Below are 144179 nucleotides of genomic sequence, written 5' to 3'. Positions count from 1 at the left end.
TTTCGCTTGTAATTAAAATGTAAGAAAAAAAATTCATAAAAGAGACACCTGTATAACACTGTGTCAAAGGTTAATTTAAACCAAAAAATTATGTTATTCTTCATAGCTTTTTTATTAATCGTATAATGTATTTTTTAAGCTTCCATTTTTATATAATATTTAAATCCTCCATTTTTTCTCTTATTCTCTTGCGCAGTTTAGCCTAAACCAACCGATCAGTATTATTATCAGATTTATTAGACAAATGTTTAGTTGTTTAGGGTTAAATGAGATAAGTCTATTTGACAAGATTACTATTATTTATAAAATGTTCTGCTATATTTTTGTATTATTCGAAAACTTCATTTTAATGCATATAATTTCTCTTTTAGGTGAGTTTCGAACAATTCCTTTGTATTTTAGTGAAGCAAATGCTTTATTTACATCCTAGGTAAGGCATTTTTTTAGCGTTTATTTAATGATTAAGTTGTTAACTCTTGTTTTTTTGCTTAACTTATGAAAATCTTACATTCGATTCTGTATAATCATGTATATATTGTTGCATTGTTCTAAGTAATTGTTTTAATTATAATTGATATTGCTATTTAAACGTTTTTGATTTATATCGCTGAATTTCTGCTGTAACAGGCTTTTCCACTTAAGAGAAATGGTCTTCATTATATGGACGAAAATAATTTATTTGGGTAAAAACAGGATCACAAGCTTGTTGATTCACAAAGCAAAGGAAGCAAATGGCACTGTGAGGAATAGCCTTATATTCAATTACAGGTGTGGTAATCTGGGGTTACAACAAATAAACTGGGTTTGTTTATGTTTACCTTTTCACCTTATACGGATCCTAATCTGTTTTCACCTTAAGTGAAGAGTTGATATATTTTTTTCCTTCTCTTGTTGTTATAAACTTTTTTGTACAGAATTCGAATGTTTTGAAAACTAACTTTATATTTTTATTTTAATACGAAATATTTTTCAACGCTTCTTAGACAGTATTTTTTTTTTGTCCTATTTTTTGTCAAAATAAAAAAAATTTTAAAATATAAAATTAGAAATTCAGATTTTTATTGGTGCATTTAAAATAGAACGATCAAACCACATATAGTAGAAATGATCCATAAGTTCGTAAAATTCGAGAATTACATTTAAATATTTTTTAAAAGTTTAATTTTTTTTGATAGCAGTATTTCAAAAATTGATTCACATGAAAAGTACGAATAGAATCGATCGAAAAATCAACCGTTAAACGATTAACAACCGTCAAACGATAAACTTGTCAGTAGTTGAAGAAATTTGGAGAGAGGGCTTCAAAAGCTCTGTCGTAGAACAGAACCATTCATTGATTTTAACTATTTTCATGTAGGTGGGAACATGTTTTCCAAATTGATGATTTTTAAAAAAGTTTAAGAATTTTTGAAATATTTAAGCTATTTTTCCGTTCTAAGGCCCTGATAATTCTTTACCTCAAGGTAGTATTTTTAGTTTAAAATAGTTATTTGCTTCGAGATAATTGCGCCAGATCTGATTTTTTTTTATTTTCATTGCCGAAAGATCTTCAAAAGAACACTCTTAATTCGGAACTTATTCCTTGTGAAAGGGACACGTAATCATATAATATTGCTCGATAAAATGAAAGATAATTTACTTCGTATGACAGAAATAATAAGAGGCTTTTGGAACTGTCAATCTGAAGAATATATTAAAATGATGATTCCATCAAACTTTCTAATTAAAAATTGTTGTGAAGTTCGTGCTAGAGCGTGTGAAACCTTCTTATGAATTCTTCTCATTCTGTTTGTAATTAACATCTGTTAATAGATTAACATGTTTTTTTTTCTCTCCCATCTTAATAATGGTACTTTTGTTTTAATGCGAAATTTCTATTTTAGTTTTGGATTTAAATCTAACTTGATTATATATTTTCTTTTAATAATTCCGCCTTTTGATTCTTTTAATCTCCTTTCTTACTGACATCTCTTCAGTCATTGATTTCTTTTATTTATTTATTTTTCATTTTCTATTTCATAAAATATTGTTATATAATGTATTGTTCTACTTTTGAAAATATTCTGATGGCATCTTGACTTCAGCTTATTGCCGTTTTCTTGGACTCTTTGGATAAAGTCATTTCTATTAATGTTGTATATAATTATAATTTTATATTTAATCTAAGTTCACTCCGCATTTTTATGAATAAAAACTGTGTTCATTAGCATAACAACAATTTAAAGAAATAAGCCTATTAAATATCTTCTCTGTTTATTTAACCACGCCCATCCCACGTTTTTAACCACGAATTATTTTAACTTCATTAATTGTGGTAGTACCTGCCTTTCAGTTTTGTGCCTGTCGTAGTTTTTCTCTGTCCGGATTTATAGATAGTTTACTTTTTTTTTTTCATCTCTTATGAAGAACTCTTATTCAGCCTGTTTATTTTTAAATCTGATCTATATATTATTACCAATATTTAAAAAAAAAAAAAAAAAAAATTACCTCTGAGTACTCGTAGTTAAATTGCTTCAGGTATGTTGATTTATAAAATGAATTTTGAATCTCTGGTGCACTAGTTCCGGCTTCTGAACGCTAAATGATCGAGTATCTTTTGGCTGAATCCCAAACATACTAATAAAATTTATTAGCAGCCGTGAACATATTGACCTAAGAAAAACTACCAGTTATTTTGATAATATTTAATGTGAAGAATGAAATTTTATCAATAATCGTTTTATCAATGTCGTTTATAATCGTTTATCACTTATGAAATAATCGCTTTATCTAACTCTTAAAATAATATATGTCAAACAGTTGAATTCGCAAGCCTGGAGTGGCATTTAGTCTAGTTGTGAATTTTATTTTTCATTTATTTATTTGTCTTTTTGTTGCATACATTAGCTAAAAATGAATAAAACAAGTTAGTTATGATTTGCGAATAAGAATTCGTATAAACGTTGAGTATAGTTATCAGAGAAATATAATTTGTTTTTCATAAATTCGGTCATTTTATTTTAAAAAATTCAACGAGAAATACCGATGCATTTTTTAAAATAAATTTTGCCTTTTTTTTTTATTATTATTCGCATTTTACTTAAATAACTTCATAAAAATAACCGAACTATCTATGAAATTATGGTTTATTGTTTTGATATAAATATAAATACAAGTTTCAAAAATTATTACTGATTTAAAAATTTTGAACTCTTGGAACCCTTGGAAAATACGTGGAACCCATTTGGGAACTTTGAATTCTTTTGGATGGTCAGTGCAGACGATTTTTTGTGGGACTCAGGAGAGGACGATAGAAGTATTCCATTCCAGAGTACTATCCATATAAGGACAATGCTAACTTATTTAATCCAATGGCAACACATATTTTGTTCTGGTATTTTTTAATTTGTTGCTTTATAGTATGTTTTAAAAGTTTTCACCTAGTTACATTTTTTTCTTTTCTTTTTTTTTAAACGTAATTTAAAGTATTGTTACTACAAAAAAGAAAACAAAAACCTTTATAAAGAAAATATAATGAGAGAAAATACAAAATTAATTGCATGCAATGTTAAAAACAATTTTTGAAAGGGGTTAATTGATGCATATCTATCTTATTGCATATAATACATTGATGTTTCATGATCATCGATTCTCCGGTTTTATTACTAAGACGAAGAGTATTGCGGAGAAATATATTTTTGCTCCAAAGCTGTGCTGTTCAACCCACGGCCCACCTATTCATTTTTATAGGTCTTTACCCTTCTTGCTGGAGAAAAATATTTTAATTTGACAATTCTAAAAAAAAAAATTTTTTTAACCTTCTAACTGCTTTAGGCCTTTCTTTAAAATCGATGTCAACAACACCTTACAATCTATATCCTCTATAAGGGCCATATTGAGGCTTCACTTTTTGACCCTTTCAATCTAATAATCCATGGCGGTCGTGCTTCGATTTTCACCGATTTCTAAAGGTCTTCCTTAACTGCTTAAATTCTCTCTGCAAACGGTACCGTTGTTCGAAAGTGCTTTTTCAATTCTTAAAGAAATCAAAAACGAGAAATCCAGTCAGAACTGCTTTTCACTGGGACTGAACCTGAGAATTTTCCTTACCAAGGTTACAGTGGACATAAATGAACTTTGATCAGGAAAGCAGTCCCCATTACCACAGTTACTTATCACTTTTGAATCAAATATGTATTTTTCATACATATTCCTAAAACATACGTAGTTCGTTTTCTTTATGGAATAAGGCAAAATTGTGGCGTAACTACCACTATAAATATTAAATACCAATTCACTATTGTATAATACATGTTATCTTGATTCTAACTTAAGGTTTGATAGATGAAGGTTGACATAGTCGTTAACTATATTCCTCAATTGTGATATGATCTCGTTAACATCGATGGATGGTTCATATTAAAACTGTTGATTTGCTACAAATATAGTGCTAAAAAAAAATCCGGTGAAGTATAGTGCGGCTTTCAGGAGAACTCCTCCAGACATCAGTCTCGTGTCGTGTTGGGTACCATGGTTACAAAGAAAAGTCACTTAAAATAGGGGTGTGGGGCGAATAGTTTAGTCTTGTTCTTGGCATAGGTCAGCTTGAGTACACCAAAAGACGCCTTCATTGTTCCATTGCACTCTCATTAGAAATGTGATCTCGCCTGTTACCTCGCAGCACACAGCCCCAGACGTTTAGTCTGGAGGAGTTCTCCTCAAAGCCGCTCAATAAATAAGTCTTCCGGTCAAAAGACAAAATAAAGAAAATAAAGAGCAAAATGATATTAAAAAAATTATATTTAAATAAATGAATTAAAAAAAAACAGCATAAATCAACTAGTGGTATTCTGGAAAGGGAGTAATGTGGCGTAACTACCACTATAAATATTAAATACCATTTCACTGGTATATAAGACATGTTAACTTGTTTCTATCTTAAAGTACCTTTAGATAGATGAAGGTTGGCATGATCGTTTATAAACTTTGTCTAAATTAACGCCTGTATCTTTAAATTTCTTCTTCATTTTAGAAATGAACCTCGTATTGTTAAACTTGTTTTGAAAAATGTTTCAAAATAAATGACATTAATAACATTAACAGTCTTTTAATGGTTTAAATTTGTTAGTTTTTGAAACAGTGGACATGTATAAAAAAGTGATCCTATTTAAAATTGCTGCAATTGTTGGTGCCTGCCAGTAGCAAAAATTTCCTTATTTTACAATATACTTTCTGAAATATCTCTAACCCTCGAGAAACTAAATGTCGGACCACACTGCTCTAAAGAAGTGATCCACGACTTAGGATAATCAAACCCCGAAAAGGGATTCAAGTTTCGTCCATTTTTAATAATTTGTCATTAAGTTGTAATTACGTCTCCTATCAGATGTTAATAAGTAATACAATTTCTAATTGGTATTCCCAGTAAGGCGATTGATTCTGACCTCTGGCAAGCTGTTTAATGTTAACCTCACGCCGTATTTATCATTTATATCGAATACAGAGTTGGAAGGAGAAAAAAATACAATTATCGTAATCAGTTCTGTTATTGATTTATGATTATGGAGGATGTTAATATGCAATTATTGTTTTTAATAGTAGTGGCATAGATGCTTTCTTTTAAAGATATTGAGAGAGGAAGAAACAATGGTTTAAAAGAACAATCAATAGACCTGTTAGGGATGCTTGAGTGATTGAAATGAACTCTATTTTAGATCTAATAGTTTCGGAATATCAAGAATATGCCTTTACTGAATATAATTTTTAGGCTGGCCTTATGCATCATATTATCCGAAGGCTATCTTTCTTCATATGAATTGCGTTATTTCATAGAAAGATAGAGCCTTCTAATTATGTAATTGTTGTGAATTTGTTGAGTTATTCGTGATTATTAAGTTACGTTTTTTTAAACTCCATGCTAATTTTGAAAATGGCGTTTAAAACCATCGCGAATTAGTATCAGGTATACAGTGCGGAAAAATAAAAAAGAGAGAGAGTCTGAAAAACTTATGAACTAATGATCGATTTTTCGCGTGTTAGGGGCTGAATCTTGATGAAAGTTCGAAAAGCTAACCTCAATTATGCTAAATAGTGCAGGCAATATTTTAAAATACGAAATCAGTCACAAAAACGCGATTTCTCTGAATAAATAAATTTTTTTTCCTTCCTTTTTTTTTTGTTGACGGATTCGGATTTTTGACCCTCAAAATATAGGAGGTAGCTGCAATCTGAGATATATGATCCAATTAGAACCATCAAGATTAAGTTTTAGTACGTGAAAATCTGAACGTTAAGCCAAAAGCTATTCATAGTGTTTCATTTTATTTATTTTGCTTATTTTTTTCCGTATTGTACATTTACGTAATATGCACCGAGTATCTCTTACTCAGGTTTACATCCTATTAGACACATTTGATTTTTTTATTATTATTATTATTACTGTTTGAAAATGTTATACTTAAGAAATGGTTTTGTAAAAGAAAAAAGATTCAACCAGTGATGACATATGAGTCTCTAAAATAATTTAAAAAAAATTAAACAGTTGTAATTTTTTTCTAAACAAATATTCCGTAATCCTACGATCATATTCCGTAATTCCATACATTTTCTCTCTGAATAAATATACTTTTTTATTTATTTTATTTTTTGACGGATTTGAGTTCTGGGCTTTAACTTTACTTTGAAATCAACGTGTTAAGTAACATTAATTGCCATAATAGCTTTTTGTTTAGTTTTCTGACACATTACTTCTATTTGTAAAAATATTATCTTCCATCTTTTAATAGTTGGTGAAACACTGTTCCACTTCAGAAGTTTTAATTTAACGCTGCTTTGAATATATTCAAGAAATGACACACTGTAATAAAATTATTTTAAGGAAATGTAAGTTGAATATGCGAAACCGCTAGCCAGCAACCTTCACCGAATCAACTTAATATTAACTTCTTTGAAAACCTATCTTAGTCAATACAGTGACCCAAAAAGGCACTTTGACAAAACATTTCCGCTTAAGTCGCCCTCTTTTGGAAGTCGGATATAAAATATATAGTATATGCATGCACATATTACGGAACACCAGCAATTACGTGCGCGCAATGCGGAAAAAGAAGTCGTAACCTTTCGCCACCCTCATTTGATAATCAAATAAAGAAACGGAGTTGTGTTCTTGGCCAGCTGACACGGCAAGCGAGTGGACCTCAACGAGGAAGGATCCTCAAAAAATAAAGAGACAAAAGAAAATCTGATGGACACCCTCGCAATAATCTTGTGGCTGAAACACACGCGATATTGCGAATCTTTAAGCGTCAAAAAGCCGTGTTACGAGGTCGTTGGGTCATTGGCGGTTGGATTGTATGAAGAAGGAAACCCCCCACTGTTTTCATGAACACAGTTGAAGTTAGCAATTGACTTGATTTGACTGTTGGGTAGGCGGAAATATCAAGGAAATAATCAATTCACGGAGGCCTATTTGCTTTTTTAGTTCCTCCGTAGGATGTTTACGAACGATGTCGATTTATGAATGGCGTTACTTCCTCCCCCCCCCCTTCTTAAAACAAAGGTTTTGGTCTTTCTTAAAACAGCAGTTACCAACATATGCTACATTTTGATTTCAGTCTCATTTATATAAGAAGGGGAAGTACTACATATTATCTCACCTCAGAATTCATTTTTTGTGAACTTTTAATTTATATTTAGTAGTAAACTAAAATAATTATATAAATAAATCTGTACATAGAAGCAAAATTGTTAATAGCAAAGAAAATGTTTTGAAAAGTTTTTTAGTTTGCTGCCTGCGCCATAACATCAGGAAAAATTAGGCTTTAGAGGAAACTGCGTTCGCCGCGTTAAGAACCACTTTTTAATCTAATGAATAGAATTTAAAGTATGTGTCGTAATGTTTATTTATCGGAAAAAAAAAACATATAGACGAACTCTTTCGAAATTCGATTTAAAAAAAAAGAAAAAACAACGTACATCCATCTTATGTATTTATGTTATAATTGAAAATAAATTGATAGTTTATTTGGTGACTGTATTTTTATTTTTACTTTTTACCATGTGCAAATCCATGGCTGAAAATCTTCTAATTTAATTTTAAAAAATTTAAAATATTACTTTTTCATTAAATTGTAATAATTTCTATAAAATCATCAATATTAATTTTTTATAATTAAAATTCAACCTTATTAATTATAAACTTTGAGTTATCCAGTTGGGGTGGACGGGGCACAGTGGTCCACATTTGCGCTTCTTACATACTTTTTCAGAAAAAAGTAAGAATTAACAAACATTCTTTAAACCTTTCTTACTATGTCCTAATTTGTTTACAACATTAATTGCAATGCATCATTGATAAAAATAAATAAATAAATAAATTTTCTTAGTGTGCACTCACAAAATGGACCACTGTGTCTCATTTTCAGTGTACAGTGGACCAACCTTTGTTGTTTATTCTAAACTAACATAAAATTACCAAAAAAATAAAAGAAATCAAAATAAACTATTAAGAATTTAAATGAAACTAAAAATTTTATTTACGTGAAATCAACGAATTTTAAGTGAAATATTGAAAGACATATTTGAAAGAGACATTTTCTGAGGATCCACATGGATCAGGAAGAATGAACATCTCATGTTTCTGGAAATATAAATTAAACTTTTTCATATAAACCTTATGTAAACATCATCTTCATCAACGTTTTGAACAACGAGTCCTACATAATAGACTATATCCTTTTTTCGTTGCAAATTTTACAAGCACGTTATTACCAACTTTAATATTTTCATCTTCAACTGTATTAACGAAAAAGTCGTTATCTGAAAAGTTTTGTTTGGTAGGAAAGTTTTGATCAATATCAGTTCCAGCCAGCATTATCAATTTCTTTTTTGCTTTTAGAATGACATTTCCTTGTTTGTTTGTTTTTTTCTTTTTAATAGAAGCTTTCCGTTGTGTTTCCAAATAATTTTTAATAGTTAATATTTTTGAAGAACCTTTTTTTCTTCGGTTTCCTAGTTTTCGCACTCCTGTCTTCGGGAATGGCCGGATTTCTTCGGGAGTTTTTATTTTAGATTTTTCAATTATCTGTAAAACACAGGAACTACTAGATTTATGATTATCATCAATCTTAACTTCTTCTGGAGTAGGTTCATTACAAAAGTGGACATAAATTCATGCTCTTCATTATAGGGCCATATCCCTGTAACTTCAAACCCTTGTGTAATGTCGCTTTTTGACATTGTTTGTGGATATGCTATGCCAGCTAGTTTCGAAATGTCTCGACTTTCCTGTGTTTGCTATCATTAATGAGTCACATGTTTATTATAGTACGTTTTTAATTGGCTAAACACTGTTCGATCCAGCGGTTGCATTTTGAAGCTGCTATGTCAACATGTGGAACTCCATTATTTTTCACCAGATCCAATACTGGAATAAAAATAAGACTTTCGTAGTTGTCCATCAGAGCAGAAAATATCAGTTGTCATCCAACCTAAAGGATGCTCAACCTACAGGGACCCTATGAAGCACGTGATATGAAAATGGACTCTTGGGAAAAAATGAATAGTTTTTTTATTTCTTAAAATTTATTCTCATTCGTCTGGGCGTCTTAGTTTTTTAAGTTGAAAAAGTAGTTTCTGTTTCTTTTTATTTATTTATTTATTTATTATGGTTTAACGTCTGTAATAGAGAAAAGGAAGGGTTAAATTTTTTAAAATATTTGTAGGAAAGCTAAAGTAGTAAACTTCTCTCTCTATTCCATTGGAATACCTGAAGAAGTTCAATAAATAGGAGTTGCACTTGGAAAAACTGGAAAAAAAATAATGTTAATTAAAACTTAAGATCTTAGATTATTTTAAAAACACGGTGTAAAGATTTACTTCCCTATCATGTCAGAGATGCCAACTTCTCCGGACTTGTCAAAATAATTAAAAAAAAAAAAAAAAAAAAAAAAAAAGGTAGATGAGTACAAAGTAAATTTTGCAAATATGTGACTATTTTTGCTTGCTTTATAAAAGGTATAGCATGGTGAATAATATTAGCCTACGGAAAAAAGTGGTGAATTATATAAGCCTACGAATTATTTAGAAATAGTGGTGGATAAAAATCTAATAAATTGAATTTATTAAACCAAGAATCGCAATTAATAAACTACCACTCGAAAATATTTATTCGCTGTCCGGAGCAAGTTGGCATCTCTGTGTATTATGCTTTCAATCCATATCTATGATAATTTTCTAGGATAGCTTTGACTTTGCTTATTTTTTTCCCCTCTTTTTTTTTTCTCGAATAATTTTCTTTTTCTTTTTACTGCTCTCGCAGCGTGGAACTGAGGTGAAAATGTGGCTCGTAGCTCAGGAAATCTTGAAATCAAACTGCGTTATCTTCACATCATCCACCTGCAGTGGAGGACATGCCAATTTTAATTTCATTCTCCCTCTGTGTCTGTTAATTTATGATCGAAAGATGTTGCTTCAGTTTACTCCCATCTCCTTCTCTTCCAACAACAAACGAGGAATTTCTTTGAGGTTGTAAAACCTTTTGCTTCGTTGGTACGCAGCTGGATTTTCTTATTCATATTCGAATAAAATGAAAATTCGCATGACAGAATTATGGTGAAATAAGAGTTTTATCCAGATTCTGGAAATAATTGAATTGAGTATATTCAAAGGGCTTATAAGTTTATCAATCAGTAACCATTTTTTTCCTTCTGGATTTCATTTCGATATTCGTTATTTATCAGGGCTCATAGGGCTATTTGGCAGTGCAGCAGTGTCTCGATAATTCGAGATGGACGAGACCGAGCCTTCTTTGAACTTTCGAAATCTCGAATTATCGAAAACTTTAAATTTAATAAATATTTAAATAAAGGGAAATAAACCAATTTTTAACCCTTTCGCGCCGACTGTCACAAATACGTGCCAGCATAAAGCCGTATCAACCAGAGTAAAAAGATAAAACTGGTAATCAAAGTAATTCTTTAGCAGTTTACTTGTGGGCGGGGTTATAATTGTTTGATTTATTTAATTCACCATTACTTTGTTCAAAATTAAACTATTTAGTTATACTTTGAATTAACATTGATTATATATATATAATTAAACTAACAATAATTAAAGTAAAAGCAAAGTAAATCTGTCCAAATTAGAAACGACTTCATTTAAGTTACCGTTTTTTATTTAATTACGTCCTCATTCGGATTTTGTACGAATGCTTTTCTGAATCACCCGTCCTCAAGGGGTTAAATTTCAGCATTTAATTGATATTATATATTTGAAAAAAAATTTAGTTACTTTAGAGGATCAGAGTACGTTTAATGTAATACACCAAGTTATAATATTCATTATATTACTGCATCAGGTTAATTCTACTTAAAAAAAAATTTTCTAATGTTTTTTGATTAAACACACCGCCCACATGTTTCAGTGTTTTACGCACAAATTTGTTCTTCATTTAGCCGTAATAATCGTTGTAAAACCAATCGTCGTAATCATTCCACGTGTGCGTGAATTCAAGCAATCGAAAGATACAGTAGACCCTGATTTTCCGACGTCCGATCATACGACAGTTCAGCAAACTTACGTAGTTAAAAAAAAAGTTCCGACGAACGTTTTGTCATAATTACCGCTGTTGTATATCATTATTACTGCTATTGTATTAGTACTGTGTGACAACGAATCCAAAATACGGCTGCTGAAAGAGAACAATTCAACAGAATAAAAAGTGCATACATTTTTTCAGGATATAATATAGTGATTTATGGGCCAGTGTTGCCTGTTTGGTAGGTCGTTGAGTCCATGTGCAAGAGATCGCGAATTCGATCCCCGACGGCCGAAATTCCAGGCTTGATCCAGGAGTTCCCTTGTGTTCTGAACTGGGTTCAAAATTACAAGGCTACGGAGTTGAACATTAGTAGTCTTAAGCCCAAAATTGAGTCGGCTTTTCAACGGCGGTTATATATATAAAAAATAAAAAAATCTGTCTGGTCGCTAAGTCTCCCATGTTTCCATAACAAATCGGGTACTGAATTTGATATTTATCGTTCTCTGGTTCGAGTCAAAATTACGATCTGATGATGAATGAAGAGATCAGTCAAATTTAGTGGTTAGCATCATTGCAGCATTAAGCAGGTCGTCGCGCTACCGAAGCGGGGGTGCCAGGCCCTCTGCAGAGGATCAAAATTGTGATGGCATGTCTTTGGATTATCCTCAGGGATGTTTCCAGACCGTCGCCAATAGCCCATTGTGCAGCTCTAGTGCGACGTAAATAAACTACAATAACAAATAACAACAGCAGTTTGCAAAAAGCTCCATTTTCTAATTAGACTACAACAGGAATCCGGATCCCCAACCTATTTGTACCTAAAAGTAAATACCAGAATATCGGTCGAATGTCGGGCACCATTTATTTTTTCAAGGTAAATTTATAGTTGGTAGACCTAGGTAATAATACACACTACATATAATACACCAAAAATTTAATTTTAAAAAATTTATTTAATATATGAATGTAATTAGTATTAATATTCTTGTGTAATATAAATGATTTCTAAATTGCTTGCAAAACATACGAAATATATAGTCAGCATAGAAGTCAGCTATATTTTGCTTTGTGCTTATATCTGTGGTGATGGAGATCGTTTTCTTGGCGATTTTTATTTTGGTTGTGTTTATCATCAACATTGAAAAAGTAAATGAAAAAATAATTGCATAGCATTTATGGGAAAATGGAAAACTGAAATATTTTATCGTTGAGCACAAGCAGCGGGCTCACCTAGACCGGTTGATAGGCGCCAAGGTGCCCGTGGTCATAGGGTTGGGAACCTCTGGACTACGACATGTACACCATGTGAGAAAATTAATAAATTGTGGAAATTTATATCTCGTATGTGTTTATAAATTTTAAATTACTATTAAAGATACGTTCGTTTAAACTGAGAAAGTCAGTGAAGCCTTTCAATTTTCACTCGGGAAATTTTTATAAAGAATGGGCCACCCTAGAAGTTCTTTTTTGTAAAGGAACATCGAAAAGAACAGTTCCATCCCTAAATACTTGTGTTTTTGTTGGTTTAGTTGAAATTGCCCCCACAGCGTCAGTATTCTTCTAAAACCTCCTCCATGATCTGTTTCATATTTTCCTTGAAACTTACATTTTTTTTTTATATTTAGATTTTTATCCTAATTCCCATTCTTTATACCACCGCTTTTTCATTAATATTTTTTTTCTCTTTTCATTCTTGCTCTGTGCTATTGATCGAATTTTCTTTCATATGCATGTTAGTAGAACTCAAGCAAGATATGTTGAATTTTATTTATTTTTGAATATTTTTTTTCCGTCCTTCTTTGACCTTCCAACGTTCGATCCAAACAAAATTACAGGATTTAATTTCTTTTCGTCTACTGGCTTAGATTTTCCCACGAGCTTTGTATCCTAAATGTAGATTATTTAATATTTAGTTTTTTTAAAAAAAAAAAAAACTAATTTAATTTCTATTTTCGTAGAATCTTATATGAATGCTCTAATTTTACATTCTACCAGACGTAATGAGGCGTATATGAGCTATATTTGGTTGTCCTTTTATGGCGCCGATGAGTACAACGGTCTGATAAAACAGGACTACTTTAAAGGGTGGAAAATAATAATAATTAATTTTATTATTTATTTATTTTACTATCATGATTTACAACATTTCTAAAATTAATCTGGGTTAGCATAGATCTTTGTTAAACCTAAGGTTAGTTTTAATTTGACTGGAGGCTTTATTTGTAAAATTGAAGAAAAAAAGATGGTAACTTTAATTAATAATCTGCTCTACTTTTTCGGCCCGTCTTGATATCACAAGGGGGGGAGACATTTTGTCCCCTGTATTTGCTTTATCGTAGTTTAGGGATATTTTAGGTTTGTTAAAACTACTGATGGCAGTTATTTTGACGGTACTTCCTCTGCTATTAGCTCTCCCCTGAAGACCCTCAAAATGAAATATTTTGCAAAAACGTGTAGCGTAAATAAATATGGGTTGCACACTCTAAAACTGCTTGCGATCTGGTCTCCCCTTGCTCTTCTTATTTCGCCCAGCCACCTACCACTTAGACGGTTTAGTGGTAAACCCGCAAAAAATGTTTTGTCAAGTGAATAAAAATACAAGGATAAAAATGGAGCTGGACATTTAATCGGAATGCAAGAAGACCGAAATTGCAATAAAATATTATCAAAACCTATGGGTACAAGACGAAGAGGATCGACAGTGTTGAAAACGACATCAACACTTCGAAAATCAAAAACTGGAGGACAATCGCCAAACAGAGGGACAGTTGGAGGAAACTCCTTAAGGAAGGCCGCAGCCTACCCGGGGCTGTCGCGGCAGTGAAGAAGTAACAAATAATCAATATATTGTAATGGTTTGATATTCGTTCTTTGGGCGAAAATTTAAAGATTTTCGAATGAAAATCCTTTAAAATTTAGTTACGAATAAATCGCTTGTGTAATTGGACTGTTATATCACTCTTCTTCTTTTTTTTTTCTTTCAAAAAAGAAGAAATGAATATATTGCCTAACACTGATAAATTCTCTTCATAAGGGGAATTCTAAAAATGTCTGTTTAGTTACATCAATATTAACCTCCAGCAAACTTATTGAAATAATCTTAATTTTTTCCCTCCTTTAAAAAAAATGCATTAGTCATACTTTCTGCCAAAATCTTTTCCGAACTTTTGTTAATTTTTCCGGATTATGTAAGTGAAATTATCTTTAAAAGAAAGCTAAACGAAATCCTTAAAATTTAATAACTCCGAAGCTAGTTTGAAATATAAATATATATATATATATATATATATATATATATATATATATATATATATATATATATATATATATATATATATATATATATATATATTTATCCTGTTCATCTTCAGACAGGGTTATAAAAAAAAATTATAAATTTTACTATAGAGTAATTTGTGTTTCTTTACATCAGAAAAATCTATAAAGCCTTTAAAACACAAATTTGCAATTAAATATTGTTCTCACTAGGATGTATTTATAATCTTTAGTGCGTCGTTGAAAAATAATCATAATTCTACTATTAATAGTTTTCGGGTAAGAGAGGTAAGGCCCAGCAAAATAATTAAGAATTGCATAGCAACCCCTGACTAGAAATTTCATCGTACGCCACTAAAAACGCTTCCCTATGATGAACTGTTTCTGAGGTGTCTTGAAGCAGGTACTTTTATTTATCTAAATAATCTTAATTTTACATTTTCCTATAATAATTGAAAATGGCATTTAAATAGGTTCTGTATTAGATTTTTAATTCTAAAATAAAAATATGGCGAAATCGTCAAATTAGTTCTTGTTTTTGTTCATATGTCCATAAGTTTTATTAAAAACTTATGCAGCAAAACCTAAATTTCATCTAGAGCTTGCACCTTCTAATGACGTGAACCGCGTTTAAATCCCATGGCTAGTAGATACAAATTCTGCACTTGGCTCGCACCGACCACAGTGCTTTTATAAAATATTCGCAGTGGTAGACGGATCGTGGGTTAGACTCCACTTTGCCGTTAGGCTAACCGTGGGAGGTTTTCGTGGTTTTCCTATACATGTAACGCAAATGCTTGTTAGTTCCATCAATAAGTCCTCCAATCAAAAAGGCAAATTTCTCCCAATTCTCGAACCAGGAGTTACCTTGTGTTCTGGATTGGGTTCAAAATTATAAGGCTACGGAGTTGAATATTAGTAGTCGTAAACCCAAAAATTGGGTCGGCAGTTCAACGACGGTAATAAATTTAGTACCTATTAAGCCTTGATGGCTCAGAGGATAGAGCGTTCGAATCCAATGAGGTGACCAGCTTCGAATCCTAGCGATGGCTGGTCGATACGAATTCCGCACCCGACTCACACCGACCATGGTACTGACATAAAATATCCTATTTAGTAGACTGATCTTGAGTTGAACATTGGTAGCCGTGAACTCAAATGTGGGGCAGCTGTTCAAAGACGGTTATAAAATAAAATAAAATTAATTGTGAAGACACGAAATATCCTTAGCGGTAGACGGATCATGGGTTAGAGCCCCCCTGCCAGTCAGGCTAGCCGTGAGAGGTATTTATGGTTTTCCTCACCATGTAACGCAAATGCGGTTTTTTTCCCTTCATAAAGATCAATTTCACCCAATATTTGATACAGGAGTTCCCTTGTCTTCTGGATTGGGTTCAAAGTTCCCAGGCTATGGAGTTGAATATTTTTTGTTGAAAGGGGCCGTTCAAAAAGTACGTACATCCCGAAGGGGGGTTGCTATTTTGTGCGGTTTTGTACGATGGGAGGGGGGGGAGGTATTATACAAAGTACGTACATTATAAGCATGCACCAACTTTAAATTTGACTTTTTCCTACACACTCCTTAAATAAATATTTAATTTTATTTAAAACATAATTATTTTAATTTTTATGAAGAAGTGGGTAGACTAATAACATGTACTTACTCTAAGGGGGAGTAAGACCTTATGCACGGTAATGTACGAAAGGGGGAGGGGGGTAAAATTTCTCCATTTTTGTGTACGTACTTTTTGAACGGCCCCTAAGCCCAAAAATTGGGTCGGCTGTTCAACAACGGTTATAAAATAAAAACTAATGAAAAACAATGGCGGCCAGCTGGACGATGATGAAAGTCAAATTTACTCTCTTAGAACGTTCTTTTCAACTTTTTATCTTCCCAAACAGTTTTCTTAAATTGTGGAAAAACATCTTTTTTTAATGCTCGAAATCGAATATCTTCGGCAAAGTGCGCGCCTCCACCATACTTCACCTTGAACTTGACTGCTGCTGCTGCAATCGTTTTCATATGTGGTCCACCTGCGTCGTTTGTCTTTGATTTGCCCTTTTTTTAAATTTGAGCATCGGAGTGGTTTAATGATCCTTTTTCAAGATGACTCCGTTCAAGGACTCGTCATCTTCTCTCTCTCCCACTCTTCCTCTTCAAGTATTAAGGATGCAAAAACTAGATGTTAAGATTTTTCAGTGATCTACTTTTTCTGAATAATCGCAGCTGCTGTTATGTGTATTTTCATTATTATTTAGTTGTAGAAAACATTCTTTTTTCCCCATTTCGATTGTTCTAGTTTTGCATCCATAGCATCGTTGTTTGTTAATATCAGAAATGATAAATAAAAAAAAATTAAACGTTCTAATTTCTAGAGATGAGTTCGGGATTACTTTTGAAGGCACGAGCTGGGCGAATTTTTGCCAGAGCCCACCCACGCCCGAAATTCAATGTATTAGTTTTTCTTTGTAGTTAATTAATTTAGTAGTTCGTAAACTAACATTAGTTTTTCGAAGCTCTTTCGTTAAGGAAAATAAAATATAACGACAGTTTAAATGCCTTTCACTTGAAGCAAAGCTATAATTTGAAATTATATGTACCATCTTACCGTGAAGAATTATCTGGGCTTAAGAACAGACAAACAACCTAAACATTTTAAAAGCTGTTAAACTATTTTAAAGATCGCCAACTGGATGTGAGTTTTCCCACCAAGATGAAAACTATCAAAATCTTCGCCCTATTCTCATTTTTCACAAATTTTTATGAGCCCAGGTAATGTAGCATCAGAGTGAGTTTTAAAATATTAAAAAAATTAGACCAGAACCACTTTTCATTATCTCAAAAGTGTGAATTTTCCCTATATTGAAGTATTGCGATATTTTTAGAACAAACAAAAGTGGTTGCTGGCTAAAAATTGGCTTACACTTGATTTACAAGTCATAAGTAAACGGTGCTAACTCCCTGCAGTTATGAAAATAAAGTATCATCTCATGCAGCTACATACCCTTGAAAAACAGCCTTTTAAAGGATTTCTTTGAGCTTGAGATAACTTGCTGTAAATTCAAGATTCTCCAAGCCGTTACTAAAATAGCATTATTTGCAAAAAAGTATCTCATGCGGCTACAGACCCTTGAAAAACAGCCTTTTAAAGGATTTCTTTGAGCTTGAGATAACTTGCTGTAAATTCAAGATTCTCCAAGCCGTTACTAAAATAGCATTATTTGCAAAAAAGTATCTCATGCGGCTACAGACCCTTGAAAAACAGCCTTTTAAAGGATTTCTTTGAGCTTGAGATAACTTGCTGTAAATCCAGAATTCTCCAAGCCGTTACTAAAATAGCATTATTTGCAAATAAGTATCTCATGCGGCTACAGACCCTTGAAAAACAGCCTTTTAAAGGATTTCTTTGAGCTTGAGATAACTTGCTGTAAATCCAGAATTCTCCAAGCCGTTACTAAAATAGCATTATTTGCAAAAAAGTATCTCATGCGGCTACAGACCCTTGAAAAACAGCCTTTTAAAGGATTTCTTTGAGCTTGAGATAACTTGCTGTAAATCCAGAATTCTCCAAGCCGTTACTAAAATAGCATTATTTGCAAATAAGTATCTCATACGGCTACAGACCCTTGAAAAACAGCCTTTTAAAGGATTTCTTTGAGCTTGAGATAACTTGCTGTAAATTCAAGATTCTCCAAGCCGTTACTAAAATAGCATTATTTGCAAAAAAGTATCTCATGCGGCTACAGACCCTTGAAAAACAGCCTTTTAAAGGATTTCTTTGAGCTTGAGATAACTTGCTGTAAATTCAAGATTCTCCAAGCCGTTACTAAAATAGCATTATTTGCAAAAAAGTATCTTATGCGGCTACAGACCCTTGAAAAACAGCCTTTTAAAGGATTTCTTTGAGCTTGAGATAACTTGCTGTAAATCCAGAATTCTTCAAGCCGTTACTAAAATAGCATTATTTGCAAAAAAGTATCTCATGCGGCTACATATACCCTTGAAAATCAGCCTTTTAAAGGATTTCTTTGAGCTTGAGATAACTTGCTGTGAATTCAAGATTCTCCAAGCCGTTACTAAAATAGCATTATTTACAAAAAAGTATCTCATGCGGCTACAGACCCTTGAAAAACACCCTATAAATCCAAAATTCGCGGTCTTATCACTGATCTTAGTGGTCTGAATAAGAGAATTGGAAAGGGAGAAATAGTAAAATCGCATTGTCAACTAATTTACAACTATAACCGACAGAAGGCTATCATCTGTAGATTCTTTTTTCTCCATTAATTCAAGTTAAAATTTAATTTCAGAATTTATTTTATGATTGTCTAGTTTCAAACTAAGATTTACGATAGGTTACGTAACGTCTTCAAAAAGTACTTAAAACGGTTTAGTTTCGTTTTGTAAAAGCCCTTAAAGGTGCTGCTTTTTCATTGGGTGTTTTTAAAAAATGCTTAATTTAATAACCTTTTTCAAAATGACATTTTTTTTTTTCATTTCTTATTTATTTAGATTAGTAATGTGATTTCTTTGCGTTTCTTTAATAAAAGCCATTCACTTATTTACATTAGTTATATGAATTAAGTTTTCTTGATTTGCTTACTTTTTTACTTTACATGTCTTTATAAACGTATTTGATGATAGTTGATAGTCAAATCAAATGATAGTTGAACTAATTATAATTTTGAATTAAAATCTTTGAATAAATTTTGAATTATAATTTGATAAATGAAGAACGGTACTATATTTCAAGTATATACTCATAAGATGCTTCACGATCGACAAAAAAATAGGCTTCCTCAACATAATGTTCAGGTTGTAGATTGACCTGTCCTGTGTAAGACCTAAATCCAATTGGGAACGTTTGGCGAATTTTAGCCCTCCAAGAAATGGTATACAATATAGCACTGTTGAAGAACTTATTCTTTTGAGAAAGCAGGGCAATCTTTCCTCCCAAAAAACACATCAGAAGCTAATGAATTCAATGGGAAAATGTATATTAAATGTTATTATTTTTTTCATACGTAACCTAATTTTTGAGTTTACGACTACTAATGTTCAGCTCAGTAACCTTGCAATTTTGAATCCAATCCAGAAGATAAGGGAACTGCTAGATCAAATATTGGGAGAAATTTGCCTCTGTGAAGGTTTTTTTTTATGTAACTAACTCGCGTTTGCGTTACGTGAAGAGAAAAAACCACGAAGCCTCCCACGGTTAGCCTAACCTCTAGGACAGTGTTTCCCAAAGTGTGGCACGCGTACCCCCAGGAGTACTGGAACAGTTTAGCGGGGGTACGCGTTCTTATGCGAAATATCTTGCAACAAACGAAAATTTAAAAAAATTCTATTTGAAAACAAAGCTAGCCATGGAAATCTACGACTACGTATTTTTCTATTGGCTATTTTTTGCAAACTTAACAGTTAATAATTAGTGATGTCAACAGCCAGTAGGGATTTTTAACTTTTGTGCAATTTTTTTATAGTAAAAAATAATACATTAATTTTTTTATTAGTGGTACACAGCGTTACGAAAAGTTTAGAAAGGGTACACAAAAGTCATAAATTTGTGAAAAAAAAGCTGCTCTGGGAGACTCTATCGCATAGTCCGTCTACCACTGAGGATATGTTACATCAACACTGTGGTGGGTGCCAGTCTTGTGCGGAATTCGTTTCGACCAGCCATCTCTGGGGTTCGAACCTGGGTCACTTCATTAGGGAAAGAACACTCTATCCGATGCGTGACCATAGCTCATTTGATGTATGTTAATAAGAATAATGGGGATCAATATAAGTTAGATTATTAAGGCTACTTAATAGTGTAATCTTAGCTTTCGAGCTTAAATTTTTGAGCAGCCTATTTATTTAATTTTAACTTTATTATTTAAAGTCATTACGTCGTATGAAAATTTTTATTTTTGTCAACAATCTGTTGTTACCTTTAAAAACAAAAATTTTCTGCTTCATCTTAAACTTATGAGGCAGAGTGTTATAAAGTTCTTTTTCTATCTACACGCTCTGCTTCCCACCCTCCACGATTGAAACATTTTTTGTTCCTTGGCGATAAACAGACTGTTATATCTAAATTAAAAAAATATTCAATTAATTTTTTTCGTACCTGCAAATATTTGGTTTCACATGCAGTTTTCGAATCTACTGAGATAGAATTACTTTGTATGTAATTATAAGGTTACCATTTATTAATGGTTTTGACTCTGTTACTATTACTTAATCTAATTTTTTTTTTTAATTTTTTGCTCCGAAAAAGTTTTTCTCTTGTGAGTTCAGTTAGTAATTGTGTGAAAAAAGTAATTCTTAATTATGTTTTAAAATATCTAATATATATAATTCTCTTACGTGGCTCCCAAATTTTGGCTTTATTTCTTTTCCGCTATTGGCAACGTTTGCTTTGTTTTGTTTACGTTACTATTTCTCTTACACAGCGAATCGACCAATGATTGCCGCTAAAAATGTCGCATACCAAATCTAGCTGAGGTGTCTCAACATATAGCGCTTTTAAAAACGGAAATAACCAGAGAGCATCAGCTGCGGCAATCTCATACTATTAAGCTAAGCAGGCTAGGCTTTGTCGATAGATCTCTATTTTAGTATTTTGTCGAAAGCGCTTTTTTTTTTCACGAATTTATATGTAACGAATTTATTTGACGATTTTTGATTTATATCACGAATTATACTATAGCACATTTCTAATAGGTTTAACGAATTACATGTCATTTATTTGGATTCAAATTTATTTTAATGACTTAGTATTTACTAAAAAGATGTAATTTTTTAAAAAAAAAAGTTTTTATATGGATTTGAATGATTGTTTTGAATTCTTAGAATTTTGTGCATTTGCAAAGTACCTAAGTTAGTAGCGTGCGAAACGAGCTTGGTTTGCGATGCAAACCATATAAGATTGCGTAGCAATTTTCGGGGGTTGGCGAGCGTTAGCGAGTAGAGGGCGCAGCCCACTAGTTGAATTTAAAATATTAGTTGCATGTGTTGACATGACTCAGTTTTACATTAAACCTATGGTAAATTATTCAATAACTTATTTAATTATATAACTTAATAAAGAAACACTCTTTATTTTGGAAAAAGCACTTACCGACATTATTTATTTTAAATAAAACTTCAAACTTGTTTCTAATACTGCTTAAGCTATTTTTTTTCTTTTCTATGGAAACAATTGAATTTTTCAAACGCAGTCAACCGAAATTGTGTGTTTTGCTGGCGCAAATTTCAGTTGTTGCGTAAACCCATCTTTTTTTCAAGGTGAATGTCAAGGTTGTAACGAAATTAATAACATTAAAATACGTAAATATAGTCTGGAAAGACGCCAGTTGAACTATCTTTTCAAAGTTAGCACGTCGCCAAAAAAGCTTGAGCTGATACCATAAATTAAACTTTAGCGTCAGTGTGATACCATTTCCTAGAAATGAAAATATTTACCTGGAAACGCTTTTTGGCAATTTTTTTTTTTCTTTCTTCTTTTGTAATACGTTTGGTTCGGCTACGTTCATTCCCTTTCCCCCCTGCTGGGAAAAATGACATCACCCCACTGAATTTTCATTTTTTTTTTTTTTTTTTTTTTTTTTTTTTCTGTCTCAAATTTTATTTTACCGAGTTCAACCAAGGAAGAAAATGGCTTATAAACGATTTAACTCAGTTAAAACTTCCTAGAATTTAATGTATAATTTTAAAACTTTACTTTCATGGGTCTGTCATCTTTTGAAATATCAGATTTTAGTAAATTATTAGCTACTAGTGGGCTGCGCCCCCTGCTCGCTAACGCTCACCAACCCCCTAAAATTGCTACGCAATCTTATATGGTTTGCTTTGCAAACCAAGCTCGCTTCGCTCGCTACTAACTTAGGTACATTGCAAATGCACAAAATTCTAAGAATTCAAAACAATCATTCAAATCCATATAACAACTTTTTTTCAAAAAAAAAAAAAAAATTACATCTTTTTAGTAAATACTAAGTCATTAAAATAAATTTGAATTCAAATAAATGACATGTAATTCGTTAAGGCGTATCAGCTGAGACTCATTTTTCAATGAATAAATAATAACAATAATAAAACAAATAAATGCGTGATATGAATCAAAAATCGTCAAATAAATTCGTAATATGTAAATTTGTGAAAAAAAAGCTCTCTCGACAAAATACTAAAATAGAGATCTATCGACAAAGATACTCACTTCTGCCTAGCTTAATAGTATGAGATTGCCGCATCTGATAATGCTCTCTCTGGTTATTTCAGTTTCCGTTTTTAAAAGCGCTATATGTTGAGCCACCTCAGCTAGATTTGGCATGTGACATTTTTAGCGGCAATCATTGGTCGATTTCCTAGCGTTGCCATTCGGGGAGTTGTAATGAGGCTTTTTTTGTCGCCGTGTAAGAGAAATATATATATATAGATTTTTATGGTAGAAGTTTCTAACATTTATTGATGACTGTCATGTTTTGTTTTGTCTATCTCGGTATTTCCCAAACTGATGACTTTGATGTACCCTTTCTAAATTGCTCGTAACGCTGTGTACCACTAATAAAAAAATTTATTTTTTAATAAAAAAAATTGCACAAAATTTAAAAATCGCAACTAGCTGTTAACACCACTAATTATTAACTCTGCAAAAAATAGCCAATAGAGAAATACGTAATTGTAAATTTTCATGGCTAGCTTTGTTTTTAAATAAAAAATTTTGAAATTTTCGTTTGTTGCAAAATATTTTGCATAAGAACGCGTACCTCCGCCAAACTGCTCCTGTACCCCTGGGGGTACGCGTACCACAGTTTGGGAAACACTGGTCTATCTTGAACCAATGCCCTCTGATCTTTTTTTTTTTTTTTTTTTTTTTTTTTGTAACCGACGCTGAAAAGCGGACCGAATTCTTAGTTTACGGGTAACAATGTTCAATTCCGTAGCCTTGTAGTTTTAACACAACTCAAAAGACGAGGAAACTCCTGGAACAAGGCATTGGCAAAACTAGTCTTCATAGAACTGACCCGCATTTGCGTTACATGGAGAGGACAACTACTAAGACCTCCCACCGTTAGCCCGGGGACAAGGAGATTGTAACCCATAATCCGTCTTCCATTGAGGATATTTTACATCAGCCCTGTAGTCTCTGGCAGCCAGGAGCAGAATTCGTATTAACCATTCGCCTCTGGGATTTGAACCTGGGTCATCTCAATGAGAGGCGCCTATGCCACCACGGTTCTCTATGCAAGCTTTATTTTATAATCCTCGTTCAACAACCGACACAATTTTGAGTTTACAACTACTAATGTTCAACTGTCCGGTTACCTTATAAGTTTGAACCCAAGTCCATGACACAAGGGAACTCCCGTATTAAACATTTTAACAAACTAGCCATCCTGGTAGACTTTTTGATGGAACTAACTCGCATTTGTGTTACCTGAGGAGGAAGACCATGAAAACTTCCTACGGTTTGTCTGGCGGTCTATCTCCATACCATGATCCGTCTACCACTGAGAATATATTACAGTGCGAGCCGAGAACAGAATTTATACTATGCAAGTTTTGAGAATGGAGCAAAATGTAAGGCACAATTTTGCAATAACGTTAAGCGTTTATGAACTTATTTTTGAAAAGTATCTCGTCCCCAACGCTGAATTGTATTTGGCTTTAAGTAATTTTTTTTTTTTTAAAGTTCGATAAATGTTTTTTTTTTTCCCAATTTTTTTAAGCTATTGTAATTTTTCATATCCAGAAAATTATTTTCAGCAACTTTGTATATAGTTTTTCGACTTGCACTAGAAAGACGTAATATATGTAGTTTAACCACTTGCACTGGTAAGACATGATGTATGTTGTTTAATCACTTGCTCTGGAAAGATGTGATCTATACACTGCGTGCAATTTAGAAAACAGTTTTAATTGCTTCACGATAGATTCAGAGAAAAATGGCTTGACAATTTTTCTTCTTTCTATTGCTAACGCTATGAATTCTAAAATAGAATTTCAGGAACCAGATAAAACAAAATTTATTTTTGAAAAAAAGTGTTTTTGCACACAACATGTAAATTTCATACAGAGATGCCAAATATTTACAAATCTCAATTTTGAATTTTTCTGTCCCTTACGTTGAGTTTTCTTTTGCATGGCAGTATGGTTTAACCACTTGCACTGGAAAGACATGATATATATCGTTTATATACTTGCAATGGAAAGACTTGTATATCATTTAACCGTTTGCACTGGAAGGACGTGGCACGCACGTCAAGATAGGTATATCATTTAACCGTTTGCACTGGAAGGACGTGGCACGCACGTCAAGATAGGTATATCATTTAACCGTTTGCACTGGAAGGACGTGGCACGCACGTCAAGATAGGTATATCATTTAACCGTTTGCACTGAAAGGACGTGGCACGCACGTCAAGATAGGTATATCATTTAACCGTTTCCACTGAAAGGACGTGGCACGCACGTCAAGATAGGTATATCATTTAACCGTTTCCACTGGAAGGACGTGGCACGCACGTCAAGATAGAAAAGGTTAATCAGAGTTCAATAGAAGAACTTCTTAAAGATGGGAATAATAACGTAAACAGCAGCTAATTCTATTCGATTGATATTTATGTTATATGTAGTGAATATTCAATTCTCCCACTTCTAGAGTTATTCTTATGCTACGTACTTTAAATTATCTCAATGAAATTAACACTGTATAATAAATTTTATCATCAAATTTTAGGATATCAAATTATCGAAAACTATAAATTAAAGGGGGGGGGGAAACGGTTGTAGTTGCGCAGGGATGATTGGGCTCCGAAAAAAGTCCGGATTTCCGGAATTTTCACTTGCCGCTAAGTGGAAGTTTCCGGAAATCCAAGGTTCAGAAGTTTAAAAAAAAAACCATCGATCTCATTTATGTATAAAAATTCTTTCATATTTTATTTAAAAATATTAGAACTAGAATTCATTCTGGGCAACTCTTTCATTTGTAAATATTTTTTTTGGTAGAATAATACATGTGATTAGAGATAAAATAAAACTTAAACAAAATTATAAATTTATATTCAATGATTTTATTTAAGAATTTTTTAGGATTTTTGAGTTGGACTCATTCTTACATGATTTGGACAATCTTATATTTCACATGTTAGAAAATACCACTTTGTTGTAGAAATATGAGTATAAAAAGGAAAAAATACTTAAGTAATTGAAAAATTTATTTAAGTATGAATGAATATGTCTTATGATCTACTGAAATAAGAGCGCGGATTGGTACATTACTTTTTTGAATACGCCTTAAAACGCTAAATTGCTTTTTACAAAAATATTTTACAAACAAGGAAAATATGTATCTCGAAAATTATTAAGGCAAAGTTAAGCGTCAATTGAAGAGCATCTTTGAAAATCTTGGATAAGGTTCAAATTTGTGGCTTTATTTGAAACTAGGGTAAAGTATGCCCCATTAGAGTTTCAGTTCATTTGCTTTTAAACTAACAAAAACATTCCTATGTGTAACGATTTAAATCTCCGCCTTTTGCTTGAGTTCAAATTCCTGCTGGGACGGTTGAACTTTACCTCGAATTTCCTTCGTGAAATAATGTTGATAACTACCTAATATGTTTTATTCAATTTATAAATTATTACTTTTTAAAATTAATTTTTAAAAACAAAAAAATCAAGTTATTTTTTATTTTTTCAATTACAATTTTTTCGAAATTATCCATTTATTTTAATTGAAAAAATATCTATAAATTTATTTGTTTTTAGAAAATTTAAATTTTCAAAAAAAGTAATTTAAAATAAAAAAAATTAATAATTTATGAATTTAATAAACTTTTTTAGATCAACCTCTTTTAGAAAAGAAAATTAGAAATAAAATTCAACCGTCCCAACTGGGATTGGAACGCTCGGGACATCTCTGGTTAAAGACGGACAACCATACCGTTACACCACGATAATTGCACATAAATTGAGAAGTTTTTGTTAGTTTAAAAGTACATGAACTGAAATTTTAATGGGACATATTTTACCCCAGGGGTAGATTAAGTGACTAATATAACCCTATACAAAGTTTTCAAAATATGCTCTTTAATTTTAGCTTAGACGTTAGTAATCTGAATTTTGTAGATGCGTTGTTCCCTTGTAAGTAAAATGTAACTTCTCTCTTGCTGCTATTTGTTTAGTATATCATCAAGTAGCCGTCGTTCTTTTTCAACTTAATATTTTTGTTTACTAACGTCTAAATACTATTTGGTTATTTATTTTTATTATTTTTTTGTGTTTCTGTGTTGCAAAATCTTGGAAAAATCTTTTTATCGAAAACTTAAGCAGCAAATTATGTTAGTTCCTGTCACCAGACAAAATTATAAAATTCCTCTAAAATTTTTCCTGAGAAATTTAATTCAAATTTTAATTGAAGTCAGAGCTTCAAGTTAAGATCCGTGCTAAGACACCAGCTTTTTGAGAACTTCCTAATAATAGTAGTAAAATTAATTTTAGGGAGTTGCTTTAAAATGTTTTTGTAAATCGTCTCTATAACTTTCTTGCCAATGGTAGCGGTTAAAATTAAAGTTTTAATACGCCCAAACTGGTAGCTTTTTTTTCTTCACTCCCCTAAAGTGATTTGCAGAACACCCTGAAACAGGAGATATATATTTATATACATATTCTTATTTTTCATTTAGTAACGGATGACCCTTCGACTGCCCTTATGTGGCTTCCTAAAAGATAGGTATAATGATGGTTAGTTACTAAATTGGAACCAAATGGACGGAATATATTCAACAATTATTGTATTATTTAAAAAATTAGGTGATTCTTGGAAATGAATTTTATATTACTTATTTTAATTAATATGGTGTGAGAAAATTTAATTAATTTGGCATTATTGTTTGTAAAAATTGTTCTAACTCTTATAAAAAAGTTTTAAACATTTTGTTCTTTCAAAAAAATATACTTTTACACAGGGCTCGAAAAACCGCATGTCCGCCCTTCCTCGGCGGTCAAAAATTCCCCGCGAACTACAAATTTCTCGAATCCGACGTCCGCGCGAACGGCCATTTTCCGTTAATGTCCGTGATACATTTTCAATTTTTGTTATCTTACAAGAGTCCAGCACCTCACTTCTAAAATGACACTCTAATCTAGAAATCCCGTTAATTCCTTCGTCAGACCAAATGCGCATGCTCACGTAATCGGTAAACAAAAGCAAAGTTGATCTGTGCATGTGCATTTGGACAGGTCTTAAACAAGAAGCGTTAAACGCAATTATGAACATCTACCTAAAATGGAAAACCCCTTTCACATTTTTGTGCAGAAACCTCTGTAAATCATTGGCTTGATTGTGGAACTGACAAACGTCATATTTGATTAATTTAAAAAGCGCGCAGTACCCTCGGATAAATTGACATTCTAGATAACTTGACCTTTGTCATTTTAATTATTTCATAAAAGAAATAAATTATTTCATTAAAGAAATACTAGGTTACTATTAGTAACCTAGTATTTGTAATCCTAGTAACTACTAATTTATTGTGCAATTTATATAAATGTTTCTAATAAATAGGAGAAAATTATATTTTTATTTACTTAGAAGCTACGGGTTAGTTTCAAAGGAGGACGGGTACATGTTGGACAAGCCGTCCTCGGGGACGGGTAAAATTTCTGAGTTTTTTCGAGCTCTACTTTTACATATTCTAAGGAACACCACCCCTTGCTCGCTCTCTATCTCCTGAACTGTTATCACAGTTCTTTTCAAGTCACTTCGCTCACTTTTTTCTCTTTAATACTGTTTTATTTCATTTTATAACCAGCATTGGTAATGCGACCCAATTCTGAGTTTACGATTATCTATGTTCAACTCCGTAGCTTTGTAATTTTGTACCCAGCCCAGAAAACAAGGGAGCTATTGGATCAAACATGGAGACAAATTAGGCTTGGTGGAGAACTAACCCACTTTTGCATTACATGGCAAGAAAAACCACGAAACTCTTTCATGAATAGCTTGATGGCAAGGGGATTCTGACCCGTGATCACTGAGGATATTTTACTTCAGCACTGTGGTCGGTGCCAGCTGGGAGTAGAATTCGTATCAACCAACCACCCCTGAGATTTGAACCTGGTCTACGACTAGCCTTCAAAAAACAGCCTATGCATTTTGTTAAATATTCTCCTTCCATCAGCGTTACAGTCTAGTACAGACCAGAGCCGTTCCTTCTAATCGCCTTCATCTGGTACGATCTGGCACTAGTTTTCTCCATTTTTTGATTCCCAGGGGTTTAAGATATTTTTCCTCAGAATCAATTGATCTGTTGTTCGGTCTTCCCCTTTTTCAGTTACCTGTAAACTTTACAAAAGTCAGCTTAACTGGATCTCTCTCATCCTTTCTATGGATGTGACCCGGCCATCTTATTTTATAGGACTTAATAACTGAAACTATGTTTGGTTGCTTAAATTTTCTGCATAATTCATAATTGTACTGAATCCGCCAACAATTTTCTTAAGCAGCTTCGAAGATGGCTCTTAGTATTTTTCTTTTAAATATTGGTAGTTTATTTTCCTCAGTTTTATTTAAAGGACTGCATTCGCTGCCATAAAGTAATACAGGTTAAATTACAGTTAATTTTAATTTTGACGGAAGTGAGCTTTGATTTCAGTTGGTTTCTCAATCCAAAGTAACACTTATTTGCCTCCTAAAATATTACTTTGAATAATATATAAATATCATAGACATTAGTCGAATTAAGTAAATGAAATTTTTTCTTTTTTAGATCAGTATTGGTTTTTGCTGTTGTGGCTATAAACAGGCTCTCCCAGTAAAAAAACGATAAACCTCATTGTTTTCAGTATTCACTTGCCGGCAAAGATTTTAAAGTTCATGTAAAATTAAATAATTACTTTTTGGTGTTACCAGGAAATTTATTTAACAAAGGTAGTAATAAATTAAGCAATCTCGATCGTGTTTTCTATTTAAAACGTATTGGCTACGGCTGACAGAACCACAAGGTTCCCGACCTCACTAAAAATAAAACGGGTGGACACTGTCCGAACAAAAACAGGCCAACCGCCTGACCTCCCTTCGCCAAATTTAAATCCCTCATTCGGTTGGTACCAAAACACAAGTTCATGTCAAGAGGATTCTTTCAAAACAAAAATTGTCACCATTTCAATGTTACGGGCGAATCAGAGCGCAAGCCTTCGGGGTTAATTAAATTGAAAACAACTCTTAATAACGAATTAGCCGGTCACAATTGGACGCCAAGTGGAGCATATATGCTTCCAGAAACACAATGATTAGTGGTTATTCACGGCTCTTGGGTTGGCGAGCAATATCATGACTCATGCCATCTTAATCATGAGTCACTCTAATCGAATAACTTTTTTTAATGCCAAGTTCACTGGAGCAATCGGCTTAAAGCGTAATCGTCCTCTGTTACAATCAATGGTCGTAGATTTTTTTCCTGTAAAAAAAAAAGTTAACGTTTAAAAATGACTTGATTCTAATGATTTTGTGTAGAAAACAACTATGCACACACGCACGTACGAGTTCGCCGGTGCTTGTCGATTTAATTTTAGTGTAATTGCCTCAACGCTATCGTTTCTGGCTATTGTTGTAATCAAATGTTGCGTAATTTTATTGGACATTAAATCTGCCCTTCAGCGAGAAGAAATGATTATTAAGTGGAATTAATTAATAGTTTTCGAAACAACGTGATACAGTAGTTTAATTCGAATGATTATTCGGTATTGCTAGCATGGGTTTTACTACATCGGTTATGACACAAATAACGATGAACAAGCTCCTCTTGAAAGAAATTATTCAAAATCTTAATTGGGTTGTGAAAGATATCGTCTTTCAACTGTGCTCCCTTCCTCTGGTTTCTTCATGAAACCTTGTGCTAGTGATGAATTGTATTTTTACTTCACTCCGATTTCAACATTGGTTGGTCAATGGTTGGAAAAAAGTTTGTAGTTTTAGTTAACTAAAGTTATACTTAACTACAAAGAAAATGTAGTTTTTCCGACCACAGTTCTAAGTGTTGCAAGATTAATTGTATGCATCATAAATTTATTTATTGTTTACTTCATTCATCCCAATGGGAAATTTTGACGAACAATTAGCCTGTAATACGACAGCTTAGCTTGGTATACTAATTAGCGAAATTTTGTTTACCGCGCTTTAAATAAATTTTGTAGCATTTCAAATGGAAGTCTTTTACTAAAACTACTATATCTGATATGGAAGTTACGGAATGGAAGTTTGTAACTTGCTTTCCATAGTAACTTGCTTTCGGTATCCTTATCATATGGAGATGAATTTTTTTTAAAAGGTGCTACTATATCTGATACTTAAAAAAAATAATTAAAAAAAACTAATAATAATAATTAGTTTTGATTTTCGATGCTAGATTAATAACAAATCACCTGTTTTCATATGGTATAAAATAAATTTTACTCAAAAATTTAGAAAATGTTGCTAGATTGTGAAGATATTGCCTCATCGTGTATGTTTTTCTTCACAATTTAAGTTCCTTTGGGAAAAACCTGGGTGTAGGAAATTTAAAATTAACTTTAGAAATTCGGGGAAATAGTATTAGTAAATTCTTTAGGGTGGGATCGTCTGGTTGGGGCGATTAGACTTACATTCGTGAGAATGGGAGTTCGAATCCAGCCGGCGCTTAGTAAATGGTGACTGGTGCACGTTAAATCTGACGATTTACGAAGTCCTCCATGTACCGCCGTATAAACTGGTGTGGCAGAAGTCGAATTCTTAGCCACTGGAAAACAAGAACAATCGCACAGCTAGTCCCTTAATAGCCTACGACAAAGGAATTTTTTCACCGAAAAAAAGGAAAATAAACGTTAATTTAAAATAATAAGTCAGATGTTTTTTTTTTTTCTCCTAAAATCTTTCCCGTTTTGTTAAATTTCCTTTGCAATTGTGGAATGAGGTCATTTCCGTTGATGCAGCAAATTTAAGTAAGGAAAAAGCTTTTATTGAACCTCGGTGAAAATTTATTTACAGTAACGTTTGTAACAGTAATTTTCCTAGCGATCAAAGTATCTGCAAAATATTTTTAATCTCAGATTTTTAAAAAAAATAATAAATCCCTAAAATGTTAGTGAGAATAGAAACAGAAAAATAACTTTTTATTCCTGAACTTAATAAATTACTATTTGTTTCAGATCCTTCATAAAATTAGTTTGCCAATCTGCAGATTTATAATCAAAAGCAGTTGATTTTGCTGAAAAATATTACCAATAATAGTCTTTGTCTGACGGTTTTAGGGCCATAAATAAATTTGAATTTATATTCGAAGATTGCACTGCAGATTAACTCTGTAAATTCTGTTACCGTGGTTATAAGAATTAACAGTCTTTGGCTTGAAAATGCTAGACATCATTTTAAATGAAGAAGAGTTTGATATCTTTTTGGTGATAGTGATGTTTGATTTGTTGATTCAAAGTCATGTTATTTTATTACGTATCTTGATGTTATATATAGGAATCGTAATGATTTTGCAGATTAATTTTAAAAGTTTCAAGGTTTTAATATTCTTTTTTTTTTTGTAATTATTTTTTTACGTCCACTAATTTTAGCTTTACACCTCTATGTGTTCTTAACTGATGAATACTGTCGGAATTTTTTCCCTTATGAATTGAGTATGAATCCTGTTATTTGAATAGCGGGACAAATCCACCTTTGTTCACTTTGAATTACAGAACCTAGTTTAATTATTTTGTTCTATCTTGTCTGATACGTGGCGCCAGCTGCTTAGCATCAGAAAAAAAACCGAAAATGTACTAGTTTTAAAATAAAATAGTGATCACTTATTATAATAGAAAAACTTGTGAAACTCCAATTTTTTTTTCAGTAAGTAGAAACAGCTTACTATTTAAATAAGACATTTATATATTCTTTTTACCTCGTCACAGGCCAAAGCCGTTAGAAAAAAGTAAAAGGTTTAATATTCTTGCTTTATTTCTGTAAGCAGAGGAACCTATTAAAAGAAATTAGTTTTCGTCAATGGACTTTCACAAAATATTTTCCAGTAATAAAAGAACCATTCATAAATCGTTTCCCACGAAAACACAGATAACTTAAGTTTATAAGTTTAAAACTTCTTGAAAGACACGTATTTGTGTTTATCCTCCTCAAATATGGGACCTATTTTATCTCTTTCTTTTTCACAATTTTTTAAAAACGGACGTTTTTCAAAAAGAACTGATTTTTCCTAATTTTTACGAAATCAAAAAAAAAAAAATCAAGACCTTATTTTAAAAAATTTACAAAACTAGGAATAATTTTTTTCCTCATGTCACAAAATAGATTTTTTGACAGAAAAGCTTAAGGAATATTTCATTGTAAAATTATCTTTCCCAATTGAAAGTATAGAAAAAGTGAGTTTTAGGCAAGCCTAGAAAAACATTAAAATGCAAACAAATTATGCCCGAATTCTGAGAATCACGTCGTGTGGAAAGAATACTGCAATAATTTTTTTGCATTTTGAAAATATTTTTACATCATTTGAAACTTCATGGTTTACTCAAGGTTTACCTGAACTCACTCATCTCTTAACTTTAAATTTCATTGGAGGTGAAGTAGAATTCGCTAAGACAATTCTCTTAACTTTAAATTTCATTGTAGGTGAAGTAAAATTCGCTAAGACAATTCTCTTAACTTTAAATTTCATTGGAGGTGAAGTAAAATTCGCTAAGACAATTCTCTTAACTTTAAATTTCATTGGAGGTTAAGTAAAATTCGCTAAGACAATTCTCTTAACTTTAAATTTCATTGGAGGTTAAGTAAAATTCGCTAAGACAATTCTCTTAACTTTAAATTTCATTGGAGGTGAAGTAGAATTCGCTAAGACAATTCTCTTAACTTTAAATTTCATTGGAGGTCAAGTAAAATTCGCTAAGACAATTTACTCTCGCGTCTTCTTAATAATGAACTTAAAATCTTTATTTAGGTTTCAAAGGAATCGCTCATATTAACTTTGTACGGCACATGGCATCTTTCTTTTATTTTTTAATCGAAGTGTTATCATGATACATGCTGGCGAAAAGTTCTGAAAGTTCACCCAATTGCTGACCGACCCTGATCTAAAAAAAAGAAAGAAAAGAAACTGACATTGGTGTATCATCTCCCTCCCGCATTATTTAATTGCAACGATTTGATGCTGGGTGACATTCCCATATTTAACAACAGACCTTGACCTTGGGCGACTCTACCTACTGGGCGGTTTCAAGCATTCCTCAAGGTCTACCTGCTGAGTGAAATTGCATACAACACTTCATCTTACATGATAGATTGCAATCATTAATATTTATTCATTTCCAAAATTTAGATGGATTCAGCCGATGTCATTATTGTGATTTTGATACACTGGCGTCGAATTACAGAAATTACTGAGAGGGGCTTAACTTTCAAATAGTTCTTTGGTAAACAATAGGTCACCCCTGGAGGTTGTCCATCTATGTTGCGCAATTTTTCTGATTCATCCACCCTTATCACGACGTGTCACACTTCACTTGTGTCGCATGTCGCTCCATATTACAAAAACATGTACTTACACTTCAAAAACACAGGCCCTGTACTTTATATACATCATATTTCAATTTTTATTTTAATGCTCTAACTAAATTTTTTAATTAAATTTAAATAAAAATTAAGATTTTTATGCAATTACTTTTATATTATGAAAAAATATAATTAGGAAATATCAAAAAGCAACATCTTGAGATCATGTATATATATATATATATATATTTTTTTTTAATGGCACCAAGTTTTTTACAGCATGAGCACAGCATATTGAACAATTTGTAAGACACCGTCCGCAATTTTTTTAAAGCAAATTGTGTTGTAAGCCTGATCTCCATTGTGTGTTGGTTTGGTAAGTTCAACTGTGTACAAATCAATATTAAGATGAACAGTGCGCAAAATAAAAAAACGTACCACCCTGAATAACTTTTGATCTAAAGATCTGATCTTCCCGTTTTAAGACTCCATCTTAATGGTTTGAGGGGGTGACATCAAATATGACGTGGTGTAGACAAAAATTTATATGGCTTATAATACAAAAGCTGTTATTAAATAAAATAATAAAAAATAGTAAACATTTACTAAAACTTATTTTTTGCTTGGATTTATTTTTGGATAAGCGAATTTTATAATTGTTTGCAAAGATTTTTCAATTCGCTTAAAAAGTTCTCGAGATATGGTGATATACTCAAAATATAAAAACATTAGGGCGGTCTAAACTTAGGATCGTTTACCTGACCAAACTATGGGGATGCTATTTCCAGATGGCGGCTACCCCGTATTCTTTGGAGGGTAAAAAATCCGAATCCGTTGGGGGGAAAAAAGGTATGTATATTCAGAGAAAGTACGTTTTTGTGTCTGATTTCGTTACTTAAAATATTGGGTGCACTAATTAATGAGCATATTTGATGTCACCCCCTTAAACCATTAAGATCGAATCCTAGAACTTGAAGATCCGATCATTATATCAAAAGCTATTCAGGGTGGTCCGTTTTCCTTTTCCGCACTGTACGTTTTATTTACTCATGCGTGCGGTCAACACATTTCATCATGACTTAGTGCCTTGTCATAAATCAAAAAGGGCCAAGATAGTTTTTCCTGGAAAATTCTCTAAATTTAAATCCATTTGAGAACTTGTGAGTCATTTTGAAGAGAATTCTAAGTAAGTTTGTTTGGACTGTACTGGGAAAATGATAATATTAGTAAAACCTTCAAAAGTCTGTTCCCACGATGATGATGAAGTGCTCGAGTCATTGCCAAAGCGTCTACTGCATTTATCATTGTTGATGAAGAAGAGGATTAAGAAATACCTAGTTCTTTGAAAAAGAACGATTTTTTTTTTCATCTGTCTCAATAAATTTACACAGTATAGTATATATTTTTGCAAGTATTGAAATCAAAGAATATATACATTGATCTATAGTATCAATGTCAAAACATCTGTTTGAGTCTAATGCTTCTGAAATATGACATACTACATCAATGTTAATAACGGTTTTAATAGGTATTTAAGCATAGCAATAGGTATAAAAGCATAGATGTTCTAAAAAAGAACAGATTTTTTTCCTCCACTCTGTACCAATTAATTTGCGCAGTATAGATTATTTATCTTTTCTAAGCGATTCTAAAAATATCGCTGCTCCGGAAAAAATCAAACATCTCTAATGTAGTTTTGTAAAACTACGAATATTTTAATTTGTGTCGCTTGGAGTTTTGATTAAAAAAATTATAAAAAATGTCGTTTAAGGCTGTTTTTCAAAGGTTCTACCGTTTAGAGAAATGTGTTTGAGTTTTGTTGAGTTTGAGTTGATATGTAAGAAAGTGCTTTGAGTTTGAAATAGTTATTTATTGTTTTGAGTTAAGTTTTGTGTAACATTAGCCAGCGCCATCTTGGCTATTTATGAAATGGCGTAAAACGCCAATATGAAGAAAAGCCGATTTTACAAAAATGAAGAAAAAAATTCTGATCTAAGTTTTTAGCAACAATTACTCCAACACTGAGTTTGGGCTCATAAAAATTTGTGAAAATCAATAGTTGGGGGGTAGAACTGTTTATGTCCTTTGATGCTTTTTCTGGGGAAGGGGGGATTCAAACGCAGACAAGAACAGTTTTTCCCAGCATGACCCATCTTCATGTGTAGTAATATTCAAGGAAAACCGATTTTCGATGTTATTAATGTGTTAAAACTTAGTAATCAAAATGCACAGATGGCGACCCAATCGTCATTTTTGTGAAAAATGGACATAAACCGTCCTTCCATCTTGATTTTAAATTATATTTAGAATTTTTGTCTCGATGGAAAATTTCACCAAATTGGCGATTTAAAAAAAAAAATTTTTTTTAACTTTTTATCCATTTTAAAGCACAGATTAATTCTTTTCGGAAAGATGATATTTATATAGTTTAAAATAATGGTTTTTCCTACTCTTAACGAAACTTAAAGTGGAGTTGATTTATTTCCCTCGGTGAAAGAATTTCGAGAAACGTTCGCAACTAAAAGAAGCCAGAGAGAAAAAACAACCAAAGGGCATCGATCTGTTTAAAAATTTAGCTTATTTTCAATCATTCTGATTTTTTTTACCTCTCAATCCTATCATCACTAGACTGAGAAAGAGAGATGTTTAAAAAAGAAAAAAAAACTGTTAAGGGATTCTTTTTCTGTCAACAATGATGTACTTGATTGACTTTGTTCACATTCCGCATCAGGAAGACCAAATGAAAATCGAAAGCATTTACTGATAAAATAGGAAGTGCTAGATGCCCCAAGTGTGATGACCTTGTCCAGCCACTGTGCACCCTCCTATCTGGGAAAGCTCCGGTCTTTCTAATTTATTTCCGGGACCGACCAGCAGGTCTTTTACCCTTGTCGACGAGTGACAATTTTTTTTCTTTTTTACCAACTTTTTCATCGGCAGTGTATTTTTTTGTTACATTTTCTAACCACTATGTTTAAAAAGAAACTATTTAGTTTACAATGGGTAATTGTCTGACCACTTCGAAATCGTTGATGTAAAACGCTTTTATATTCTCTGTATCGGTTTCGTTCCTGTCTCTCCAATGCACTGTATCTAGAAAGAGATAGAAGGGAAGAGGATATAGTTTTTTTATTTATTTTTTATTATTTTTATGGGCATATCATCGACATAACATGAATAACGTTTGCGTGTGCGTTATTAAAAATTGCGCATCCTTATCGGCTGAATGTGGTTGATCTGATCAGGAATATGAAAGTTGTACTTTGCGAACAATACTCTGTAGCGGAATGAACGGAAAGTTGAATGTTGTTCGGAAAGTGTTGAAAGTGTATTTTTAAAGCAAGTGTCCCCATTTCGGACCATGTATGTATCAGGGACCGCTGACTTGACCTGTGTCGAATGTCCAGCCTACTACATAAGCATCAGCTTTGAAAATGATTGTACAATAATTTCTCTGCATATTATCGCTTTTATTGCCCGTCCTGGTTTGATTGCATGAAATGATTCTTTTTATGTTATTTTCGAATGCGAATATGCTTTTTTCATAATTTCTGTGAATTTACAACAGTTGCTCAAATGCTTATTCTGAGGAAAATGGTTCAAAACTTCAATATGGTACAATACCACTGTTTTGAGATAATGAAACGCGTTTGCGGTCTAATTTTTTAATCTTTTAAAACTTACTCCAGTGCTGCTTTATCTGGTATCAAAAAATATGCAGAAAATTAGAATAGGATATTGATTTTAATGATTCTAATTTTGATGGAAAAAAATTCGTTTAATGTTTTTTTTTTTTTTTTTTGTCCGTTCCTAAGCCCAGATAATTCTTAACGGCATTTAGAGTTTAAGTCATAGTTTTGATTTGAATATAAGGCACCTAAACTGTGGCTTTTTTTATTTCCCTAGCCGAAAGGACTTCGAAAAACCATGATAAAAATTTGAACGTGTTTGAACTCATATGTTAAAGAAAAGGAACGAGACGGCTTGGGCAACGCATAACCCGATTTTTTTTCCCACCAAATACCTCTTGTACTGTCAACTATATTTTTTATGCATTTACGCGTATTCTCAAATTTACATTTTTTTAGAGAAGAACTAAAAGTTCACTAGTAAAAAATTTTTAGTAAAAAAATATTTTTTATTTTTATTTAAATGAAATTATTTTAATAGAAAATAGAATTTATTTATGAAATAAAAATACAAAAGCTAAATTTAACTCATATAAAAATATACCCAAGCAAAACTCAAAACTAACATAAATGAAGAAAAAAAAATGATTAAAGGCAGTAGTTATAATAATAATTAATGTTGAAGAAACGAAGTTTTACTATTCTGCAAAAATCGTAAACCTCAAACAAATATTTTCGTTTCTATATTAATATCTATATAAAGGCAGTAATTATGGAACACACTATATAATTAAAGTAGAAAAAAAATCTCTACTATTATTTAAAAATCTTAAACCTCGAACATTTATCGTTTCTATAATAATATCTATAAAAAGAACGGAATGCCAAATATTAATATCTATAAAGAGAGTGGAATGTTTAAAGAAAATGAAGAAGCTAAAAAACAATGAACTTTTATTCTGTTCTAAAAATGTTAAGACCCTGATCATCTTGTTCTTGCGTCGCCCACCATTATGGAGAATGCCATTTTTTTCCCTCTAAAAAAGCTTTGTGCGTCGGCGTATGTGATTCTCTTGATGATTTGGGCAACATTTCTGGTGTAAGGTTAAACAAAATTACATAAATACCTACCGTATTGTTATATTTGTTCACTCCGCCCAACTCCTTTTTTTGACCTCCGTAAAAGAAAACGATTTTGAATTGTACTTACCAGACCTCTAACATCGCTTTGAACCTTTGTTTTCAGAGAGCAAAGAGGCTCTAAATCTTGACAAAATGGTTGTTCCTTTTGTTGTATTGGGTTTCAGCCTTAGATGTTTTGAAAGAATCTTGAAAGGAAGTTGAGAAATGTATTGATGTTTAGTGAAAGGGGGGGGGGAATTAGATCGAGAAATCATTTTTTTTTATTTTATACAGATATATCCTACAGTTTTTCTATTTGCTTTGGGTTAAGCTAATAGTGAATGAAATGAAATATTTTAGGATACAAAATATCAATTTTTTTAACATTTATTAGGGATGTCTATAAACTGTGTTGTTATTTTTCAACACAGTTTATAGACAAAATTTATTAAATCTAGGTTTCTTTCTAGAAAAAAAAAAAGTTCTTAATCTACAAAACTCTTGTCCGGCCAGTCTTGACAGAATTGTATCGCGCATTTTCGCAATTGTATCGCAATATTTGAGAGAAAGATTTTACGGAGTATACTTGGTGGTGTAAATGAAAACAATAACTGGAGAAGGAGATTTAACTTTGAACTGTACAAGATTTATAACCAACCTGATATAATTAAATACAAAAAAATAAATAGAATAAATTGAATCGCCCACGTGATTCGAATGAGTGATGACAACACAATAAAAAAGATACTGCTTTTTAGACCCACTGGAAAAGAAAGCGGGGAAGGCCGCTGTTGAGATGGGCTGACTCAGTGGATTCTGGATTTCTCGCAAGTAATGAAAAGAATTGGAGATCAAAAATAAATCGGAAGGCGTCATGGAGATATCTTCAGAAAAAGGCATTGGCTCACATTGGGCTGTCTGGCCAACAATGATGATGATGAAACTGTGTTGTTACAATATATAAAATTCAGTATAGCTTATGGCTTTCCTACCCAAAAATCAGATCTATTTGTTTTTATCATTTAAATCTTACCTCTTGAAAAAAACTATTGATTTAAAATTTACAAAACCTTTTATAATAGTATTTTTTGCAGTATTTTTTAATTAGTATATCACAGCTGCTATTGAATTAAATTGAACTGATTGCAAAAGAAGCTTGATCATTTAGGGTGCTGTGGCCGAAATAAATTGTGAACCGCTGTTTTGGAGATATAAATATGTAAAAGGCTCTTAATGGCGTTATGTAGCATTTCGTTTAACATGTTATGCTGTCGAAGTTAAAATTTTAAAGTTTCATTTATTCTTAACTAAGGGATACTAGTTCTTGATGTGATTTTAAAGTAAATCTTAACATGTGATTTAAGTAAATCATTCGTGTAATGTATTTATTTTAAAATTATATCCCCAGCTAGTAATTTTGTTTTGATATCAGTACTTAATTGTTTGAAATAATTAAAAAATTTATGCTTAATACATGCTATACATTCCTTTTTTGTTTTATTTTAGGTAAGTGCCACCTCCTTTTTAAGTACCTTATTTGTCAGTACTGAGGAAATATGAAAGTTAGGTAAGGGTTTCATTGAACGAAACTGGAAAAAGATTTTTTCTTGAGTAATGTATGAAAGTTTTAAAATTCGTTTACTTTAAAATCTTTGATATTTTTAAAAATTACTGCTTGGCGTTAACATTTTGTTATGAAAATCTAACTGCATTTTGTTTCCATACTTTTTCCCTTGATTGAGAAATACTTGAGAGAGCTTTGTAATTTTTAAATCATGGAGGGTATAATTATAATTAATTTTTACATTATTTTCTTTTCTTTACGCAACGACTTCAAAAGCATTTTGCATTAATTGTTACTAATTCACGTAGCAGTAATACAAAGAAAGCTTTTTTTTCTTCCCTCTTTAACCCTAGATAAATACACTTGTATCATAGTTACTCTATCTATCATTCGACTAATAGGCTACGAATTAAAAGCAAGTAGTATATATTTATATTTCCTTTGTTTATTTCAAACAAATTAATGTAACAAAAAAAGTATTATAATATGTATAACAATTAAAAAATGGAAATATCGTTTGCACTCTTGGCTGACGTTTGCTTATTTCAAACAAATTAACGTAACAAAAAAAGTATTATAATATGCATTACAATTAAAAATTAGAAATATCGTTTGCACTCTTAGCAGACGTTTGTTTATTTCAAACAAATTAACGTAACAAAAAAAAGTGTTATAATATGCATTACAATTAAAAATAGAAATATCGTTTGCACTCTTGGCAGACGTTAAGTGTGCTTCCCCCAAATAGTATTTTTGCAATAGTTGCATATGTTTGTCTCTCTTAGATGGACTAAAAGTATTAAGTTTGAGTTTGTTCGCTGCAGTTGAGTATTCGGTTGGGCTTACGAATATTCAAAACATCTTTAATGTTTATTTTGACGAAATTAAACATTCGACTGATAGACGACGATTACAGCAAATCTGGAGAAGTAAAAAGTGTACAACCCTTCTTATCTCCTTCGTATAACTTATTCTACTATACTGTAAAAAGATTTCGGTGGAAAGTTGCAACCATTTTTAATGTTGAGATAAACTTGCACTGTCGTTATCGTGCAAAAAATGACATAAAATTGATCAAAAAAAAAAAAACAATTTGGAAGAATTAGTGTGAACATATTGCTAAAAATGTGCTTGCTTTTTAAACGAAATGGTTTTGTAGTAAAACCATAAGTTGATTCGAATTCCGCATGAGAATATGTTTTGTCAATAAATAAAACTAACAATTAAAAAGTAAATGAAAAATGTGATTACAAGCACTGTAAGAAATTTTTAGTTTACCACAATACCAGAAATGGTTGCAACTATGCACCATAATTTTAATAAGGTACTATGAGCACAGTAGCTTAAGCTTATTGGGAGCATCTCCAATTCATAACTGGCATTGGTCAATAATCTATTAGGGGCAGGTGTTTTGTTATCTAGTGTTAAATTGGTCCTCATTTTGCCACCTTGTATTAAACAATGTCTAATTGTAACTATTAATAGTAAAACTTTTTTTTAAGAAGGAGGCAAATTTCTCGATGAGAAAATTTAAAATTGATTCTGTTAAATCAATGTCTATTTAATATGCTATTTCAAATTATTTATTCATTGCTTATCTAGTTTATAGACAAACGAAATTTTGATTGTGTTAGAAAGATTAGTCTCTAAAATAAAAAAATTATTGTTACTCACAATGAAATCACTCATCAATCGAAGTGTGTAAAAAAATATATTTGCTAATTTCAAGAAGAAAAAAAAAAAGAGAGAGAGAAAAGAAAAAAAAATTTTCCCTTTAAAAAAATTCCAAGTTGAGCGCGCTAGCTGTTGACTAATTTTAAATGAATGAAAAAAAAAATGCTGACTGTAAACTGTTGCCTTATATATTTTGAATGCAATATACAAATTAATGTTATTAAATAATTTTTATTCACAATATCTTTAAATTGTCGAATTACTTTAAAAAATGAAAAAGCTCATAATTTAAAAAAGAAAAAAAATTAGCTAATGATTTCAGACCCAATTGACCTAAACTTTAAACATGGTTTAAAATACTTTTTAATTCTTTTACCTTGAGTGCATAGTTGTTTCAGTTAGCGCAGTATAGCAGCATCCGCTTCTTATGATTTAGATTTAGACCCAAATCGATCACCCAATTGCAATGTAGTAATAATTTATGTAAAAAAATAGATTTTTTTTTGAAAACTACAAACTGAGAATTTCTGAACTAAATTAATTTTAACAAATCTCTTTCTGTATCTAAAATAGATCCATTAATTAATCCGTATTGTTTATCTTTTGTGTGTGTTTCACATTACTCTAAATGTTACCCGATAAAAGTCATTTTGAAACAATCATTGTGAAATGGTGTTTCTCAATTTGTTTAATTCACTCTTCTAAAATAATTTCCCTCGCTTAATAAAATTAAATACGCAACTCATCTTTTAAAGCAAACGAACAGTGTACGAAATCATAATTTTATTAATAAAACCTAGATCACGAATCTCCCTCTCGCTCATCGCTTGATGCCATTTCTATAAATAAATATTTATCCTCTACCTTTTTTTTCCGTCCTGGTCACCATAGTTACACGAAATACAAAACTCTTTCACCATACAATAAAGTGTCCTATATAATATTTCTTTGAAGATGAAAAACAGTTGACATCCATAATCGCGTGTTTTCTCGCTAAATCTGCGCATAAATAAACATCGAAGATATTACCATCTGAAAAAGAACACGATTATTTTTTTTTTCCTTCTCCGCCGTATGATTTCAATGTCACAAGGCCATTCCAACTTGTGGATATCTTTACCTGTTCTGGCGATACTCAGCCAAATGTGACGTACTCGTTTGCAGCTACAGGTGACGGAGAAAAAACGAAACATTTTCAGAACGGTGAGTGCGAGGTTGGAGAGCGGGTTGGCAATTTTTAAACTCTCTTGCGCTGACGAGGATAACTGCGTGTGTTGTTTTTTTTTTTTCTTCCCTTGGCGGCGTTTCCAAGACCGGTGATGAAGTTCGGTTATTTCCACGTTCATAAAACTCCAATGTGCAAATGAATCTTATTCCATTCGCTATGCTGAGGAAACGGATTTTATATTTAGTGAATATATTGTTTTAATGCGGATTGTGACCGGGGACGAAGTAGCTATGACATAAAAGTATTGGTGCCTGCCTGATATGGGCCCTCACCCCGAAACCCCTGTCGATATCCAGAAGTATATAGGATCCTGCCTCATCACGCAACAACCCAGGACCAAGAGGAAATCCTGCCCCAGGGGGCACACCAGCGATGCAGGAAACAGGAGCAGCGGCGGGTATGTACTTCCTTGCAACCGCTGCTGTAGCGCTCCGATACAAACTCCTGGATACAACATTAGCAATTACGCTTGGACAGGAGTGCCGCTTATAAGTGTGGTGCGGCAAAACAAAGTACAGTATCCGGTACATTCAGGGAAAGGCAATCGAATCTATCCCCGTGGTAATCACAATCCGTTGGAATATTCCATCCCACCTGGAGCGGAAATCACCGATTGTGGTAACTTGGAAGAAATCTTACCGATTTCCCGTTTGGCCATCCACGCTCAAGGAGCGCCTTTGATCCTATCCCCTAAAGACAAGGAAAAAGATCCCGAACCCTTCCTCAGCCCAATCGCGTCATTCAAAAATAGAGAATTTTGCCTGGGTGAGAGCCCAGGGGGAAATGGCCCCATCTACATGCTGATGTCCAGTTCAGGAGTGGACGATCTGTATCCTCAAGCTTCAAGAAATAGTTGCTATATTGAGGAAGACGTTTCGGATATTGGTCTGAACCCCTCCCGTGCCGTTTCCTCGTCACCATCCCAACAGAGCGATTGTACCAGCACTACTTCCGAAGATTCGATTATTTCCGAGAACGGTTTACCAAGAATTATCAAACCCAGGAAACGCCGTAAGAAGGATCGACGCACCAGCGAAAGTGATACCAGTTGTGCTGCTGGCATGGATGACCCATCCGGTACTATAGTGACCCTCAAACCTTACCAGCCTCTTTGTTATCGGTATGACAGTAATGGTACCAAGATATACCCTTCACCGCCGATATCTCCCAAAGCTTCAGCCACCATCCAACTATGTGATAATTCCGAGTGGAGGCGAAAGAAGGGGTGGTACCCTTATCCCCCGTCACCGCGTTGCCGTTGCCCTTATTGTGTACCACCGCCTTCCACCTTTCTCACGCCACCGGACTCACCAGTGGACGTGTCTGAAGATGGTCTAGCAATGGCTGTTATCCGAAAAAATGGCGGACAGTTATCTCAAGAGTCAGGACATGTTAAACGAGGATATAACAATTTTCTTGTACTAAGCAACGGAGAGGATAATTCAAATGATGAAAATGTAGGAAGAAACCTTAACACCGTAGTCCGTAAGTTTAAATTTCATTTTTTCAGTTTTAGTACTACTATTTTAATCTGTCAACTATTTAGGAATCACAAAAGTGATCTCGTTTCCAGAGGCAAATTTTATTATATGAATTTATAAAAAATTTCAATTTTTCTAAGTGTACATAACATCGCACCATATTATTTGCATTCTCTTAAAAACTTTATTCTTTAATAGAGTAGCGTAAAATATCTATTGTAAGAATTCATGAATTTTTTTTTCCCTAATTAGTTTCAAAATTTATTTTATCTTTATCATTTTATGAAATTTAGTTTCAATAATAAGGAGAAGAAGAAGAAAAAAATTCTTGGACAGAAGTTCTTAGGAGAAATTTTTTTGAACAGATATAATTTCTGCTTAGCAGAATCTTAACAGAAACTATGAAATATTATTTATTTAAAAAATTTTCTTATACACTTTTATTGTGTTTTGAAATCAGCTAAGTAAAAAACATTGTAAATTTGCACACAAAAAAATTCCCGCTGATTCTGTCTGATTTATGTGTCATGTAAAAAAAAATTAATTGCATGTATCCAAACAGCCTCTATAAAATAATCGTAGACCATCTGTTCTTTGCCAAATGCATTTACCGAAATCCAAACATCCGGAAAGAATATGTACTTTTTTTTTTCCTCTTCGAAAAAAATTTTAAAAATACCGAATAATAATAAAAGAAGGGGAAAAGAATTGAGAAATTTATTTTTTATTATCGTTTGAGAATTTTATTTTTTATTATCGTTTGAGAATTTTTATAATTTATTTCAAAATATTTTTAAAATTACCCTTGCTTTGCATTTATAAGCTAGTTACTTATTTTCATATGTTACGTGTTACAATTTCTTTTCAATATCGTCCATCCTTTTAGTACCCTTAAAGAGTGTCTAAATATTGCTCCAATGCTTTTCCCATGACAAGGAATTAGATTGAATGAAGAATGAGAACTTTTCTATTAATGAACCATAAAGTTAAATGTTTTTTATTTTTTTATTTGTGATAATGACTTGCGTTTTACGCATCATGATGAGGAAGTATCCCGGAAGTTTATTTAAATTATGAATTTTTACATTGCCATTTTGTCTAATTCGTGCACCATAAATATCGTCGGCAATAAAAAGTTACGAAGTCGTGAAGAGTGTTTTGCTACACGTAGAATGTCAGTAGCGGATAGCCATTGATACGATGATTTCGTGCGTTCGAATTATTTATCTCTTTCTTTCTTTTTCGCGTAATGGAAGCATTACTACTTTTTTATTTATTTATTTATTCCAAGTCTATTTTGAATACAATCGATATGAGTTTTATTTTCATTGCTACCTTGGCCCTTTCTTTTTTTTCCTTCTCTTATTTCAATGAATTATATTTTATTCGTTTTAAACCACTTTTTCTTTTTAAGTAAATCGTGTTTAGTAATCATCGTGTTATATGCTTATCGGTATTTACAATAAAAGGAAAATATGCTGACTTGGTTTGTGAAGCTTTATAAATGCAATGTTTTCACTTTTTCGAATAAATTTATTCATAAAAAGAATTTTCTAAATGTTCGATTTAACCTCATTAGAGCGAGAAACCTCTTCAGATAGATAAGGGGATTCTGCCTCCTCTGTTAACCTATGAAAAAATTCTTTATTTAGTAAATTATTTACTCTCTTTAAATCTTTTATTCTTTGAAATGTGTTTAGTTGCCAAATTTTCTATATTAACAGAGATGCCAACTGCTCCGGACACGCCAAAATAATTTAAAAAACGGTAAATTTGCTAAACTAAACAACTTTTTTTGCAAACCAAAATTTGCAAATATTTGAATAATTTTGCTAATTATTTAAAAGATTTAACACGACATAATTGTAACAAAGTGGTGAATGTGTAAGCCTACGAATTATTTGGAAGTAGTGGTGGGTAAAAATCAGGGTTCGTTGATTTAAATCAGCTTGATTTAAATCATGATTTAAATCAAATGATTTTTTTTAAAAAAAATCATTGATTTAAATCAACAAATTTTTTTTATCGTTATATATATTGATTTTAAAAGTTAAAAAACAGTGTTTTAAATTTTTGATACTTTTATTATTTTCTTTTCTTAGTATTAAAATTTAATTTAAATAAATTGCTGCATTAATTAATTTTAGTTAACGAAATTACTTTCTTTCTTGGTGTGTATTAAATTCCAACACATTTGAAATTACATTTTTAAAAATCTTTTGATTCTTGAGATTGAAAGTACAGATTAAAGTAAACATTTAATGCTGTGTTAATATAGACTTGCATAGCTGTAGAAAGTAATTAATAAACATGAATTTTTTTCAAAAAATCATCCAAATAATGTTAATAAAATTCTACCTTTCGATTGAAAAAGTGTGAATTAAAATCTACATCATATTTTATTGGTGGAAAATGTATATTTCTGAAGCTTGAGGTTATATTAAAAAGAAATTACCCTAATATGCCAAAAACAGAAAAAGAAAAAAAAAGGTGCTGATGAATTCAGATGTTTTTTTCCTAATATAGTGTCATTCTTCCCTTTCAAACTCTTTCAAAGTCTATTTGATGCAGTAGGGTTATTAACTGGTATATTTTTCTCATAATATCTTTACAGTATCTTTGACATTATCTGATTTTCTATAAAGAAATTTTGTGAAAAAAAATTCCAATGAGTACATAGATTTTCTAATTTTTTTTTTAAGCTTAACTTATCTATTTTGATATAGAATTAAAAATGAATATTTTAATGTAAAAATATATAGATTAAATATTTATTTTTTGATAAATGACTACATTTATGAACACAATCTGCTTAATTTATTTTGCCATTTTAAAAATCAAGAGGAAAAAAAAAAGAAATCACAATTTTAAATTAAAGTTATGGTTTGCCAACTGAAACTTTGTTTTAATAGTTAAAGCACAGGGGTCTGCCCAAGCCAAATTTACTACCGTTTAATGGTACCTTTACGAATTCAACTTTAGGAAAAATGATAGAATAATCACACAAAATACTTTTTCTTAAAATTTTATTTTTTTGTCTTGTAAGAAACGATAAATCCATATTTTTACTATATTTGTGTTGATTCTATAATATAATTTTTAATTTTCACAAAATAGGTACCTCTCAGAAAAACCCAGACAGACCCCTGAAGTATTCTTTAAATTCTCTATTTCATCTAGTCTTTAAATTTTAATCATGCATTTGTTTCAAAATGGTTGCTATGCATTCAAAGCCATGTATTATAATGAAAAATTATTTTAGTTAGAGCTTCTAAAATATTGTTACAATATAGTTTTAATATTAAGTTAATTTGATTAAACATTTATAATTTTTTTTAATCATAAATTAAAGTTCTTACAGTGAATTTAAATAAAAATCAAAAAAATCTGATTTAAATCAAAAAAATCCGATTTAAATAAAAAAAAATCTGATTCTTTTGATTTTTTTTAAAAAAATCAAAAAAATCACGAACCCTGGTAAAAATCTACTAAATTGAATTTATAAACCAAGAATAAACTACCACTCGAAAATATTTATTCGCTGTCCGGATCAAATTGGCATCTCTGTATTAAGGTTTTAAATTTTTTCCAAAACCTTCTCTAAGTTCCGGTTTTAAAGATACTTAGTATACTGCCTTGTAATTTAAAATTCGGTATCTAGGTATAATAATGTTAGGTATCTTTCTGTATAATTTATTTAGAAAATTGTAAGCTGCGTTGCCGCCGCTGCTTTAGGTTTTCAAAATTACATTACATTTTGTGTTATGGTGGAAAATTTTTAAGACTTAAGAAACTTGAAAGTACGAAGATGCGTAGAGATTTTCGCAGGAAGCTCGATGTAATAAAATAATTTGCCATTCGGTAAGTAGTTCGAGAACTATTAGTTGTTAAATTTGTAGTAAAAAATACCATGCAGTAAAAGAATTGAAATTTGGCGCTCTGAATAGACCTTATTTATATATTTTTTAAAATAAAGAGAGATAGGAACCGTTCGTTACGATCAACATATTAACAAAATGTTTTCTGACAAAATTATTCTAAATATGTGTTTCATTAATTAATTTAGGTTTTAAAAAATTTCAACATTTAAAAGGAAAAAAAATGAGGGCGAAGGATGAGGACACGGGGTTTGGTTAACGAAGCCTTCTACTTCAAAAAAAATATATGTAGAAATAAAAATTTATTTTCGAAAGGTGTTATTCGAAGTATGTGAAGGGTGTTATTCGAAATATAAGTGTGATAAAGTTGATTTATTTATCGGCAAAAAACTTTGAACTAAAGCGGAAAACTTGCGATAACTCTACTTTCCGTTAAATTCCACACCAACTTATCTTTTTTCGTGTGCTTTTAAATTGTCTTGGTTGTTCACAATTTTTATCTTTATTGATAAAGATAAAATATAACTTTTAATACGTTGTAATAACGTTTTTTTTTCTGATAGTTAATTGTGCACAGCTAAAGATTGTTGTAAATAAATTGAATTAAACACTAAATTTTATTTTAGAAAAGTCAAGCTTGTAATAGTGAAAAAATAATAGTGCTTCTCAACCAAAATTAATTTGAAAACTGTGTTTTTAAATTAGTACAATCTGAAAATGAACTATGCCATGTTTATATTTTTAGTAATATGTGACATTGTATATTCTAGATATTATGAAATAGCTTGGTATTATAATCGAAACACCGTGGGTTTAAGATAGTTTTTTAAGTTCTTTATGTGTGTTTTTCAAAGTTCTTTCACCTAGGAAAATAAAAACCATAGTTGAAATACCTTAAACTCGATGTTGTAAAGAATCGTCTGAAATTTTTAAATAAAGATCTAAATGTACTGTAAAAAGTATTAAACTCTTTAACCCACCGACGGTTCTGCACGTAGAAAGTCGTACTTTTTTTTACGCTCGCAAATGGTTGTGAACGTAGAAAACCTCCCTTCATTTTTCCCCTATAGATGGTCCTGCACGTAAAAAAAGCCTCTGATTTTTGTCCGGCGAAACGGCCATGCACGTGAAAAGTCGCTAATGCTTTCCCCCTTTCTTGCGGAAATGGGCGTGAAATTCACTCCCTTCTCAGCTATGGTTAATTGATGTCCACTCCATCACCTGAAGGGTAGAAATACTCAATACACAATAGAGTTTGCTTTCGAAGAAAATGCGAAAGGATTTTCGAATATATTTAACTGAAACATTTTTTTTTAGTATAAAAAGGAAAGAAAAAAAATAAAGAAATCGGTATGGGAAGAGAATTACACGACAAAATGGAACTAATTTTCATCTAATGTTAATTCGCAAAGATTAAAATTGATTTTAAAAAAAGTAAGAGGTTAAAATTGACTCAGTGCAGGTGATTGATTTTAATTTTGAAAATATAGTGCAATAAATCTCGGTAAAAGTGATTCACCTAAATGTATGAAAAATAAGAAAATGATATATTTGAAAATAATGCTTATAAATGATTTACATATAGTATTGTCTTCAAATCTTTAAATAGTTTTACATTTAGTTAGATTTCTTTTTTTTTATAGAGTATTTAGCGAGTAAATAATAGTAGCTTTTCCCGTTATGTTTTTTTTTTTTTTTTTTTTTTTTTTTTTTTTTTTTTGCTGGTTGAAGGAGCATTTTAATATTAAATTGTGATTTTTTTGTTAGTGATTAAAAAACTAATATTTAATATTCAGTTTCAATTTTTATTCTTTCAAAGTATTATCAAGTTTTAGAGGAAGGCTTTAATTATTGAATTAATGATTCAATAGTAGATTTAGTTAAGGATGTAATTGCTGGTTGGTTAGCATCATCTCACTTAACTTCGAAATGCTTTTTTTTTTCATATGATCGTATGTTAATTTTTTTATATTCTCTCCCTCCCAAATCAGTTGCCACATTTCCAGAAAGTTGAGTTATAAATAACTTTCGATGCAGTTTAATAGAACAACAACTGTAAAATTATACTAATACTGAATTCACGATTTATTTACTAAAATATCATTTTATGCGATTACCTATGGAAGAGTCCTAACAAAAATGGGATTTGTTTGACAGAGTGAGAGCAATTTTGTCTAGCACCAACTTTTTTTTCAAAATTAACTTCGAAAAAGAATTTGGAAACTAATTTGGTGCTGATTTAAGTAGGAATGATCGGTATGTAAACGTTGTAAACTGATAGCATAGCACCCTGAAATCTCTGAAAAGTGTTTAATCAAAATCATAAACTCATCAGTATCAATAAGTAGTGCAAAGGTATTTAAACGTAGAAAAGGGAGTATATTATTATTAAATGTCAATTATCTGACAGCTGGGCTTTTAGGTTTTTCTTTTTTTGCTAGAAATTTGTGTATATATTTAAATTATATATATGCACAGGTTTCACATGAAATGTAATAAATTAATTAATATTTTAAATAATTTTCTAAAATTTTTGTAATAAAATTTTATTTCCTTTGAAAGGTATTCATACTTTTCTTGGGAATGTACCACCTTAAAAGTATTATAATATCGAATAATAAGATGAATAATACGATGTCGAATAAACTGTCGAATAATAAATGTTTTATTCTTTCTTAAATCGATGTAAATAAATGATTTTGTATTTCTCTTAATTTGCTCTAATTAAGTTTATACAAACACATTGGAAATTTGCTACTTTAACCCTTTAATGGGCCATTTTTGTAGTAAAGGTAAGTTAAAGTATTCTTAGAATTGAAATTGACAAAAAAATAGTAATTGATATAAGGAAAAAAAACTCATTTAGGTTAGGTAAATATATTTACCACGACCTATTAGGAACTCATTGACTTTCATTTTTCGTTATTTATAAAATAAATTTTATAAATGCTACTAACTTTAAAAAGAAATATGTATTTTATATCTTTTATACGCTTTTTTAAACTAATAAATGGTTTCCAATTTTATTCAAACGCGCTTCAAGAAAGCTGAAGTTGTTAACGAATGGAAACCTAAATTGAGAGTGGTAAAAAAAGCTCGCCATGGACTTTAAAAAGTGGTGTTAAGTATACTTATCACGGCCTTTGAAAAAGTTAATAAATATTTGCCTTGGAATTTTATATAATAACCAGTATAATAATATTGTGACGTTGAAGTTTCAAAAAGTTTCTGCATATCTAATATTAGGTGAAATGTATCGTAATTTGTTTTTTCGCATTTTGCTCTTGAAGATACCCCCCCCCCCCTTCAGTTATGTTATTTTTGATGTTTAAATTTATTTATCATACCCTTGAAATGAAATAAGCAGTTCTATAACTTTTTGTGCAAACTCTTGAAATAACATTAGAAAAAAAAATTTTTTTTTTAAATAATCGCTTATAATTTTTAATATATAATAAAAAAAAATAATGTGACATTTTACGAATTGTAATGTACACAAATTTGTTATAATTTTATAAATTATTTAAAACTAACAAGATCTTATTTTTAGAATTCGTTTACCCAAAATATGCTCTTAATATTTATAATACTTATTAATTTTAACACTTATTTATTAATAATAATAATTAATTAAATCAAGTATTCAGCAGCAGTCTGCTGTGATCCAGAGGTTCATTGAAGTTAAGGCTCCACATACAATGACATAATTGTGACGGGATGATCTACCTTACGCACAGGCAACCTTTACTTCCCTGACAAGCTAGTACCCATCGAACTGAAGCTGGGATGGCTGCTAGCCGAAAAGCGAAGCTTAGTTCTTCATAATGATAGCTCAGTTCCCTAAACCACTGAGCCATCATTGCTCAATTAATTTAATAATAATAGAATAATATACGAATTTTAGAGTATGATTTTTTTTACAATTTCTTAAATTATGTAATGAATGGCGAAATCTGAAAATGAAACGAAAGCATTAAAATAGTTTCCGATAAATATAGGCGATAATATTTTCGATTTTTTTTTTCTTAGGGACATTTTCAACTTATTTCAGCCAAATGTAAGATTTTTTTCATTTCCAGCTACTATTTTAAGAGAGTATATAATTATGGATACAGTGAGTACAATTCAAAAACAGGTATTTCTTATGGCTTTAATCATTGAAAATGAATGTTATTAAACTTACACAAATTTACCCAACGTAAAAAAATTTTATAAATGAATTTAAAATTTTCAAAAAATTTAATTATTAAAATCTCAGTTTCTTAAATTTCAGAGATACAATAAAAACATAAAAAATGAAAGTAAGATACAAACTATGAAACTAAGAATCAAATTATAAAAAATTAATGAATAAAATGAAGCAAAAGGTAGTATAATCATATCTTATCTTAACATCGTTGACTGAAGCTATCCCGTTAAGTATATTATTACTTTAAGTATTTTCAACTTCTATAAATTGTTTTGTCATTTTATATAATCTGTTTCTGTACTCACCTTTTACTATTTTTTTTTACTGACATATATTGCAAATTTGATATATTTTATGGCAAAACGATGAGAAGGAATTTCGGGAGACAAGAGAATTAAAATATGGAAGGAAAAAATATCCTTTGATGTTTTGACAGTGAATTTGTATTGTATTATTTGCACTGTTGTATGAGTGTACAGTTGCAGTACTTAATCATTTTTGTCACCTTATGTATGGAGCGAGATAAGGAATAGAAAGGTGTTTACTAGTAACATGTATCAGTGAGTAGAAGGAAGATTTAGTACTGTCATCTTACTACATACAGACATTTCGGCGCACTGTAATTTCAGTACCATTTACTCTGATAACGAGGATTTTTATGAATAAGTTTTTGAACTTGACTAGAATGAATAAAATGAAGATATCATGCAGCTAACATTAGGAATCGAATGAATGGAAAAACTACTCATTCATAACTATATATCACAGTAACGTACAATTTTTGAAACCCTGGGAAACTTTAACAATGTGTAGAAAACGATAGAGAAACGTTCTGGAATAGGTTTCTTGGTATAGAGTATTCAGGACAAGTAATAGTAAAAAAGTTTTACAAAAATCTCAAATAAATTATTGCGCATTATTTTTTATAAGAAAATAAAGGGATGTGTTAAGAAATGTAAATTAAGCTTATTTAACTTTCAACTCTAATTGCTCCCTAAGCTTTGGGATTTATAATATATAGTCAATCTGATGTCCCTCCCTGATTTACAAAAATATAAGAGAAAATAAGGGAGCTAAATGTTAAAAGTAAAGTCTCTACTAATTATGTGTTGATAGTAAATTTATGAAAATATACCATCAACTTCTGATGATTATAACAAACTCTAATAAAATAACTCAATTAAGGTAAAGTGGACTTAAATTACACAAATTAATGTGCTGGAGTAAATATAAAAGTATTATTGAATAGTTATAATGAACGAGATATAGTTTCATGAAATATGTAAAGTTAATAATTAAAAGAGTTAAAGTCTAAACAGCTGAAGAAACAAAAACTAAATATTTAGTAATTTTTATTTTGCTACTAAGTGTTCATACGAACTTTCATCATATCTAGAAATTAAATAGATAATTTCAAAGTGAGCATAAGTCACATATTTTACTAAATCGAGTTAGCATTGGCTTTGCTATGTTTTTAGGTATAAATTTAGATTTGCACAGAAAAGAAATGAATTGCATCACAACTAGACTCTTTATTCATCTGTCATAACATTTATTTATTGTAGAAAAAACGAGAGTCGTGAATTGATATCATTATTTTAAACTTTTATTAAATGAATTTTAGTTGAATGGACTTAATAATTAAAATAGATATTTTATTTTCGTTTTTCTACTATTTTTATAACTTCTAAATAAACCTTTGCATTGTTGAAAAAATAAAAACCGAAATTTTATTACCATATTTACTTTATCTCTAGAATAAATACTTATTATTTCATTCTAAAAAAAAAAAGTTAGAAAAAAAATACCCATGCCATTTTTTAAATAACCGATTTAATGCAAATGAATTATTAAAAAAGGTTTGTTTGAAATATTTCGCACAACTTCAAAGAATATTTCTGTCTTTATACTATTAATGGGAAAGTTGATTACTCCAAATTAATTAAACACTTGCACTTCTACATAATATGCCGGATTATTTTTAGATACATCTTGATGTATTCCATATAAAATACTCTACGTTATCGACAAAAAATACTGTAATAAAAAGGACAATGATATGATAAAGAGAAAAATATTGATAAAAACAAATTTTAAAACGCAACGCTAGATTTTACTTGTTTCTTTTTCTTTTTTTTTCCGGAGGAGATTCCATGCTCACTCACAGATCATATGAAATATTTTCAAACAGGTTGCAAAAGTATTTATTTCATGTTCAAAATGACCTCAGCAAAGTGAATAGTGCGGACAGTCTATAATTACAACACCTCAAGAAGTAAACCACCCCACCTGTCAAGTAAATAATAGGAGAAAAATGGCCCTTCAAACCACCGTTTCCCATTGTAAGGGGGGAGGAATTATCTCTTACCGTTTGGCAAGGGGTTTTAGAAAAGGCAAGCGGCTATTTCAGGAACCGCAGTTTCTAGATATTGCAACCATTTGGAAGAGGTCAAAATTAAAATATCAAAACCGTCAGTGGGTTAAAAAATTTAAAGAGTTTAATACTTTTCGTTAATCGTGTTTTTCTATGCCCAAATAATGCAGCGTTAAAATTACTTTTAAAAAAGTACTAAATATCAATGCCTTTCATTATAAAACTCTGGCTCTACTACATTTTGCGCCATTTTCATAATTAACATAAACGGCGTTGACTAAAGATCGACAAAACTTAAAGTGTTTTCGTTACTTTTATTAAAGATCTTAAAGATCGTTCCCAAATTATTTATAAAATGCAATATCTCGTAATTTGACTTTGTGTTGTAAAAATTTTCAAATAAGAATGTATCTCTATGTTGCCCGCCATAGAAATTTCAGAATAAAACACTTTTATTTGCGTGGCTCATATTTCGCCCAAAATTTTTCGATAGCTCTGTCTCTTCTTTAAAGTAAACTTCTGATAAAAACCGAAAGTGGACGAGATTGTCCTCTTGATTTTTATTACTATTACCTACCCAATTCCATTTTAAATAAGGAACTTTCTCAATTACTACTATACATACAAAGGGTAATATCATAACTTTCCCTCTTTTACTTTGCTCTATGAATATTTCTTATTGTCTTCAAAATCATTTATTCCTTTTCTTCTGGCTATCTCTATACGATTGTATGCAAAGGGAAAAAATCTTTATCCTTTTCTTTGTTGTTATATCCTCATCCTTTCAATACTATTATTGATTGAAATCATTACACGATTGATTATTGTTATGTGCGCAGTTTCGGGGATGAAAAACAATAAAAAAAGTGAATTTAAATACGAATACTATTAACAAATGTATTGCAAGAGGGAAAAGAATCTAAATTTAAATACGTTTTGAAGCTTTGAAGATCCTTTGTATAATAGAAAGAAAGAATGAACATTGTTAACGGTTCAGACACAGCTAGTATGATTGAACGGTTCTGGGTTTATAGTAATGAACCGTGTTTTTTAATACCGTAATTAAAACACTGTTTTCAGAGGTAGGCAATAGGATGTTTCTCTATTATTGGGTGGAATTACATCCCCGAAAATTGAAAAGTTTTCGAAAACAATACTATGAATAATTTGATAGACATCAGCCACCTATCGAAAAAGTATGGCCAAGTTCTCCAATTATTACTTGTAACAGACAGTTTGATAAATGATAGTATTTTGCATAATTAAACACGAGTTCCTTGTATGTTTTTTTTTTTTTTTTGTATAGTGCGCAAAAAAAAAAAAGGAACTTTTAAATAGCTTTTGATCTAGCGATCGGATTGACCTGTAAAATACAATCATTATAAGTTGAGAGTCTAGCCTTAAATATGCTAATTAATTTTTGCAAACGGTATTTGAAGATTTAATATCCTACACAAAAATAAAATATCCTTTTTTTTTTTCGACGGATTTGGGTTCTAGAGTCTCAAAATATTGGGGGGGGGGGGTTCATTTGTCCCAATCGAGACAAAAATGATCCCAATAGTTTAAGCCAGCGGTTCCCAAAACGTGTTTCGCGGAACCTTAGGGCCCCGTGGACAGGTCACGGGGATTCCGTGAGTTAGGACCTCTTTTTTCTTTTTCTTTTTTTTTTTTTTTTTTTTTTTTTTTTTTTTTTTTTTTTTTTTTCTTTTAGCCAGTAATGATATGATTTTTAAACTTGTAATAAGTTTATATTCATTCAATAATCGATTATTTATTTAATAATTAGGTTATTATTATAAAATTATACAAGTGAAATGCCAATAAATAAAGAGAAATAGCAAATTTTAGATTATGTATATTTATATTTTTTTCCAATAACAATATATTTAATACATTATTAAAAGGGTATCATTTATAGAAATGCTCGTTTCAGCATTACTCGTCACACTTTAAAATTCAAAATTAAAATAACCAAATTCAAAAACTACCAAACATTTTTTTTTTTCGATACCCATTCTCACATTTTATTACTTTTTTTTTCTTCCAAAAAAAAACATAGTTTAGCTTATTTTATTTAATTTGAGTTACGCCAAAAACTACTGGTCTAAAAGCTATTAAAACTAAGTTGAAGAATGTCATTGGAGAAACAATGCAAAACTTTCATTCTTCACATTAAATGTCTCTAATATAATTTTAAAAAGAAAAAGCATTATTATTATTTTCTTGATAAATATATAATTTTCAAATAACAATTTATTGAATAATTAATGAAAAGGACTTGCATTTATAAAATATTGCATTAATGTTCCCAACGTGTTTTTCAAACCAAAATAAAATAACTTAATTGTTAAAAAAGAAATGTTTCCCTACTAGCCTTTTCAACGAAAATCTTAATTCGACTCATTTTCAGCTTATGTTTATACACCAAAAACAAATTCAAAACACTAGATTCAACTCTAGGACTGTAAATTCAATTGTCATATATAAAACTTAATTTAATGTTATTAATTATGAAACGATGAAAAATGCCATTCTTATTAAGTATTTAAGAAGAAAAAAAGTCATTTATAAGCTAATACGTTCACAATTATTTTTTATATATTTTATAAGTCGGGGATCCGTTGAAAAAATGTTAACCATTTAATGTTCCATAACCGAAAAAAATTGGGAACCGTTAATCTAGATTCAACAGTAACCGATAAATAAAAATGTAACGAATTAGATAAAACCTCAGTGTATTGCTAAAGTCTTTCCTTATTTATAGATTTATCTTTTTTTCCCTCCTAAAAATGTCCTCAATGATTAATACTTAGCAAATTCAACTATTTTTTTTAAATTACTAGTAAATAAGAAACAATTTAAGGTTAATATTGATATAAACAGGTCAATAATTTATTATTTTTTTAAGTTATCTTCAAGCCCTGCTCCATATACCGTTCGTAAACTTGTAATACTGCCCCGATTACGTTAATACTAGTCTCTCTGTAGCTCATAAAATGATTCAGAACAACCTAAGCCTCTTCGCCATTATTTATCTAACAATGGTCGAAAACCGTAAATTCACGGTGTAATTCGACAAGAATTCCTAGTTCACGACATTGTTTCCTCTGTCTCCAACGACACACTAAAAGAAACATCTCTTTTGGAGAAGCTCATTCACCATGGAATTCATGGAGATATAAAAAATCACCGACCATAAAAATGATTACAAGTAGGGGGATGAGTAATTTTTTCTCTCTCTCTCTTTTTTTTTTTTTTTTTTTTTTTTTTTTTTTTTTTGACCTGCTAACGGATGCGACGATGAAGAACCAGATCATACTTCCTTGTTGGCGAATTCGGTAAGACTGGTTGTTTGGGTTGCACACATCAACAGGCTTACTTTAACTGAATCTATCATAACAAAGAATTTTCGAGGATGGAGGAATAAAATTGTCTTTTTCTAACCTTTCGTGGAAGTGGTGTGGACCTTAAGAAAGACACGGGCTCATGTTAAAATTCTAGTGACATATGGTATATTTTCCCTGATTTGCCGAATCTAGAGTGGGCTCAATGTAATGTAATCAGCCTAAAATCAGTCTGTCTTATATGAAAGTACTGGATTATTTTTTCCATTAGCCCGACTCGTTGTATGACGGTGATGATTTCCAAAGATCCTATTAACATATGTAGTTCTTAATCTTTTTATGAACTATAATACGCAAACTACATTGTCTACTATGATAAAAATTTAATTTTATTATGTATTGATAGGTATCTTTTTTTTCTTTAGCTAGAGTATCAAACAAAAAACACTTTAATGATTTAAATAAATTCTCATTTGATTATAGTATCATTATGTTATTAAGATTTCTTTTATAAATGACTTCGAAATTAAGTTGAATACGAATAAAGACATGCCTCCTTGTGACCAAACTGTTAAGAAATATATCACCCTTAATGTGAATATTTAAAATTAATTTTGATTAAATTAACTAGCGAAGACTAATTTGGTCAGTTTACAGAAAGAAACCAAGCTCGAAATTAAGAAGGCCAATTTTGGTACAATAGTTTAAGGCGAGGCAGGCGCTCTCTTTCTGCCCATTTTAAAATAGCCAAAATTTTATGTAATTTTTCTTACATAATGCTAAATCGATTTTTAAAAGCATTCTTTTTTTTTAAGCTCTTGCTATTTTGTAAATTTTAGTAAACCAATTTTTTGACCAAAAAAATCTTAATCCGATCGGTATTTAAAGATTATGTCCATAAAATTTCTTAAAAACCGTGTCTTGAATTGTGTACCATAACATGAGAATTCAGGACCATATTGTGTACCCCCTAATAAGCCTATAATTTTTTTCCCTGGAGGGGTACACAAGTAACCGGTAATATAATACTTGGTCCAATTTGAATATTATAGGTCAATATTAGAGGGCGATATAGGACCATATTTTTATACAGAATATTGACTTCGAATTTCTTCAATATGAACATGAGGATACAATAATTAAAAGTAATATTTTAAAATTTGATGTACTTCTTTTTTTTTTTTTTTTTTTTTTTTTGCCTAAAGTACATCTAAGTTCGCCAATTTAACTTAGGCTGGGATAAATCATTCGATTTCCTTTAAAGTAGTTTTTATATCTTTGTTTTATTTATTTGTCACCGTCGCCAAAAGTCAAATGTCAACTGCTTATTTTACCTTTACTTGACGTATATATCGTTGAATTACTTCCAATAAATTGGCAAAATTAGATTATGTACCTTAGTCGTTTAAATGCCTTTTTGCGAGAAATCTAAATGCATCTTAGCTTTTTTTTCCTCCCAAAAAACGCTACATGCATTTAAACAACTTGAGTCCATTATCTCATTCTTACCAATGATACTTGGTTACTATCTCTTTGACAATACTTAAAGATGACTGATTCATTGGTCTGCTGTAAACTGATTTGATCACTTCTGACAGTATACTTAGAGTATGTATTAAATACTCTCTATGTAAAATAACTTAGATTAGAAACTCTTGGGCGGGCAAAAAGGAAACCCTATTGTAGATACACTTGAATGAAAAAGCTTATTTCCCGTACGTAGGAGATCAATTATGAATATTCTTTTAATAGTTCGTTTGGAGGTGTTTTTAATGTCTGTTTCGGATGTGAAAGAAAGTAGTCAGTAGCGTCGTATATGCACAGTCCCCAGAGGAGAGCAGTGGTCAAACAAAGAGGTAACATAACATAGATTCAAGAAGGAGATAGATGGGCTGTCAGGTCGCTGTTTTCTAACAAGAGTAAACTTCGAGGCCACGGTCACTCTGCTTGCCCAGATTAAGATCCAGAATTAGAGTGTAAGGTTAGACGTGATGAGTAGAAGAGAAAAAAAAGAACTTATTGTGGCTGGAGAACCAGTTCGTGGTTGTCGGAAGTGTTTTGGCTCTGTTGTCCCTGTTATTTCGTTACTTTGTTCTTTTTTTAATCGAGAAGCTCTAGATTTTGTCTGTGATCTGTCTGATTGCTGAGACAACGATAGTTTTGGAAACTACACGCAAGACGTGATTAGGATTCATTTGCTTGATGAACTTTTTTTTGTTCAACTCACATCCCTGTGGCATTATTTTCACCGTCGTTGACCAACAGTATTTACTTCAATGTTCAAATTCATCATTCATTCATCATCATATTTTCTTTATTTGGCTATTTGTTATTATATAGGAATGCTGACATCACAGAATGTAGAAATCAGTCTGAAAGGAAGCTTTTAACTTCTATCTTTATTTAATCTTTTTTCACATGAGCACATATATTCAGATTGAGTTGCAGCCTTTTACAAATTCATAATCAGGATTTAAAAATAAAAAAAATCTTATCAAATAATGTATCATCACCGTTATAGTTTCATTAACAATTGGAAGTTAACCGGAAGCTGTAATTTATATTCATAATATCTCTCCTCTAAAGACAAATCACCCTTCTACATATTGACAAACTGGAACCTCCCTGAACCTTAGGAACTTTTCCTGGAACCTTAGGAAATTTTAAAATTGACCCATATTACCATTCCAATTCAATCTTAGTATGGCGTAATATTGATATATTGGATCAACACACTCAAACAAATGTGTGTTAAAATTATATAATTGTTGTCAAGGAATTTCGGGGAATTTTTAACGTTTCATTTCTAAGTTCCCTTAATCGTTCCCTGTTCATCAAAAGCATTACGCGAAATTCAGTCTAAAACTAGATCTCTGACTCAGTCAACAACGGGGACAATTAGTAGAAAGTGGCTATCGAAACGTTAAAATTAAAATGTTTATTTGAATTTCTTTAAAAAAAACTGGTTCAAATCAAATGAATCGATCTCTTTCCAAAAAAATTCAACTAAACCATTAACCTCAGTGCTGCGAGTACACTTATCTTAAATTGGATAACTATAAGTGCAAAAGTGGCTACCACTCGTAATTTCTAGTCTAGAGCTCCACTCAAAACTGGATAGTAATATATTGCATAATACTTTATTTCTATAGCTTTTATACTAAATTTTTCTATAATCAACTGATAACTGGAATTTAAGCCTTGCGTTTAATTTTGTGAAACATGCGGTTAATTTTCTGTTTATTTGTGAAAGATACGTTAAAACATGCGGTTCTTGCGACCCATCTGATTCACTATTTTAGAACCTCTGATCTAAAGTTAACTTTTATTTCTGGTTTTCCTACCTATAGTAAACTCCTGTGCATTGTGTACATCTATATCATATTTTGTTTGCAAACACTTCATTTGATTTTGCGTGAGCAGGTAGAGATTTTTATTACTCACTTTTCCAAGTTTATTCAGTATTAAGTGTGCACGCGTTCGTTATATCTTTTGTCTAGACGAGATCTTAAGATTTTCAGACTGCGTCTGTCATTGCGAGTTATGACTCTGTCTTCTGATTTAAAACTGTGAATTCTTATTTCGATATAACGTTACATAATTTCAGCTTAAAAAACGTTGTACGCTGTAGTGCAAAACGTTTCTTTCAACCAGTTCTATGGAATTAGTATTTGAAATGCTCGACTCCAGACTTTTCACTGAGTCTCATTCCGACTTCTGCTTCTTCATCAAGAATTGAATGTACGATTAGAATTATTAGTATTTCTTAATATATGCTGTAATATGTTAAAATAATTGTGATAATATTGATTTCGGTAGCATTTTAATTGTTATGGCTATAAATAGTTTCCTAAATTATTTTCAAAATATCTAAGACGTTCGTTTTTTGATCTACAGGACGTAAATTTCAATTAACTGGAATCAGAGTCAAGGTAATTTTGACTCTGACATTCCAGAACTGGTTTAACCTTTTCTGGACGGCTGGTTCAACAGTTATTTAAACAAGTGAAATATATCTTCCTATTTTTCTCTTTATAAATTATCTATTGATATTTTAAAAATAATAATAATAATATTCCACTGTAATTGAGTGTTTGTACTGGCCATGCTGAACACAAAACAATTATGGTCTCAGAAAACATTAACTCATTTGCCTCTAGTATATCAAATATTTTATAAAGGACTTACGGTACAATTGTTGTACCAGCTATTCCCAAAAGGTTAAACATTGCTACAATCATTTTTCCCTTGTGATTTTGTTGCTGCGGATTATTTTTAAATATTTATCTGAACTTCCAACCTTAAGGCCTGGTTTCTTAGGACAGGACGCCGTCAGCTGGAAATCAGCGCTAACCTCTGATTGGTCCATTTGTGAGTTTGATAGTATACGTCATCGAACGCTCATCTTGAACTACAATTGCCGTCCAACTCAACTGCAGTTGGATTACAACGTGACGTTAACCACAGAAGCAATGGCGGACAACATCCAACAGCACATTAAAATCAGCCAAGATTTTGATTTTGACATTAAACATAGCTTCTTCATTAAACATAGCACTCTTCATTTAGCTCAGCTATAATGTGTTTTTTCTTGGGCAAAGTCATTATTTGTTCTCTAAAACACTGGTCGACAATAACAAAATCAATACAAATTCAAAATAAATATTTGTTTACGTTATTAACGCATGCGCAATGAGAGATAATGTCTGCGTTGGACCGACTGCTCACGCTGAGCTAACAAAAAAGTCTTTTTTTGGCGTCAGATCTACGTCAACTTTCCGCTGACGCCCAGATAAGGCGCTAGTTCTAAGAAACCAGGCCTTGAGCTAACAAACCAGTATTTTGTTGGCGTCAGCGTGACGTTGACGTCCCGCTGACGCCCAGATAAGGCGCTTGTCCTAAGAAACCAGACCTTTACTGATTAAATAATTACAATAAAAACTTGAACAAGGTGTTAGCAAATATTTTTGGTTCGGCATTTTAATGATTTCCCAGCTAAACTGTATCTTATTTACAGCATCAGATTCAACTTCCTTCTCTATTTCTAAAGAAATAGTATCAAAATGAGATGGTAATATATAATTTATCCATTACTCCATCCTTTTTAGATTGAACAAGTCTCTTAGAAAGTTCATTCTGTAATTTAATTATTTTCAACTAAATTGTAACAGTCTCATCCATGCATATAACGGTCGATTAACTAGCTTAACTGTGAGAAAGAGAACGAGTAACTCATCCTGTAAAAGAGTGATTCTCATGTAGGAGAGAGGTTGAAATTGAGAAATTTCAATATATGAAGAGGGATTCTTAAGTGATCATTTATCCATTATCGTTGCCATTCCTCTTTTCTCGAACGTGTTCTTTTTTTTTTCCTGCCATTTCTAACTACTTTCTTCTTTATGTAATGCCTTTTTAATTTCAATTTGAATTTTTGAGTTTAACCCTTTGACGCAGATGGAACACCGGTGTCCCTTTTTTCAATTCGTGAATTAGTTTTTTCCTTTTTTTTATCAATCAAAGCTGTGATTGAATTTGAACGTGTTAACTTTCAGAGTACCAGTACCGTATAATACAATGCATTTTTTAACGTAATTTATCAAATAGCAAATGAAGAACATATAATTCAAGTCAGGGAACATAAAAAAAAAAATTTTTTCTTTTAAAGTAAGTTGCTTTTGGCGAGACAAGTCATTTTTATAAACTTACACAATCTACACATTTAATAAATGTTCAAAATAATTGTATTTGAATTATCCTAAAACAAATGGGTATGATTGATAAAACAGCAAATTATTTTACATAAAGCTAAGTTTTCTTTCATTAGTTATAAACTATATATTAGTTTATGATTGTAACACAGTCAAAAATAAAATTCCTTAGATAGTTTAGGAAAGAAAATAAAAAAATTTAATCTTAATATTTGCCTCTATTATATTTTAAATTTGTATTTTTATGATTCGAATCTTTTTCTGTGTTATGTTTTGTTACAAATATATAAGGATTTTTTTTTTATCGAATGGTAATTGGAACTGAAGATGGTTTTAAAATTTTTTTCTTACATTTATAAATATCTACTTTTAATTATACTTTTCATTAGCTTTTTGTCATTGCTATGGTTATTTTAAGTATTGCATAAATATATTTTTTAATAGTTTTTGACCCCCTTCCTTGTCCGCATTGTGAACTGTTTTTGGTTTACCAGGGTGCGTAGCACTGCTTTTAAAAAGTGTTTTTTATTTTCGTTTTTCAAGTCCTTAAATGTGCTTTCTTCATTGATTTTCAAAATATTCAAATCGAACTTTCTTCATTACTTACCAAATACAATTCTCTACAAAATTATGAAATTTTTTTTTTTTTTTAATTATTTCCGCGCATTCGCAGTTTGAAAGTGGCTTACGAAATTTTATAAACAAGTTCTAAGTTTATTGCTATATTTTCTTAATATTGGGTGATCAAAAAAAATTTTTTTTCAGATTGTAATGCCAGTCCAACAAACCTCTGAAAACTTCAAACTTTATTGTACTGTATACGAAATCGCATGACCTAAACACCTTTAAAGTTATAAAATAACCCTAAGTGCGTTTTAAGAAATTATAAAGAAAAAAAACTGTCGAAAATTCATTGTCTCATCAATTATTATAGAGTAGTGTACATACAAAAAACTTTTTAAAAAATATTTAAATTTATACGTGTCTTAATGATAATTTTTTTTTCTATAAATAAGTGCTTAAAATATTTTTTCAGTGCTTAAAAAGTGCTTATTTTTTGTCCCAAAAAAATTGGCTAAGCGCCTTGTTTACAATGGACTGGTTTTTTTTTTTTTCTTAACAAGATATATGTTTTTCAAAAATTAAATATTGCAATTGACTAAAAAAAAAATTTCGGGTAAAATAAAAAATTTATAATGTTCCGATGTTAATCTCTATTAATAGATATTACATATTTTTTGTGACACTCCATTGTAAACCTCTATAAATCTTTGCAATTTACATTGTTTTTAAAAATATCCCGATGTAAAGCTCTATAAATAGTTGTGATTTACATATTTATATCTCGATGTGAACTTCTATATGTCGTTGAGATTTACAATTTTTTCATGATATCTGTGAAAACTATTTTTTTAAAAATTATTTATTCTTTAAAAGGTAAGAATTTTTTTAAAAAAAAGGTAATAAAATTATAAGAGAATAAGCATTCATGTTTGAAGTTGAGAAAATTAAATCAACCAAAACCTGTATTTTTCAATCTCAAATTGAAAGTTAAATAAATATAGTTCAAGAAAAAAAACTTTTTTTTCTTTTAATGACTTCAGAGTAAATATTTTCAAGGTTAGGATCCTATGATTGCAGGGATAAAATATCTATAATTAGGATTGGAAAAAAAATTTTTTACTTTTATAAAAACATTTTTTCCCACAAGTTTGTGTGTGGTACTTCTGCTGTGCTTAAAACTTTATTTTCTTTTAAATAACTCATCTTCAAAATTTATTTATTTTATCTTTGCTCTACATCTCATTTTCGGCCTTCTTCAGGGTCAGTGCAGAGTAGGAGCGACGGCGGCCTTCTTAATTACATAGCCTTCTGGGTCAGTGTCGTCAATTCCAATGAAAAGAGAAAAAATAATCATTTGAAGAAATTTGGATCACTTGGAAAAACTTTAATTTTTATTTTTCCATTGTGTTTACCTTTTTCTATTGTTTATTTTATCCCCTTGTAATGACTGGGATTTTTGTGATATTTCTTTGTGTGGGTGGTTTTGAAGCGACGCCGGTCATTCGAACTAGGTTATTCCAGTTCAAACCGAATCAAATCATTTCCATAGCTTTTTTCTGCCCCTCCCCCTCATCAGACGAACTACTTTTGAGTTAATTATCTGATTCCTTAGTTTTTCTTTTTTTGTCGTTCTATAAACTTGTATGTTTCTACGAATATTTTTTTTATGAAATTTTTATGCTTTTTAATTCCGATATAACAAACATCCTGCTTGCTTTTAATCTATTATTATTTATTTTTATGTTTTAGGATAAGGGCTTTCACTCTTTGACGGGGAATAGTTAATAATCCGTAAAATTTCACCGTTTGCGACCTTTTACGTATTTTGTCAAACCGCTATTGTTTGTGTTGCTTTTTTTTTCCTTTCCAGATTGGATTAAGAAGGAAGCTTTTAAAGTTTCTTCTCAAATTAACCTCAAATATTGTTCCAAAATTTGATGTTCATTTTAGATTACTAGTTTAAATATTCGGCTTTTGAAATTTCGTTTCATATTTGATGCTGTTAAGTCTCAATCTGGCATCAAATATAGTTCCGTATTTGATGCTGTTAAGTCTCAATCTGGCATCAAATATAGTTCCGTATTTGATGTTGTTAAGACTCAATCTAGCATCAAATATCGTTCCGTATTTGATGTTGTTAAGACTTAATCTGGCATCAAATATCGTTCCGTATTTGATGCTGTTAAGACTCAATCTAGCATCAAATATCGTTCCGTATTTGATGCTCTTAAGACTCAATCTAGCATCAAATATCGTTCCGTATTTGATGCTCTTAAGACTCAATCTAGCATCAAATATCGTTCCGTATTTGATGCTCTTAAGACTCAATCCAGCATCAAATATCGTTCCGTATTTGGTGTTAATTTTCGATATAAAGGCTTAAAAATTATGCTTTTTTTTTTAAAAGTGCTTCTGTGACCAAGTTTTCCATCTACATTATTGATAAGGTCAAATTACTGCACATATCAGCAGAAAACAAAATCAATTTCTTTAACTTATTATTTTCTTCCATGTAATATTTTTCCTGAATTCAGTTTTCTATTCTTATCTCCACCCTTCTCCATTCGATTTAAAAAACTAAACAGCAGTACTGTTACTTTTAAAATGTACTGTTTAAAAATAATTATAATAAATGCGGACAGTTAACTAAGGGACTAGTATAAGTATGCTAAGCATTGTAAAGTAAATATTCTAGGGGAAATAAGATAACTTTATATGAATTTATCTTTATAGATCACAATTTTAAAAATATATACTATAAGCATTAATTTTGAAAAACCTATGCTTTATACCAGAAAATTTATTAGTTTTGAACAATTTATTAATGTTCATTTCGTCTTAACTGTTGATTATAATTAGCTGTTTACTTATTTTAAGAAATCCCAAAGGCATTAGCATTTTCTAAATATCTAAGCATTATACAATAAATGTAGCAATTTTTAGCGATTTATATAATTCATTGTTAATACGTAGATTTTAATTTATAAAAAAAAATAATAAATAAATAAAATTTTTTAAAGAGCATTAACATTTTCCTTTGATCGTTTTTTATACAATAAATGAAACAATTCTTAGAAATGTATTATTTTTTAATACTCTTAATTTTATCGTTATAAAGTTAAAAATCTGTAAAAGTTGGTGAAATTGTGAGGCATGCTATTTAAATTATACCAAATTAAATTTAATTTCTATCATTACATTTTCCGACTAGTGTTCCCCATTGAATGAAAAATAAAATTTTTCTGAAGAATATAATTTTCTTTAAAAAAACGAATAATTCATTCCTATTTTCTAACAGCTCAACGGTGAGTAATTTTTAATAATTTGTTGTTTAGGGGGATAATTTTGTTGTGTGAGTCACGCAAAAGTAAAAAAAGATAAATTTCGTGAAAAAAATTAAGGTCTTTGGAGGTCAAGTTTTCTGCTTCATTGTTTATCTCTCACAGCTGACCTACTTGGTATGGACTTGTTTTTCAATTAATGTCCTCTTTTTCTTTTCTTTTTCTCTTTCCATATTATGAAAAACAAAAAATTATTATTTAATTTCGGTGGTTACAATATTCAATTTTTGTTTTTCAACATAAATTTATCCTCTGTTTAAGAAATTATAGCTTTTGAAAAGTAAAATTATTTTTAAATAGACCTTGAATTTGTTTGATACGCTAAAATGAACATTGTTTGGATATTATTCGAATTGATATCAGTGAGAATTGAAAATTTAATTTCTTTGATAATTAGAAAAGGTAATTTTCAACTCGGTAAATAAATTTAATTCCTTGGTTGGGTTTGATTGTTAAAATGAACTTAAGTTGGATATTATTTGTAAATATTTAGAGTGATGTTGTTTAGAATTGGAAATATTAGTTCTATCCTATGATTAGAAAATACGGTTTCAAATCGGTAAACAAATCAGTACCTAGATTGAGTTTGATATTTCAAAATATTGGATATTTATAAAAACTTGAATTAATATTATTTGGAATTAAAAATATGATTTTTATAATTATGTTCTATGATAAGAAAATAAATTCAGGGGAATAATTAAAAGAAACTTTTTAAATTTTGTTTGACTTTATCAAGAGTGTGTCGCTAACCGCGATCCGAAATTTACTGGAAATCCAATGTCCATAAGTGTCAAGAAATCATCGATCACATTTATTTATAAAAATTCTTGTACATTTTATTTAAAAATATTAGAACTAGAATTTATACTTGGCATCTCTTTCATTTGTAAATATTTTTTCTGGTAGAATAATAAATGTGATTAGAGATAAAAGTAAACTTACACATAATTATTCATTTAAATTTACTGCATATTATTCATTTAGAATGTCATGTTTTGAAAATTTCAATGATTTAAGTTTATTAATATATAAATTTTTTGAATGATTTTACTCAAGAAATTTTCAGGATTTTTGAGTTGGGTCCACAGTCACCCCTGCTTTATACTTATCAACACTTGATGCATTGTATTTTAGAAAATAGTACGTACATAAGAAATAAAATACCCTGTCAGATAATGTACGAATTACCCTGAATAACTTTTGATCGAATGATCACGTTCCAGGACTCACTTATAATGGTTCGAGGGGTTGACCTCAGATTCAATTAGTGCAGACGATATTTTAATTTACGAAATCAGACGCAAAAATTTACTTTCTGTGAATAGAATAGCCTTTTTTTTCCCACCGGATTCGGAGTTTTGATCTCTAAAATATACTGGGTTGCCGCAATCTGGGAAAATGGTCCCCATAGTATGCTTAGGCGTGTGATCCAAAGCTTGAAACCTTAAATGTTAATTTTACTTTTTGCCTATTTCCCCATATCTCGAAAAAAGTATACTTACCTCATTCAACGTGTTAAAAAATGTAAGGTAGACAAAATATTTATACAAGTTGGCTCGTTATAGCATTGTTGCATCATTGATTGTTCTTTTAAGAATTTAATTTCGATCGAAACCACTTAAGAACTTCGCATGATGCAATTCTCGATTATCTCAAATCAGTGACACAATGGTAATCTCATCTTTGTTGAGTTGAAGAAGAAAAAATTACATTCGTACAAGACATAATCCAATATTTAATTTTTTTTAAAAACGTCATATAAATTTCATTTTGTAATCTCTTAAACTCACCTATTAATAGTAACTCGCAATATTCAATTTCTTTTTTAAGATGATTATTCAATTAAAGTTTGAATGATTGTTTGAATAAAAGGCGTGCACATATGCCAAGAAAAATAACCTTTTATTTTTTTATAATAAAAAAATACGGCATGTGCTGACGAGTCATGAGAATTAGTTTTCTAAATTGAAGTTTAAAGCAATAAATAGCCGATTTTATCTTAATAATAATAATAATCCAAAATTTAGATATTTTAGTCTGAATTGGTCTCTTGCTGCTTCACCCTTCTTTAGAAAATTAAATTTTCATAGATACCACTATAGATACAGTTAAAATAAATTGCACGATGACCTCATATCAGTGTTTTTCGAAGTATAATGGCTTGAAAGTTAAATATTACAAATATATGAATCTCTTTTTAAAATATAAATAAATAAAACCTAACAATCCTACGAAGCATAATCACTCTTTAAAACTTTTTTGGATACGTTATTAAAATTTTATTTTTCTTAATCTCGTTGACTCATACGTAAATAACAATTTCCTATATTCCGTTTTCTTGTTTTTTGCATTGTTTATTTTAAGTCCAAGTTGTTATTTGAATGAAAGGCATATACGTATTATGAGAAGAATAGCCTTTCATAATAAAAAGTACCGCATGGGCTGTTGAATTATGAGTATTCATTTTCTAACAAAAAGTCTGAACGGAAAATAATAATCATCATAAATACCCAATCATCTTTTTTAAATAATAACCCCAAAGGTTAAGATTATTGACTGCATTTAAACTATTAGTTTTTCTTACTTATTAAAGACTGGTTCCATGCCTTGAATTGGTCTCTTGCAGCAGGAAGTAGGTATCTCTTAGTCATTACAAGTTCGTGACCGAAATTTTTTTTTTTCTCCCTTTAAATTTTATTTCCCTTTATCCTAAACTTGAACTACTCTGGCTAGATTATGATCTTCAACTATATGATCCACCTTGACTTCTCACTTGCAGAGGGACAGGACTCTTAGGTCAACAGAGACACTTGTCTGAGAAATCGTGCGATTTTTCTTTTTCCCTCTTCAGCGAATTCTATTTCTTGCTGTGATCCATATTTAATAACGGTGTGGGAATGATATCATCAGGTTGTGTTAAAGAGTAGGTGGATTTTTTTTTTTTTGTAAGTTTAGGTCAAATGGGGCGATCGAAAGGGTGCTTTGGCTTTTTGAAGGTCGTTTTTCTGCTATCGTTTATCTGTCTTTTGTGCCAGAGGTCGATCGATGTTTGGATTTCCTGTTCTGCTATAACTTGGTGTGGCCATTGTCTTTTCCGTGTTTCGATTCTTCGAAAGGTCTTGGCATTTTCTTCTAAAAGACGAAGGGAAAAAAAGTTAATAGATAACAATCCTTTTTTGCGAAATCGTTTTGATTGTTCTTTAGTGAGAATTGTATAACAGCCGAGGGCGGATATTGAAATTTGGGATTTTTTTTTATATTAAGATGATAGAGAAATAAAAAAAAAAAAAAGAAAATTTTCTGAGCCTGCTTAAATTTTCTAACGCGATTCGTGTTATATGAAATTGGATATATTTCAAAGAAGTCTTCAAGTTCAAAAAAATTAAATTTTGAAGATAAAGAAAAAATTTCTATCATATAAACCATTCTTTTTAAAGTAAAATTATAAGTAATGGAAATTTTAACAGCTATTTGCTCGAGTTATTTGAAATTGGATAGGTTTCAAAGAAGTCTTCAAGTTCCAAAAAATTAAAATTTGAAGATAAAAAAAAATTGTTCTATCATATAAACCAGTCTTTTTAAAGTAAAATTATAATTCATGGAAATTTTAATGCCCAGTTATTTGGCATCCTCCGTGGCAGAATCACGGCGACATTGTCGCGGAACTTTACAGAATTCTTGCAGAAAGATTATTCTTTTGGGAAGTAAAAAAAATTTGGTTTGCTTTTCTGAATTTGAATCGCGCATATAAATGTTCACTTTTTAAAGCTCTCAATTGATACAGATTTAGTAAACCCATTTTGATTGTATTTTCGGCAGCTATTGACATTGATTTTCAAGTAGTTTTTAGATATCCCGATGTATTTCAAGCGATATGGGAAATTCGAATTGCTCATTGGATCATTTACTTTTTAAGGCAATGAATTCTATAGATTTTTTTCTTGGCAGTTATTGCTTTTGATTTTCACATAGTTTTTAAAACCCGATATTTTTTTATACGATATTATTTATAAAAGCAATCGAAAACGAAACATCCATTTGAGAATGTTTCGTTTCAATATTTGAGTGTTGGAAGAGTCAGATTTGCATGATTTCGTCGTCGATCTGTTTTTCGATAATTACCTGCAGATTTCATAATATTTAATTATATTTTTAATTTGATGATGAATGCGATAAAGGAAATTAGTGCGCCCCCCCCCCCCAACGAAATGCGAGAATATCGCCCATAATATTAGAATCAAAAAATATTACATATCCAATTTAAAAAATTATTATTATTATTTTTTTTTAGTAGACGCAGCGTTTTTGTTACCTTAAAGTAACTTTCGTGAAAAATTATAATAAGTAACTAACATCTTTGTTATCTTGCAGAAAGATATCAGTGCTAAAGAGTTTTGTCGCAGAAAGCCCGAACTTTATAATTTGGTCATACTAAATACGTCTTTCTTTGACGTAGGGGTCTTGCTATCGCATATCATGTTTTGTGATCATGTTTAAATCATGTTTTGACCTTTAAAATCATGTTTTGTGACTTAATAGATGTTGGCAATTCGGTAAATAAGAATGCTAACGATTAAGGTCAATCACCAAATTATTTTGTTAAGTCATAAGTTTTGTTAATATGTTGAATGCCATGGGGATCACCTGTGACCGGCGAACTCAATATTATTAGAAACACATAATTCGAGTAACTTTTTAATTTCTTTATATTATCGTTACTAAAATGGTTTGAAGAAATTAATGTAATGTAGAACACACAAAAATAGTTTTATTTATATACACAGAGATGCCAACTTGCTCCGGACAGCGAATAAATATTTTAAAGTGGTAATTTATTAATTGTGATTCTTGGTTTAATAAATTCAATTTAGAAGATTTTTATCCACCACTATTTTTAAACAATTCGTGGGCTTACATAATTCACCACTTTTTCCAGATATGTCATGTTGTAATCTGTCTAGTGTTTATGCTTATGTTCTCATTACAGGATGAATGAGAAAGGGGCCTTTATTGGCCTCAGGAGCTCAGCTAGACCAGTCATGCTAAACCTTTTAAAAAACTAGCAAAGTCTGTTTAATTTGCAAATTTAGTTTGTAGTTATTTACCGTTTGGCCAGACGAGCAAACCATGTAAAATTTGCGTGGCATTCAACGTGTTAATATAGTTACGATCTTTTCTCTGCTAAATTATAAATTACTTTTTCACATTTTTATGTATACAAGGGGGCTGCCCCTGCTTGCACTGCTCACTGACCCCTAGATATGTATAATATACACGAACACGATTTGTCATCATCGCGGTAATTTTTTTTTTTTTTTTTTGTCTTACTTCAATTCCGGAGGGGGGGAAATACGCGATTTCCTATAAGATTTTCCTACACATAAATCCTAAAAGAAAGAATGAGGGAAATAAATGTATTTAAGTCATCATTATTTCGCAAAATTTTCTAATCTTTATTGTAATTTTTTTAATGACTCATTTTTATTTCTTCTCGGGTTAACATTATAACCTATGGATGGAAGTCGCAACATTGTTAAGGAAACAAATTTCGTGAAATAAATACAGAGGCTCTTTTTTCTTTTTAACCTTGAGAATGTGTTCTCGTACAGGTGCAATTATTTTGTGAAAAATGATTGCGGAAATATCCTTTCTTTCCCACTTAAGCGTGAGGCTCTGGCTACTACCTGTCTCGTAAACTTCCAAGCTTATGAATTTTTAAGCCATATTTCGAAAGCATGAAGTACAGATGATTATCTCACATACATGCATTTGTTCAGAGTTTTAGGTAATAAATTCAAAAATATCTACTTGGCAGTTGGATTTGCAGAATCTAGCAATATCTGTAAAAAAAATATTAATTTAAAAAGAAAAATTTTTTTTTAACAAAAACGGAGCGATTACCAATTTTTTTCGGCTATAGAACTAGATTCTTCCGACGGAACTCCGACTTAATAATTAAAGTGTACAAAGATCATTCCGAAAGTATTAACTGTTATAAAAGACTGTTTAGTTTCAAGAATATTTAATAAGAGGAATTATATGTTTTATCATGAATAATGATGTTAAATTAGGTTTTATATCCAAAAGTTGAATTTACGATCCTGGAGTTGAATCTTGCCTTGTTATGAATTTCTTGTTAGTATGAAAACATAAGTTGAAAATGAATGAAATAAGTCAAATTATGATTTTCGTTGAAATTAAAAAGAACTGCTGTAACCGTCGAAAATGGTTATTAGGAAAACATATTTCTTTATTAACAAGTTATTTTATTTTGATTTAAAAAGCGCGATGGCAAGTACTAAATTAATATTTTATAAATATGTGTCCTTTTCATAGTTCATTCAATACATTTTTTTTTTGAAAAGCTCCCCCCCCCCCAAAAAAAAAAAAAACATTTTGCTTTAAATAATATCGTAAAGTGAACAAAAATATTAAGTAAGTAATTGAGTATTCTTTGGATCTAAATATAATGACGGGTTTCAAAAAAGTCCTAATTTTCGGAACTCGTTTAACTCCGCGGAACACAATTTGGGCATCGCCGTCATAAATAATTGAAAAATATTGTAGATAGGAAGAAACAAAATGGAAATTGCGTTTTAAGGTGCCATGAAATATAAGTAATTTAAATAAATTTAGAAAGCTGACACTTTTTGAATTTTTTTTTAATTTAAAATATACTGGGCATTTATAACCTAGGTGTTCCCCCTCTCCTACCTCCAAATAATGCCCTTAACACGTTGAATGCCATTTGGGTCACCGGTGACCGGCGAAGCCAAGATTATTAGAAACACATAATTCGTGTAAATTTTTAATTTTTTTATATTATTATCGTTACTTAAATGGTTTGAAGAAATTAATGTTATGTAGAACACACAAAAATAGTTTTATTTATGTACACAGAGATGCCAACTTGCTCCGGACAGCGAATAAATATTTTAAAGTGGTAGTTTATTAATTGTGATTCTTAGTTTAATAAATCCAATTTAGTAGATTTTTATCCACCACTATTTTAAAACAATTCGTAGGCTTATATAATTTATCACTTTTTTCATGTAGGTCATGCTAAACCTTTTGAGAAGCTAGCAAAATCTGTTTCATATTTGCAAATTTAGTTTGTAGTTATTTACCGTTATGGCCAGACGGGCAAGCCATGTAAAATTAGCTTGGCATTCAACGTTTTAAATACTTAATAATTTATATAATCCTTGTATTCTCAAAAAATATAAGACCTTTTCTATCGAGGGAGGTCGACAAATGTCTAAAATTTGCTCTCTCTGGTACCCCAAAGGTTTTGCAAGATATGCAAGGTTCTCTCGATAGAAAAGCTTTTGTATTTTTATAACTTCCCAGGGGTGGTACCCCCTGACAACGTCAGCTTCGGTTGTCATTATTATTTTTCTCTCTTTCTCATAATTTTCTTTGTTTTCTTCTTTAATTGTCTTTTTGTTTTTAATTGTTTTCTTCTTTAATAATTTATTGATTTCAATTTTCTTGTGGAATTTCTGCTACACTGCACAACTTTCCTTTAAAATTGTAGTTTTTAGTTTGTTTTTTTTTCCATGATTTTTTATTTCATTAGATATTTAGCTTATACTGTTTGTTTTCTTCCCTATCTCCGAGTTCTGTCATTATTTTGTTTCTCAATGTTCGTTCCTTCTTCTTGTTTACCTGAATTAAGAATTCTGGAATAGGAGGAAAATGTGGTATAAAAATTATCACAAATTTCATTACGTCTTTACCTGAGTGTTTTCTTCATTTTATGTCGCATTTCATTACGAAATCTAGTAAATGCGAAAATAATTCATGAACTTTTTTTTTTCTTCACTTATCCCTTTGAGCGACCCATCATTTTTATAAATATTTCCTTCTGAGTCCTTGTGTATAGAGAAGGTCTAGGAAAAACTTCTTCCCTTTCGTTCACCTTGAAAAATTAATGACTGTTTGTGCGTAAAACTAGGAATAAATAAATAACATTGGGTGTCAGCTAGTTAGAATGCAACTACAATTCTGTCAGCGGTACAAAATGGCTGATGTCACCTGATGTCATATTTAGGTAATGGCTAAATATTGTAATTATTTTTTTTCCTTGTTCTCAATTTCACCCAGTGGTATGGGAGGGATGTTCGGGGCAAATTATTTGCTTATATGACCCTTTATAAAGGAATATAATCAAAAGAGGGATTTTTGAAAAAAAGGTAAGCAAAAGGCATATTTACAAAATATAAAATGTTTTGAATCCATTTTTTTTCCATGCAAATAATGTAAGATGAAATTATTCCATAGCAACTAATTCATTAATTCGTATAAATTATTTTTAATCGTAGGAATTTTCAAATTTATTTGAAAATCATATTTTTCGTAGAATATTCTGCGTGAGCCAAGCATTTGCATCTTAATAAGTTTAATTCAAAGGGCATATTAGTAAAGGTGCCAAAAATCATAAATTTCGGGTAGCTGAGGATGAAGGTATTAAGTGACTGTCTTGGATTGTGAGTGAATGAGTGGGTGATTTTTGAATAATAGAAGACATGTTATTTATATATGAGAGAGTGATCCCATAAAGTATACTTCGAGTTATAAATTAAAAGAATTCCCTCGTACAGGAGCAATTGTATTCCTAGAGTATCCCGGTTTTCCCGGATCATCCTTCCGGGTCTAAGAACTAGGAGCAGGACATGCGATTTTTCGGCTAGTTTTACAGAATTCTGTTCATCTCAAGACTTGGTTCACGGACTTTCGCGAATCAAAAACTTTAAATCCGGCGAAATTTTCACGAAGTTCCGCGATTTACAAACATATGTTACATGTGTGTGATTGTTTGAAACTGGGCCCCCGAAATCCGCTTATATCGCGATTCATACTCACTCGATTTTAATATCAGACGTCGATTTTCTTATATACTTGAGATGAAAGTTACACGTCGCGATTTGTATTCACGCTTTTTTAAAAACCTATATCGCGATTCATATTCGCGCGTTCTTAAAATCCAATATCACGACACGTTCTCCCCTAGTTTAAAATCCAATGTCGCGACACGTTCTCCCCTAGTTTAAAATCCAATGTCGCGACACGTTCTCCCCTAGTTTAAAATTAGTGTCGCGACGCTTTCTCCCCTAGTATAAAATCCAATATCGCGACACGTTCTCCTCTAGTTTAAAATCCAATGTTACGATTTATATTCACGCGAGTTTACAATCAGATGTCGTGAATCGTATACACGCGTTTGGAATATCAAAATCGATTTTCGTATTTTTTCTTGGTTTAAAAATTATCCATGGTGATTCGTATTCACGCGATTGAAAAATCGTGCATCGCGATTTTGAAATCCAATATCGCGACTCTTGTAATAAATAAGTTTTTTACCCATTTCTTTCTATTATACAACCAGCATTTTTCGCTGCAGTTCATTTACTATTTCAATTTTTTTACTCAAAATACATCTGTTGTAAATTTATGTAATTTTTCAATGAAATTTGCAATAAAAAAGAAATCTTTTGAACCCTTAATAATGTTTTTTTTTAAGCTACTGAGTATGCCGACACTTTTGATGGAATTTCCAAACAATAATTGAATTACAAACAAAATAGAAAGTTACCATTTCAACAATCATCTTCTACCTAATAAATGACAAATTCTCAGTCATATATTTATATACAAGGTATATTTTCAGAAACTATTTTTTTATTACTTCGAATTTTCCTTATCCACACAATTACTTTATAATAAAAACTATTAACACCATTCAATTGTAGTTCACTTTTGACCGTGCGTTGGCGCTCTTACTAGTAACCTTGTTGAAATAAAATCTCGTAAAAAGACTGGATTTAATTTTAGCTGGATCTTCTGTATCATAGAGATTCCTTGGGTTTTCAATTATTTTTAATAATAAACTCGCACTTTTCTTATAGTGCTGTTGTTATGATGCAAGTCCATTTCCGTGAAACATTTAGAATGTTGTTTATAATTTGTTCAGAAATATCAATTTCATTTTTAAATAACTGTTTTTCGCCTGAGCTTATTATGTTTCCTGTTTACATCAATCAAACCAACAGCTAATGATAGACTACATGAAATGTTAGAATTATAGTTAGCTATATTTTGCTAAACTAACTTTTCAGTGTTTTCATTTCTTACAGAAAATATTTCAAAAAATGTATGGCTCTCTGACCTTTAGTGAAATCCCCCAACAATAATAATATATATTCGTAAATAATTATTTTCAAATGTTGTAGTACTTGAATATCCCGCTCTGTTACAGATGATGCGGAAGTTCGTTTAAAAAGTTTTTGGGCTTATCAAAGCTTTCATATTAATTTCTATTTTTGCGGTTGTATATGTTTGTTAGATTAGATCGAATTGAACTGGTAATAATATTGCTGTAAATTACTTTTTTTAATAAATAGTTCAGTGCAGTGTGAATGGCCGATAGAATGTTATTGAACTTGTACTTGTTTTCCTTGGATGAAATTGTATCTAACAAGGAATTACGGAAAACTCTTGAAAATAACCAAAAATTTCTTCTTTTAGAACTTAAAACTTTGTATGCGATCTTTATATTTAGTTTTTGCTCGTAAGGACAAGCTGGTTTGTTTGGTTATTTAATTCAATACAATTTTTCCTTTACGTAAGTATATGTGCATTTTTTTTTGTGAAACTTTATGTAATTACATAAATTAAAGCGTATTTTCTCGTTTGGAAGAAAATCTAACAAATGCAAGGAAAAATATATTTTTGTGTTCCGTTTTATTATTGACACAGAAAATTTTTGGATACTACAAAAAGAAAGAAAAATTGCTCCTCAATTATGAACTTTTACTTTGCAACAATTATGTCTTGGGTCATGACATTGTGAAGCCTTAACTTTCATTTTTCCTACCTTGGCCCTCAACGGTCTGTTGCAGGAATGGTTTATTTTATTTACAGATTTAATGTTTTGGTGTACTGGTTTGCCAAATGGCTTCTCTTTTTGACTAGATTATCCCTTTCACTCCCCTCTCTGCACGCCACTGGTACTGTTCCTTCGAATTATAAAGCCGAAAATACTTCATTAGAAAATGGGAAATTACCGTTCAACTTTTAAATTCAAATCGCCATGTGGAATTGTGAATTGCTTGAATACTTTTAAAATTCCTCGATTCGTTTGAAAGCAAATAATCCTTTATGGTTTTAATGAACTCGTTGAATGCTTTCAACAAAAATACTTCATTAGAAAATGGGAAATCGCCGTTCAACTTTTAAATTCAAATCGCCATGTGGAATTGTGAATTGCTTGAATTCTTTTAAAATTCTACGATTCGTTTGAAAGCAAATAATCAAACTCGTTGAATGCTTTCAAACTGTAAAGGTTGGTTTTTTTTCTGTTTGACATTATAAAATCGTGAATTCTTCATGAGAAACTGGAAAATTGCTCTTCAAATTTTGAATTTGTATCGCCAAATGGAATTTTGAATTGTCTGAATACTTTTAAATTCCACTAATGTGTTTGAAAGCAAGTATGGTTTAACAAACTAGATGAATGCTTTCTAACTGTAAAGGCTGTTTTTTTTCTGTTTGGCATTATAAAATCGTGAATTTTCCATGAGAAAATAGGAAATCAAAGTTCAAATTTTGAATTTATATCGTCAAATGGAATTATGAATTGTCTGAATTCCACTATGTGTTTGAAAGCAAGTATGGTTTTAATAAACTCGTTGACTGCTTTCAAACAATAAAGGCTGTTTTTTTTCTCTTTGGCATTATAAAATGGTGAATTCCTCGTGAGAAAATTGGAAATAACCGTTCCAATTTTGAATTTATATCGCCAAATGGAATTATGAATTAAATTCCACTATGTGTTTGAAAGCAGGTATGGTTTTAATAAACTCGTTGACTGCTTTCAAACTGTAAGGGCTGTTTTTTTCTGTCTGGCATTATAAAATAGTGAATTCTTCGTGAGAAAATGGGAAATTACCGTTCAAATTTTGAATTTATATCGCCAAATGGATTTATGAATTGAATTCCACTATGTGTTTGGAAGCAGGTATGGTTTTAATAAACTCGTTGAATGCTTTCAAACAGTAAAAGTGTTGAATAATGCTGCAGGGTTAAAAATGAAGAAAAATCTTTTCTCTGGCACCAATCAAAGGAACGGTGAAGTGAACGTTTTCACTCTCTCTCTCTCTCATCAAGAATTTCACGGTATATTTCCTTCTGTGTAGAAATTCCGCCTTCCATGCGAAGAGTTCACGCTGGCACATTGTTGAAAATTTCCATGGAGACAAAATGAATGATTTCAGATAATAATAATCATTTCTTTTATTTTGGTTGAAGTGTTTCTGTCCAATGAATCCTCAAACAATCCTCCTCCTGCTGCTGCAACAATCCTGGAGAAACCAGTTGTAAGTTTGCTTTAGAAGCCACTTATTTACAACATGTTGCGGAATATTGAAGAAAGAAAAGAAAAAAAAACCTGGAACCGTAACTACTGTTGTTTAGAGTTAGTGAAAGTTAATTGATTGTTGGAAGTGAAAACTTTTTAATATACCCTAGCGATAATTTTACCTTGGCTCTAGTTGGGTTCAATATGGGTCCCTATAAGAACATGCACCGAGGGATCAATAGTGGGATGTGTAGATTTTGTTTAACACGTTGAATGCCACGGTAATTTTACATGGTTCCCCGTCTGGCCAAACGGTAAATAACTACAAACTAAATTTGCAAGCAGATTTTGCTAGTTTTTTAAAAGGTTTAGTGTGACATTCTGAAATAAGTGGTGAATTATATAAGCCTACGAATTGTTTAGATATAGTGGTGGATAAAATTCTTCTAAATTGAATTTATTAAACCAAGAATCACAATTGCTAAATTACCAAATTGAAATTACTTATTCGCTGTCCGGAGCAAGTTGGTATCTCTGTGTATAAGCACTTTAGTATAAAACTATTTTTGTCTGTTCTATATTACATTAATTTCTCCAAACCCTTTTAGTAACGATAATAATATTTAAAAAAAAAATTAAAAATTTACTCGAATTATGTGTTTCTAATAATCTTGGCCTCTCCGGTCACCGGTGACCCCCATGGCATTCAACGTGTTAATATTGGTTCTAGAATGGCCTATATTGGCTGAATAATCTGTTTAAAAATATCGCGGGGATCTGACAATTCTATAAAGGGCCGCCTTTGAACCCTTATTGAGCCAAGATTCGTGAATAATGGTTCAATGAGAGCCCGGGTTATTTTGCAGCTAGGGTAGAGACAATACTAACGTTACTCGTGCATATTGTTTGTTGTTTGACACACCGTTTTAACAGTTTAGTTTGTAAAAAAAGTTTTTTTTTTTCGACGCGCGAAGTTCAGCCAATTAGAATTTTGTTTTCTCACGGTTCATAGCATGAGATATATCTTATGTAACAAATATACAAAGTAAGTGAATTAAAATTATGTTAAGAAATTTCTTTAGTCCTTGTTGTATATTTTTGTTCAATGGTTGTACACGTATGCGTTTCTTAATTTCAAAGTGTAAAACGCGTTTGATTTTACTTTTTTTTAAATATTATTCGTGTGGATTGTAGTTTTTAACTTACAGGAAATTTCTTTATCTGGGATAAATAACTTCTACATCGACTAAATATGAACTTAGAATTAAAAATCACGATCTAGCGAGTACTCTGCATTAAAACAATCTCGGTATTAGTATAAGTGATATACTAGTCCCTACACCTCCGTCAACAGTGTTAAAAATGCAACAAGAAAAGTTAAGAAATAAGAATTTTAATTTCGCTATTTCGTATCAAAACTCAATAATCAATTTTTTTTTTTTTTTTTTTTCGTTATCATTTTTGTTCTAACGAAATTCGTGCTGCATTTTTACTGCCGTGTCGTTGAAAAAACAACGTGCCTCACTGTAGATTTCGACAAAATTAGTATGAAAACTACTTTTTTCAACTACTAATGCTATGAACGCTAAAATAGAATTTCAACTAGTTGATTAAGCAAAAATTTTTTTCGAAAAATAAATTACGCAGTAGGTAGCTTATCATACGAAAATGCTAATTATGTCAAAATCTTAATTTTGTATTTTTTGTCGCTTATATTGATTTTTCTTTTGCACGGCAGTTTGCTTCCTACTTTCTTGTTTATATCTCTCTCTAGTTTCAGTTTGCACTTGTTTGCAAGTGAATTTGAATTTACCGATCAAAGTCATGCTACCAGTATGACGTCAACCAAAAAAAGTGAAATATTTAAACAATGAAAAATAATTAAAAGTTAGCTCGAAAAGCTTCCACATATTATTTTATTTGGCAGGCATGAAGACAGCTTTAAAAAAGATCCAGAATTTTTGGGAAGTTCTCAGCGTTGTTAAATATATCTCGTTTCTTGACCCAGTGTTTATTAATTAAAAAATAAGCATCGTAATGGTTACAAATTCACTGAACAAAAAATCATACTGACCTGAATCTTCCACAAACAATAACTAACCACCGATTCTTTTCAGTCGTTTCTAATGTTCTTCTATTGTTTTATAGTATACCATTCATATTAATAATAAAGGCTATTTATTTACTTAATGGGTATTCAATTGTAGGGGGGGGGAGGAAAAAAGAATGCCAAACGATTCTTAAAAGGCGCGCAGGCGTTTTCAAGGCTGAGGTCACTAACCGCTGTTCACCTGACCTGAACACACACGCTTCTTTCGAACCGTTACGTTGATGACTCTCTCCTCCTCCCCATCCTCCTTTGATTTCCATCTTCGATTTCTGTTTTCATTCTTCGGGGTTATTTCAGTCCTACACTCCTGCCCTTAATTTTTCTCTTCCTTCAAAAGGCTGTATGTTCGATATTCTATTACCCCTCCCCTTTCTCTTTCTTCATTGTTTTCTATTAGAGGTTTTGTTTAGGTAACCCTTTTTAAAAGGGCCTTTTAATGTAATTAAGGGTGTTTTTATTTCTTTTTCCGTGTTTTCTGTTGAGTAGGTATTGCAGAATAAATATTAAATTCGAATTTTTTTTTCCTTCTTATAAATCCCTGTATACTTGCTCTTTAGCATTGTTCACAAGCGGGATTGATGCTTAAGTTTCTGTTTTTGTATTAATTATGTTTTATAGTGCATTATCGGATGGTCGTAAAATATTGTGTTGCCGAAATAGTTTTGGAAAATGTATGTCATTTTAATTAATGTCTTTCGTTAAAGGAATGTTTAAATGCGTTTTGATAGTGTCAAAAAGCCAGATGTTGTTTGAGCGTCTAAGAACTTAAGTCAAAATATCAAGCAGCATGTGATTCCCTATAGGTGGTTAATCAGTCGGTGTTTCATAAAAAACTAAAGTCTTTTGAAATAGTTTTTTTTTGTTTTTTTTTTGTTTAAAAAAAAAAAAAAAAAAAAAAAAACATTTTTGAAAAAGAACAATATAAGCATTTTTTTAAAACTATGAAACGTTTAGGTCTTCGGAAATCTCCGTGAAAACCTTAACCTTCATTTAAAAAAAAAAAGTATTTGTATTTTCAATCAAATATTTGATTTAGAGTATTATGTATATTTCGAAAGTTTTCATAAATATTCTGCGAGACTTAAATGCTACATAACACGCATATTTGTTTATTTATTTTCAATAATTGATGAGAAATTGAAAATTATGTTTTCAAAATTGTGTGTATTTATTTTATAAGAATACTTTAATAAACAATAGGTCTTGAAAAAAAAACGAACTGCATGCGATGTAAATAATTTTCTGTATTATGTTTCATTGTTTAAGCATTTACGAGGAAAATAATAATAGATTAATATTAATATATATAAAATATAGAGAAGACATTTTATCCTTCCTCTTAAGAGAAAAATATTAAAAAATAATAAGTCATAACAAATTCAATTGTTTTCCATATTTTCGGGAATTTAACTTCTAAACAAACCGCAGTTCTTGTTATTGCTATCTTTCGTATTTTGAAATAAAGAAATGAAAGTATAAATTCGTGGTAATTTAATGGGATTTCCGTTGAATAGTATTTAGTAAAAATCTTATTTAATACTTAAAAAGGATGAAGCACAGTTTTTTTTTTTTAAGTACGATTAAAAAAAAAAAAAAAAAAACTTAGTTAAAGCGCTTTAAATGTTTTCTTTTTGAATAGGTAAATCATTACAAAAAGAAAGTTTATTTAAAGCTCTTTATAAGTGCTTTATTTTTGAATAGGTAAATCATAGAAAAAAAATACATAAATAAACTTATACATACTTTGACCTCTACGTTAAAAATTAAGAGTTTAAACAATAGGTCTTGCTCAAACAATAATTGTGTCTGCAAAATTCTCTTTTTTGAAACAGTCTCCTCGTTTCTTTCGCCAAGATCACGATTTATTTATTCTTTCTTTCTTTTTGTTTAAAACCAATTCGTTTCTATCTTAAATACATAAGTAGATTAACTTACATTATTTGTAATTTGCACCAATTATTTCAACCAAGTAAAAAAAATTACTCTTTTGACATTCCTTGTTATTTATTTGACTATTTATTAAGTCAGTGAATCCTTTTTTATAAAGCAAAGCAAAATTTAGCCTTAAATGATAGTACTCAACGTTTTTAGTAAAAAGACCTTTAAAAAAAAAATTTATTTTCGTAATGCGCTACGAATTTAGCTTTGAATGCAATTTACCTAAATATTCTTCTGAGATCAATAAGAACAATAAAATATTTCCTTTAAAATTTAAAAGAAAAAAAAAACATTTGAAGTTTTGCACAATTTGTTATCTTTAATAAAATTGAATTATAGCTGGTTCTTAACTTAAGTTGGAAAAAAAATCCGTTATTGTTTTACTGAATGTAAATTACTTTCCTCTTTAATTTTGAAATTAAATCCTGGAACATGTTTTAGTTACAATTTTTTTTAAGCAGACTTTTCTTTATGTGTAGGAAGGTTTCAACTTTTTGAATCCTTAAATCAGTATCTTAATGTTTTGAAAATAACAATTAAAAAAAAAAATTTTCTAATTTTTAATCTTGAATTTACGGGCTAAATATTAAGGTATGACCAACTTTTTTTTTTTCTCTTAACACGCGATCATACTTTTTCTTTTCATTAAAAAAATAAATAAATAAATAGAACGGTTAAATGTCTCATTATTTGTTTGTATAAATTATGTAGTTTATTATAAATAATCATAACTAGGTTTTGATTGTAAAAGCTCATTTATCTCTGAAAAAAAGTCTGTAAATATTTTTATTAATAATTGTATTGTAAAAACAGTAAATTGTTTTGCGTATTTTCTTATTTTAACAAACAATGCAAATGCAAATACAATTTCAACGTACTAATTTAAAATTTTAACTGACGCCAATATTTTCAAAACATTGAACTTATCTTTCGATAATACTCCAGAAAAGTTGTACTTAAAAAGGGAACAGATTATGTCAGTGAAATATTTCTCTTTACATGTATATTGGCAATCTAAGATATATTTCATGCCGTTTCTATTTTAAACATGTTATTTAATGGCCATATTCAAGGTTTGCTATGATAGAAACGTTATAATTTTCCTGACACATCAAGACATATTTTTATTCATTTTCATATACGTTGGAAAACGCATGTTGGTGAGTTGACAGATTACGGAATAATCGCCTGAAGTGCGTTTTTCCTGCCGGAAGTGTGTCCTTACACAAAAAACACTTTTACGGTTTCGCCTTCTGTAACTCAGCCGTTCAATCGATATCAACGGTCTAGCGAATTTTCTCCCTTATTTTATACTGACTATGCAGGGATGCACAACCTATGGCCCGCGGGCCGAAAGTGGCCCCCTAACTCTTTTAACTTGGTCCCTGAACTGTCTAAAACAGTGATTCTCAACCTTTTTTTTGGGGGGGGGGCGGCACACTTTAACGATTTTGAAATTTGACGGCACACAATGAAAAAAGTTAGTTTAAAAGTTGTTTACATACCTATAATACACTGTGTTAAATAATTTGATAATAATTTTGAATGTGAAATAAAATAATATGTTCTACAAAAGCACGTTTATTAAGGGATTAATTATTTCTTTCGACTAATTTTTTATTAGTTAGTAACAGTTATTTATTTTTATTTTTTTGCTAGTTATTAATTGTTAGCTTGTTTTCTATAGCTATTAGCTGTTATTTTTTTGTGATTTCTTGTTAACTAGTTTTTTTGCTGATTATTAATTGTTATCTTATTTTTTTGTTAGTTATCCTTTGTTAATTTGTATTGCATAGCTTACTTTAATGATTAGCTTTTATTTCAATTTGAAAGTTAATATTTAGCTTGCTTTCCTTTGTTAATTAATAATTTTAATAATCATTAAGTTTCCTACTTATTTCAACATTTCTTAAAATTGTCAAAACAATTTAAACACTTCCTTCTTATTTTAAGATTGTCAGAGACAAGACAATGGCCGACAAAGATGTTCACACGGTTAAAGCATGGAAAAATTATAAAATGTGTATATTTATATATATATTATATTTTATATATATACACTTTTCTTTAATTTAAACTTTACTCGTAAGGAAAAAAAAGCATTATAATTTTTATTGTATCATTTCTAATATTTGACGGCACACTTTTAGAATTTGGCGGCACACAAAAGTGCCGCAGCACAGTGGTTGAGAATCACTGGTCTAAAATATTAAAGAAAAAAAAAAAGAGTAACAGAAAATGGCCGATCTAGTTGTAGTGCCTGCTTTCTCTAAGTATCAGACTGTGACAATTTCAGTTATTTTTATGCAAAGGATTCAAAGTTTGTTGTGAAATATAACTACTTATAAGTTCGTAAATATACTAAAAGGAAGAAAAAAAATTTTACTATTACTAAAAAGGAAAAAAAAAAAAGGATTCATATTTTACCCTTTTTCCTACTAATTCAAAAACGATTTAAAATTACATTCGCATGATTATTTACGCGATTTAAAAGCCGCTATTATTAGACTTAAAATTATAAGTAATATTTATTAAGTAATTTTGAAATAAGTTTACTAATTGATATGAAAATAATTGCAAGAGTTATAGAAAAATTCAACAGTTCAAGGCTTCAAATTATATAAAAATTTCTTTAAAATTATACTTTTTAACGAGTTTTGTACTAATCTTTCATAAAGCTACTATTCTCTGATTGACATACTTTAAGGAGGTGTGTACATATATTTTAATTTTAACTACTATTTTTATTACTTTTCTGAGTTTCTTGCTTGTTTTCAGTTTGTAATTTTCTCGTATATATACATATATTTATGTATGTAAGTATTACTGAAAATTTTTGTTTTCACTTTGATAAAAATCTTTAAAAAAAATTTTTTTTTTCTGATGAAAATCGTTAAAATGAATGAAAATTCTCAATTTTTTTAATGTAAAATTAGAATAGGTTTTCGGATATTACAGAACTAGTTCAAAAACACTTCATTTTTTTAAAAAAACTCTTTATTTTTTTTTTAATGAAATTTTGCTCAGTTTTTATAAGAGAGTGCTGGCAAAGAAGAGAACAAAACTTAAATTAAAAATCTTGAATTGCGAAAAAGCGTGATTTCATGAAACAAGAAAGTCTTCAAAGTTACCTTTAGTGGTGGACGAATCATGGATTAGAATCCCTTTGCCATCGAACTCACCGTGGGAGGTTCTCGTTTTTCCCTTCCATGTAACGCAAATCCGGGTTTATTTCATCAAAAAGTACTCCACGAAGTTTGTCCCAATGCCCGATCCAGGAGTTCCTTATCTTCTGGGTTAGGTTCAAAATGACGAGGCTACGGAGGTGAACATGGGTAGCCGTAAACTCAAAATTGGGTCAGCTGTTCAAGGCTGGTTTTAAAATAAATATAAAAGTCTTGCCTTAAGGCGAACTTTGGTAAACTACTTTAACACATTGTTTTATTCAGTATAAGTTTCAAAAGACTAATAATTATTTTAAAAAATTGTGTTATTATCTCTTCCTCCACTAGTTACGAGTACGTAATTAAGTAAAAATGTAAGGATACTTATAAGAAACGATGCATAACAGCTATCCCTCTTTCTTTTTTTTAATTATTGATATATTGTTTGAATAATATTAAGCCTAGTTAATAGCTGAAATCGTTTCCGTGCTGAAAACAAATTTTAAACAAAAATTATCCTCAAATAAAGAAATTGTAAAAAAAGAATACATTAGCTCTCTTATTGAATGTAAGTAAAAATTTGAATGTTAATCACACATCCCAAGATCATAATCCGCCATTGCTCTAGAAATTTCGCAAATGGCAAGAATTTTATCTTTCTCATTTCTATCACGTTGAAAATATGAAATGCTAAGTTATGCCGTTTTGCTATTCCTCTGGGTCAATCGCCAAATTATGTAGAATTTTTTTCTTCTCTTTAGACAATAACCGGTGGAAAAAAATAGCAAACAAGCAAAAAAAAGTACGTATAAATTTTTTTTCTTTTGTCAGATGAGTTTCATCACGCGTCCATTTCTTGCATGGTAATGAATATCTTAAAACAAAAGTGGCACATTTCTCTATTTACCTAGATTAAGAACGAAGCTGAAGATGCAGGTAGTGAAGAAAAAAAAGAAAAAGCGAGATTGTTTATTTGGTTACCGCGGTGTTTTATGGGTTCCTTTTTGTTTTGTGTATCGTAAAATTTCTAGTCTGTTCGCGTTTTCTTCAAACCGCCTTTTAATTTCGCCTTTCGAAATGAGGCATTTTTTATTCGCTTGGAATTATGCTTTTTTTTTCTTCTTTCATTGTCAAGCAATACAAGTGTTAATATGAAACCTGTTCGTATTCGTAGTTTTTTAACGCTTCAATTTGATTTGTATTTACAAAAAAAGAAAAATATATTACGGTATTTTGGAGAAATTTTAATCTGTTGTTAAATAAAATAAATTTCCGAGACTTTTATAAATAGCTTGAAGAGGCTACTATTTTTTAAACATTCGCTTTGTTAATGTTTAAAACAACTATTTTGATCATAATTATAGTCTAAGAAACCTTTTCTACTTAAGTTTGTAGCAGAATTATTCCAAAAAACTCTTTCAGCACAATATACAGACACTATAGTAATGGAGGAAAAAATATCAAGTTTTTTTAAAAATAGTCTATTAAATAAGTGGTACTTAATAAATTTAAATTTCCACTTTTAATTAACATTAAGGTTTTAAAATTTGTCAGCTCATTTTTTTTTCTCAATTTAAGCATCTAAATATCGATATTCTACTATAATACTGATTGTGCTGTTACATATAATTTATGTAACGAAAATGTTTAAACTGCAGCATGATCAAGTATCCAATCTTTTTTAGTTTAAAATCTTATCTATTTATTAAATGTTTGGATCGTTTTAATTTAAAATTACGTTCTTAAATAAATGTAAAAAAATTTTAAACAATTTCAACTTTTTGATCATTATTAAATTAAAAAAGTAATAATAACAGAGTTCCGCATGCCTCATCCTTAATGTCAATAGGCATTACATAAATATAAACTTTTAATGTTTGTTAAAGTCGTGGTTTTCAAAACTGAGCCGGTTCGTAATGTGTTCAACTAAAGTCAAGTGATTAATTTTCTTACATAATAATAGTGTGTTCATTTACATGAGCGTCCGTTCTCTAAAGTTCAAAATGGCGAAACAAATTCTTGTGCATATGGTATTTAAACCTTTTGAACTTCAAAACCTCTGTGAAATTTATCTGAAGTCACGGAATGCTGTCAATGGTAATCACTTAAATTCACGTGACTTTTTGCGGCCATTGATATTTCTCCGTGATTATGTTTATAGAACTTAAGCTTTGGAAAAGGCTCTTAACTCGTTAAGTTTATTTCCAATTAATTTCTACTTAAAAACTATCCTAAAAAGAGTTTTAAACTTTATGCTTTCATTAAATTATGTGGACAAATTGTATCGGTATTTATTTTAATTAAGCTGCTAAAAACATTTCATCAAATTTTGGGTAATGGCTGGTATAAAATAGTTGGAAGTTGTGTTTCGGGTTGCTTGAGCGAAGTGTTGCGACCTGAATACCGCGGGAAAGAAAGAAAGAACATTCTATTTAAAAAGTTTTTAAAAAAATGGAATCTTGTATAAACCAATAAGTTTCAAATCAAAAAAAAATTACAAAACATCACAATGAGCCGCGATGGCTCAGGGGATAGAGCGTTCGTCTTCCAATGAGGCGAACCGGGTTCGAATCCCTGTCGATACGAATTCCGCATCCGGGACCACAGTGCTGACGGGAAATATTCTCTGTGGTAGAAGGATCATGGGTTAGAGTCCCCTTGACGTCAGGCTAACCGTGGGAAATTCTCGTTGTCTTCCTCTCCATATAACGCAATTGCGGGTTAGTTCATCAAAAAGTCCTCCGCGAAGGCAAATTTCTCCCTATACTCGATCTGCAGGAGTTCCCTTGCCTTCTGGATTGGGTTCAAAATTACAAGGCTACGGAGTTGAACATTAGTAGTCGTAAACCCATAAATTGGGTCGGCAGGTTAACAACAGTTATTTAAAAAAAAAAAAAAAAATAACAATGCAAATAAATTATTACTTTCCCTTGCTTTGCGTAATCCCCAGTAATTCTGTCATAATTCGTTTGCATTTTAAAAAAAATTTTTTTTTTAAATATTCTACGTTTGAAACTTACTCTAAGTTTACCTTTACTGGCTTTTTCTATACTTTAAACTACTTACGCAAGTGAGAAAAAAAATCTGTCCGCAGCTATATCATGATTTTTCTGTATGCATGTAAAAAAGCATTAATGTCATATTAAGATTTTGAAAGCTCACTATTTTTAAATATATCTTGTGTTTCATTAGGATCCTTATAATGTAACAAATCAATAGATGTCACATAATTATTAAAATTAATTATCAACACCATAGTGCTGAAGCAATTGCGATTGTCATAGAGTTTTATACGATGTCCGTAAACTATTAACTGAACTATATTGAAACGCCATTGTGTTTTTACGCACTTTATTAATGATTTCTGCAATGTTTTTAGCCTTCCGGTAACTGCTGAATTTAAATAAAACTATTTGCGTAAACGTGTTCCTTATTTTAAAATACCATCATTTTTTTCTACCCGTTCGATCATTGCATGTTTATTTAAGGTACATTTGTTTTTCGCTGAAACCCTTAAAAAACGCTTTGTTCTGGAAAATAGCTACGCTACATTTCCATTTACTAACTTTGCGTAAGCAATTATTCTTCAGAAATGAATACATTTCCATGCCCTCAACTCATATTTCCGCTTGAGCACATGTCGCAGTTGTGTCAATTCTCGAAATAAAAGAATCAGTGGCAATTCTTCAAATCGCCTGCGCCACGTGCTTCACAAACAATCATTTGCTCGAAATGGTTGTTTTTATCATGGTTTAACTAAAGATATTAGCGATACAGTACCTTCGTTTCTTTGACTTTGAAGCGAAGACTAAGTTAATTGAAGGCTTTTGAAAAAAAAGGAGCTTTATGTAATCCTTTTTAGATCATGTTTAGATAAAAGTTTAGCTGATCTTTTTTTTGTTCAATAGTTCAAAATAATCCTTCATTTTTTAAATTTAAAAAAAAAAACTGTGTGGATCTTTAAGAATGCGGACTTAAAGAAAATAGCTTTGTGAACTATTCAAATCACATTCTTCAATTCGGTTTAAAGACAGTATTCAACTAAACTTAAGTTATTGCTGGAAATAGTTTTGATGCCTATTTAAGTAGCATTCTTTAATTCGATTTGAATATATTATTCGAATAAACTTATGTAACTTGCGTTAATATTTAGCCTTTTTCTGTTTATTATCGTATATATGTGCAAAAGCATATATAAGTGAAAAAGCTTTATACTAGTGAGTTGTACCATTTTGAAACTGATGCTTGTACAGTTATCTTGGTAAAATTACATATTAAATACTATTTTTTAATGGCTTTGTTGTCATGTGAAATTGTGTTTTTTATAGAATAATATGCTATTTCTTTTCACTGTTGTGAATTTTTGACGGTTAAAAATGACTATTAGGTTAAGTTAAGTTACTTTGATCTTTAGTCAGCGCCCCCTACGGTAATAATTAAAATAGCGTAAAATGACGATACGGATAAAAGTGACTGTGTTTTGAAGAAAAATTTATAATCTATCTTTATTTTTCGTTTTTGATGTAATAAACTTTTAAATATTTAAATTGGTTTGGTTAAATATGAAGAGTTATTAAGAAGTTTTAATTCATGTCTACATGAAATAATTATTTATTCTAAAGCACTTTTTACGAATTTGTTCTTTTAACCTTTAAACTCTATGGGTTTTTTTTTTGACAAGAAATATTTAATTTAAAAAATGCTAAGAAATTATCAAATATTTGTGTTTTAAGTGATCAATGCTTTTTTTTATATTCTCCAAAAAATAAAATATAGTGCGAAAAACAAAAAAAAAACACTCTACCCTGAATAACTTTTGTTCTAAAGATCGGCTCTTGTCAATAGCGCACTTAATAGTTCCTGTGAAATCGAATTTTAAAAGTGTCAGATATTTAAAAATCGATTTTTCTGGTACAATTCGACCGATTTCGCACCGATTTTTTTCGAGCATCAAACGTAGATCTTATTAACCCTCGGTCGCAGAAGCATTCTCATTGCATGCATACGTTGATGGGCCCTTATAACTGTCATTTCAGGTTTACGGCTACTATTGTTCAACTCCGTAGCCTTGTAATTTTGAACCCAATCCAGAAGACAAGGAAACTCCTAGATCAAGTATTGAGAGAAATTTGCCTTCGTGGAGGACCTGTGATGAAACTAACCCGCATTTGCGTTACATGGAGAGGAAAACCACGTAAAACTCCCACGCTTAGTCTGACGGCAAGGGGACTCTAATCTATGATATGTCTACCACTGAGGATATTTTACGTAAGCACTGTGGTCGGTGCAAGCAAGGTGCGGAATTTGTATCGCCCAGCCGTCGCTGGGATTCGAACCCTGTTTACCTCATTGGAAAGCAAATGGTTTGTCCCCTAAGCCACCACGGCCCTGACTACTGGTATTTTATTTTATAACCGTCGTTGAACAGCCGACCAAATTTCATGGGTTTACAACTACTAATGTTCAACTCCGCAACCTTGTAATTTTGAACCAAACCAGAAGACAAGGAAACTCCTGGGTCAGTTCCCCCAGAGGTATTGATTTGTTATGGGAACATGGAGGACTTTGTGACTCGACAGATTTAACGTGCATCAGTCACCATTTACTACACAGGAAGTCTTCGGCCGGCGAGGATCGAACCCTCGACCTCTTGGACATGGGCCCAGCGCCCTATCGACCAGGCTGTTCCGGCCCCGACCACTGGTATTAAGGTAGTTTGATTTGAAACCCATTTTTTTAAACTAAACTTACCAGCAAGCCTTAAGCGTTCGATCGCCGCCTGAAAATTTCGCTCCCTGCCCTAGTAAATTTAAAAATAAATTAAATAAGCTTTTTTATAGATTAACTTTATGATAATTCTGCATTTTAAATCGAAATTTTTCATTTTGTATGTCTGTCATATGTAGATCAAGAATATGTTCTTAATGATGGGTCACAATCTAGTTCCAAGTCACAAAATTTCTTAACTTATTTCAAATGCAGCAGTTCACGTAATATCATTACGTGTGTGAATCTTCTCATCGTAAGCTGTTTTATAAAAATATTATGATGTGTTTGAATGTTTATATTTATGGATGGTCTGCATTTCAAATTTGTTTGCGAACCTTGTTTATATTTTCTCCATCGTTGTTTAAATATATTTTGTTTTCTACAAATGGTTTCTGTAAAAATGTTTTCTTTCAATTTCATTTAGTTTATTGAACCCGTAAAGTGTTCAGAAGTAAATCGAAATACAGGTGGTCGTATCGTTATTTCATCAAGACAACAATTGAATAGTCGAACTTTTTTTTTCCCCACTCTACTTTATCATTGATATAAATACAAAAAAGTATTTTTAAACTTTTTTATTCACTTTTTATCTTATAAATTCATTTCTTTTTAAATTTTCTGTAGAAATTATCTTACAATTATTACGTTGGTGAAGTAAAAGTTTATTTGATTTTTTTTTTCTCTCCATTTCTGCTCAATTTCCGTATTTTTTCCGACTTATGTGAATTAAATTGCCCCTAACAAAAACATGCCTTTTGTTAGAAATTGCTATTTTACTCTGGAAAATAATGTTGAATCTTTTTACTAAAAATATGAATCCTATCTTTTTATTTAATTATAATTTTGTTCCGGCTCTTCTCCAGGGATGCAGGCGCGAAAACTAGTTTTAGTCTAATTATAGGTTTGGCGAGAAACTCTCTTTTGAACCGCCTGCGTCTGATCTTTACTCAGATAGGCAATTTACTATTCATGCCAAGTTCATTACTAGTGAATCCAAGGGTATTTCTTTACTTTTTTTTTAATATTCATCCTGTCAATGCTAATGATTAAGTGTTTCTGTGCTCTAATGGATCCTGACAAAAATAAAATTAGTTTCAGATAAGGTAAAATAGCTTTTAAGTTATCTACACTTATTTCATTAACTTTTATAACTGCCATTATTTTTTCCGCATTTATTTGGATTTTTTAGTTATTTAAAATGAAAATTATCTATATTTGTTAAAATATTATTTTTAATATATGTTTTTTAAAATTAAAAAAATAGGTGTTTTTTTATGCACAAAAATTTTAAGTTTCATTGCCGGTATTTGTTAATTGTAAATTTGATTGCTTTAATTTCTTTATGCTTTTTCATTAAAAATAGATAATCGAACACAAAAAGGCTATTATTTTTTTCATTTGAATGTTATGTTATAGGCACAGGTTGTCTGTTAAATTCACGGACCCTTCACAAAATATATTTTCTTAAAAACAGATCCTTCACAAAATGATTTTTCTTTTAATCGGACCCTTCACAAATTTGTTTATCTTCATTATTGTTTTTTTAATAGAATAAACCCTTCCCAGGCGCGAAAAGAAGAGAGACATATGTAAACGAATTAAGTTTTGTCTTCGGCTGACGCTTCTTCCTTTATTCGTCCGAAATGAATATTCTGCGTTCAGCAGTATAGGCTAAATACCAAATATTTGTATGTTGCATCGCTAATTTTGATGTAGCAATTGCTGTTTATTTTTGAAAATGTAATTTTTTTTTTATTATTATATTTACAGTGCTGAGCATAATCTTGTATCTATTTACAATTTAAAAACTCCTTGAAAAAGCTTTTTGCAATAACCGGACCCTATTTGCACAAATTCATAAAAGCAAGACCCTGGTTGAAAGAATGTGACTTGACGCTTATTTTATATTCACAAATTACGAGCAATTTTTTCACAATCTTACAAAGACCGGACCTTTCACAAAATGTCTGGTTGTTTGCCCTGATAGTTAACAGTGACAATTTTAAAACGGATTTTTTTTTTTCGCAAACTCAAATTAATTTCTTGTTTGTTTTAAAATTGTAATTTCTCCAAATAGAATTTATTTTTATTCATTTATTTAAATTAAGCAAGATGTTACATTTTATAAGAAAGAAAAAAACAGCTTAACATTGTATTCATTAAAGATGTTAAACCTTAGACTTTAACATGTGTGTCAATGCATTTCCATAATATTATTTCGAAAAAAGAAAAAAAAAAGTCGAATTTTATAAGCTTGAGATACGTTTTTATGCAGATTATTATAAAGACTGTTAGTTTTGCGTAAGCCTATCAACTTCAATACCAGTTTTTTTGGAAGTTAAATTTTTTGAATGTCAACTTAAGATCTTTCATTTATTTCTTCTCCGAATTCAACACTTTCGATCATTAATTTCTCAAAATATATTTCTCTTCCTACTTCGAAATGTTATCCTCCTTAGTTAAATTCCTATTAATAACTCTTTCTTCTTTCTCGGAAACTTGGCAAATGTCGGTGATATTTTTAAAAGAGAAAGGGGAGGAAATGGAGACATCTTCTTGGAAATAATTAAATGCAACGAACGTTGCCACGACTAGAGAAGAAAAGTTGCGAAATGACCTCTCATTAGGAAATAACACAATTCGTGTTGTCGTTTTGTAATCACTCCCTCGATGGAGCCATCTTTTATAGAAAAACTCAGTTTTATATTTGTTTCTCGAGGAATTGTTGACTTGTTTCGTTTAAAGCGAAGGGAAAAGTATAAAAACAAATTCAAAAGAAGTCATTAAAACTTTTTTTTTTCAATATTCTTTGACCTTTTGTCTTTGGTTTAGCTTGTTAGTGGGATGCAAACAACAGCCTGTTTTTGTCGTGGCCCAACATGAGTCTTACGACCCGTTACGATTCGGATTTACTCTTTATGTACTACTGTCCCCAATACGCAGTGGCGTAAAAAATCGGACACGGCTCTCAAAATCATAATCGTTTGCTTTTTTTTTTTTTTCTAAACCTTTTTGAGGCCATTGACAGTTTTTATATACTTTGTAGATGCTTTTTGAAGCTCGCGTGATGTTGCTAGTTTTTCCTTTTTTTAAAAAAAAAGAATGTATTCATCTTTTATCAGCTTTAATTAGATTTTTAATTAGGCTTACGAAGCAACTGAAATTGTTCCATTTGTTATTCCTATTACCATCTAATCGTGATGCTTATAAATTAATCACTGGAAATTAGTATAAATCAAGGATGCATAATTTATGGGCTTTTGGCCAATAGTGGCCCACGTAGCCTTTTGACATAGCTTCTGTACAGTCTTAAATTTTAATAAAAACAGGAGAGGTCGTTTCCAAGTTGTGCTTTGTAACAGTAAATTACTGAAATAGTTCAGAGTATCGTCTGCATTTAATTATCATCACATTAATCTGAGTAAACAAATTAATGTGATGGTAACAAATGCAGACGACAAATTCTTAAACTAACAACTTTTTTCTTAATACTAAAAAAGTTTTCTTTTTTAAATTTTCTGGATTAAATAAACTGATTTTTTTTCCATCTGTTTAACTATAAATGTGGTGTAATATTTTTATTATCTGCACCTGAGGAAAAAAAATAATTGTGAATAACGAAAATAAGTCATCCTCCTCCCCTGATATTTCAGATAAACTTTCATGAATCTTCATTGATTTAATTTTGACAAATTGGAGAAAAAAACTAAAAAAATAATTGCTTTTACGGCATTTTAATAGTATATATATATATATATATATATATATATATATATATATATATATATATATATATATATATATATATATATATATATATATATATATATATATATATAAACTTATGAAATTTTTTCAGCTTTTTCCCCCTTTTCAATTTCGCCTCCCCCCTCCCTCCAATTGATGGTTGCGACACCAGGGTTTCGCAATATAAGTATGTTCTACACAGCCATAGCAATTTTCTCTTGCTATATCTACTCAAAAAGTTCTAATTTTTTGGTTTATGTGCAAAGAATTGATTGAAGTTGAAACCACTATCACTGTTTAAGTATTAATTGATTCTTAAAAATTGGCTTAGCTGCCTTTTTTTATAAAATTTAAAAGGTTATTTTAATAGGTTTTCTTTTTTCCCCCAAAAAAATAGGATACCTGCGACACCCATGATTGATTTGCAACATAAATTTTGTTCTACATCGCAATAACCATTTTAACTCTATCTACTCGAAAAGTGTCCACTTTTTAGATTTATGTGCATGAGATAAACTGAATCTACCGTCACTGGTGCTATATATGATATTTATCCTACAAAATTTGGCTCATACCATCTGTAGCGAATATGCTTTGCAAAAATACAAAATATAACCGATGATTTTTTATTCCAAGCAAAAATTTACATGCCAAATTTGCCCTACCGAAAACAATGGACTTCAAGGAGCAACAAACAAACTGAAGAAGAAGAAAAAAAGTAATCTATGCTCAAGAATTCGTGATATCGCTTAATCGTTGCCTTTCAAACCTGACTTCCCCCTTTTTTTCTTCTAATATTTATATTTTGTATCTATAAAACCTGCCGGAAGTTGTTGAGGTTCACCTTTACCATTTATTTTTTGCCTCCTGTGCCAACACAAACCAAGATCTCCACCATTGAGCAACGCATAAAAGATCTGTGACATTTTGCTCAATCTTTTTTGACCCCTTTCTCTATCTGTCAAATTCTTTAGTGACTCCTCGTAGAAAATTACCTCTCATTACCACTATTTGAATTATTATTTTTTTCTACATACTTTCTTTTCAATAAATCCCTTGTCCACTTTCAAGAAAATTGCTCCCTTCCGTTTTTTGCATTTTATCCACCCTCCCTCGGTCAATTTTTTATTTTTGCATTGTTTTCTGTGGTTGGTCATAATGGTAAAGAGCTCCTTTGTTGTGGCATAAGACAGGCGGGGATAAGTTCAATCTTTTGTAAAGGAATAGCTTTGTTCTTAATTATCCGTTGAACGGTCCATGAACTTAGGGCCACGTGTTTGGCATAGGATTGGCAAGTTTTTGATACATGTCAATTTTATCTATGGATATAACTACCGTATGGAAAACCTCAAAATTTGATTTTATGTTTTGGTATAAACATCATTTGTGATATTTTTAATAGCTTTTGATGCATGTCCAGTTATCTATGACTAAAACCCTAAAATCAAAAACTTCAAAATTCGATTTTATGTATTAGTATTTACTATTGATATGTTGAATAGTCAGTTATTTATGGTTGAAATCGTCATGTCAAAATCCTCAAAATTTGATTTTATTTATTAGTATAAGCATTATTAATGATATATTAAATAGCTTTGGCGTGTTTTTGATACATGTCAGTAATCTATGTCTAAAACCCTCATGTCCAAAAACCTCGAAACTTGATTATATGTATTAGTATCTATTAATGATAGTTTAAATAACTTTGACAAGTTTTTGATGTCAGTTGTAGAGGGTTCTATGTCTAAAACTCTCACGTCAAAAATCTAGAAATTAATTTTATTGATATAAAAATTATATTTGATATTTCACATTGCATATACCGGCAAATGTTAATTATGTAGTAGTCTCTGAATTATAATTTATATTTTAATGTAATAACTTTTAATTATGGATTTATGTATTAGTTGTCATACAAATGCTTTAATATTATATCTTAAATATACTGTAAAAAAAGTTTTTAACTCTTGTCGTGTCAAAAATCAGATTTGTCGCTCTGAAAAAGTACGGTAAAAATGAAAACCTGTAAGCTTTTTAATAAAGTAATAATGTAAGTAAGCTTTTTTCATGCGTGTTATTCAGCTTTATTTCTCGCAAGCTAAATGCTAATATTGATGATCTAAAGGTATAACCTTAAATATGATGTATTAAGTTACTTCTAACAATCAAGTTACAGTACAATATAAAAGAATTTTAATTCAAGTTATATAATTGTGTGCAAAAATATTTTTATTCGCTTAAAATACTCCAGAGCTGTGGCAAATAGTGAATCGTGTGAGCTGACGACGTGATTATATATTTTCCTTATTTTTTTTTTTTCTTTATTTTTTTTTCCTTTTTTTTATTTTTTTTTAATAGATCTGTCAGCAATTGCCTTTTTAATTTCTGTGACTAAATCAAGATTTTTTCAACTAAAAGAAGATTTTCATTATCTTAACCAGTTATAGATTTTATCAATTATAGATCTAAGAATCACCGCTCTGTTAATTCATCCTCGTGGATTGATTGATTAATATGCAGACAATCAGGGACAAGATCTATTTGAAAAACATTCTCTTTAATATGCAATCTCACGATCTCATTCGTAGTCGTGAACGCGCTGTATCGCTGGTTCAAGTTCGATCTTCCCTCTATAACGACTTCGTTTTCAGGAAGTCACTTTTTTACGTCTCATTAACCTCTTTGGACCACGCTGCTCGATTAAAAAAATAAATAAAAAAAGAACTGCCTAAAAATGGTACTCGGCTTTTCGATCACGCGTTTTCAACCAGAATTGGTTGATCGCCTGCATTTATTTTTATGCCTTCTATTAAAAGCGATGCAGTCGTAAATAAGAATGGCCGCAATCAGATTAGTGCTTGATATTACAAATCGCTGCTATTTAAAAGTTTTCCACAAAAAAAATTTAAGTAAATAAACGTAATTAAATCATTTCTTCTATTGCATTGACGTTACATTTTTGCTTTGTTTAATTCGCATTCATCTTTATTGAATGAAAGTTCATTAGGAAGAAATAGTAAAATACAAAAGAAAAAAAAAATTTTGTCACACCTAAAACGAAAAATGTTGGGCGCTTTGCTTTTGAAAGATATGAATAACTCTCGGCGGGAAGAAAAGTATGTATGTTGCGAAAATGATGCTTCATAAGTTTTTTTTAGTTTTTTTATTTATTATTATTATTATTATTTAGATCTTACAAAAATAAAAATATTTTATCATTTTCTACTTTTTAGTTTTGGGACAGTTTTTTTATATTGAAAAGATATCTAATTTTCGATTGGCGTTCAATTTTGATGACACTGTAAATAAAAATTGAAATTGTGTTGAAATCAAGCCCGGAGCCTCAATTAAAGCTTTAGCTCTCTATCTGGTCGGAAAGTAGTCAGCATTTCATCCGACAATAAGACTCTATTCTGCTAAATAATTGCGGTATGAATTGTGCTTGTTGCAATTAAGAAACGGTTGTTACTTGTATCGCTTGAAGTATGAAATTGAGCACTCTAGCGAGGCTATCAGTGGTCAAAATAACAATTGACAGTAAGTTATTTCTCTGTAAAAATAATCTGATTCTGCTTGCAGCGGTCAAAAACTGAAATATTATTGCTCTGACCTGTTAAGATATGATTGCTCCATTTTTTTGGAAAGTGGTCGAAATTTCACTACACTCAAACACTATTGCAAAGGGAAACGTAGTGAAGAATATATGAATGTTTCACAAACTGTTCTTGAGTTTTCGTAAATTATCCTTGTGTCTATTTCTAACTCTAGCTATATTTTACCTAAATTAGTTCGAAGCCCTTATATAAGTATCAACTAGGCAGATAAGGTCAATTAGCTACCGCTACTGCAGCCATCTATCATCATTGATCAAGATTTTACAGAAAATGAGAGAGCGTTTTATTCTGAACACAGCTTGAAATTCGCGTTTAAGAAAATGGATACCGCAAAAAAGGCGTTTATCAAACGTGCAACACAAATTTAACAACTAAAAGAGTACTTCGCGTAATCATTATTGGGCAAATTCCTAGATTTCAGGGTCAGGGGTGACTGGATATAATACAGATGTAACTTCAAAGGCGTGTCTTGGTATTTAGCAATGATAAAGTGGTTTTAAAATATCTAAATTCGTAGAACGTCAATTTAATATCATTAATATAAATTTATAAGACTCTTGACAACCTTGTAAAAGGGTTGACTTTTAATATCTTTTCATATAAGTTTAATTTTAAAAAATTTGCTAAGTGGTTTTAACAAATGGACAATTTTTATTGGTATGTGGAACTGGATCAAATGCTCTGTCCATTTTCTTTAACACGCATTTTGGGTTGTGTCCATTTTCTTTAAACGCGTATTTTTAGATGTGTCCATTTTCTTTAACACGCGTTTTGGACTGTGTCCATTCCTTTAAACACGCATTTTGAGCTGCGTCCGTTTTCTTAAACACGCATTTTGGGCTTTGTCCAGAATTAAGTTCGTCGACGAAATGCAGAAATAGGGCTTCGCGTTTTTAAAATTTAACATTGAAATTGGCCCTCATCATGAACAGTAGCATAATAGCATTCTTTGTTCTCGTATTTTGCTTTACGCTTATGAAGGAATGGTAACTGTACATTCTACTGAGAACGCGAATTCTAACTGTTTTGCTTTCCGCACGGGGACACTTTACGAGCGTTAATCCTGTAATTGTTGCCCAAGTTAATCTCATTCCAGGGAAAAAATCCAGTGGTGCCTGACTTATTCTCTCTCTCTCTCTTTGTTTGTCTCTCTTAGCTTTTCCAAATATTACACACAGCTTTTGTTGATTTGCGGATTAGCGAGAAACGTAATGCTGACCTTCATTTCTCTCACCGTTTATTTAAAAAGATGTAACCGCTTTGCTTGTCTTTAGGAAGTTATTTTGAGTGGGAATAGATTTCTGATTTTATTGAAACACTAAAGACAAGACGAAACATTTACTCGCTTCGTATAACTTTACGGTTGACAGTTACGGTTGTTTCTGTGTTTCTCCTAATTTAATTATCAACTAATTCGTACCAATGAATTTGATATATGAATTAAAAGAAAAAAAGTTCCTGCCGCTCTGTAAAATCTTTTTTTATACGTATGTTAAGGAGATGCTTGGGCTCCGTTAACGGACCTTGCACACGATATTAAACCGGATTTTTTTTTTCATTTTAAAAGTGGACCTTTCTGAAAATTGTTCCATTACAAAAACACAGCCGATGACGTCATTAATCGTGTGATGTAAACTAGGAAAATTAGTGAATAATATTAAAGGAACTTATGTAAACTGTTATTGATATTTTACGCTAGCCTGCCTTTTCTGAATTAATTAACCCTGGGGATAGCTAAACAGACGTCTCTCAAACAACGTTCGTTTGCCACATTCAGAAATTCCGTTGTTACCATAACTCAAAAGCATCTCCTGAGATAGAAAATTTAAGATAAAACTTATCACTTACATAATTTTAATAATTAAAGTTTATTTTCTTTAAATTACGCTATTTTGTTTATCATAAATAAATTCGTTAAATTTATTAATTCTGTTTGCATAAGCTTTGACTCATTCTTTTGTAATAATTGCTTTTATATTTATTATGTCTGTCAAGGTTTTAAGTTTTTTTAAACAAAATTAAAATATTTTTTTGATTACGAAATTTTTTAGGAAGATTTAAAACAAGATCAGGTGATAACTAAATCATTTAAAAGAGAGGGAAAACAATTTCAGTCAGAAAATTGATGTTTGTCCGAATTGTTTACTTAAAACCTTTTAGGCTTGTGTTGGTTACATTTCAATGCATTTCGAAATTGCAACTCTTAAAAAACGCGGACACATATTTCAATTCCATTTATTCAAAAAAAAAAAAAATTTTTTTTTTTTTTTTTTTTTTGATGGAATGGACAAAGTTTTAATCCTGCATGTCAAACTTATTGTTGTGGAGGTCTTAAAGAATGAATTTAATCCTCATTTGCACTAATTTGGAAGAGGTCACTAATATCACACTTCAACAGGCCCTTAAAACTAATATAATTTATCATAATATGTAATAATACTAGTATAATATATTATAATACTAATATAATATATCTTTATAACTAGTCGTCTTTCCTGATAGATTTTAAATGCCTTTATAAATTTATCTCAATTTCCATTGCTAAAAATAACGCTTTTACATTGTTCCATAGCAGCAGACAATTTTTGAAGCGGAATCATTATAATTTTGTTCAAATTACTTGATTTTATCTTAAACAATTAACTCTAAATGTCTATAATTTTTCCTTATCATAATTTATCACCCATACTCCCTCTAATCCTATCGTATTTTGTCTAGAAAGAAATTGTTGCATGTAATTTCATTTTTTATGCATTTAATATTGCAGGCGATATCTATAGAGGCATTTTTCTTAAATTAGTGGCGAAAATCAGAGCATCCTTGCCGCTTCATTAATATTCGCCGGGCAGTATTCCGGGCTTTAATAATCATATGCCTAGAGCATCGTATAGCAGTAATAGCGATATAAATGATACACACCTTGTTACTGAATTGGTAGTAAATTTCGTTTCTGTCGCTCCGAGGGCATCTCCTTCTGAAAGCATTATTCACTTGTATACCAATGATAAATTAGCCATTTTCAAAATGGCGATATCTTTGTTGTAATTGGTTTTTCGAACGAGTTGAGGAGTACGCGTTGCTGTTTGCCAAAGAAATATTATACGGAACTGATTGTATAATTTGATTTGTGTTGAAAGAAAAAAAAATATCGCGCCATCACTAATTTTAGAAATGAATTAGTAATGATAAATAGCATATTTGTTCTTTAGTAATGTAAGCAGACATTTATTAACGAATTTTAACAGTCATCGCTTTTGTCAATTCCAAATTTTAATTCGTCATTCTTTTCTCTTTTTTTAATTGAAATTTTTAACAATTTTATCGTCTGCCATTTGGCCATTTTATCGTTTGCCATTTTTATTCGTCTGCCAATCTCTTTCTGAAAGCGTTATTCACTAGTATACCGATGATAAATTAGCCTTATAAAAATGGCGATACCCTTGCTGTAATTGATTTTTTTTAATGAGTTGAATATGCGTTGCTGTTTGCCTGAGAATTATTATAGGCATCTGATTGTATAGTTGATCTTGCGTAAAAATTTCATCACCGTTACCAATTTTATAAATGGATCATTAGTGCCGATAAATGCTACACCTGTTCTTTGATCCTGGATAAATGCAAGCAGGCATTGAATACCAGATTTTAAAAATTGTGCTTTATTTTTGCGTCTCTTGTTTTACAAAATCCTGCTTACCAGAAAATGAATCGATTTATAATCTATTAAATTTGATTTTAAATCTTTATTATGTTCGCATTTGCACATTCGCAAAAATTATGCCGTCAATTACACCCAATGATTACTGTCCTCTAAAGAGGGAAGTTGATGTATTCAGCTTTCTTGTTCATAAATGTCTAGAAGGTGTGAAGTTATTATTGATTATCAAATTATTTATATTCATTTAGATAAATAACTACTATTAACTGATAATTAATGTAGCATGGCCTTTTTATTTATGTGAAGTTTTAGCTTTAATACCGTGTAATGGATCTTCTGGTCTCTGAGAGTTCATGACCCCGGGGTATTTTTTCTATTTTTGTTTTGTCCCTTCTATTTTCACGCTAGATTGATCGAAACCTTTTCTTGGGTTTCGTTTAAACCATTTTGTGTTCGGCTGGTATTACCTTTTCTTGCTCTTGTGTCATTAAACTCAGCTCATTATGAATTCAGCCTTATTTTTATACTTTTCGGGTGATTTTTATGAAATGTACTATTTACTGTTTCTAGTGGCATAAATAAAAACGCAATGATCACGTACTCTCTTATAAATCGAATTAAAAAAAATAAAGTACCTATTAATTTCTCCAGAAAAATTTTCTTACTACACTGTGGCGAAACATGTAACTGATGTTGGTTTTCGGATGCTTCTTATCTCATCTAAACTTTGGAAGAAAATAAAATGTTAGTTGTTAGTCACCAAAACTAACCATAATTACAGTTTACAACATACAAGCGAAAAAATTTACTCTGTGCATATAATTACGTTGCCACCGACTCTACTCATAATTGTAACCGTCTTTGTACTAAAAGATACATTCGTCTAAGTTATTTCGGCTTGATGATTTACTTCCGATGAATTTCTCTTTCATTACACGTTACACGCATACTTACGTGGAGTACTAGCCAGCTATCCTTACACCCCCTTTCATTAAGAAAATACTCCCTTTGATCGTTGCATGTGACGTGTTCTGTCGAGTTAGTGAGGCATGTACCTAATTAGAATAGGTTAACCTCTTAAGAAAAAAACATTTGTCTTTATGTTATTCTAAATAATGACCTGAGAACTGTCTCCCAGCGTTTAGCTGTAATTAAAATGCTACCATACAATTTTGTATACCAACCATGTCCCTACTAACTACTTGTTAACCTAATAACTATCCACGTATTTTTTTTTTTTTTTTTTTTTTTTAAATTCTGTTCAGGTTTGATTTGCAACAGGTTTGTTCAGTGAAATCGTACTTAAAACGATAAGAGGTTATCAACCACCCTTGACAGAAAAGTGAAGGCTTTTTTCGCAATGCTTGATAAGTAAATGAATTATAGTGATTAATCAATTCTTCAACTCTTGTGATATTTCAGTGTATGCGATTCTAGTTGAATTTACATCATTCATTCATATATATATATAATTTTATTTTATAAAATATTTCATTCGGTTCTTTTTAAATATGTATCGCATTTTAATTACATAAATATTAAAGAGGCCGTTCAGTTATGACGTAATCATATAATTTAGTGGTTTTAATCCCCTGTCAGCAAAGTAATGGAAGGGAAAAAAATTAAACAGTGAAAATAATTTCATTGAAACTTATTTTCGCAATTTACAAAAAAGTTTTCTGACAAGTGGGCAATTTATAAAAAATGTTTTGGGCCACTCCAAGAAAACTTAGAATAATTAAAATAGCCTACTACCAGTGAGCTATGAATTGGAAAAAAGTGACTACTAATACTAGTTAAGTTCGTGATGGAAACAGACCAAATTAGTGACTTTTTTCTCACTCTAATTATAGCTCAATTTATTTTATAACCTTCGTTAAGCAGCTGACCGCATTTCGGGCTTACAGCTAGCAATGTTCAACTCCGTAGTTTTGTAATATTTAACCCAATCCAGAAGACAAGGGAACTGCTGGATCAAGTGTTGGAGAAATTTTGCCTTCCTTTAGAAACTTTCCAATGGAACTAACTTGAATTTGCGTTACATGGAGAAAAAAACCTCCCATGGTTTGCATGGCTGTAAGAGGGCTCTAACCCATGACCCATTTACCATTGAGGATATTTTACGTCAGCGCTGTGGTCGGTGTGAGCCGGGTAGGGAATTCGGATCGACCAGCCATCTCTTTGATTCGAACCGGGTCACCATTGGGAGGCGTGCACCCTGTTCCCTGATCCACCGACGCCAATTAAAGCCCATTTTATTCTATAACCGTCGTTGAACTGCCTACCCAAATTTGAGTTTACGAAAACCAATGTTCAACTCCGTAGACTTGCAATTTTGAGCCCAATTCAGAAGACAAGAGAACTCTTGGATTAATACCCACAGAAGTATTGTTTTGTTATGGGAACTTAGGGGACTGTAAGACCCAGACAGATTTAGCTTGCATTTAGTCACCATTTAATACTCAGGGATTCACCGACCGACTGGATTCGAACTCATGAACACGAGTCCAACGCCCTACCAACCAGGCTATCCCGGCCAAAAATTAAAGCTTGTTGAAATAATTTTCATTACAAATCATTACAATTTACCCTTCTTGCTAAATTTCTTACATTTAACTGTGCTTTTTGAAAGCTCTTTTGTTAAGAAAAAATGATTAATAAAAAAAGGTCAAAGTTTATAGTCACTCGCCTTACACTTCAGGATATCCTATAATTTAAAACAGACAAATAATTCAATATTTTCAAAATGTTCTTTCAAAAATCGATATTTTGGGGAAATTTTTCCACCCGGATGAAAATTATCAAAATCAATGAATAAGTTTCGATGTTTAAAATATTTTCTGAGAACAGATAATGCAGCTTTGGATTAACTTTTTAAACATTTAAATATTAAATCACAAATGCTTTTCATTTTCAGGAAACTCAGGCCCTTTGTTTACGTTTTGCGCCATTTTCAGAAATAGCATAACTAAAAATAGACTAAACTTGACCTAACTGTCATTACAATTTTACAACAGTTATGAAAACAGCATAGTCACGAAAAAAGCATTATTTCATGTGTAGACATTAATGTAAAATATGGAATCGTTTATTGACACTATTATATCGAAGATTCCAAAGCACTTGCTTTTTTTTTTTCAGACCAATCTCTGATGATTTGCTGTGTTCATACTTCGTAACTCATGTTCTTACTAATAAATTAGTTTTTTTCCCCCTTCACTTACTTACTACAATAAGTTTAGTAGTTTCCCAAATAAATGAAGCTTACGTGCGGAAAGATCTAACTCAAATTTATCATTTCACGGCACAGTACGTTGGCTTTTATTGGCGAATTAAATCTCAGAAGTCGTGACACAAATTCCAAAAATAACATGAACCGTCGTCGTTATTTGTATCGCATCATCGCTTGCAAAAACTGAAGAAAAAATGGCTGTTGTGAACTTTTCGAAACCAATTCTAAACTGGAAATCTTCTCCTTTTTAATTTTCTTCTTTCTCTTCGTCGCATATTTTATCATCCCCGCAAATGGTCATTCACATTAAATCATGCATGATAGGCGGGTATGTCTATTAAATATTTTAACCTGCCCGATATGTGTCCTCAGGTTAAGGTTTAAAAGACACGCAGTCTAGCAGGATTGCAGTACCAGGTCTAGTTTTCTTCTTTTTTTTTTAGCTAGTGGTTGAGGCTGATTTTTATCCCTTCTTTATTTAATTTGTACCTTCGGTTGATCCGCCATTCGGCTTAGACAAATATCTTTATGATTAATGCATACAGGAGGATATATATTTACACAATGATGTGTGGTTGAAGATAATGAAAAGCCGCAGATTCATGTTGTGATAACATATAAATGTTGGCTGATAATAGCTTATAAATCCTTGTAGACGTAATAACTGTTTCAATGAGTTTAGAACTTAATAGAGGAATGGAGCTTACAAAGACAAAAATTTACCACCAAGGAATTAGTCGGACAAAAAGCATCATTGCGCATTCAAGTTAGACTATGTGTATTTTTTTTTCGAAAAAAAAAAAAAGAATTGCAAAATTTTCTATCTACAGAACCTTTGGTTAAATTAGATAACGCTAAAGCTTAGATTCCTAAGTTATATGGGGCCCGACCCAAGTTTGGCGCCATAGAGGTGAGTCCCCAAACTTCTTAATATACAGATTAAATCAGTTTTTTCGTTTTAAACGTTTACCATTTTTAAAATTCTTAATTTTAAAAATGGTAATTAAAGTACGTGACAGCCCTTGTTATTGATTTATTGTCGTAACCGTTAAAGAATTTGAACCCCATTCTCAAATATTTAACGCATAGTTTAAAAATAATAATAAATAAATTACCTTTCATTATTTATTTCTTAAATTGATAATTTATTAGTCACAATAAGGTGGTTCTCCGCTTCAATGTGCCAGTTTAGTAATTTTGGCTCTGTGGAAAGAATTAGTATCGAATCCACTCATAGATGTTTTACGTCAACAGTTCTCTATGTTCCTATGTTTACCAAAGGCTCGAAATCTCCTGGATATATTGACTGTGGTTTCATCATTTCTGATGCCACATACAGCCACAAAATCCCTGATATTTGTTTATTCAATTTTCACTGCAGAAGCCATTGCGGTTCTTTAATCTTTACGACAAATTTCTTCACGATTTACCCAGAAATATTGCATTTACTGAAATAGTTTGAACGCTTTGTGCCAGTTGGGGGCATTTTAAAAGTCACTTATCCTATTTTGATTTTTATCCAGCGTTCGTTAATGTAAAAATGGTTTTGATATTTTTTTCATGCCATCTTTGAATCTAAGGTAATGATTTAGGCAATGTTGTTGCGAGATCTGCTACGACCTCCTTAATTCTGTCTATATCTTTCTTATATACAAAGCTACATAACTATATAAAATCCCTATGGCTACAGCATTGGAATGCACACCATTAAAACTGATTTGGATCCATTGCCTGTGTTGCGTTTTCGTGGTGCAGACGTTAAGATCACCCGTCTTCGCATTGGCCACACTCGGCTGACTTGTCTTCAACTGCTGTTTGGTGAACCGCCTCCCAAATGCAAAATTTGTAACATTTAAATCGTCACTCCCCGTTTTAACGAACATCATCTTAACGTAGCACTATTTTACGTATAAAACATTTGTTAAGTGAAATCCGTCATCCTAATATTTTTGAATTTTCGCTGTTGATATTTTACATTCTATGTAATTGCTTTTATCATATTTTACTTACTTATATTTTAATTCCTGTGTACCAGTATAACCTATTTTGAGTAACTTCTTTTATATTTGCACCTTAGCTGATTTTATTCACTTTTAAATAAATTTACCTGCCTTGCTGTGTGCCATATTATAAATCTCATTAGTTTTATGAACATAAAATTGTGGCTTTTATCTTTTGACCCCTTTTAACGTAATATTTTGCGCAGCATATGAGACCTTAAGTCATTAAAGAGACCTTGTATCATTAAACTTCACAATCAATTCAAGCTGTGGATGTTTTAAATAGTATTACGATAAGCTAGTTTAATGTTATAAAGTTAATAATTTATAATTAATGCTACACTTAAAGCACTTGAGGCGATATAGTGATAAGCTCCACTTTTTCAAAAGGGGACATTTTTATATAAAGCTACGCCTTAGTATTGTTTCTATATTGGTACTTTCCAAACTTCGAGAATTTTCACATGAGAAAAGCATAATATCAGAAAAACATTTTATTGCACTCAAATTTTCGTCGAAAAACTCTCTTAACCACTTGTGAGACGATTAAGTTTTTCGATGCGTTATGGAAATCGGAACTATCTCTTCTATTTCTGTAATACATACCACGAACGTCTTTATTATTTTTGTGATAATTGTCTATCTACGTGTACTGCACAAAGTTGGCATGCACAGCACGTTTTCTTATTGCGCAAGTGGTTAAAAAAAAAGCTCCAATTAAAAAATTTGATTGATCAATATATTGCAACGAGCCCTTCAATTCTTTACATACAATTTCCAAATATGACTCATAATTCTATAAAGAAAATGATTTTCGTTAATAGCGATATGCTTTTTCCGTTTCAAGGAATCAGTGTTATTTTTTCAAGTGGATTATATTTTTTTTATTTTAAGTGTTAACGGATTATTTTGATTCACTTCACACACACGAGAGATTGAGTAAGATGTATGATTTTTCACGCATTGCCAAGTTTAGCAACCTTTTTAACTCCTGATGAAGGCGTTGTCTTTCATTTCTATAAAAGGGTAGCCACTTAAAGCGAGGTCAGTGGTGTGCCGCCGTTAGACTACTAAAATCCACCTTGCTCAGAAGTCGGACAAGGTGTGGATGCCTTGATTCCATTCATGCCACTAACCTTTTGGCGACCATGAAAACAAGGTGTTAACGACAGTGCAAGGTTGGCGAATGCCAAACATCACACTTTCAAAAAAAAATTGTCACTGATGTTTTGACATTGACATATACTACTATGTGACCTTACCGGAGAATTATATTTGTTGACAACGACATCATGCCATAAAGATTTCCTCGAAGATGTCACCACCGATTGCTGTTTTTTTTTTTCCCGCTCTGTTCTACTGTTATCTCGTTTTTAAATAATAATAAGATGTTTCCTATTTGAGGGTTAGATCCAAGGACACAAATTAAATAGAATTGTGTAAGAGTTACCTGTCATCTGCGCATCTGTTAAAGACGAACCTTGGTTATTAGTTTTCGAGTACAGCAGGTCGCATTTAGAATATCTGATTATAGTTGGCTTTTTATTTGTTATATAAAATGCAATTCAATTTCATAATGTTAATAAAATGTCGCCCCGACTTCTGAGTCTTTGCAACCAAAAATAATTCGCTTTTCATCATTGAATCAATCATGCTGCTAAAGTTAGATAATTGATAATTTCATTAATGCTATAGTATGCATCGTAAATTAATTTTTTAAAAAATTATTAATTAGCACTAGATTGCCCAAGGAAGTCATTTTGACTGCTTTTTAATTTCAGTTAGAAAAACAATGATGTATAATATAATGACGCAATTTCTTGGAATTATGTGACTTTTTGTACAACATATAATTTTTTCTATTGTTAATATTTACTTATAACTTGTTATATAACTGCAAGTAATATACGAAATTTATGTGACTTTTTGTACAACATATAATTTTTTTATTGTTAATATTTACTTATAACTTGTTATATAACTGTAAATAATATACGAAATAATTTTAAACAAGTTATTTTTTCACAACCGTGCCATTTGGATGCCTTTGGGCAATATAGGTATATACTAAGTTTCAGTCTTTCTAGTGTTAAAAGCATTCCTCTAAATATCGAGATCGTGTTTTTCTTAAAATTAATTCTTATTACTTTTGGTTGTTATTAATAGTGTTACAAATATTAAACTTGTTTGCTATTTTTCAACGAAATTCCAACTATTTTATGATTAAGAGATAATTAGCTTCGTAATCTGCTTCTTTTTTTTCCCCCTTCAGTTCAGTTATTATAACCCTGTACAAGTAGATAAAATAAGAACGTTGCTTACAGAACTGTCTTAAGTAAACCTTTATCTTTATGTTTGAAACACTCAGTGAATCGTTACAACGAAAATAATCCGTATCTCTAACGATTCGTTGGTTTAATTAACGATGAATGCTTAAAAATAGCTTTCAATCTGATGGCATTTTGTTTAAATTTCTTATTTGTATAAAAAAAAAAATTCGAATTTGGTGGCATTTTGTCTAAAAGGAATTAAGAAAAATATCTGTGTGAATTTACAATATTTTTTATTTATGTATTTTCCATGTTTCTGTTAAATTAACAGATTTCAGTCATACAGGCGTCTATTAATATCTTTTTTTAAAAAAAAAATTAGGTAAATTTAGATGTAAAATTATAATAAATAGAATCAAGTAGATAGAATCTTACAAGTATTTAATCTGACAAGTATTTTCTATGTTTCTGTTAAAATTTTCAAACATCTTTCAGTCATACAGACGTCTATTAACATCTTTTAAAAGAAAAAAAGAGGTAAATTTAAATGTTAAATTATAATAAATAGAATGCGTGATGTTCTCAACTGTGATAAAATATCATACTTTATAATAAAAACGCAGAGCAAAACACGAAAGCAGAAATTCAAAAATTAAAACAGCATACAATACCTCTTAATAGATTTCTAATCTGGGGAACCATTGAGAATTTATTTTATGGTGCTCTTAATCCAATTTTCAGTGGTCTGGACCAGCTGACTACCTTTAATTTCTAGCTAAGCTTTGGTTATATTCTTTCACTACCTTTTTTTTTCCCCGATTATTTTATTTTCCTTTTATGCTAACGCTAAAAATGGATAATCTCCAAACCAAAGTTTGATTCCTATCAAAATATAAGTAAAATTTATCACATTTGAAAGAACTTTCGCCTAGCACTCTTGAGAAAAATCAGAATCATTTTTTTTTTTAAAAAAAACAACACAAAATTGAATTTATCTCATTTAAATAGGTTTTTTTTTTACAATTACTAACCAAAACATATAATAAAATGTATTAATAATACTTAATATTTTCTAAAAACACTATTATAATTGAAATTTCTTACTAAAACGGTTAAAATTATTATTTAATTATTAAAAACAAATCAGTGAATAGATAAAAAAATAATGAAGTTTTTGAAGCTCAACTCGCTAATCAATGTTAAAGATTTTTTTTATTATTTCCAATGCCGAGGCAATACAAAAGAAACAACAACAAAGTAAGAAAAAGTACAATGAAGTCGAACATAAAAGTTGGCCGAAGTCATGAATGTTAAAGATTGGAAGACTAATTTGTTAATTAAATATCTAATGAAAAGTTAATTGGTCAGAGTCAGAAAACGTAACTGAAAAATTAAGCTACTCTGGATAGAACAAGTTTTACTTAGTTAATAAGTTTTAAAAACGCTGCATTTAAATAAGCATAAAAATGAATGGGCATCATTGAAATATGTTTCTATTTGCAAAATATTTTACATAAATTTAGTGAAACTATAATTTAAATATTTCATGGCACTCTTATCCACACTCTGTCTCTCTTTTTTTTCCCCCCGTCTATTTTGAAATATAATAATTCACACGCATATCTCTTTCATTATTTCTAAGTATGAAACCTTAATTATCAATAAATAAGATTTTTTTTTTAAATCACAATTTAAAGAATGTTAACAAATAATGTTAATAAAGAATGTTAACAGAATATTGAATAAAATAAAATATATTTTGAACCTAAATTAATAATTTTTTTTCAAAAAAGAAAAAAAATCGAGTTTGTTTAAATTAATGGGATTTAAATAAATCACAATTGTTTAAAGATTTTTTTTATTTTAATCATGAATTAAATCAAGTGATTTTTAAGTTATACGCGAAAAATGTTCGGCGCTTACAGATGGTAATTGGAAGTGAAAATTTATATATAGGTTGGGAACACAACTGAACTAATGTGCCATCAACTCTCTTGAATTGGAATAATATTTATTTAAAATTGTTCCATCATTTTGAATAAAGTTCAATATTTAAATTGGGTGGTCTGTTCGTATTTTCCTATTTCCTGAATGTGTGCTTCGTCTTCTGTCACTGAAAACAAACAAATTTTTTAGAATAAACGTAAATGTCATTATGATTGCTTCTGTTTCAACGTGTGTTATCGTGTGCTCTTAATTTATATTTACCAAAAATAAAATAACCCCGAAGAGAAGAAAAGATTTCGAGCGAATCTTGTTTTGACATACTTAGCCAACCAGCTCGAAATGCGCGCATCACCGCATTTGCAGAAGAAAGAATCGCTCTTGAATTGCCAGGCCATCGAATAAGAGAAAATTTGTACTATTTCAAGGTTGAGTCGACGAAGAAAATGAACTTCGCTGAGTAGTAAAACAAGTAAATAAATTGCTAGATCAAGTTGTGGAGCAAATATGATTCCAGAAATGTATGTTAATATATCTCTCATCCACCATTTTGATCCATGTCTTAAACAAGATTTTTAAACAAGTTCTGAAACATTTTGCTAGATCCAGATCTTTTTAATTTCTGTAATTTTTTGTATTAATATTGAGTCGTAAAGATTTTTACAAGCTTTGATTTTTCTTACAACTTTTAAATGTGTAATAATTTTGTGGTATAAAAATATAATTTTTATATGCCAGCTCGGTGGCCGAGTGGTTCGCGTTCCTGATTGCGAAGCCAATGGTTGCTGGTTCGAAACCCTCTCGGGGCATGGATGTTTCTCTGTGTGTTGTCCTCTGGTTTGTGAATGTGGCCCACCCGATGAACGGGTAACTCAGAGATGCCTACTTGCTCCGGACAGAGTATAAATATTTGTGGTAGTTTATTAATGTGTGATTCTTGGTTTAATTAATTCAATTTATTAGGTTTTTATACACCACTATCTCTAAATAATTCGAAGGCTTATATAATTCGCCACTTTGAATCTGTTCAGTCATGCTACGCCGTTTTAAAAGTAAATAAAATTAGTCAAATATTTGCAAATTTTAGTCCGTAGTTATTTACCATTTTTTTAAATTATAATGGCGCGCCTGGAGCAGTTGGCATCGCTGGTAACTGTGTCAGTGAGGCGTGGGACATGTTGCTCGCCTCCCTGACTTTGGTTTACAGGTGCCCACCGAGTAACGATAAATGAACAACACTTCCGGCATGTTCTAAGGTGAAGAACGGAAGTTGCCATTATTTTAAAAATATATATATAATTTATTATTTAAAGTCACTACCTGTAATACCATAATTTCATAATCAACTAATTATTCGCATAGTTGCACATTTCTTTTTAGCTCTTTATTAATAAAACAATATTTAGGTACATTCGTCTACGGTTATACCCAAATAGTGCTCTGCAGAACTCGAGGGTTCCGTGGAAGAGCTATTAAACAAGTTCTGCTAGTTAACTTATTTTATCAGGTTTTTTTTTCCGCCTCAATATTTTTCCAATGTGTTATTATAGTTAGACCCAATCAATAATCCATTATTTATGTAATATTTGGGTTGCTTTATGAAATTACCTAGAGAAAAATGCTAATTAAAAAGAAATGGCAATTTTTTATTCAAAAAATATGTATAATTTTTCTAATGTATTGAATAAATTATGAAAAGGGCGTGCATTTATAAAAATTGCATCTGTATTTTAACATATTAAAGTTCTTATCGGATGCGCTTTTTATAACTCACACTAAGTTAATGGTAGGTTATTTTGCCATACTCTGTCAACGGACTGTGTGCTTGCAAAATCATACATTTTCGTGACTAGACTTGACTTTGATTTTGTCCTCCGATAACATGGGTTCAAGATCAATCACAATTCCGATTCATATTTTATTACTTATTTATCCAATGCGATATCTTTCATTTGCCTGTCATTGATGTAAAAATTTCATGTTAGTCCAGTTTTTAGTTTTCCTCTTTTTTTGACACTCATAATTAGGAGTTGTCCATCTGTCACGAAATATGCGGTCTCTTTTGCCTTTTCTTTTACTTCCGTTTTTTTAAATTAACTATATTTAAATATACTTTTTGACAATATCCATTACTTCCATGAATGTTATTATTTTGAAAATTGCACAGATTATTATGTGTGACCGCTGTTAATACGTTATATTTAATGTTGATATGTTTGAATAAATGCACTTTTCCGTTCTTGCATATTATAATATAAATATCTCATTTTGTTTCATCTATAAGTATAACTAGGGTTCACGCCAGTAAGGCGACATATTTGGTTTCAGCATTCTAATCTCTATGTTGAATCTCTTTATTAACATTATGTTAGCTTTTTAGATCTCAATTTTGATAAATACTAATCTTTCATTGCTGGTGTGAACCCTAAGTATGACGGAAAGAACTTACTGTGAAACAATGACAAGCCACTTCTTTAAGTAATGTTAAAATGACATTTTTCCGTAGGTTTATTTATGCAGTCTAAAAATGAGTTCCCGGAAAAAATAATTAAATGTTATTTTTCTTATACATCGTTAAAAAAAAAAAAAAAAAAAAAAAAAAATTATGAAATAAGTGATATCTATGAATATCGGGAAGCTATGATATAAACATGTTGAAAATGTTTTTATAAAAACAATAGAAACCTTGAAAATTAAAGTATTAACAACATGTGTACTGATTGCCGATTTTCTTTTTTCCCCACTTTAAATGTTTTCACAATAAGCTCTTTAATTTGCTTCGATTAAGGAAGCAAATATTAAGATTGTTTTTACATGTTTTGTTGTTTTGATTGCTTATGGATTGTTTTGTTTGTTTTTCAGTTCCATCATCACATCCCCCTGCAAGACCATGGATCAGTATGGCACAAAATGCCGACTCCCCTTGTAAGTTTCTTTTTTTTTTTTTTTTTTTTTTTTTTTTTTCCTTCTTCTATGGGTGTCGGTGGGACATATAACAATAATGCTAAAACTTACCTTTTGCGATGTACCTTTTCTCAGCATCTAAACAAGATATTGTCTCAGATTTTTTTTTCTCTGAATATTTACATATGAAAGTTTTCACTATGATAAATGTTAATACATATCTTCGGCAGAAATTTTTTTTCAAAAATTAACGAACTACGAACTTTTAATTTTTTAATAAGTTTCATTATTTTTTGAGCAAAAATCTTTCATAACTTAAAATGTTTTCTTGTTAACACTAAAATAATTTTACAGCATACAACTGATATAACCTCAAATATCCCCCAAAAATTCAAAAGTTTCTTATAAAAGGTGCATCGAAAAAGGTCAGTTTTTGCATTATTGATGTTTGCCCTACCGAATTTTTTCATCGAAGAATTTGGTATGTTTAACAGATACTTGTCATTTATTGAAAGCATGCTCTTTTTTTTTTTTCTTCTTTTTTTTGCGCAAAACTCAAATGAATGAAGTCATCAGAAGGTTGAATTATTTAAGATTATCCTTATACAAGTATTAAGGGGTCTCTACTTAAGATGAGACGGTATTTTATTGAAAAAAGTTTCGGGCTAGCTCGAATGATGTGATAAAATTAATAAAACTACTTGTAACCAAACGTTTGGTTCCTCTTTTAAGTATAAAAAATTTAAAATTTATATGATATAAAACTTACAGCCATCTACTTCTGTTCGGTGCTTTTGCTTTGTGAGGCTTGCACTAATTGTCAAATGAATTTATTAAGCTTAATATTTTAATTTTTGTTTAAGTCATCCTGGAATTTCAGTTGGTTGAGTTTTTTTTTTTTTTTCCCCGCTTCTCTTTTCTCAGGATGGTAATAAAAAAGTTTTTAATTCACTAATTCCCTTGCTTAAACATCAAAGGCCGAATGACCAGATCGCAAAATTTTGTCTTTTATCTAGGGCAAAGGTTATCTTATGTTTCTCAAGCTTGGATTAAAATTTTTCGGGCTCGGACCTTCAAAAGCGAATCGGAGCTCATCTCTGGCCTCTAGCCTCGCTATCTTGAATTATAGGTTAAATTTTTAATTTGCACATTTGTTTTTTTTTTTTTTTTTTTTTACTTGTGATGATATTGCATTATTAGCCAACACAATATCTTTCAAAAAAAAAAAAAAAAGATAGAAAGTAAATAGATTGCGTTTTTGGATAAAGAGATATAACGCTTGATAATTTTAATGAATTTTTCCTCAATATATTCCTTGCCCTTTTTAACTTAATCTTTTAATTTGTTTGCTGATTCTACTAAATGTGTGTGTGTACTGATATTAAATATTTTATTCTATATGTATGTGAATAGTAGCTGTAACAAAGTGTAAACTTGCTTTTCTATTTGCTATAAATTACAATTCCAGACAGACATATCATTGACAGACATTCAGAACTTTTTCAGAGATATTACAAATCTTTCTAAGATATTTCAAGAACATGTAAATATTTCTGATATGCTAACCTTAAAACTTAAAATTTGCTAACTAGATTAAATCGAAAACATTTCACTGAATAAAATGAAGCAAGAAAATATTTTAAAATAATAATTTATTGCTTAATAAATTAAGAAATCATGTTCATATAATTCTCCTTAAGTTAGTATGGAGTAACCACAATTCTTTTTCTGTTTGAAAATTACCCATAAGTATACTATTGAAAGAAAGTAGCTTAGAAAGAGATATTTTAGACTGACCTGACACTTGAGCACAATCAGCTTATCAATGCAAACTAGATATAAAAAATGTGTCATTTATTTTTATCTTTTATTATAGAAATTTGCTTATTTATCAATTTTGTTGAATCAAAAAAACTGTACAATTTTTTATTTTCCAGGTTTGTTCACAGTCATGTGTTACAATATTCTCTGTGATAAATATGCTACTCGGCAAATGTATGGGTATTGCCCAAATTGGGCGTTAGATTGGACCTATAGAAAAAAACACATTCTCTCTGAAATTATTCATTATAAAGCTGATATCATTTCTCTTCAGGTATTTCCCATTGATATCTTATTAACTAACCATACGAATCATAAATGTGTTCCATTATACATTTATTTTTCTCATGTTTATTACAGCTTTGTTAAAAACATTCACAGCATGCAATCATAGTATGAAAGAGATATTTTGTCAACAATATTTTTAAATTCACTTTTATTTTTAAGTTTCAGCAGTTATTCAAATAAGTCAGTTACTGTTATCACATTCACAATATTACATATTATGCTGTATGTTACATTCAGAACATGCATTTATAATGTAATCACCTATATTATTTACAATACTGTATATTACTTTCGCAACATGCATTCATAATCATAGTGTAAAATCAATATTTTATAACCAGTTTTTTTGAAATTTGCTTTTAAGTTTCAGCAGTTCTTCAAATTTTAAAATTGTGCTATTTTATTTATTCTAAAATCGTGCTGAATCTAATTTAGGCATTTTCTGTAAAATTGTACATGATTTGTTCTGAATGATTAATACATTTTGTTTTAAAACATGGATAAACGGTTTTTATAGTTACTATAATTTTGTATTATTCATATTGTTAAGCTGCAATAAAAAGTTAATTTCTAACTGTGCAAATTTGCTGCTCAACTTTATTCCTAACATAAAATCATGTGAATGCGTAATCAGTTAACAATTTTTTTTTATCTTGTTACAGTTTTTAGAAAATACTAGTTCTAATGAAAGCAGTCATTTTTTTAATTTTAGCCGGTTCTTTTTAAGTGATTTAAGCCCAAAATATTTTACTTACTTTTTTTTTTTGGCATGACTAAAATCCTACAACCCTAGGAAAAAATAGATTAGTGACTATGGGATAGCATTGTTAAAAATATAAGTTAGTTCAACATAAATATAGCAAAGAACAATATCAACTTAAATGAACTATTAAGTTTGGTTTGGTTGGTTGGAAATTTTGCATCTTTTTGGTGTCACAGTGTTTTCAGAAATGTTTGTTTACCTTTAATATCTGATGAATTTTATAGTATTATTTACTTATATAAAACTGAGCTATTTTAAAATCGGTCCTTATTTTTAACAAGTTTTATTTTATGGCTGGCTTTTGTATTAATAATTGATTTATTTCAGGAGGTTGAAACAGAACAGTTCTATAAATATTTCTTACCTGAACTCAAGAAGGAAGGATACGATGGAATTTTCTCACCCAAATCTCGTGCAAAAACCATGTCTGAAATTGATAGGAAACATGTTGACGGATGCGCAATTTTTTACAAAACTCAAAAGTATGTATATTTTGAGTTTAATTAATTTGATTGAATGGTCTCATTTATTTAAGTTAATGTAACTTGCAAAACAAATTTTTAATAACTATAAATATGTACTTTTGAGAGTAATGTCAACATACAGATTAAAATTTTAACTTTTTTTTTCTAACCAAAGATGTTAAATGTTTTTTTTTTTATGACATTAAGTTAAATTAGAAACTCATTCACTCTCTAAAAAGTTAGACTTAGAGAGCTTAGGAAACCAGTGAAAATTTTCAATTTCATATATAAATTTGAAATATACAATGTCATTTTTATGTAAATGAACATTTGTATCTAATTTTGTGCATTTAAAATGAAAAAATTACTTTTTGACCTCATTATTCAGACATTCTTTTATAAGAACATTTCATTAATTGTAAACAACTTTTTGAGTTTTCACAATATTCAAACTAAATTTTTTTTATAAGTTTCTAATATCATTAGCTATGAAAGCTGGAAGCTTAGGATTTGATAATCCTTAAAAGAAGTACTGCATGTAGTGTCTATGCAACAAGGGGCACTGAGTAATTTAACTAAAGTTAGACAGGGTTCCTATTGTTGTGATGTGGAAAGCTTCATCAGGATTAGTGAAGTTGACAACCTATTCAAATTATGTTGTATTCTTACATACAAATTTTAAAATAAAATGCCCTGAAACGACTCTGATTGTGTGTGTTAAATTTTCCAAATGTATAATCTTATTGTAATATTTATATGTATGTAACTAGCTTTGTCTTTTTCTTCATTCCATATTGTAGATTTATGATTTTTATACCCACTCTTTTATTAATTTCTGGTACTACATTTAGTAAATAAATAATTTAAAAAAACCTCTTTAAAATCTTTTTATCATAGAAATGTGTTCAATTACAATTTATATATTTAGATTTTTTTTAAATAAATTTGTGTAATTTCCTCACCCTTTTAGTTTTTTATTATAAATTCATTTTGTAGATTAAATTATTCAAAATTGGGGGTATTTTTTTTTAACTTGGTTACCTTCCTGCAACAAAAATTAGCTTTTTTTAATAACCAAGCAATTCGTATTGGAAAAATTATGTATAGATTTATCTACAATCTTCTCTTTAGAAGATTAAAAACTACTGCTATATTAAAACATTAAATCGATCAAAATTTTTTTACTCATATTCTTCTATATAAAATAAAATAATAAAAAAAATTCTGTATTATTTATGTGATAATATTGTGCGTGATTTTACTTTGAACGGAAACATAGTTTAAAGTTTTTTATTTTCGCGTTTCTGAGCTGACATCACTTAGCATGCCTGCATTCTAATCATATATCAATGATCAATCAGTTGTCAGTTGCAACCAATGAGATTAGGATAGAGTTTCTCACTAACAACTTTTCATTGGAAATAAAAAAGAAACTTCTAGGTTGTTGTCACTAATAACCACAATAATATAGTAGTTGATTGATTGATAGTAGGCAAGTGATCTAATTCATCCTTTAGAGTTAGACAACTGCAGTCGGATCTCTATTTAAAGAAGTTGCCAAATTCCGATAACAAGTTCAATGAAAAATTCGTTAAGTAGAAAATCATCTTTTTAAACACTTAAGCAACACAAAACCGGTTTTAAATTCCTAAACACCAGATATAATTTAAATAGCGTTTGATACATCTTTATGTTGTAAACTAGTATAATCTATATTATAAATCTTAATCATAAGGACAGGCAAGCAAGAATAGAGCAAAGCATTATCCAGTGTTTCACTATCATGCTCCAAATAAAAGAAAAAAGCTAAATATATGTATGAAATTATGGCTGCATTTATTGTATAAGTAATTTTAAACATACATTACCTCATGTGTTCTTAAGTTTAATTGCTACTGATAAAATCTGTTAATTTTGTCTGAGTTTTTGGTTTGAAATGCAAACAAGGAAGAAAAGGGATTTTACTGCTTTCTCTGAAAATTAAGTGGCTTCGAAAATCAATTCAAGGTCATTTCCTCCATAAAATGTGTTTATAAGCTTGAAATGTTCTGAAATACTTGAGGAAATGGGAAAAGTAGATCTCAACAAAAAAAAGTTTGCTAAATAGAAAATGTACTTCACTATTTGGAAGTTATTTTACGAAGAAATTTCCAAAATGTTCTTGGTTTCTAGAAAAAAAATCGCAAAATAGACTAATTCGCAAGATGGAAGTTCCTTAAATAGAAGTCTGACTGTATATATTTTCTGGCAAAGCATATTTGATATTTTTTATTTATTTATTTTAAATCATTGTTAATTTTTCAATAAAAAAATTATGCATCATTTTTCACCTCACCTTTAAAAGCAATCCAGCTTTAGGAATTTTTTTCTTTGAATAAGTAATCAATCACATGATCCAAAAGTTTTTCCAATTTTCTCCTACATCAATTTTTTAATTTATAAACAAGGGTTTTCATTGATTTACTTGAATCCATTTTTGAAATAAATCATAACATAATGTTTAAAATATAAATTAGAAAAATCATAAGTTAGAAACAATTTTCATAACTCCTACTTTTTTTATACATTAAAGTGATTAAATTGTCTCGTAATCTTTTATTTATGAATCTATTACAATTTGTTTTCAGAATTCTGTTTAATACTTAAAAATAAGGAAAAAGATACAGTAATATAGTTATACAGTGCAGAACCTCTAATCCGGAAATCGGAAAACCAGATAACCGGAATGAAATTCGGAACCGTAAATTAATTTTCTTCAATTAAAAAATTTTTTTTCCTGCAAGATTCTGAGCCAATTTTGTTATTTAGAGCGTATGGCGTATCGAGTTGACAAAAGAACTGATTTAAAGGACGGATCAAAAGCCGTTTGTAGACGAATCTCACATAAGCACAAATAGCTTATATATGTTATTAATGTTAATAATAACGTTAATAACATATATAAGCCTCTATATAATTTTCATTTCATAATTTCTTTCCTTATTTAAACTTAAGTGTATTATTTATCATTTTTTATTATTTTTAAAACTATTTCAAAATAATTTTTTAGTTTAGTTTCATAAACATTAAAAAAACGGCACTTTGTAGCGATTCAGAAAACCGGAAAAATCAGTTATCCGGAATCGCGATGGTCCCGATCGTTCTGGATAATCGTTTCTCTACTGTATTTTAAAATATAATATTATTATATTAATGTATCATTTACAGTAAAATATTATTTATCAAGCAAAACTATTATTAAATTTATTTATTTTTTACATTTCTTTGTAGATGGTTATCTTAATTTTGTTTTGCGCTTTTTATAGATTTACCTTGGTTAGAGAACATCTAATGGAATTCAATCAATTAGCGATGGCAAACGCTGAGGGCTGTGACGATATGCTGAATAGAGTTATGACGAAAGACAACATTGGATTAGCTGCACTTCTTCAAACAAAAATTGGAGCCTATCAAAATGGTAATTTTTATTTATCTTTGTTTGTTTTTTATAAGAGATTTTAGTTATTTCAGATTTTTAAAAGAATAAAACAAGTCTTCAAAATTAAAAAATTATGAATTTAAAATACTCTTTATCATTTTTGTAATTTACATATATTTAAGTAAATTTGTATGATTGTAATAAATGCCCGTGCTATTATTTTTTGTTGCCTGCTTAGCTCATGAAGTTACAAACCTTCAAACTGTTATTTTTCAAACACTTTGTGCTATAAAATTCATAGAAAGTATTTTTTTTCTATGAAATTGTGATGTGGTGAAAAAAAATTTTATTTACAAAAATATGAATTAAACCTCTTTTATTGTATTAATAGTGAAATATGTATGAAAAGTATTCATAATGGTTGTCCTTAGCATAGATTTTTAAAAATAAAGAAAAAAATGTATGTACATTAAAGATTCCGTAAATTATTACTTAAATAAGGGGAGAAAAAAGATTATGAGGACCAAAATGTAATGAAACACTTTTCAGGAAGGGGGGTATTTAAAGTATCAAAATCACCATTGCCTGGTGAAACTTGAATGCGTTTATAGAAATAATTGTTCAACCGCTCTCCATTTCCTCTGGTATTCAAACCTGTTTTGATGTTTTCAATTCCTTCTTCTGAGTAGCATTTTTTGAAGGCAAGGGCAGTCAATAAGTAGGTATATGTGAAAACTTTTGAATTTATGTATGATTTATACAATACAATAATTATCTCCTATATTGTATGGAGAACAAAACATGCAAACAATGAATGGCTTAATTTAAATGTATCACTTTTTTCCCCTCACCATATAATGACTTTGCAATGCATTTTGGGGTATAAAGTTACAGAGCAAATTCTTGAAAATGTGATAAAAAAAATTTCAAAAGAAAGTGATCATTGACTTTTTTTTATATGTGATATATTCTAATGCATTCATACATAACATACTTAAACAATCTTGGATAGAAAAATTTTTTGTAATACTTTAAATATCCCAAGCAGTTCAATAGTTTTTGCTCGTTCGATTGAGTTTCGGTTTGGAGAGTAGATTTTTCCAATGTGGATTATATTACCCCAGTGGCAATGAAAATATATAAGGGCACTAACAAGATTATAGATATTTGAGGGACGATAAGGATTTTATTGGTGTCTGAAGAATGTTTAGAAATTATATAAGTACTTGAAAAGTGTTACTGGGTCACAAACAAACTAAAAATGAAATTAGTATTGAGTATGCATTAAAATACATAATTTTTTGTGTTTGGTATCAAAGAATTATTTAACCTTTCCATCTCAGCATATAATATTTGTAATTAAATCGTTTATTTAAATTGTCGTCATTAAAAAAAAAATTTTAACCTTAGCAGAAAAATAGTGTAATATTCTCTTTACGTTTTTTGTTTTGAATAATGTCATAATCTATGTATAAAATTTGAAACTTGTGTGACTTGCCGCTTCTCAAAGTTTCACTTAAGTGTCCTATCCATGCGTTTAAGATGTATGTGAGAACTTAAAATATATACATTTATGTTTACTTTCAACTCTTTTCTTTTTATTTATAAAGAAGTCTAGAATATGTTGAGTTTATTTATCTGTATTATTTATGTCATTCCCCACTGTTTAACAATTCAAAGCGATATTATCAAAATGTAACTAATTTCAAATTTCCTTTCGTTAACTTATCAAATTTAACTATGTTATTAAATTTTGAAATATGTTTTCCTCAGTATTAGGTGTGCTAAGAAACACGGGTGATAGATTGCTAGTCAATCTGATTGCACTCATAAATGACGACATTTATTTCACTTTTTTCTTTCATAAAGTATAAGGAAATGATATGTTGAATATATTTTTATGCAAGCATTTTAAAATTTTACAGAGTTATTTTCCTCAAAGTTTCTATAAAAAAAAACTTTTCCAGTATAAATACATAAATCACTAGGCATACTTAAGAAAATGTAAAAGCTTGGTTATGGTTATAAGTTACTTGTAGAAGATTATTAAAAGACATGAAATCAAAATGGGGCAAAATTTTATTAATTATTTATTTTCAATTGTTTCTGAAAGAGAAACAAGCCTGCTAGGTGAAACCGAGCAAATTTAAGGCAGAGTGTGTTTTTTTGTGGCGCCATCTATGGCCAAGAATAAGACTTTTGCCACACCAAACGTCACACCCGTTTTATAGGGCGGCCCCATTCATTCGTCCACAGATCGTAATTTTGACCTGAATGGGAGAACGATCGATCTCCAATCCAGTACCCCCAGAAGTATTGATTTGTTATGGGAACATAGAGGACTTTTGCGACTTGACAGATGCATCAGTCACTTTACTAAACGGGGAGACTTCGGCCGTTGGGGTTCGAACTCTCGGACATGGGTCCAGCGCCCTACCGACCAGGCTGTCCCGGCCTTTTCTGTTGTTGAAAGATATATAGATTTATGAAAATCTTTCATTTTCCTGATCTTAGACTATCAGCCCATTAATAGTTTATCAGTCTATAAAGTCCTAGTTTAAGTTCATAGGTTTTTATTTACTTATTTTTTGTAATTTCTTATTAAATATTTGAGCTATGCCTTGCAGTTGTTTTTAGTTTAGTTGATTGTGTATTTAATATTTGTGTAGGTGTTGATCCATCTCAAATCAACCAGCACATCTTGGTTTGCACTGCTCACATCCACTGGGATCCAGAGTACTCGGATGTGAAACTTATTCAGACGATGATGCTGATGCATGAGCTAAAGTTCTTTGTCGATGATATCCTCCAGAAAAGCAATATACCCCTTCATCAGAAAGCTGACCCCAACATCATTCCCCTTCTCTTGTGTGGAGATTTTAACTCACTTCCAGACTCAGGTATTCATCCTCACAAATCGTGGTTGTTAATTTGTTGACAGAAAAGTATAAATTTCTTAATATCTGTTTGCATAGTGTAGTATAGTGTTCCATAATAGCCATACTTAGTGTAAGTATGCGCGTGTGTATGCGAAGACAAAATTGACGGGGCTGTCATTATTTCATGTTAACCGAATTTTATCTTATCCGACACATCATGAAAACAATTATTTAGGTACTGCCGATAAATGTTATGCATTACAATAATATGTGTATACAATACTATTATGTACCAAACAATTTGGTAAGTTTAGAAATTCTAACTATTTTATTCATTTTGCCACCTGCTATTTCTAACAAAGGGAGAAAATAGAAGTTACATTCTTCAAAATGAATAACAGGCATTAATTCACATGTTTATTATCTGTTTCCAGTTTCCTTTAATGTTAAGCGATTATCAGCTTGAAAATTTCTTGTTAAGCATGTAAAATACGATAATAATTCATTAACTCATGGGACCATACATGTGTTTCATATCAAGCAATGTTTCACTTTAAATGATTTCACGCTAATGAGGTTCGACTTATTAAGGTAGTCTAAAGGCAGTAATGTGAAAAAGTTATCAACTATCATCATTCAAAATTTTATAACTATAAATTGATATCATCTGCCACTTCAATTGATCAATCCGAATTTAAGTCCCATTGAGACGTATCAAGTAATAGTTCTAAAATTTTATAACTGTGAATTGTTAAAAATACTGACCAATAAGTGCTACTGCAACCTAGTCATTCAAATCTATGAAATCTAAGCATTTTTTGTGAACTTTTAGCTTATTGAAATGACTGAAGATAACACTTTAGAGTTGTAAGATGTTGCATACTGCTAAAGGATGATTATTGGCAATTTTTATGCTCTACTGCTGAAAGATTTAAGATGCATATCTATTTATATGTGTGTGTTTTTAGAATCCTTCTCAAAATTAAAATAGATTTAACTTTTGACAAGAGACACAAAATAATACTTGATAGTTATTGTAGTCAATCTGCTTAGAAGACATAAAAAATCATCAAAAACCAGTTTCTTATCAGTTCCAATCAAAATTTAAATATATTTCAGTTCCATTCAACAATAAAACTGGTTTTTTTTATTTTACTGATCTTTTTCTAGCTGTATTTGACATTAATGGTTATTCAAATTATGGTCTATTCAGATCTGGCCATTTTCTTCTATCCAACTTGCATATGATTGGTAGTTGATGTGTGTTAACCAACATGCATGAAAACTATGCTGATGGGTGTAATTCTTTTCTAGAACTATATATATATATATATATATATATATATATATATATATATATATATATATATATATATATATATATATATATATATATATATATATATATATATATATATATATATATATATATATATATATATATATATATATATATATATATATATTTAATTTCTCTTTCATATTCATAAAAAAGTACTTTGTCCTTCTCTTAACGTTTTGTTGTTAGACTACTAAAATCAAATGATTATTGTTGTTTGTAGGTGTAATAGAATACCTCTCCTCTGGCCGTGTACAAACTGATCATTGTGACTTTAAAGAGTATGTCTATAAAGATTGTTTGAGCAAACTTGGAAATTCTGCAAAAGCAAATGAATTTGCCCATCCATTTAAAATATCAAGAGCTTACGAAGATGGTATTATGCCATTCACAAATTATTCGTGAGTATTTTATTTTTTACATATTTTGCAATTCACTTCTCCCTGCTTGTATTAACACTTCCTGTTTTCAAATACACTGTAAGAGCTATGTAACATGATTCTATAAAGCGTTCAACTTAACAATCTCTAAAGTAAAAATAAAATTTATAAATTTGCCAGTTTTTAGTTGCTTGTTTATTATTTACAAAAAAATATTTCGCTCTTAATAATTTTCTGTAAATAATGAATCAGTGCATATGTTACTGTTAAAGTATGAAATCCGTTATTTTATAGAATACCTAGTTATTTCATTTTAGATAAATTGTTTATTTCACACTTTAACTGTCTCTTATTAGTTAATTTATAGAATACCTAGTTATTTCATAGAATAACTAGTTAAAGTGTCAAATTAATAACATGTTACACACTTTTAACGGTCGCGATCAGTTATTTCATGGAATAACTAGGTATTCTATGAAATAACTGCATTATATACTTTAACGGTAACTCATATTTTTATACTTTATTTGTATTTAAAATTTTTTTTAAAACATTTATATCATGTTCCAGGTGTATATTGTTAATTGGTAAGTTTAATGATTTGTGAAATGATCTATCTGACATAAAATTCTATATAAAATAAAGCCTCATGTTTCAAGGTTTGCGTTATAAGGATCTTCTGCTGTAAAAACATATGTTTTTATAATTGAATTTCTTATAGTGTTATTATTTCATTCTTAATATTCTACCTATTCTATGTCATTTACTTTTCAAATTGCTATCACAGACGCTTATAAAGCTCTTACATTTCCATGATAAAAAAAAAAAAAAGAAACTTTCTAATCTTTGACGAAGTATGCTGCTATTATAGCAATACGGTTTAATTCTTAAAAAGCAATAAAGGAAAAATTCTAACATATAATTTTTGCCAAAACCTTTCGAAATAATAAATTTGCGCTCAGAAATTATAAGTGGTTTTTTTTTATTTATTTATTTATTTAGGGGTGGGGAGCAAGAGATAGTTCCCTTTAAGTCCATATAAATGTACCCTGAACTTGATTCAATTTTTAAAAGAAAAAGTAAAAACAAGGTTATTAATTATAAAAAAAGGCATAATGAAAGTTATTGCTAACTTTATTTATGTTCTGTGAGTAATTATTGTGTAAAATAAAATTCTGAATACTAAATTGAAATTTACATCAATTAATTAAATTTTTTGAAGATATTCGTTAAACTTTTTTGACATTTTATATCTTTTTACTACTATTAATCGTTGTTAACCGAATACTAACTACACTGGTGGACAGAATTAAGAGATGTAAGACATTTTCCCAAATATCTCAAATACTGAATATAAATAAATGAAATTTGGTATGGATATAGCTTATTCCATGATAATAAAGTATGCAAAACTAAAAGGAAAGTGCCATTCACTGGCAAGACCTATTGCCAATAAATCCAATGTAGTCTGAACTTAAGGATAAAAAATGACAATAAAAGTGAGGCTTGTACAGTGTGTGATTCCTCTAGTATAGTGTATGGTCACCCCTGACAGACAGACAGCATTCACAACGAGTATGCATGCTGTTAATAAGGGAGTTAAGGAGGACTTGTGGAAGACCCTCCCATTCTTCCACCAGAGCAATTTTTAACTCCAGAATGGTTCTGGGGGGAGGTTGGTGCATCGCAATAGCTCTCCCAAGAGCATCCTAAGCATGTTCAATAGGATTCAGATCAGGGGATTTGCCTGGCCAATCCATTCGTTGAATATCCTCGCTTTCCAGATACTCATCAGCCATGAGAACCCTATGTGGTCCATAAAATTGAACTCAGGGCAAATAGTGCCCCTGAAAAGATGCACATAGGACTCTACGACCTCCTGCCTGTACCTCTGGGCATTCACGAAACCATTGTCAAATGGAGCAGTGTGTGGGTATCTTGCATGTGCGAATGAATGTGCGGAAATGCTTTCCATCTCTTAATTTTGTCTACCAGTGTAATTTAACGTTCTTCCAAATTGTCTCGTTGTACACTGTATGCTCATAAAGTGTGTTTTCTGTTTCAGATACGACTTTAAAGGTGTCATAGATTACGTCTTCTATTCCAAACTCCATATGTCAGTGCTTGGTGTTCTTGGTCCAATTGACTCCAACTGGCTCGAAGAGAACGGCATACACGGCTGCCCTCACCCTCACGTACCCTCTGATCACTTCCCCATAGTGGTGGAACTACAACTCAACCCCACAGTCCCCATACAGCTCTCTCCTCCCAATGGCATTGTCTCACTCCACAGGTAGCATTGAATTAAATAAACAAGATCATCACTGTAACCACCATTTTGCACAATTATTTCTGTTTGGATTACTTCACTTCAAGTCAATAGCCTGGTGTAATTCTTGTCGCTTTAAGACTGACGCATTTTTTTATTATTTTTTTTCCTTCAAATGGGACTTCTTAAATGGTTGTATATAAGCTTTTAAATCTTTTCTCCTTCTTCAGCAATATTGTACAGTTCGCTGAATTTTTTTTTTAAAAAAAAGAATAAAGAACGAACTTTAAAGTTGGATGGAGATTTAATTTCATTGTAGCCCCTAAGCTTCGTTTAATGGATAGATTGTATGTTATAATAGTTGATTTAAATTTCAGTGTTATAAGAAAGTTGTCAGTTTGTTGTATATAGTTACTAATGTAGTTACGATGTTAGAAATGAGATTATTATTTTGTATAAATCTTAACGACCTAACACTTTTGACTGTATCGGGGGAATTTTTCCCTCCTCAAAATCACTGTTAAAAAAATTTTAATCTTGCCTGATTCTGTTTGATTTTGTAGCATGTAATTTTTTCATAATAGGTATGTTTAACAATTGTAAACTTGCATTTATTGTTTTGGCTGTGATATATTGATTATGATTGTTTTTTTTTCTTCAATCATGAACATTAGATATGCATATCATTTCACTTTAACAATCCTAATTTTAAATTTTTCTTCTTGCAAATTTTTAATCTTATTTTTTTATGTGGTACAAAATACATTATGCATATCTGTTACAGTATTTTTGTTGATATTCCATTGCCTTTTTTTTTTTTTTATCTTTCTTAAATTTTCTAGTATTAAACTTAGTGTTTATAAATTGTATTATAGTTGTGTAATTTTCAAAAAAAATCGTATAACTTTTTTTTTTATAGTGACATTTTTGTTAAATAAAATTTACTTTTTTCAGAATTTTGTGCTTGTGTTTTACTGTGTATGGTAATATTTCAATCTTAAATTTGATCATAAGTGTTAACTTTAATTGCATTGTGAATTTTCATAATATTTTCTTATTACAATTTTTATTAAGGAATTCTAATTCAGCGTAACTGTATGTGGTCAAATGTACACATCTATTTATTCATATTGCTACTTCTCAAATTTAAAATAATATAAAGTCTTATTTTTTATTGCTTGTCACTGTTTGTTAATATTTTAGATTATTATGTAAAAATTTGTTCACTGACACTCAAGAAATAACTAAGCAAACTTCACCATGCAAATTATTTATCACTAACATGATAGTAACATAAGTTTTACCTGTGAAATTACACAATTTTACAAACTTTTTGTACTTTTAATGTTGCAGTATCAGTATTTAAATCTTATTACATATAATAAGATAAATAATCTTTATCAAAAATGTGGCATCTTGATTTTAACTTCAACTAAAAATAATACAACTGTTTACATATAATTGGTGTTGAAACTCATTATTTTTAATCATTGGCTACTTAAAGTTTATTAAGTTTTAATCATAAAATTGAAACAAAACAAAAATTAGTCATTTACTGGGCCTCTTTTTTTTAAAGCTCGAATTCAATCAGTTTTTTATTATTACTATTGTTAATTTTTTTAAAAAAATATTCTTAGGATTTATTTAAACTACTCATGAAATTATTTGCTCTGCTTAATCTTTTTTAGAAAAAGTATATATACTGAGATTTTTTGCTCTATGGGGTTTCTTTTTTCATCAACCTCTGAACATCCAATATCTTTCTAAAATAAATTCTCAACATAAAATTTATTTTAGTGTAGCTGTGTGTTTACATCAACTCTAATTCTCTCTAGAATAAAACAATTCAGCAAATTTTTGGATGTTCAGAAGAAAATTTGTAAATTTACAAACGACTTTCTTTCAGGGGGTTTAATATTCAAATTTCATTTTCAATTTTATATATTTTTTAAAAAAATGCATGGATACTTTATGGAGGATATGACTGACAAAGAACAAGCTGTATTTTATGTTCTCTTTCTCTAATATTTCTATGTGTTCTTGATATACTGTAAAGCAAAAAACTAGTTATAGATTTTATCTCTATTATAAAGCCTTCTGTGATTTTATTTTGTTAGAGAAGGTACTGTTATACTTAATTCATAGTATTGTGTTCATCCTTTTTCTAGAAAATTTTCAGTGATGAAATCTATCATAGATTTTCAATTTTTTTCTTTAATGTGTAAAACGTTGAAAAGGAAAATGGGACATTCTGCATAAAACATTCCTTTCTTCCTTCTGGTTCACTGAATAACTCTCTGGTTCACTGAATAATAACTAAAGTATTTAAATTTAAAACATCGCATAACTTTTAGTTTTATCCAAAACTTGGTAGTTTTTAAAATATTTAATATTTTCAGGTTTATGTTCAAATCATAAATTAATATTGTACCAAAATTATTAGATTCCATCAGAAAGTGGCTTCTTATAAATCAATTTAAAACATATGTTAATTTCCTAAATTGTAGTTAATTTTACATAAATTTAATATTTTAAAATTTACATTCAAAAAATAAGATTAATGCAATATTGAACGTCGAATATAGCAAGATATTTCTCACAACTTTATAATTCAAAATTTAATATCAGTTTCTTATTCTCATCTGATTTCCTTTAAAACTTTTGAATACTGGTGTTTAAATTATTGTCATCTTAGGGTTTAGTACATTTCTCAAAGTTTAGGTTAATATTTTCAACTCAAAAAACTCGATGGTACATCTGGTTTTGGTGTCATGCAATTTAATTAATGAATTTTTTCAGTTTATTTAGTTTTTGTTTTCTTCCTAGTTCTGTGATTGCTTTCATCTCTGAATTTTTCTAGACATTCTCATTTGATGTGTAATTATTGCTTTCGTTCCTGAAATCAAGGTCAAATCTTTGGGGGAATATTTTGACCTTGAAGTTACCTATAACTTGGAACGGCAATTCTAGATTTGTTTTATGCATGACTTCATTTTCATTCAGGGTTTGGGTGACCCTAGAATGTGACGACATTTTGAATGGTATAAATATTTGGTTGCTGTAATGGTTTTTTTTTCTGCTCATCCTAACATTAGACCTAACCATTGTCCTTCGGTCTTTTATATGTGTTACATTTTTAAATGTGACCCCTTTTATAGTGTTAGGTATTTTGATGAAAGTATTGAAATTCAAAATTGTTTTGGGTTCTTTTTTTGTACAATTAGTTTTTAATTAATTTTTATAATGTATATGTGTTTATAAATCAATTTTAATCGTACTGTGGGTTTTTGTGTCTTCTGTGTTTTTAATTTTTATTGATAGTTCTGTAATTCTGACTTGCAACCAAAATAGTTGTATGTTGTTTTGTTCCTATTTGAATAACTTAAAAAATTTTCTTAGTTGTTTTATTTTTTACAATTCACTCATCTTTTTTTATAAAAGAAAACCATTCTCATATTCTGTATAGAAATTTATCTGTACATTTTTCAAAAAAGTAGTTCATGTATTAAATTCTGATAAATGTGGACAATAATAAAAAAAGAAAACTTTTTTGTGTATATGTGTGTGTTTTTCTACTTTGAAATTTGTTTCTGAGTAATATAGACATTACTTAATAGCAGTTTATTTTAATGCTTTGCAGGAATGAAATTGGGATATTCTTTAACCCTTTCGTTCAGGAATTTTTCATTTATGTTATAAAAAATATTTAGGTATACTACAAAAGCAAACTCATTTAGTATCTCAAAGCAGGGTTGGCAAGTTTTTGACACATGACAGTTTTTACCGGTTTATACCATGGTTTTACCGTCATGTCAAAAAACCCTCTGTCAAAAATGTCAAAAACCCATAGTTTTGGTAAAACTGTATTTTTATTTGAGTTTAACTGATTGTAATTTAAAATTAATTCATTTTAGGCAATAAAATTAGAAAAAAAGTTGTTAAAAGATATTTAAGAACAAATTCTTGCATTTTCCCAACATGATTATATTAAAACATACTATTTGAAGTAAAATATTAGGATACTGAACAAAATTTTCAACATTTCCAAGCATCATTTTGTTTGGCATAATACATTACTGAAGAATGTCAAGTCATTCTTGACTTAGAGTTTGTTAGTAGCTACAAGTTTTGTTTAGCTTATTTCTAATATTTAAGAAATGCCAAATTTTAAATTCTTCTTTTTAGTTCTTGAATTTGTTAATAGCTCCAAGCTTTTTTGTTTGTTTGTTTATTTCTAACAATTAAGAAGTGCAAAATTTTGAATCCTTTGCAAATCAAGCTATAATGATAAAAATAAGTATCACTATTTTCAATAAGTATATAACAATATTTCTATATGAATGTATATCCTTCTATAAGAATACATGTATATAGTTGCAAAATCAATAGCAATCATTTACAACATTCATTTATAAAGGCAATAATGTGAAAATAATATATTGTCCGCTATATGCCATAAATTAAAGAAAACAGTAGGTTTTTACCGGTAAAAACACGGTTTTTACCACTGTCATGTCAAAAACCAGTTTTTGACGGCAAAAACCCAACCCTGATCTCAAGAGTGTGGTGTAATATTTTATTTTTTGACCTCTTTGTCCAAGTGAGGACTTACGCTTTTGTGGTATATTTCACCAATATAGTTTCAGTCATGGAAAAGCTGAATATTCTAACTTCTCTTTATAAGAGGATAAAAAACAATACCAACTTTTCCTATAATGTAATATACCCTCCAAAAACAAATAACGTTAGTCCTGGTGCATAAGTCTACTTTTCAAGAACCCAAATTTTACGAAAATCTAGGCATTGACGTCTGGTGATAAAGTCTATATATAGCATTGAAATAGATTTAATAAGAATAACTCTAATACCTTTCAAAAACTATTTTTCTATACAATAACTATTTTTCTAACAAAAACTATATATCTATACAATTTTCTCTCCGCAGATTTTGTTTTGCATATAAAGGTTTTTTTTTAGAACCAATACTTAAAATTATGTTTAGAAAAAAAATTTGGAATAAAAAAAGTTAAGGTAAGTTTTGGAATATTTCATCATTTTTAACTTAAAATTTGGAAGACTTTTTAATTTTAGAAATTTTAATGTCTGGTTTTTTGAGCGGTCAACATACAAGAAATTTGCTATCTCCTAATCGAAAATAGGGGGTTGACTTATTTACTAAAATGTGCGGCAAACAAAATATCAGATTTCTACTTCTTTCTTGAATCCTTCATCGGCTTCCAAAGAGATCATATTCCTTTAGAGTCTCCAAATGAGGACCAAGGATCTTTATAGAATCAAAACTATTACTCTCCTCGACTTGGTTTTGTTTTCTATTTAGTGTAAAAAATGCGTAGGAAACCATTTCTCACTTGACTTGCCTAGACTAAATGTTTCCACCCTTAGACTTCCATATTTGGCAAATTCGATATGTTGGCTAGAAGGAAAGCAAACTTCGGATTTCGACATTAGGCCTAAACCAAAACTTTCAATATAATTTTCAGCAATTATATTTGTATTTAAACTACCTTAAGAACTGTACAGTGTGGTCCTGTTAAAAGTAGATGTGTTTGAAATCCGATCAACGCAGTAGAATACTGTGAAATAAAAAGGATATTTTAATGAATATTGCAACGATTGGGATTAACTGAATAATTTATTTTTTTATCTTTATTTTAACATGTATCATTTTACGTCAAATTGTATCATTTTACCATGTTACAAATACAAAAAATTTAAAAATTAGCACTTTTATAATACAATGTTTATAACTTATTTTTTAAATTATCCGTAATTTTTGCTGTACTCAAAAAAAAATATCATCCAAATTTAATTCCGCTTTGGTTTATTTTTCTAACTGCATGAATTTTAAAAAAAATATTCAAAAGATGACATAAAATAAGTTACAATTGCGTGCATTGTTCAAAGCCTGTCAACTCAATTACTTGTAACGAAAAGCATATTCATTGGGAATATTGTGTCAAAATGTAACGTAAATCGGTTGAAAAATATACTAATTCGAAATACAGCTGATAAAAGAAACATAGTTTCGATTAAGTTACGTTTAAAGTTCTCTGATCAATAATCCATGTAAAATATATAAAGTTTTGCAACTAAGTATGATGCATATGCATCAATATCAGGTCCAGAAGATGTTCTTTCTCCATCATTGTCAGCAGTTTCAAGTTACTAGTGCAGGGATGGGCAAACTTTTTTGGTCGAGGGCCAAAAATTGAGAAAAAAATTGTTTGGCGGGCCAAGTAAAAACTTCAAAATTTAAATTTTTAAAAAAACCAATATTTAAGTATTTAGTGAGATGAATGAAATTTCGATTTCATTTTTATATGAGTAGTTCCTTATATGAGGTTCGAAGTGAGATATGCTTACTTTAAGGAACGAGGAATGCTTGCCTGTTAGTCCTCTTCTAAAATGATTGTTTATATTTAAGATTATTTTATTTTATTTTTAATATTTTATATTTAAGATGTATTTAAGATTAAGCAAACATAGCACTGATTTCCTGAGCATGAAATATTAAGATTTTAGGTACTAGCTTTGGGTAATGATTTGTAAAACTCAAACATTGGCATATTTAGAAACAACTGTATCAGATGATTGCTAGATTGTTCTCTCGTTGTAGCTTAAAATGCGCAGTCTGCCACACGTGAAGCATAATCCACCTATATTAGATTCCATAAGTTTGCTCCTCGAGAAAGACAAACGCCATTCTACAGCTATTCTATAAAGAACTTCTGCTTTCAACATTTTACCAATTGAAGCTCTCCGTGCTATTTCCATCAATTTATTTGTAGAACAAAAATAGAGAAAGTAAAAAGATCATCAGTACTTTGTTAAAAAAGAAAGAACATAAATAGCTTTAAAAAAGTCGACAAGAAAATAGATGCATATTTTTATATTTACCCTGGATCGGCAAGTTAAAATTCTAACCGCGGGCCGGATAAAACCTTCCGACGGGCCACAGTTGGCCCGCGGGCCGTAGTTTGCCCATCTCTGTACTAGTGTGTCTAGCCCTTTTTCTTGTCGATCTACTAACTCACTTGTGACGAATCATGTGTTTTTAGAGTAACAGCTGATTGTCTGCGGTCATCTACAACTTGGCTGCTTGGCCTACATTTATTTCTAATTGTTCCATAACTATCAATATCTCTTTGTTACCTTCTTTAACACGTTGAATGCCACGCTAGTTTTACATGCCTTTATCGTCTGACCACACGATAAATAACTACTAACTAAATTTGCAAATATAGACAGAATTTGCTAGTTTATAAAAGGTTTAGCATGACATATCAGAAAAAAGTGGTGAATTATATATGTCTACGAATTGTTTAAAAATAGTGGTGGATAAAAATCTACTAAATTGAATTTATTAAACCAAGAATCACAATAATTAAGCAAATTTTGAATAAATTTTCTGCAATTTCATAAAAGAGCGTAAATTTTATAGTTCTATATCATGTTATACGCTGTCAGCCAGCTGTTTTTCGCGGCCTATGTGAAAGGTCAGCAAGCGGTGGTTGACGCAGCCTAAATATAATTTCAGTGTCAGCCACCGGTGGTTGACGCTGCCTAAATGGAAAGTCCAGTGTCAGCCACCGATGGCTAATGCGGCGCTCAACGTGTTAAGAACTATCACAGCTAAATAAGTTGCGATTTCAACGATTTATAATGAAAGAACCATTAACTCTTTTTCTTACGTAATTTGAAGAAAATAATTCTATATAAAATATAAAATAAAATGGTTTTCAATAGAATAGTATTTTGTCAAAATGTTTTTATAAGTGTGAGCGAATCCATTAATCAACTGAGCACACAAGTTCACATGATTATGCATGTTACAACGCATCGCGCTCGCTGTATTATGCTGAAACTTATGCATTTTTGCGAAGAACATTATAATAACTTGATAGTTTCTTAAAAGGATGCATTATCGAAAAATGCAATAATTTTTTTTTAAAGGAAAGCACTCCAATGATGATGACTATCAATCAAAAGTGATTGAAATTCACTCAAACTCGAGTTAAATCGATGCACTCTTACTAAACTTAGGTTATTTCAATTGACTCGAGTGAATTTAACTCAAAACGAAAAAGCTCTTTTATCTAGACAAGTGAGTAAAATTCGACTTAAGTTGATTTTAACTCGTTCATTTTAAGAGAGTACAGGATGACCCGTTAAGCTATTGTTAGGGTAAAAAAAAAAATTTAATACACAGAATAATTTTATCTGCATTGCATTTCATTTTCTTGCGTTTTACACTTACATTTTATATAAAATTTTAGGAATCATTTATGCAGCAACGCGTTTTCAAATTTTCAACTAGAAATGAGATTATTTTAATTTTGTCCTACATTATGGAAAAACTTATCACTCAAAAGCAAAAGAGAAAAAAATACAAATCTCGTTTCTACGTAAAATTTGCACGCGACTACTAAAAAGGGAAATATGACTGCTGAATGTTTTATGAAATGTAAAAGAGCAAATTGCTATTTTCAATGTAAATGCGATGCCAACATAAAAATACTCGTAAAATTATACTAAACCGAACTAACTTTGTCTGTTTTCCTTTCCCCTCCAAAAAATTTTTTTTCAATTATTTATTTCCTTTTATCAAATTTTCATCGATTAAATATTATTTACAGAAAATTCGATCAAATTGAGAACAGATATTTTCTTGTTATCGTACTTTAAATATATCGACTTTTGATTATGTCCTGCCTGCTCATATCGGTATAATAAAGAAACAAATTAAAATTTCAAAGCAAATAGTGAATACCTCATTACTTGTTTGAGACAAGTAAGTTACGAATATCAAAAAAAAAATTTTAAATTTTATTCGAAAATAAAGATTTTAAGGTGAAACAAGCATTTAAAAAAGCGCTACTAACATTCTATTCAACAAAAATTTACATATATACCGGTGCCACATTTGTATCGAAGAGTGGCAACTTAACTTGAGTGTCAGGTGTTTTAAAATTCAATAAAATGACGGAAGTACCAAGAACGCTCCTAAATATTTATCCTTGTGAGACAATATTTATGTTTGCGTGAATTCTGAAACGAAGGATAATGTTGAAGCTTTAAAATGTCCTAGTCTTATTACAGTTTAGTTTTGTAATGAGCTTTTATACTTTTCTAGGAATGATTTTTTTTCCCCAGGAGAACCTAGGAAATTGAAAAAAAGAAGAAGAAAAAACTATCTTGTTTTTGGAAGTCTGTCTACGAAAATTTATTAATAGTTATTACGTATATACGAGACTATTTAAGACCTGGGGGAAAATGAATATAGTAGATCATTTATAATTACAAATAGCAACAGCTTTCATTTTAGTTTTCAAAAAATCGTGGGATGAAAAGGTTATACTTAAGTTTCTTCACTTTCGGGGTAATTTTTTTCTTTTTAAAAAACACATTTTAGAATTATTTTAACCATCACAAAATAAAAGTATATAAAATATGTGCTTCTAACAAATCTGAAAATGATCACATGAAGAATCTTGTACTGTTGATCATTTTTATAATTTCAAATTACTTTCGGAACTATCAAATTTTTAAAATTTTTGATGGAATCTCGAATATGTAATTAAAAAATCTGATTCTTTTTTGTCTTTTTTACTGAACCAAAGTCATGCTTTCTCCTTTTATTAAAAGAAATAGTGGCGACTATTTAATTTAGTAGCTTGATTTTAATATATAAATAGAATTACATATAGACATATGAACATAGACATATGCCATGGAACATTCTACAACCGTCGTTGAACAGCCGACCCAATTTTGGGTTTACTTCTACTAATATTCAACTCCGTAGCCTTGCAATTTTAAAGCAAATCAATGAAATGATATGGGAAGCAAGTATTGGGAGCAATTTGGCTTAGCAGAGGACTTTTTGATGAACTAACCTACATTTATGTTACATGGAGAGAAAAACCACGAAAACCTCCAAAGTTAGCATTGCGGCAAGGAGACTCTAACCCATGATCCGACCACTACTGAGAATATTTTATGTCGGCACTTTCGTCTGTGCGAGCCGGGTGTTGAATTCTTATCGACCAGCCATCGTGGGGATTCGGACCCGGTTCACCTCATTGGAAGACGAACACTCTATCCCCTGAGACATGGCTTCTGCCTTGAAACATTGATAAAATTTTTAGCACTGTATCAGTTTACAAACAAATCTTTCAATTTAATAGGACACAGTGCTAAGAAAGCAACTGGCATAACGGCGTAATAAATTGAATGTGATTTTGGTTGGAGATTTCCATCTTTATTCGAATCAGTGATTCGAATAAAGTGACTTGGAATGATCTGAATTTCTGATCCGAATCACTTAAATCGAATCTAGTGATTCAATTCACTTCTCGGAACAAGTAGTTCGTATCAGTGCTTTAGATCATTGTTATGAATCAAGTGATTCGAATGAGTGAATCAAATCACGCGATTCGAATTACCATTTGCATCAGTAATTCATATCAGTGGTTCGCTTGTGATTCATATCACTGATTCGAATTATTCGGATTAGTGATTCAAATCGCATTTTTGATCAATGTTTAGGATGAGTGATTAAAGTTATAAGATTCCAATCAGAAATTTTTAATCAAATGTAAATAAATTTTTTTTATGCTTTAAGTTATTAATTTATATATATATTTATCTGTATTGATGAACCATAATAAAACATCACCTAAACAATTATTTTTTATACCCATATAATCATCTTTTAACAGCCTTCAAATTTTTGGGCTGACTGCTCAACCAGTGTCAATATTCGAATCGATAATTTGAACCCAACGCAGAAGACAGGGGAACTTAGTATTTTAAGACAGTCTTCGTGGAGTACTTCCTAATCGAAATTAGCCGCATTTGCATTACTCGGGGAGAAAGAAACCATAAAAACCACTCACGAATAGCCCGATATGGCAAAGAAATTCTAACTCATGATGCGCACGCGATTGACGATATTTTACACCAGGAGTAGAATCAAAGAATTATTTAAGAGCCTTGATTCACATCTGGGTCACCTCATTGGAAGGCGAGCGCCCTGCCAATGCGGATTCACGGTACTCTTAAACTATTATTGACGCCTGGAGTGTGTTACCTAATTATGATCATAAGTTATTGTTGTTGTTGTCGTGCCCATGAATAAGGATTGTTCTCTAGCTGCCATTAGAGGTGCGGCTGACTGCTCTGGCGCCTCGAAGCTATGTAAGATCTCCTAAAGTGGCAGCATACCGAACCTTAAGACTTTAGCAGTGAAAATTGGGCATTCAAAGATATGCTTTGGTTGTAGTTGGGAATCTGGGCAGTTCTTACAGTTGATATATGATCTTGTATTATCGAGATTTTCACACCCTTATAATGTTTTGTTCTTAGTCTTTTTAATGCAGATGTAATATCTCTAGGACAATCGAAGTCTGAGAACAATGGTTTCCTGGTGGACCTGCAAATATGTTAGTATTAAATAAGCAAATTCGGATTAAGAAGCTCTTCGAAAGGAACAGCGAAAACAATTCTAGGGGTTGGCAAATGCTGCGAGTGCTATTCGTGTCAAAATAAGAATAATTTTGAATCAATCTTTCAACATAAGGATAAATGAAGGGAATAATTCTAATAAATATGTCTCTTTTTTATGAAAGTCGATAACGGGATATTAATGCTTATCCATGTATTTTAGAAAAAGTGGTAAAAAAAATATTTCCAATTAATTTTTATTATGGATTTTTAGATCGTTTTTATCAATTTCATTGCTAATTACTGAATCAAATCAATATAAGATTCAAATCAGTGATTCAACAAGTGATTCAAATCAATAAGAGATTCGAATAAGTAAGTGATTCGAATCACTTAGGTGATTCGTTTTGCCTAACTCTCTTTGACTCTATGAGTGTTTTGAAACAAATTGGAGTTTACTTGCTTAATATGATATCAGTTACGAATGAATTGCGCATTGTAAAAGAAATATAGAAAAATTCTTAAAATATCCATTTTCATGTCATCGATGTTAGGAGTCAGCAAAAATAATTTTAAAAAAATTAGTTACATTTATAACTTTAAATGTGTTTGTCTTTCCTGTTTCATTTTTATTTTTTTATTATTATTTTTTTATCGTTATATGAAAAGTTATTCTCCATAAATATTACTCCAGTGCTTCCCAAAGTGTGGTACGTGTACCCCTAGGGGTACGGGAATAGTATAGCGGGGATACGCGTTCTTATGGGAAATGTCTTGCAACAAACGAAAATTTCAAAAAATTTTATTTAAAAGGAAAGCTATCCATGAAAATTTACGATTACGTATTTTTCTATCCTTGGGCCGGGCAAGGCCGACTCAGCCTTTCATCCCTTCAGTGGGTCGATAAAATGAGTACCAAGCATGCTTGGGAACTAACACTGGGGGTTCCGCGTTCGGCTGACCACCTGACCGGAACATATGCTCCTGCACCCCAGAGCCCAAGGTCAAGAAAACTGAGATGGGCACAGTCGGCCTTGGCCCTCTTAATGGGCTGTCGCGCCACTGAGTTACACTGGTTATCATAAATTAAGGAAAAATCACAAAAATAGCGATAACTCTTTCAAAAGTAAGCCAAACCGTGCAAAATTTGCATATGTTGTCCACTAAGAGTAGCTGAGTAAAATTGCAATATGCAAATTAGTGGCGCTGCACTCGGCTTACGTCATCTGCCTGGAGCATAAAAGTCCAAGTTTGAGAGAAAGCACACAAATTTTACTGTGATTGCGACATTGAAAATCTGAGATAGCCAATTCGTAATAATGACCTCTAGGCATCATTTGCCTGAAGAACTACGATGGAGAGCCATCGGGAGACTAGAGGCAGGGCAGAGTCAATCAGAAGTGGCCAGATGGCTAAATGTGAGTCCATCTGTGGTTCATAGACTTTGGAGGCAATTTCAAACCACAGATTCGGCATCTAGGAGGTTCAGTCAAGGACGGCCAACTGTTACGACCAGTGCCGATGACCGATATTTGACATTAAGTGCACGCAGGAATAGAACCGCTACTCCGACACATCTTAGATCCTCTCTTGCTGCAGCCACCGGAAGGTTGGTGTCAACGTCAACTGTGCGCAGAAGGCTCCACGAAGGTGGTCTGTATGCGAGACGACCAGCCATTTGCGTGCCGCTCACATCACGCCATAGGAGAGACCGTTTGCAGTGGGCCCGACAACATGTCCACTGGACGTCAGATCAATGGAGGCCTGTTCTCTTTACGGATGAGTCCAGGTTTAGTCTAGAAAGTGACAGTAGACGTTATTTGATATGGAGAGAACCTGGGACCCGTTATCATCCATCAAACATCCGTGAAAGAGATGCATACGGAAGAGGCAGTGTCTGTGTTTGGGGAGGCATATCCTTAGGAGGGCGCACATACCTCCATGTCTTTCCAAGGGGAACCGTGAATGCTCAGGTTT

General features: G+C 30.6%; 1 protein-coding gene across 1 annotated transcript; it reads left to right on the top strand.

Annotated features, from left to right (window-relative positions):
* The first annotated feature begins 42120 nt into the window (after positions 1–42120).
* On the top strand, positions 42121–134293 carry twin (CCR4-NOT transcription complex subunit 6-like twin). Its single transcript, XM_071182119.2, has 8 exons — positions 42121–45010; positions 117074–117136; positions 119053–119210; positions 120315–120469; positions 123757–123908; positions 126539–126769; positions 128311–128488; positions 130533–134293. Exons 1-8 carry the CDS (start codon positions 43786–43788, stop codon positions 130762–130764), a joined length of 2394 nt encoding a protein of 797 aa, XP_071038220.1. The 5' UTR covers positions 42121–43785; the 3' UTR covers positions 130765–134293.
* The last annotated feature ends 9886 nt before the right edge of the window (positions 134294–144179 follow it).

Source organism: Parasteatoda tepidariorum, chromosome 4, assembly GCF_982258835.1.
Source record: "Parasteatoda tepidariorum strain Cologne lab strain chromosome 4, Ptep-v5.0, whole genome shotgun sequence".
Lineage (NCBI taxonomy): Eukaryota > Metazoa > Arthropoda > Arachnida > Araneae > Theridiidae > Parasteatoda > Parasteatoda tepidariorum.
This window is presented reverse-complemented; position numbering and strand designations above follow the sequence as displayed.

What these genes read in the sequence shown, in the direction of transcription:
- twin (XM_071182119.2), top strand. Translation starts at nt 43,786, where the DNA reads ATGGGCCCTCACCCCGAAACCCCTGTCGATATCCAGAAGTATATAGGA. An exon ending in AAACCTTAACACCGTAGTCC is followed by an intron (nt 45,011 to 117,073) that starts GTAAGTTTAAAT and finishes TTTGTTTTTCAG; the next exon opens with TTCCATCATCACATCCCCCT. An exon ending in TAACTCACTTCCAGACTCAG is followed by an intron (nt 126,770 to 128,310) that starts GTATTCATCCTC and finishes TGTTGTTTGTAG; the next exon opens with GTGTAATAGAATACCTCTCC.